The following is a 144,179-nucleotide window of genomic DNA, read 5'->3' as shown; positions in this document are numbered from 1 at the left end:
ATAGACGTCAGTTCTAAGGTCCTCTCTTTGTCTTTACCTAATGTCCCACAGATATTGGGAAAAAGAGGGTGTGTATATAAAAATATATATATATATATATATACATACATATTGTGACACAGTTAGGTTAGGGGGTCCCTCTCCTGGGTAGAGGACTCCTTCCTTACACACACACAGCAGCAGGGAAGCAGCACACCAGTCTGGATGCAAGTACAAGCTGGTCGGCGCCAGTCTTTATTGTACAATGTCAGAAATATAAAGAAAACATAAATATAAATCCTAGCCCTGTCGGGGCACTAACTTCACAGGCAGTTCCCTCACTACCAGAACCTGGCAGGGCCTAATGCCCTCGTCAGCAACAAAGGCACAGCACCACACTCACAGTTAGGTTTCCAAGTGTCTCTGAGCAAACTCCCTGCCTGCTCTCCCAGGTGCGACACTCAGCCTTATCTAAACTAGGCTTATATTGGCCACTCTCAGGTGGAAACCCTAACAAGCCTGTTACCAGGCTGCGATAACCAAAACCTGGAGTGGCCGTGGGTGGAGCCCTCCCTCTCCTCTCACCCACAACCCCCAGGTCCCAAACCGGCTTTTCAAAAAGCCGAAACTCAAGCCTGCTACACTGCAGACTTTCTCCTGGGGGTTTAAAACACATAAGACAGGAATCTGGGACAAATGTACCTGCCACAGACCACTTTACCAATGATCCTATCACATATCCCCCCCCTTTGTTTCGACCTGTGGGGCGGAACAACTGAAGCCCCCAAACAATGAACGCGTGACAACGCGTCAGCATTGGCCAGCTGGCTTCTTGGCCTGTGTTCCACTGAAAATGTAAAAGTTTGTAACGCCAAGAACCATCTCGTAATTCTCGCATTACTGTCCTTATTTTCGGACATCCACTTCAAAGGGGCACGGTCAGTGATCAATTTGAACTTTCTTCCAACCAAGTAGTACCTGAGAGCCTCTAATGCCCAACGCCTCCTTCTCCACTGTGGCATAGTTTCTCTCATGTACATTCAACTTTCTACTTAGATAGAAAATAGGGTGTTCCTCACCCTCCTTGTTCTGGGACAGGACCGCTCCTATACCTACTTCTGATGCATCGGTTTGTACTATGAATTCCCTTTCAAAATTAGGAGTCATCAGGACTGGTTGGGAACACAATGCTACTTTCAACTCCTGAAAAGCTTTCTCTGCCTCAGGACTCCATTCTACCATGACTTTTTGTTTGCCTTTGGTCAGGTCAGTCAGTGGGACTGCCATGGTGGCAAAGTTGGGTATAAACCTCCTGTAGTACCCCGTAATTCCCAAGAAGGCTCTCACCTGCTTCTTATTCAGAGGCCGTGGCCAGTTTTGTATGGCATCAACTTTATTGAGCTGAGGCTTTATCAGGCCTCTGCCAATGGTGTATCCCAGATATTTTACTTCCTCCATGCCTAGACAACACTTTTTTGGGTTGGCTGTCAAACCTGCCTTATAGATGGAGTCCAACACTGCTTGTACCCTGGGTAAGTGAGACTGCCAATCAGGACTATGAATGACCACGTCATCCAGATAAGCAGCCGCATACCGTCTATGGGGCCTTAGAATCCTGTCCATCATTCTTTGGAAGGTAGCAGGTGCCCCATGTAGCCCGAAGGGCAACATCTTGTACTGAAACAAGCCCTCTGGTGCTGAAAAAGCTGTCTTTTGTTTGGCACTCTCGGTTAACGGTACTTGCCAATACCCTTTGGTTAGGTCAAGAGTGGTTAAATACCTTGCCGTCCCTAGTCTCTCAATCAGTTCATCCACTCTTGGCATCGGGTAGGCATCGAATTTTGAAACACTGTTCAACTTTCGGAAGTCATTGCAGAAACGCACACTCCCGTCAGGCTTTGGAATCAACACAATGGGACTTGACCATTCACTATGTGATTCTTCAATAACCCCTAACTCTAGCATATTTTTAATTTCTTTCGACACCGATTCTCTTTGTGCTTCTGGTAACCTATAGGGCTTTAGATTAACTTTAACCCCTGGGTCAGTGATTAGGTCATGTTTAATGACCGAGGTTTTCCCAGGTACGTCAGAGAACAGCACCCTATTTCTGATCAGAAACTCCTTGACCTCTTGTTGTTGAATTGCCGACAGGGTTTTTGCCACTGTCACTTCGGGAACTAAGGGCCCTGGATTTACTGGAGGGGCTCGGACGGCCGACAGTACCGTTCTATCTTTCCAGGGCTTTAATAGATTTATATGGTATATCTGTTCCGGCTTTCTTTTCCCCGGCTGGTAAACTTTGTAATTGACCTGTCCCACTCTTTCTAAGATTTCAAAGGGCCCTTGCCATTTAGCCAAAAGTTTATTTTCCACAGTGGGAACCAACACTAACACTCTGTCCCCAGGAGCAAAGCTGCGTAACCGGGCATTGCGGATGAATACCCTCTGCTGTGCCTGTTGGGCCTGTTCCAGGTGCTCTCTCACTATCGGCACTACCGCAGCAATTCTCTCCTGCATTTGAGAAACATACTCAATCACCGTTTTGTAAGGACTAGACTGCCCCTCCCATGTCTCTTTGGCAATGTCTAGTAACCCCCTTGGGTGTCTCCCATACAACAAGTCGAAGGGTGAAAACCCGGTGGAGGACTGGGGAACCTCTCTTATGGACAACAATAAATACGGCAATAAGTAATCCCAATCCCTACCATCCTTGTCGACCACTTTCCTAAGCATGTGTTTTAACGTCTTGTTAAACCTCTCGACCAGCCCATCGGTTTGGGGGTGATAAACCGAAGTTCTTAACTGTTCAATTTTGAACAGGCGGCATAACTCTTTCATGACTTTTGACATAAACGGTGTACCCTGGTCAGTTAGTACCTCCTTGGGTATACCCAGCCTGCTAAAGGCATGAACTAGCTCTCTGGCAATGGTCTTGGTTGACGTATTGCGCAACGGGATCGCTTCCGGGTACCTGGAAGCGTAATCCATTATGACCAGAATATACTGGTGTCCCCTGGCAGACTTCATTACCCCAACTCACTGATTATAGAGATGGGAACACTATCATGGTATCTTTGATTAATCGCAAGGTATATGCACACACCTAGAACTTACAGTCCTATCAAGCGGTGCAAAGGGTATCTTTTCATTTCTCCGCACTGTGAACAGCTGAGGTACAAGTAAGGTGTGGAGGTAATAAGGGTCCGGATTCCAAACACATGTCCAAATAAACAGACTCTTGATAAACGAAACGCGTTGGCAAGAAGGGGACATTCTCAATTGGATTACTGCATACTGCGAACATACTGGAGGTAGGTGCGGAGTGGTGTTTATTTATTTGGACATGTGTTTGGGATCCGGACCCTTTTTACCTCCACACCTCACTTGTACCTCAGCTGTTCACAGTGCGGTTTATATTCCTCTGAGAATGTTTTAAATGTCTTAACGATTTTTGTCATAATAAATTTTATTTTATGAAAAACTTTGCAACACCCATTGTTGATGATGGAGGAATGAAAAGATACCTTTATAAGTGGAGGACAACTTACAGTTTTGTGAGTACTGTTACGCTTCTCTGCTTTCAAGTATTCTGTTTGACACTAAAAGATACCTTTATACGTTTTGCACCGCTTGATAGGACTGTAAGTTCTAGGTGTGTGCATATACCTTGTGATTAATCAAAGATACCATGATAGGAGTGTTCCCATCTCTATAATCAGTGAGTCGGGGTATGCCTCATCTTCTTTCTTCAAATTTAGTTTTGAAGAAACAATGTTTATTACAACTTTTAAAAACACGTTACACTGAAGTCATATATATACCCTTTTTCCCCTTATCTGCGGGACCTCTGGTAAAGACAAAGAGGACCTTAGAACTGACGTCTATAACTGCATTTATACGGATAAGTATAATTATTCTTTTCACTGTTCACAAAAGCACTATATACAAGCAGCACCGTTTTTCATTATTTTTTGAACACTAGCTTTTTTTACATACTTCGGCCTTGTTCGATTATGGAGGGTTTGCTTTTTTACTGGTAATATTTAGAAAAGTTCTAATTATATTAGAAGTAAACCCCACTTCGCTTATTCACACAACTACTGTTAATGCAATTTTAAACGTTTAAAATGTGGATTAAAATAGGATAAAAAGTTTTTACAGTGATCATAAGCAATGTTTATAGGTCTTAGAACATGGCATTCACAGCGTGTAAACGTGAACAATCCCTTAATGTTTTGCTTTAGGGCTAGCAAGGAAGGAAAGTTACTGAATTCAGTTTGTAACACCATTTGTGGAGCCAACTTTTATTTCTGGAACGGTCTTAGTGCATTCAGAAATTTCAAATCCAAATTTCTACAAAGCTAGGAAAGAAAACATTTAAATATGAAGCAGCACAAACAGACATACCATTAAGTATACATTTTTAAGTTAGCAGAAGATATTGTACAAACAAGATATCAAAACTCACCATCAGAATCCACAGGATCCTCAATATCTTCTGTATCATTTACCTCTGTCCTGACATAAGTGCATGCATTAAGGAAACAGAACCCAACTTGGAAAATTTTAATAAATAGAGCTAAATATCAAAACTAAACAATTTAAAAAATAAACAATGGAGTCAAGGTGTAACTGTACATGGCATTTATGCTCAATTCAATCTTTGGAAGTAATCATAGGATATAAAGCAGCACTCTCAGTCAGTGTATTCCAAACGATAGGCAAAATCTGCTGCATCGAGGACACCATGTGCTTAGGAAAATTCTTCACTAGTGCAGTAACTGCCTGAGACAAAGATATACAGCAGGAAGCACATTATAATCATAAGGTCACATATAACACTTCCATAAATCTCACAGGATGCAAAACAAAAACAAGCTAGATTAGGTTTTTTTTTTTTATGCCAACAATATAAATACATGATTGGCTAAACGTAGTTATTTGCGGTGACATGTCACACTTACATACAATTGCGGTAAAGCGGGACTTTGTGTTTAAAGTAGAATTGTCATTTCACCTGCTGAAGCTTCTGTTATATGTTGTGCTCTTCTCCGTATTCACCCTGCTCCCCCCAGGGATTAGGAAAACTAGCATCTCAATGGCAGAACTAGCTGACAACCCTTCTTCCACTTAAAAATGTAAATTGCAACTTTCCTCAATCCCTACTACTCATTCTCCTTCCTTTGCACAGTATGCCATATCGGCTGTCACAGTCCTCTGACAGGTAATTATTACTTGACAGCAAGAAATCGATTTAAAAACAACACCCAGACCTAAAATCCAGAGAAGGAAAGGGTATATAACTGCAGCAAATTAAAAGAGTATTGTCCACCTCACAAAAACAAGAAATTGTAAAAAAAACTATGCGCTGTTGTATACCCTTGTGGTCTAGTGTGTATAACCAGTTCACATTCTCACTCCAGCACACAAGTGTATACATAAAATCACTCTATTTATTATGATTAACATAAAACACACCAGTATAATTATGTAGAAAATGATGTCCGGATCTCAGCGCAGCCCTAATTCCAACTGTCAGAATGATCGTCGCTCCGCTGGGCGGTTTACTCCTTGTTTAGGCAGCTGTATGATGTGCCACTGATGTCTACCAGGTATTAGCAGGCTATAATTTCCTTAGGGTACCGCCCGCCAGCACAGCTGAATGTTGGTAGTTCAGCGGACCAGGTATATTAGCCGCAGTTTAAGCAAAAAAAAAAAAATCTTTCAGGCAGTAAGTGAATGGAGCAGTCTTGAAAAAGGTTACAGCTGTAACCGAAACACGTCGCTGGCTGCCGACACTGTGGTGCATGGTATCCTGTGTTCTTCGGGAATAGATGACTGCGTCAATCACTCACTGCCTGAGGTGAAAAAGAAGGACGTTGAAAAGCGTAGGTGCTTAACCTGTTTTTAATTGTCCCTGTGGAAGACCACCTGCCTTAATTCTAAACCTGCATCTGGAACTCTAAGATTCTTTTCCAGCTCACATTCAGCTATACGGACTCTAGAGCGGCATTTACACCTGCTCCCCAGTCAAGGGTAGAGCTTTCTTGCCAGCCATCCGTGGACGCAATCCACCTTCGCGACAGCAGGAGCTGTACCAATGCTATGTTGGGATTACCACCACCATACTGTACGTGATCCCACGTGACATCTGAGCGGCTTTCTTCCATCACCGTGACAGCCGGAGCTGTAACAAGTCTGAGGTCACCATCACCGCGACAAACGCGGTCACACAAAACATCTGAGCGGCAACCCACCGTCCCTTATCTCTCCCAGTTTGTCGGGTCGAGTACACCATCATCTGGGCACAAGACTTATATCAACCATAGCCGCACTCCCTTACAGTTTGACACGAGTCTCTGCAGGTAAACTACAGTCTGAAAATACCTTGGTTTTGTGCTATGTGTCTATCAGCCCTTCAGTTGACACAATATACTTTACTATTGTCTTTAGCAGCGACTGCAACGCATTCTCTCTAGAAATAACCAAGTCATTAATTACTGCAGTGGTTTATACCCCGGGACCATCTTATGAGTGCTATCATTCTAGCTACCTTTAATGTAAACATTACTTCTATATGTATATTTAACATCAGCTGCTAATGTTATTTGTTTTCTATTATATATTTATTTTATGTCAATTGATTTGTGTGTGATAAATTGATACTTCCAAACTCTATGGTTGTTTCTTTTATACAGTAAAGCCTCATATCAAACTGCCCAAAAAGTACTCCCCAATCTGGTAGAGTAAACCTTGATGTTTTCAGTAACTGGTTTGCCCATGCTGATGTAAGCCTGTTGAATTAAAACTTTAATCAATCTAGCAATAGTTTGTTATTTTGCTGGCCAACCTCTTTACTGAACACTGTAAAAGGTTATCTGTTTTATGTAAAGGTGAAGTTCTATCCATATAGATAATAAAAGTTTCGACCATATGTACTGTTACAAATGAAGATACTGGACACTATAGGAAGAGACATTATGTCAATGTTAAGAGATAACATTGTCCTGGTGCAAGTGGAACATGGACATCTTGTACTGGGAAGACAGCCCAGTAAGAAGAATAGCCTTGTGATCATATGAGAAATGGTGACCTGCAATACAGAGCACTCAATACAGAAACCCAATTGCCTAGGACATAGTCAGAAGGAAGACAGTTTTCCGAGTGAGGAATTTAAGATAGACAGCTCCATTGGTTCCAAAAGAGGAAGTTGGAAATCTGAGCAAATCAAAGTCCCTAGGAGCGATAAGATTGACATAAAGAGGTTGATCGTGAAGGTCTCCCTACGTCTAGAAATACAGTGGGCAAAGAGCTAGACCTTAAGTGTGCCCAAACTCAAGCCAAAATTAAAAACATCTTGCAAAAAAAGGACAAGAGATGCACAAAATTCACGGGAAGCAATATGGAAAGTCCTCTTCATACAAGGAAATCATCATTTTCACACCATATGATAATTTTCAAGATACCGTTTTCAATGCTTTAAAGCAGGGTGTAAATGACCACCTCAAAAAGAACCTCAACAGTCACACCCTTAAAGCTAGCATGTGATGCTAGAGAGGACCCTGGCTTAAAAATATTATATATATATATTAGGGGTGAGCGGGTTCGGATTTCTGAAATCCAAACACCCCCCGAGTCAGGCTCGACTTTTCCCGCCTGACTCGGATCTGAAATCGAGGCAAAACGTCATCATCCCGCCTTCCGGGCCTCGCGGGTTTTGGATCCTATATAAGGTACCCGCGTCGGCGCCATTTTCTCACTCGGCTGTGGACAGTGAAGAGGGAGGGTGGGAGTTAGGGCTGGCTGGGCTGTGTAGTGTAGTGCAGAGTAGTGTTGTGCTGTGCTGCTGTTGTCCACTACTTCAAAGTCCATAGGGGCTGGCTGGACTGTGTTGTGCAGTCAGTTCTCCATAGGGGCTGTGTCCACTCCAAAGTCCTGTGCACTGTCCCAGTCCTAAAGGGGTGCTGTAGTGTTGTCCAGGGGGTGCTCTGTCCATCAGGGGTGCTTCCCCCCAAGTGCTAAAAAAATAATATATTTTCTGTGTTTGTGAATTGTGTGCGCAGTAGCCGCACGTGCATCAACAAAGTAGTGCCAAGCGTGCGCCTGTGTCAAATAAAGGGCCGGCTGGCTTGACCGTTAAAGGGTGCTGTAACCCCCAAAGTACACTCCAGTCCAAACCAAAAAAATATATATTTTCTGTGTTTGTGAATTGTGTGCACTGTGGCTGCACGTGCATCAACAAAGGAGCAGCGCCAAGCGTGCGCCTGTGTCCCATAAGTAAAGAGCGGCTGGCTCATTTCTTAAAGGGTGGTGTAACCCACAAAGTGCACTACTCTCCAGCAAAAATAAAAAAATATTTTCTGTGTTTGTGTGCGCTTTAGCCGCACGTATATATCAATCAATGTAACATAAATGGAGGACCAAACTTTCTCCGATAAAAATAAAATAGGGAAAGATCAAGAACCACTTCCTCCTAGTGCTGTTGCTGCTGCTGGGAGTTGTTCATCATCCCAGAGAGGAAGTAGGAACACCACCACTTTTACTAAACAATTGACCCTCCAACAGTCCCTAGCGATGAGGATGAAGTACGACAGCAGTCATCCTGAAGCAAAACATATAACTGAGGCCTTGACTGCTATGTTGGTGTTAGACGTGGGTCCGGTATCCGCCATTAGTGCAGTGGGATTTAGACAATTGATGGAGGTAGTGTGTCCCCGGTTCCAAATCCCGTCTAGATTCCACCTGCATCCTCAAAGCAACAGCGACAAGCGTGCGTCTGTCTGTTAAAGGGTGGTGTAACCCTCAAAGTGCGCTCCACAAACAATAAAAAATTCTTATTTTTTTTTCTGTCTTTGTGAAATGTGTGGGCTGTAGCCGCACCTGCATCCTTAAAGCAGCAGCGACAAGCGTGCGTCTGTCTGTTAAAGGATTACATCGGTGACAGCATCCAAGTAGGCATGTCAGACAGTCCGTACCTGTACTGGCAGGCAAAAGAAGCAATTTGGAGGTCCCTGTACAAACTGGCTCTATTTTACCTGAGTTGCCCCCCCTCCAGTGTGTACTCCGAAAGAGTGTTTAGTGCAGCCGGGAACCTTGTCAGCAAAAGGCGTAGGAGGTTGCTTCCACAAAATGTGGAGAAGATGATGTTCATAAAATGAATTATCAACTCTTCCAGGGAGACCAGCCTCCAGAACGTACAGAGGGACCTGTGGTTGTGGATTCCAGCGGGGACGAATTAATACTCTGAGGATGAGGATGTACACAACACTGAAGAGGGTGAGGAATCGGAGGATGAGGACGACATCTTGCCTCCGTAGAGCCAGTTTGTGCAGGGACAGATTAATTGCCAGCTTGTTTTGTGGGGGCCCAAACGAACCAATCATTTCAGCCACAGTCGTGTGGCAGACCCTGGCGCTGAAATGTTTGGTTTGTTAAAGTGTGCATGTCCTGTTTATACAACATAAGGGTGGGTGGGGGGGACAAAATTCCATCTTGCACCTCTTTTTTTTCTTTGCATTATGTACTGTTTGGGGCCTAGTTTTTCAAACTGCCATCCTGTCTGCCACTGCAGTGTCACTCCTAGATGGGCCACGTGTTTGTGCCGCCCACACGTGTCGCTTAGCATAGTCATCCAGCTACCTCGGTGCAACCTTTTGGACATAAAAACACTATTGTGAGGTGTGAGGTGTTCAGAATAGACTGGAAATGAGTGGAAATTAAGGTTATTGAGGTTAATAATAGCATAGGAGCAGAAAAACACACAAATTCTGTGATTTTAGCTGTTTTTATGCTTTTTTAAAAAAAAATACAGATCCAAAACACAAAACCCAGAACCCAAAACACGGAAGGGTGGTTTTGGCAAAACCAATCCAGATCCAAAACACGAAGAAAGATCCAAAACAAAAACACGAAAAGTGGCCGGTGCACACCCCTAATATATAAATATATATATATATTTTTTTTTTTTTCGAAGCCGAATGATTGGCAGACATGATTTGTGAGACGCCAACTTGCGAATGGCGACAAGAATCCATCTTAGAAATAGTGCACACAGCTCCATTTTGTCAAGAGCACATAGTACACAAAACACAATGGAGCTATTGAACCTTTTATGTAAGTGTGCACAAAGTGTAATATTCAAAGTTTACTAATTTATTACTATTACTGTGAAATAGAGACTATTTAGTATCTAAGGTCTAATACATAAGTAAATAGTGTTTGGTATTGTACTGATCTAGCCTTTCTCAACAGCTTTCCGGTATCATTGGGGTGAAGATCGCAACATGCATTCTCAACTTATGGACCGTAGAGAGTTAAAACACCAAAATGTACCATGTAAAATGTTAGCAGCTTAGTTATGCATGCAGGGGGGGAATAAGGAGACAACAAGCTTTTGGAGGCTGATCTGTGTCCATTTGAAGTGACTTGTTTAGCATTTGTATCACACTGTTGGGATAGGAGTTTCAAGGTGGGGGTTTGGGAGGCCCTTTTCACAGGTGAGGGGAGGAGTATGGCATTCTGAGAACACACAGGCCAGCAGACACACTTGTAGCAGGGAATTGGAGGAGAGAGGTTCTCTCTCTCACAAGACAACCAAAAGAATGGGACTCTGTACCCCGGGAACATGGCTAAGTATATTGTTGTTAAACTGTACAGTAGTTAGTCTATTTGGATATCTGAAGCGAGTTTTGTGTTAACCTGTTATTAGCTTATCTAGATTGTATGTAATAAGTTTGTAGTTTGGTAATGGAATTCATAAGTCTGTGTTAGCATACAGTGGTTGATATAATATGATCTAGTCTGTAATGTTATCATCTACACTGTAGTGTACAATAGTCTGTTCATACTGGTTGTTTTAGCAGCATGCAGGAAAGGGATTGATTATGAAGTTATTGTAATATTTGTAATGATTGATGCTGGTTGATATAATTGTTTGAGATCCTCTGGTGAGCTGTGTTAGGGCCTTCCCATGTGCTTGAACAATAGCACTGCTTGGGAGAGATAGGCTTAGTATGTGTTATATACTCATGAATGTAATCATAGGCTGGTATCAGTGTTATATTATGGAAGTTTAATTAATAACAGCTTTGAATGGTACAAGTAATTACCGTGTGGAAGATTAATCTGCAGTTTGTTAAAGATGGCTACCTCCATGTGGCGTGAACAAAGGAAATTCCATGTGCTTCACGTTTCCCTATTGAATCATGTGTTTGATTCAATGGAAGTTGTGAATTGCTAGCCTTGTGGTTATAGTTATAATTCTACCCAGTTTTGGTGTTGTATAGGTCAGATAGGTATATTGTAATTATTATAATTGTGATCATTAATGGATATATGATTTACAGAGTTACAACTTAATGTGGGTTTTCTTACTTTCAAAATGGAGTTTGTCTAGAGACCATGCGGTTTGGACAATAGGGCATGTATCATTCCCAAACCCCCACACACACCATCACCAGCCATCTTGGACATGTGCTCTCAACAGACATTGATATCTCTCTCATTGTATTTTGATCTGTCTGTCTCTCTCCCTCTGCGCGCGCCCCCGTGTCTCCCCCTCTGCGTGCGCCCCCGTGTCTCTCTTGTATTTTGAAGTTTAATCATGCATATGTATATCAACTGTACCTTGTGACTGTATGATTTATTTGCGCTTATTATATTAGATCATAGCATGTGACTATCAGTACTTTTACCTTGAATAATAACTTTTGTGTTTTGGACCACAGTTCCTAAGCCTGAGAGCATTTATTATGCGCCACCTAGTGGTTTAGAGGTTTTAGGCAGGATTGTCTTAAAGGTTATATAGAAGGTCGTAATTCCGATGTATGTATATATATATATATATATATATATATATACACATATACACACACAAGTGGAGGATCCATCAGCGCCACCTGGATTCTATCTATGCAAATATACAATCTTACTGATAACTGGATGCACTTTCCCAATCGGTTCTGGGTGTCAGCTTAAAACAAGAGGTATAGAGATAGCAGTGGTAATCTGCTATTAAATGAAGAGACATTAGAAAAATAGACTTGATAGAAAGAGACAGTAGAGCTAAATAGTGAAAAAAATTAATACACACAGAACAGATTTTATAAAGTGGCTGTGCAATAGTGCAAATTAGATATTAGTGAACCTCCATATTTTTTTTTATAATATATATATATATATATATATATATATATATACATACACACACACACACACGCACACATATACATACACACAATTCTAACAACATGGACTATATTGAAACTAAGGGCGGAAACTCCCGTGGATCGCTATACTTGATAGAATTTTTAAAATACTATTTAAATCTAATATCTAATGACTATTTAGATTAGATCTAGGTTAAATAACTTAGTCTATATGCATATATATATATAAGTTAAGAACGTTTGGGGCAATATTAATCACAGGAAGTGAGGTCATAGATGGTTGCCAATTAACCCCCATCAGTGGGGTATATGTAGTCCCTATCCCTAATGGAGTTACACTACCCTTGAAGTCCATACAACGGACGAAACGCGTTGGGAAGCGCCTCACATGTCCTATATGAACTTGCCTGAGAATTTTTAATAAGATAAGCATTTGGCACTTTATCCTAATCTTGCATATATTGCACTTGGAAATACTTACTATATTTGAAATTAGGATAATTTTTTAAAACACTGGTTTTATTGATTCAGTGATTTTTTATGTCTCTTGTATTTTATGTTTTAATTATGTTCTTAGCTCTAATAAAATCTTGTATATTTTTATGTATTTATAATATTCGCTTTTTATATTTTTTAAGCTTTTAAATCTGGAGGTTTACTAGTACTTAACCAGATTATTGCACTGTCACTTTTTACTTAAAGTCAAATATACTTTTTTTGTGTATATAAATGTACCTTTTTATTTTAAATAAGGTATATAAGCCATCTATATATGGAGGTTCACTAATATCTAAATTGCACTATTGCACACACTATAAAATCTATTGTATGTGTGTATTAAAATTATTCACTATTTAGCACTACTGTCGCTTCTTATCAAGTCTATTTTTTATATATATATATATATATATATATATATATATTATTATTATTATTTTTTTCTTATATTTCCAATACTACTAGCTGGGGATAGGCTGAAAAGATCAAAGTTGGAATGAAAACCTGGTAATGTGTGGGAGCAAATGACAGTCGATCATATGGTCTTTAACGCTGAAAAAAGGACAAAAAAAAAAAAATTGTTGAAATTAGTTACATTTGTGTGCTTTAACAAATTTGTCTGAAAAACCATTTTGCATATTTTCCAGTGTTTGTGAGCAAATGGAAGACTGTCCACCTACATGGCACTATCCACACCCACAATGCACTAGTCACACCTCCTCCACTTCTCACAATAAGCCATTGATCGTTTTCAGCTAAAGGCCCATGAAGCTCTTAACCAGGGCCCTGGATGCAACAAAGAAAAAACAAATAATCTGCTTTTATCAGGTCATATAAATAGGGGATCAGTGTTACCCTTTTGATCTTTAAAAAAAACAAAACAAAAAAAAAACAAACTTAAAAATAAAGTAATATAAACACTCCACACAAACACCAGTGGAATAACATTTTGTTAAATAATGTTTATGATCTGGCAAATGGGAACACAGGAGACACGAGAAGCCTGTGCGTGCTAACAGAGGAACATATTTTCTGGCTTTCTCCCTGAGGTAAAGCTCATCAAGGAGGACAACAACCATGGCCCAGTCCAGAGACCGTCACACTGACCAAAGAGACAGGTTCCCCAAACCTCTTGACCTGTTCCAGCCACATAAAATATCAGTGTGCCTAGCTGCTGCGAAATCCTCCCTCCAACAATACTTAGGAGTTTATTGCACTAAGCATTCTAAAGAGATAGTGGACAGAGATAAGTACCAACCAATAAGCTCCTATCACTTTACAGGCTGTGTTTGAAAAATGACAGGAGCTGATTGGTTGGTACTTTTTATCTAGGTCCACTTTATCTCTCTCCAAGGCTTAGTACATAGACCCCTTAGAGCAGAGTTTTTCAACCACTGTGCCACAGCACGAGTGGTTGTCAAGTGTGCCGCGGCAGTCAGCACAGCGCATATGTACTTGAGTGTTTTATTCCTGTGGACGCCAATGTGTGTGTATTTTTTTTATGTGGGATCCAATGTGTATGTTTTTTCATTGGTCATGCAGGCCGCATCGCCGGATGGTGCACTTTGGCAATTTTAAAATCTTGTGTAGTGTGCCTCGAGTTGAAAATCACTGCCTTAGAGAGAGCACGAGACTAGGGGATTCTCGCTAAGAAGTTTCATACAACAGCAGCAGGTACCTGATAGCGCTCATGTATGAAGGTCACTGTTACTGTAGTGAAGAGGTTCTATTTCTTCAGTGTACACCCCACATACATGAGGTATGAAGAGATGGTTAGGTGCCAAACACTATTCTGCCTCCTCTCCAGCCATTGAAAACAACTCCACATGGGGAGACTGTGCATGCAGCAGCGAAAAAACAGTAAATTAAGAAATAAACAACTGCCTTAGGCAACTAGTGCAGAATCCTCCAAATTCTAGAGCACCTAGGGCTCCATTTACTAACGAGGTTTAGCCATTTTAAACAAGTTGGGAATGTTATTAGCTGCAGCTATTTATCATCATTGATAGTACTCTTGTGATGCAGAGCTATATAGTTTTCATATATACACATGAAATTACAGGGTTCTGATATTGAACAACGAGCAGTATTTGTAACTTACCGCTCGCCTTATTTTCGGTTGTCCAGCATGTGTAAAACAGCGCTCACAAGCGCTGTGGTCTCAGTCAAGCTGCCCCGGCATACGGGTCTATATCCATTGCGGCTCAGTCCCGGCCAGCGAGGCAGAAGTGCGGCGCCAGCAGCCCATGGTAGCCGCTCCGGGGGTCTCTCACTGATTCCCCCCATCAGCGCTCTGTCCCCAAGACCACCCTCCCCCAGCCCCTGCCTCCCGCTTACAACCTGGCACTAAGACGGGGCCAGGGGAGGAGGAAGTAGGCGCTGTCTCTGGCTGGCTGCATGGGCCTCCATGTGCCTCTCTGCTCGTACTCCCAGTGTATGGCTGGTGCTGCCCGTACTCTGCAGCACACGTCTCCTACTTACAGGATGGCACGAAGTGTCCCCCGGGAAGTTCACCTGTGCCGCCGGCAGCCGCATCCTGCAACAGCCTCAAGACAGAAATGTTGTCTGATGCTGGAATATCATGACTCATTACACTTCGCATGCGATGGGGAGCCAGACACGACAAATGCGCTAAACTCAGAAGAAAAGAAATTTGGCTTAATTCGTCAGTGCAGCAGGAAAGTCAGTAACAGCGTTGCAAGGTTGATTTTCACTAACGCTCGCTGGAGAGCACCTCATTGATAAATTCAAGTGTAAAAAAAAAACAAAAACAAACAAACACGGCAATCGGTAAATATCATAAAATGGTAAATGGAGCCACTAGTTTATACTGAGGGTCAGTTGGAAAGGTGTAATAGAAGGGAGGAGCCTCTGAAGCTTTCCAAGTAACTCCTAACTGCTTGGCTCCTGGATTGGCTTTTATACTCCATGCTAGCATTGACCCTCAAATAGGATGATAGAGAAAGGATTAGTGTGACCTGTATTAAATACTCTTTGCATCTAGTATTCTCTTTCGACAAAATTGGATGAGAATAGCATACATATGTGGATAAATCCTTTTTTATATTATTTCCAAAAGGTGTGTGTTTTTTTTTGTATGTTCTATGTACATGGAATCCTGCTTAATGAATGAGAAATGTATGCATTTTTAGATTTTCAATTGACCTTGGCATAGTTGTGAGCACAAGTAGACTTTTACACAGCTAGGAGCTTGGTTTAATGAAGTAAGGAGCTTTTGATGACTGTAGTATAAAAAGTATCATTCATGACTAGGAAAACAAATCATACTTCACACTATATATAAAAAAAACCCCAAGCACAATTTCTGGCTGAAGCCTAAAGCAAGTACAAAACTGTAAAAAGTAAACAGGATAATATAGGCTATTTCTAGGGGATAATTTTCAATGCTTCCGATAGGTCCTAAACTGCATATACAAAATATTGAGTCATCTATGCATGTTCATTAAACCAATGTTATCAACCCATACATTCCATGACATACATCATATATAAGAGTCTTTATACAAAATTACATCTGCTACAGCACTTACTATAAAGTCCTGGAAAATGTTGCATGACATGTTAGTATTTACAGAGTAATCAATATTTTGTTTTTAACAATACTTCACATAATCCATGTACAATATCCACCCTCAGCAGCCAAATAATTTTAACACATGCCAAACCACAACATTTTAGCAGTCTCATTTTATTGATGTGTTATCATTACAGCTTAGTCTTAATTATTTCTGTAAATTTTCACATTGTATGGTGCCATACACCCTATTGGCTTCACAGAACTAAAAAGTATTCCTGCAGAATTCTGCTTCCCATGTCCAAATTAGTCTCTCTACCACATTTGGTGACATTCTAATTGTTAGGTCAAGCTAGAGACAGATTTGAATACCGTTGGGGGGGGGGGTAGTCAAATTATGGCTACCCTGTAAACCTCTGGGTTCAATGAAGCACAAGCCAGTAAACGTAAACAATTACATACAAATCAATTTACCCGACATACCTATATCATCTACTTCACTGCTCCAAATCTGATCTCACACACACACACACACACACACAGGCTGCAATCTCTTATGTCGCATAGCACCATGAGTTTCAGAAAGTGGCTGTGAGCATGTACCAATGGTGCTTAAAGTAAGCGATTTTCACAGCATATACTGCAAGTGCCCTTTGAGGTTGCCCTTGGAGCGAAAATCACAAGATTTAAGTTATACCTTCAACACTTCCATTTTCAAGCCACTGTCAGAGGTGGGGCCATCTGGCATTTGTAGAGCTTGGATAAATGCCTCGGTGAACTGCTGGACCACAGGAAAGATGAGAGCATGTGCCACACCCTGTACAATATAAAACATTTGTTATATAGTAAATAAACCAGTTAAATACAAATCAACATGACTATTATTCAAACAGGATTTGACGGCAGTTAATTTTTTTTTTTTTTTATCAAACCCCGTAAGAGTATCCCAAACCACATGGGTTTCAGGCAACCTTGGAGCCTGCTAAGGGCACCCTTCCGATCTTTCGGACTTCGTCCCACAAATGTGTAAGTGCATGCCCAAAGCTAAAAAATAAAATCCAGCAGTTTAGAGCCAAGATAAGGGCAGCTTTTGCAAATCAAACACTTGTGCAATGCTTACTTGTTCACTATGTAGATCTTTAGCAAAACATCTAGTATTTCATGTAAGGCAGACTTCATCATTCCACCACTAGATAAATCGGCAGACATCGGTAATATGGATAGCGTAGCGTAACTCAACTACTGAGATTAAACCCAATGATATCAGGTTTGTGATGTGTCTGTGGGTACCAGAGTGTAGTCAGATAACTCCCCATATACCTGGCCCCTGAAGAATGAAACATTGTATTAAGTGCTTTTTGCACTCTGCTATAGAGCATCTGTTAAACAATTAGGGTTATATTTGCAAAATACACACTTTGGGTATAATTGTCACATTGAACTCTTTAAAGATAGGTTTTGTTTAAATAGGTCATTAAAGGTTTTAGAGCACTTCTGTCAACGATAACGAAGGTGCTTTGACTTTTGGCAATCATAACCAAATTTCAGTGATCGATGCGACAAACAAAACTCAGTTATACACAAATGATACACTCTCAAACACAATTAGACAAAACACAAATCTGTACGCAAGGTTAAAATTTTTTAAAAACCTTTTTTCAGTTGTATTCCCTAATGTATATTTGTTGTACATACTGCGAGTACCCGCACATTATGTATAATACACCATACAGGCACATTTTGCCCAGAATGAGCTGCTGTCATTCTCCTACTTGTTCCATTAAAACAGCAGAGAAATACTTCTACATAAAAGAAAGGGAGATAGACTTGAGAAAGCAAACTAACCTTTTCCAGCATATCCATATTACAAACCATATGGGCACATGTAGTAAAGATTTCCACAGCCCGAGAGCGGGTACGGATACTGTAAACCTGCAAAGATGGAGCGAGATATAAACATTGAAAATACAAATCAAATGATATATCTCTCTCTCTATATCTATAGGTCAACAACCGGTTCCAAACAAGCTGAAAGGAATCAGACCAGCACTCAATAAATATTCAATCACTGTAAAAATTGTAATGTTCCAATCGAATAGATAAAAAGGACAATACAACAGGGATCAAAAACAAGCCATAGAGCATAATGAGGCAATATTTAGCAATTCAGATGCATGTTATTTGAAAGAACCCAGGGAGCCATGCTCACAACCTGGAGAGCCCCGACAGCCGTTTCGTCTACCTTCATCAGTCCCTTGATAAAGGTAGACGAAACTGCTCCCTGGGTTCTTTCAAACAACATGCATTTGAATTGGTAAGTATTGCCTCATTATGCTCTATGGCTTGTTTTTGATCCCTGATGTATTGTCCTTTTTATCTATTAGATTGGAACATTACATTTTTTTACGGTGATTGAATATTTATTGAGTGCTGGTCTGGTTCCGTTCAGTTTGTTTGGGACCGGTTGCTGATATTTATTTCTTCGGACCTAACACCTTTCCTCTTATTTGACTGTGTGCATACAGTCAGGTGCATAAATATTGGGGAATTGACAGAATTTTCATATTTTGGCCTCTATTCACCACCACAATGGCTTTGAAATTAAACAAACAAGATGTGCTTTAACTGCAGACTTTCAGATTTGAGGGTAATTACATCCAAATCAGGTGAACGGTGTAGGAATTACAACGGTTTCTATATGTGCCTCTCGCTTTTTAAGGGGCCAAAAGTAATGGGACAAACTAAGCAATCCTAAACCTAACTTTCACTTTTTAATACTTTGTTGCAAATCCTTTGCAGGCAATTACAGCCTGAAGTCTGGAACGCAAAGACATCACCAGACGCTGGGTATCATCCATGGTGATGCTCTGCCAGGCCTCTACTACAAATGTCTTCAGTTCCTGCTTGTTCTTGGGGCATTTTCAATTCAGTTTTGTCTTCAACAAGTGAAATGCATGCTCAATCGGATTCAGGTCAGGGGATTGACTTGGCCATTGCATAACATTCCACTTTTTAGCTTTCAAAAACTCTTTGGTTGCTTTTGCAGTATGCTTCGGGTCATGGTCCCGAATGCAAATGTCACACCTAGAATCAACTCAAGACCTTTTACCTGCTTAATTGATAATGAAATAACAAGGGAATAGCCCACACCTGTCCATGAAATAGCTTTTGAGTTGATAGTCCCATTACTTTTGGCCCCTTAAAAAGTGAGAGGCACATATAGAAACCGTTGTAATTCCTACACCGTTCACCTGATTTGATGTAATTACCCTCAAATTAAATCTGAAAGTCTGCAGTTAAAGCACATCTTGTTTGTTTCATTTCAAAGCCATTGTGGTGGTGAATAGAGGCCAAAATATGAAAATTCTGTCAATATCCCAATATTTATGCACCTGACTATGTATAAAAAAAAAAAAAAAAAAAAAAAAGGGTGCCTGTAGAGTCTCATTGTGCTGTGAAATTAGTAGGGATACACACTTTATTAGCGTGTTAAAGGACCTCTTCCTGTTATAGCCTATAGTACAGCATTGGAAGAAAAAAAGAAAATGGCAGCACACATTAGACCACTATTACAAATTATATCACAGCTTGCCACTCAGACTGGGATTCCTTTATGAAAGGAATCACTGTTGTAGACAGATTTTAAAAGGCAACCGTAACTTTGACGTTACAAAAAGCTCATAATAAAAGCCATGTTTTACCTATCATGTGTGCAATGGCTGAATCAATCAGCTCCCTTGCACACTACAGAAAACAATGTATGGTCAACAATAGCCCCAGTTTCAGAATGGCGTGGCTCAGCAATGTACTCTGCAACTAACCATCCTAAAAACAGATGTACATACAGTTGCGTGCAGCTAGGCACAACTTTAAGTATTGGGTGAGTGTTAAAGTTCTAAAAAGCAATGCTTTCAAACATCTTCATTTTCTGAAATGGCTTCCGTTGAATTTCTTTTACTCCATTTAATAAGACTACTATTTATTCTTTGATATGTGCTTTCTAAAGTTGATTTTAAGCTATGTATGGCACATACAGCATTCAAATTAACTTTTTAAAGTGGATGCTAATATATATTCTGCAACACTGCTCAATTCAAGATATTAATCACAAAAGCAAGAAAGGGGTGTATAAATCCAGAACATTAGGAGGAAGTGAGGGGACCACATACATCACTCATGGTGAAGATTTTGTACATCTCTGGCAGAATGACAGGAGCAACCAAAGGCATCTGTGTGTCTGTCACTTCTCTGGTAAACTCTGTAAGAAAGGGTTAGCGATTTTACTAAAGAAAAAAGGAGCCTAGTAATGACTAGGATCAGAATACTTAACACTAGAAAATATAGTACAACAGAACATGAATTTTTGAAAGGGATAAAGAACATGTTCATTACATTCATCAGCTAAGCCATGAAACTATGAAGAAATCAATAAACGTCTTTTGCAGACACAAGGGAAAAATACCAGAACTTTATATTCCAGGTCATGAATGCATATCAGGGACTCCCATCTTCTTACACTAGTAGCTCCATATCTTGCGATATTTAAAGGCAGCATTACTTGCTTGTAAATAAGTATATTTCATGGTTAAAAGTTTAATTAACATCTGCACCTCCATTTTTGCAAACTATGGTGCTCCGACATAAAACCAAGCCCTGGCAATTGTAAACCTTCACCACTGACGACAGGTTAAACACTTATATAAATGTATTAATGTTTTCCACAAGCCTACCATACCAGCCGTAGTCTGCAGACAATACCAGCCATCTTACCAAAATCTATACACTATGGGGCAGTCACAAAGCATGTGCCAGAAGATACTAAAGACTGTTCTGGTAAAGATGGGAACAGGAGTACATTGTAAGAAAGAGAAGTAAACTGCTACAAAAAACAAATTTGTAGCCAAGACCTGCTACAGGTAGTAAATGGGAAAAAAAAAAAAAAAGAAGATAGGAAAGTGTGATGGGTTTAGTCTACATGTAAAAATATATTAAAGAATTAGTTTTCTGAAAATGAAAGACAAAAAGAAAAGGACAGCAATAAAAGTACTAACTGGAGTATGTTATACAGATAGCACAAATTAATGTATTGAAATTCAATTACTACAAATATAAAAATATGGTCTTCGTGAATGATATTATTTGTCCAGATAGATATTTGAAATATTAATAGTGGTTCTGGCATTTATCTATATGCACAATTAGCTTTCTCAAGTAGTAAAAATAACTAAATGGAAGCAGCACTCTGCTGAACATATTATCTAATAGAACAGATACAGGTAAGGAGCATTTACTACCATCTCCGATCAAATTTATTTCTTATTGCGCTAAAAATATACTGGTAGGTTAACTGGTTCCCAACAAAAATGTAAGCCTAGCGTGTAAGTATGTGTGTGTACATGTGGTAGGGAGTATAGGATTGTAAGCTTCACTGGGGCAGGGACTGATGTGAATGGACAAATAATCTCCGAAAAGCGCTGCGGAATATGAGTGCGCTATATAAACTAATAAATAGCTTGTAATACGTATCTAAAATAAGGGTAATATACAGCCATCATGGTCCTGAAGTGTATCAGGTATCTCATCACAAATTTAGGGCAGTAAAATACTTTGTAAGGAAACAATAAAAGTCTATGAATTTTATTAGAACAACATTTGATCAAGCCTTAATAACAAAATGTAAAAACATTGATGGCAAGAAAAATAAAAGGAGGTCTAGTATTTGACCACTAAATTATAAAAAAAAATAAAAAATAAAAAAGTTCCCATCTGTATTACCAGAGGAGAAAAAACTGCCAGGAAACAGCAACTGCCCATGCATTCCATTAAATATTTATTGTCTTAACACAGAAGGTTTTTCTAACAAAAGTAGAGGCCCCCATACACCAAGCGACATATTGTCTGATCCTGCAGTAGGATCGTAAACGCAAATCCACCGGTCGGAAATGCCGCCCATCGAAGTTCTCAGATTCGTCTGAGGATCGGCAAAATTATACATGTTAAAATCCACATAATTGCATCATATTTTGATCGTGATCGGCAAATCTGTGAAATCCCAACACTGGATGTCACCGATCCTCCGACCTTGCATCTTGCGGCAATCTGACACCGATGTATGGGGGCTATAAGGCAGATAAAGCACCAGGTACCAGTAATGCATCTGTGCTAAAGCAGCCAAATTAAGTTATTATCAACACTAACAGTCAGTGCCACAAAATTCACAGGAAATGTGGTACCGGTCTTTACACAAAATATATACGTCTATCACACCGATTTCAGTTGTAGGTGAATTAATTGAAACAACACTAAGGTATACTATTCTGAAAAAAAAATTGTTACACAAATTCATTTGTTAACTATCAGAATGGTTTTATTCATAACAAATATGATCGCTTTTTATAAAATGGTTAAACAGGATTTTGGTGGTGCAACCAATGAGATTTTTTTTTTTTTTTTTTAAAGTATATCATGTTGTCCCACATACAATAACAGTAGTTAATGCAGTGTTATGCACATAATCCATAGTAATAACTTTCGTACTTGCACATTAAAAAGGAATGTAATTCGATAAAAGATGGAAAATAATTTTGGAATTATAATTGACAAGACAACTGAATAGCAGGCAAGTAAATCCCAGTATGCAAAAATAAATAAAATGATAAATGGAACTGGAATAGTATTAACTTAACTTGAATAATTAGTATAGATCATTAAAATAGAGTCATTTTAGGCAACAAACTTCTTGACATTAAGCAACAGACAGCTGTGCAAACCTTCACTTGAGCCCCCAAAACTCCTTTCTGTTTGGTTGTTGTATTTGTTGCATTTGTTTGTTATAGCTTGCAATGTTTGTTTAAAATAGTTTCTTATTCAATATATTAATTTCAGTATTGAAGGTTGGAAGGCTGTCCAATACAGCCTCTGTAGTGTATCATGTCTCCAGTCACTGTTCCAGATTCAGAGGCAAACAAACAGAATGAATGACGAAATATGAATAGGATTGAGGAGTGTTAAGATTATTAGTTTTTACTGACAGTGTGTTTTGAATGACAGCCTTGTTGCTGGGTAAATTGAGTATTAGTTTGGGTGTGATCAGCTGCTTCCAAGGGCCAGTCATATAGTTTGGGGGAGTGGTTATAGGGGACTATATAGGAGCCTGTGGTCCTTGGGATCAGCCTCTTTGAAAGAAATTTTGAAAGCTAAGTACCAGTGCCCCTGTGCCATAGCCCAAGCAGCTTAATTTGATCATGCCTCGCCCACGTCGCTCTGCTCCCCCACCCAGTCAGCTAGCTGATTATGCTAGCCCCCTCAGCTTGCCCCCTGCGCGTCCGCGCCCCCCCCTTTCCCCACCTGTGCTGTCCCCACGTCCTCCTTCCCCCCCCCACCTCACCTCTGATGCTGCCGTCCTCCCCATCGGCTCCCCCTCCTCCCGTGCACGCTGGTGCGGCTGCACCAGCGCATCATGCGGGTCCTGCTACCCCGGCGGAGGTTGTGCACTCGGCAACCTCCCCGGGCCGACTCACTCCCCACGCGGCTCCGGCGGGAGCGTCCGATGGACGCTCCTCGCCGTCCCGCAGCGGCTGGCACTTCCGCTGCGCCAGCGGGGGCGCGAGTGCTCGCGCCTCCCGCTGGTTACTCTGCATCGGGTCCGCCGACGGGAGCGTCCGATGGACGCTCCTTGCCGGCGCCCACCAGCCACGCCGCGGCTGCCGCTTACGCTGCACCGGCGGGGGCGCGAGTGCTCGCGCCTCCCGCTGGTTACTCTGCATTGGGCCCGCCGGCGGTTAGCGTCGCGGGTCACGTGGGGTCATTAGGTTTTGGTCCCCGGGGAGCGGGGGGTCCCGCCGGCCTGGTCTGCACGTCGGGCCCGGCGGCCATCTTAACCCCGGCGGCCATTTTGAGTAGCACCCCTGGGTCTATCAGCCCCATGCTTAGTCAACCTGCCCAATTTTGGCCTAGGCAAGCTGTCCCTTCCACCTATCAGAATCCATGGTTCCCCGCCAACAGTGCCCCACCTCCCATTTATAATGCGCACCCCTTGTCAGTCGGCTCATCCTGGGGTCAGGCTTCATGGAGCTCCGGGGCGGCCCCCCCATTTATCCCTCCACCTCAGTTGTGTCCTCTCCGCCTTTTTATCCCAACTACTCTGGGGCCACTTTTGGACCTTACCCTTTCTCAGGTTTTCATCCGCAGCTTTATTTCCCTTATTTGCCAATTTCGCAGCAAAGCGCATCATCGGCTCCCATGCCGATTCTACCTTCCGCATCTCCTGTCATGTACAGTCAAACCTCCACCAGTTTGTCCGCGACGCCCGACTTCACGCTGGTGCCTCCGGCTCGTCTGTTAGCCGCGCCTGCACCCCTTCCGCCTACGCCCGGCATTCCCACCCCCCCCGCGCAGATGGTAGTGACTTCCAGTCCTGTTGTTCACCAGTCTACCCCGGTTGCAGATAATCGGAGGGCGATCGAGGCTCCGTCAAGCGAACCAATCACTGTTGCAGCAGCTGATCCGGTGTGCGCGGAGAAAGGGACGACAGGCGAGTCTTCGGCCACGACGAATGAGCAAGTCGAGGGAGCTGTTCCGGGTCCATCTGGTGCTGGTGAGCATGAGTCTTCTTGTTCGTCTATGTCTGACTCCTCATTCTTCTGGTTCCCCTGCGCGCCCGCGTAAAATAGCCAAAATGGTTGCCAGGCGTTTAGCCAAGAAGTCAGTGAGTACAGCTGCACAGGGCGTTAGTGTGGAGCTAGCTACAGTGGCGGCAGGGGCTGATTCAGTGCATTGTGCGAACACCGCCGTTCTTCGCGGCCTGCGAAAGAGTGTGAGGGGGAGAATTCGTAAAGGTAAATTTGTCGACTTCTTTACGCTTACCGAAGATATGAAAAAGGCTTTTGGTCAGGCTAAGAAGGCGGGGGGTATGGGCGAGGAGGCTTTCTGTAGTTTCACCAGTTGGTTGAAGGGCATGCTGGTATTTGCGGCGTGCTATTTGGAGACGCGAGCGGATGAACATGTAAACATAGTGAGATATATTTTTTTTAGTGCTAGACATGTTTGTCCGTTCGCGGGCCTTGGCATGGCGGGAATACGACGTGCAATTTAGAAGAAAGCATGATGGCAGCAAGATTATTCCGTTCGGAGCAAAAGACGTAGAGGTGTGGTTAGAGGTGTCGCAGCAGCGTCGGCCCCCTTTGGACGGGATGCATCCTCGCAAGGGTTATGCTAGTGGTAGGACGGGGGCGACGGGAGTTATGAATGGCAAGTGTTTTGCTTTCAACGACTCCCGGTGTACACGGGGGTCGTCCTGTCGTTTTCGTCACTCCTGTCGTCTCTGCGGGGGGGAACATCCAGCCAAAGATGGCCGTAGAGGGTCTGCTAGTGCCACCCAGGATCGTGAAGGGTCAAAAGGAGCTGGTTAAGGCTCATTCGCCTATTTGTTTAGCTGCACTAGCTCGCTGGTTGGGTCTATATCCTCATAAGGAGGACGCTTCTTTTTTGTTAGAAGGTTTTTCGTTCGGTTTTTCTCTGCCAATAGTGGGTCCTTTATGGGCCCGGTCTCCCCGTAACTTGCGCTCGGCCAGGGACTACCCAGAAGTTGTGCAAGCGAAAGTTAGGGCTGAGGTGCTGCTGGGGAGGATGGAGGGTCCTTTCCCTGTTCCTCCGTTGCAGGATCTTTGTATCTTTCCGGTAGGTGTGGTACCCAAGAAGGCCCCTGGGAAGTTTCGTTTGATCCAACACCTATCATATCCTGATGGGCGTTCGGTGAACGACGCCATTCCTGATAGTTTTTGTAGAGTGAAATATCAAAGTTTTGATGAAGTCTTAGGTTTAGTGCGCAGTTTTGGGCAGGGCGCGCTGCTGGCTAAGTTAGACATTGAGTCAGCCTTCCGTTTATTGCCGTTGCACCCAGACGCTATGCAGTTTATGGGATTCAAACTAGAGTCAGGTTACTTTGTTGACAAATGTTTGCCTATGGGTTGTGCGGTTTCCTGTGCCTATTTTGAGAAATTCAGCTCTTTTCTACACTGGTGTGTTCATGCCGGCACAGGACAAGCGGGCGTGGCACACTATTTAGATGACTTTCTCTTCATAGGTCCAGGGGAGAGCGACGTCTGTGCAGACCTCCTGTTTTCCGCTCAAGCTCTGTTTCGCAGTTTAGGAGTTCCCATTGCGCAAGATAAGACGGAGGGTCCCATTTCCTGTCTGTCGTACTTGGGAATTGAGATAGACACGGTTGCGGGTTGTTGTAGGTTACCAAGCGACAAAGTGGCTAGATTGTTAGAACAGATTGCGGGTTGTTTAGCAGTGGACACGGTAAGATTACGTGGAGTTCAGTCACTGCTGGGTTCCTTTAATTTTGCTTGTCGCATAATTCCCATGGGCAGGGTTTTCTGTAGGAAATTGGAGAGGGCCACTGGTCGAGACAGCCGCATCATCATATTCGTTTGTCGTCAGAGATTAAGCAAGATCTTCGGGTTTGGACCAAGTTTCTGGTTCAGTTCAATGGCGAACGTATTTGGCCAGCGCCTCCAGTGGCAAATGGGTCATTGCAACTGTATACTGATGCGGCTGGATCATCTGGTTTTGGGGCTTTTTTCAATGGGGAATGGTGCGCTACTGCTTGGCCTTTAGTTTGGCGCGACGAAGGCTTAACTAGTAATTTGTTGCTCTTGGAACTGTTCCCAATTGTCGTTGCTGTGGAACTCTGGTCAGCGCGTCTGAGTAACCGGCATGTAATTTTTTGGTGCGACAATTTGGGGGTGGTGCATGCTATTAACAACCAGCGAACGTCCTCTCCGTTAGTTTTGCGTTTGCTTCGTCATTTAATTTTGCGCTGTTTAGAGGCCAACATACGTTTTAGAGCTCGTCATGTACCGGGTGTTGTTAACGAGATTGCAGACGCATTGTCTCGTTTTCAATTTGAACATTTTCGGGCGCTTGCACCGTCTGCTTCTGCTGTTGGTTTGACATGCCCCCCGTTTGTGTGGCAGATAATCAGGCCGGCTTAGAGGCTTTGGCGATGCAATCGCTCGCTCCATCAACTCTCCGCAAATACTCGGCCGCATGGCGGGATTGGAGCGGTCACTGCGCGCGCCAAGATTCGGAGGGTAAGTCTCCGAAGGAGTTGCTGTCATCCTTTGTGTGGGAGAGATATCAGCAGGGGAGGTCCAGGGCCTACGTGGCATCGGCGCTTGCGGGAGTCTCTTTTTTTTGCAAACTAAAAGGTTTGCTTGACCCAACCAGGTCTTTTCTTCTTGCTAAGGCTCTAAAAGGTTGGGCTAGGCAGGCTCCTGCTCGCGCCGATTCCCGTCGGCCGGTGGACACCCAGCTTTTGGCAGCATTGCTTAAGGTTATGGAGAAGGTAGCTTCTGATTCGTTTGAGGCTGCTCTTTTTCGTTTAGCTTTTTCTGCTGCGTTTTTTGGAGCTTTCAGGGTTAGCGAATTAGTGGCAGTTAATAGTTTATCTGAGTCCTCCGGGTTGTTGTATAAGGACATTGTTTTTAGAGATGCGGCGGTGCTTTGTAAGCTCCGTCTCTCTAAAACGGATCAGTCAGGTAGGGGTAACTGGGTCACGCTTGCGCAGCAGCAGGATTGCAATATTTGCCCGGTTCATTTAGCATCGCAATACATGTTAGTGCGCCCAGTTGGGGGGATTCAGTGGTTGGTTCATGCGGATGCTAAGCCTCTCACAAAGTTTCAGTTCACTGCGTTATTTAAGCGAAGTTTAATAGAATTGGGTTTAGATCATACAGATTATGGCACCCATTCCTTTCGAATAGGGGCAGCCACTTGTGCAGCGCTTGCAGGGAGGGGCATCTCCTTCGGATATTCAAAAGGTGGGGCGTTGGAAGTCAGGGTGTTATAAGAAGTATGTTCACTGCGACAAGTTGTAGGTGCGCACCCTGCGATAACCCGAAAACGTTGTTTACCTGCCAATCGTTGAACGGTTAGCGTTCAACAATTGGGGGTGTGAGGGGATTTTTTAATTTTCCTCCCGTTAGCCATGATCTGACCCAATTTGGTTCACGGGTAGGTTTTTGGTTTTTTCTTCTTCACTCGGGTTCCTGTTTCCCCCTTTTTTGGCATCCCTGCTAGTTAGTTGCTCTGTTTTGTTCTAAGTTGTGTCGTTTTGATCCAGGTTGGGTGTGGTTTCTCATGTTAGGGTTTCTTCTTTTGCAGTGTTGACAAAAGAAGACGGGCAGGTGTGGTTGGTTGGCCACTCCTACATTTTTTGGGCGGAAAAACATGTCTCGGGTCGGACTAGTGGCTTGCCAATTGGTAGTCGGAAAGTGCGTTGGATTGGAGTGAGAGGTTTGCGAGTGGACGGTGTTTTGGCACTGATTGTTTCTGCGGTAGCAAAATGGGGAATGCCCGAATGGCTGGTGCTTCACGTTGGTGGCAATGATGTTGGTCAGCTGACAGGCGTGGGTTTAATCGTGAGTCTGCGTGAGATTGTGGATTCGATTCGTACAAAATGGCCATCCATTCAGATGGTGTGGTCAGAGATGACACCCCGCTTGACGTGGAGAGGAGTGCGAAAGTTTGGGGCATTGGAAAGAACACGGAGGAAGGTGAACGGGGCAGTGTCTAAGCATGTCGTGTCGATAGGTGGCTTGGTGGTGCGTCATGGCTTTTTTGAGGGTGATCTTGTACGTTTCTTCCGTCATGATGGCGTGCATTTGAACGGACTGGGTATGAATCTTTTTGTTCAGGATTTGTTTTCGTTTCTTGGTTAGTTCTTTTGGGTGGCGGGCCAGTCTCTATTAGGACTTGGCTTTGGCGGGAGTACGCTGCAGCTCAGTGGTTTTATGGGACGCAAGATAACTGTGGGAGCACTTGCTCTCGATGTACAAGGCGGATTTGTCCTGCTCCGCACGGGGGGACCCGGGCGTTTTTGCACGAAACGCCTCGGATTGGCCCAGGAGGGAAGTGAGACCCTCACGGTTTAAGTGCGTCTGAAAGGGGGAATGGTTTAGGCGTTCCCTGAGTATTTTGGAGTAAGTTAAAAAGCTAGAACTGAGTCTGCAGCGTCTCTTTGCCACCCTGGTTAGGTTAATTGATTCAATTATAAATAAAAGCTGTGACCTTTTTTTAGCCAAGCTATGGTGTCTGTGTCTTTATTTGTAGTTAAGGTTAAGTAAGCTAATCAAGGTTGTATAAGTTTGGAAGTTATAAACGTATGTAATTCTTATGAAAAAAGGAGAGAGTTATGGTAAAACTTACCCTGGTTAACTCTCTTTCTTCGAAGTCCATAGGGCTCCACAGGGTAGATGATTGGGAGGGGGTAGTGTAGGTGGGACGTGGGGGATCGGACACCAACAGCAGAGCTTTTCAATCCCAGGATGCGCTGGTCCTTCCCCCTATACTCAGCCCACAGCCTGAAAGCAACTCAGTTTTGTTAAAAAGCCCTGCAGAAGCAGGATAGGAGAGAAGGAAGACTGGTACACTGAAGAATCACACCTCTCACACAGAGAAGGAAACAAGTGACCAAGAGAAGAAACCCATAGAAGTCAGGTACGTCAGGGCGAGTGCCCTGTGGACCCTTTGGACTTCGAAGTTAACAAGGATAAAGTTTTACCATAACTCCTTTTCTTCTTCAGGGTCCATAATGCTTCACAGGGGAGACATTGGGGATGCCCCAAAGCAGTGCAAGGGCGGGGACACTCCTGAGCTGAGAGAAGAACCCTGCGCCTTAAGGAAGCATCCTGAGAGGCAAATGCATCAAAGGCATTAAACCTAAGAAAGGTGTGGACAGAAAACCACGTGGCCGCCTTGCATAGCTGTTCACCAGAGGCGCCACACTGTGCTGCCCATGATGTACCAACAGAGTGAGTAGAATGAGCAGATACTGTAGCTGGCACAGGAAGGCCAGTCTGCGTGTAAGCCTGTGAAATAGTCATGCAAAGCCATCTGGCCAGAGTCTGTTAGCTGATCATCCCTTCTTATGGAATCCATATAAGATGGAGTCCGACTTCCTGATGGCACTAGTACGGACCACGTAGATCTTCAGAGCACGGACCACATCCAAAGAGGCCTCACCTGCCGAGAGGTCTGGTGATTGAAAGGCCAAGAGCACAATTTCCTCATTAAGGTGGAACGAGAAACCACCTTGGGAAGGCAGCCCGGCACGTTCTAAGAACAGCCCTATCCTGATGAAAGATTAAAAAGGGGGAGTGACATGAAAGCAACCCTAAATCTTCGCAGTGAGCCACTTGACAATCGACTGATTCCAGGGGTTCGAATGGAGGTTCCTGAAGTGGAGAACCACTGGCAAATCCCACGGAGCCATAGGAGGGACAAAGGGGAGTTGTATACGTAGAACACCTTGTAGGAAGGTGTGAACATCTGATAGAGGGGCAATTCTGCGCCGGAACCAGTTGTACAGAGCTGAGTTGTGCACTTTCAGAGATGACAGGCGGAGTCTGTGATCCAATCCAGCTTGAAGGCAGGCAAGTATTCTATAAACCTTAAAAACATGAGGGTCATAACTTCTAGGAGCACACCACTGGAAATATGTATGCCATATTTGGTGATAAATTCTGTCAGAGGCCTGTTTACGAGCTCGGAGCATGGTCTGGACCACAGAGCTAGAAAATCCCTTAGCCCTTAGGAGGGATGCATCAAGACCCAAGTCGTTCAAGACAGGCAGGCCAAGTCCAGCTTTAGACAGGGACCCTGAGACATCAGATCTGGTCGAAGGGGAAGTTGAAGAGGAGCGTCTATGGGGAGACTTCGAAGATCGGAGTACCAATGGCGTCTGGGTCAAGCCGGAGCTACCAACAGGACTGTGCCCCCTTCCTGTTTTAACTTCCGAAGAACTCGAGGAAGAAGGTGTATTGGAGGGAAGAGGTTTGCCAAACGGAAGGTCAACATCACATATAATGCGTCCACGAAGGCCGCATTGGGATCCCTTGTCCTGGTTCCATCCACTGGAAGTTTGTGGTTGTGTCTTGAGATCCACATCCGGCAGACCCCATTTGTCCCCCAGGAGTTGACGGCTGAGGAAATCCGCTTCCCTATTGAGAATTCCTGGGTTGAACAATGCGGAGATGGAGTTCGGCTCATGTGAGAATGCAGAATACTTCTGCCATTGCTGTCAGACAAAGTGCCTCTTTGGTGATTGAGGTAGGCCACCATGGCGTTGTCAGACTTTACTTGTACTGGCCTGCCCTGAAGAATATCCTGAGCCAGAGTGAGCGCTCTGTAGATGGCTCTGAGTTTCAGAACGTCGATTGGTAAGACCACCTTAGCTGGAGTCCAGCGGCCTTGAAACGGAGTGCTGGCCGGTCACTGCGCCCCACCCGCAAAGGCTTGCATCCATGGTGAGGAGTGCTCAGTCTGGGATCCAAAAGGGGCGTCCCTTGTCTATGTGAAACGTCTGTAGCCACCAGGCTAGGTACAGGTGAACCTCCAGGGTGAGGCCCATCGTCTGGGATCTGAGCAGATGTGGCAGCCCGTTCAACCTGGAGAGGATCAGGTGTTTTAGGGGCCTGGAGAGAAACTGAGCGAACTCCACCATGTCAAACATGGACACCATGGATCCCAGGGTCTGCATTGTGAATTGACACTCGATGACTGTGTAGTTGTCTGCTCATCCAGGTTTGTGGTAATACAGAGTTCTTGTCTGCTGTTAGGAAGATTCTCTGAACCGTAGAGTCCAGAAAGACTCCCAGATGTACCATTCTTTGAGAATGTGTCAAGGAAGACTTTTTCAAGTTGACCAGCCAACTGTGCGTTTATAGAAATACAATGGTTACCTGTAGTTGGTGGTGAAGAATTTCTGGGGAGCTGGCCAACAGATAGAGATCGTCTAAGTATGGGAGCAGTCTGATCCCTTGACGACAAAGATAGGCTGCCATAACTGTCATGATCTTGGTAAAGACACGAGGAGCCGTTGAAAGGCCAAAAAGCAGAGCCTGAAATTGGTAATGTTGCTCTAGTATAGCAAACTGGAGATATTGTTGAGGAGGCACTATAGGTACATGTAGGTAAGCATCCTGAGTGTCCAGAGACACCATAAAGTCCCCAGGCTCCATAGCCAGGCTAATAGAGCGGAGGGTTTCCATATGAAACCTGGGTACCTTGATAAACTTGTTCAGACTTGAGGTTGAGGATAGGGCTTATGAGACCAGCTGGGCTTCTGAGCCAAGAAAAGGGTAGAATAATAGACATTCCCTCGCTGTGAGGAGGGGACCGGAATTATTACTCCTGAGAGCAGTAAGGACTGAATGGCCTTTTGAAGCAGCATATCCTTTGCTTGGCTCCAATGGAGGTCCTGTGCAAGAGAACTGCTGGGGTAGTCCCCTCAGGAAGGAGAGGGCATATCCGTGGGAGACCATTTTTCTTACCCAGGCTTCTGATGCCAGAACTGGGGAAAATGAAGAAGTCGGCCTCCCAACCTGGGAGCCCCCAGGGAGAGGCCCACCAAGTCAGGCTGAAGGCTTGTCTTCAGATTTGGTAGGTGGACATCTAGTAGCCCAGGTAATTTTGTTCCTAGGATTGGAGGCCTTAGCTGAAAAAGTTAAGTACCGGGTCTGATACGGATTGGAACCCTGTTCCAACCCCTGGGTCAAACCCGGAACTTTGGTGTAAAAGTAGTATCAGTTAAAAGTAGGATGACCTTGTACAACAATCACCAATACAACCATTCATCCCAAGTCATCAGTAAAGGTGGGTATCCATTAAACCAGTGGTTTTCAAACTGTCTTCAGGACCACACACAGCTCACATTTTCCAGGGCTCCTGGCAGGTGCACTGGTGTATTCATTACTCACTGACACATTTTAAAAGATCCACAGGTGGCGCTAATTATTTCACTTGAGTCTGTGAGGTGACCTGGAAAACATGCATGATCGCGATGCGATGTGCGACCAGCGTGGACGCACATCGCATCGTCAGATCTGCCGTGCAGTAGGGCAGATCTGACAATCTAGGACCCGATGCACTGTGAAAGTCTGGATGCAGGAGAGATCGTAAGAAGATTGGACACCAAATCGTGTGCAGAGCTGCCGGGGAGAGTTTCAAGGGAAATCGTACACATCAGGCGATTGTGAGCACATCGCTATGTCTTTGGCCAGCATTAACTTTGTTAAAGATATTCTGTTGCTATTTTTTTCTTAATTGTAATTTTAGCATTGGAAAGATGATACTAATATACTGAACACAGGTGTTACAAAAGATCCAGAACTTTGTTAACTTTCCTGTTCTATGTATCCACTTTGGGAAGTCTTGTAGTGAAACTAATTAAAAGCAAGATTAGTTAGTGATTTATAGCACATCATTTAAAATTAACAAGGGTCAACACAGTATTAGGTCACTGAGTGCAGACATATAGTTGTACCAAGTTATCAGCACTAGACACCACAGAGACTGCGAAGACCTGTTGTGAACAGCACCTATCTACTAGACCACTTCTGTACAATACTAAATAATCCATAAATGCATAATTATATACACAGAACTATATGTACCTGTCAGCACTCTCATGGCACCATGTACAGCATTGACTTCTCCGCTTACTAACATCTCCATGAGCAGATTGAAAAGTTGCGGCCACGCTTCAGGCCAGTCCCAGTGAGCAATGGCAGAAACTGCATATGCTACGCTGGAACGCACTTTACTGATTGACTCACGAAGTCCTCGAGGAAGCAGGTGACGGATTGCTGCCTTAGCCTAATCAAAGACAAATCAAGCACTATGAGTACTTCTCCCCACAATTACCTACAACATTACAGAAATTAAGACTACTCACCCTTTCAGTGGTCTCAGGTAATCTAAACTTCTCTGAATGAGAACACCAGTGATTTTCCACATACTGCTTCAATACTACTGACGCAAGCTGAAAAAAAAGGTCAGTTCAGAACTAGTTGACATCTGCATCAAAGTAGTGACCAGTGTTCCTGTCCAAAATGATAAAAATAATCATTCACAACATACAATTGTTTTGCACTTCCAAATCCCATGCCTTTCAACAGATCATATACAATTCATGAGTGCAATTTGCAAAGCACCTATAACAAACATACATTTTTACTAGAAACATCATAACTATCCTAAGCCACTCCTGCTGTCAGAATACAGAGGGAAAAAAAACAATTACATACAATAAATTGGGTCTACTGGGAAAACTGGGAGACACAGAATCCATATTATCTGTTATTTGATATATGCAGTCTACACCAATGACATTGCCAAACCATCATAAGATTCCATATAGCTGGGCCATTCATTTGAAAGGGATGTATAGTCAGCACCCCGATAGCCAGGATGCAGACTGTCACAATACCAACAGCGGCATGCGGACTGTCAGAATCTTGACAGATTACGAAAGTATTAGGGTCAGGGGAGAGACTTAGGGTTAGGTACTAGGGCGAGTAAGGCTGCAGCAGGGGAAGGTTAAACTGGGTACACACTGGAACGATGACGGGCCAAATTGCAGTTCCATAAAAACAAATCGCTTACATCGCTCAGTGTGTACAGCCAATATGCGCGCTCATGCGGTCACATGTGAAGTAGTCAGGTTTGATGTGCTGCACATAGCTAGAAACCTGTGGTATGTTTATGAAGGACAGAACAGTGATCATTCCATCCTTAATTAACTTGTTCTAGTGTGTACGGGCAATCGCCGTTCAAGGGCATTTGTTTTGATGTCGTAACAAAATCCAGTCGCTCCAGTGTGTACCCAGTTTTAGGATTGGGCTGCGGGAGGGATGGATTAGGGTTAAACCACTTACAGAACTCTAACTCATATTCAATTAGTGTCGCGTGCGCTATAAAGTTTTGCCTGCCTGTGTTTGCCTACATCACGTATTTTAGCCACGGCGAAACTTTTGTGGATCTAGTCTTTTCACTTTTAATTTAATACGGGCCTCTGTTGGGATTCTGACTGTCAGCATCCCATACCCAATCCATCTGCATGTGGTCCCGTAGTATTAAATATTACTCATTTCTACCTACAGGATTACAGCACCATATAAAATGACAAGGTAGCAATACATGCATGCCTTTACCTAGAGACAAATGATGACAGATGTACAAAGTTTCTCCATTGCTTTCCAGAGTAACACAAAAGCAAGTACTGTAGTATGACACATATCAACTAGCTTCTGGGTACCGCCTCTGGAACATGCAGGATATAAATACACATTATGTCTTACCTGCCTGATGGCAAGAGCACCTTGTGGATCAACAGTCAGCTCAGCCAAATGTATCCCAAACTCTGTTACATGGAAAGACAGCAGGGGGAGCGGTTACTGATAATGGATAGCGAGAGGTGCATATAGTTACATTGTGTATATATGGGAAGTTACAGGAGGCAGCATCCATCACTACACTGCATCCTCCTCCCGGGTCCGGTCCATTCATCCGGTCTCAGGCATAGAGCTCAGCGCCCCCAATCCCGCTCATACTCGACAGCAGACGGCTACTCACCCTCTGTCACTTCCAGCACTTTCAGCTGCTCCTCTGCTGCCGCCCGCACCTCATGTCCCGGAGACAGGATGCCGCTCAGCGTTTCCAGCAGGGCCTCCCGCAGGCCGGCCTGTACAGTGGGCAGGGGGGCGGGCGTGCTCTGCGCCATGACACCGGGAAAGGAGGAAGCGGGCAGTCGGACCTGAATAACTTCAATGCCGCACAGCGCAGCGCGCCAACACCGCCCGCCAAGCCGGTCCGCACGCAGGGATAGAGGGCGGGATCACGCCGGGTGCAGGAGGCGGGTACACGCAGGTTCAAGGGTAGGGTCATGGGTCGGCATGGAGCTCGCTCATCACTGCTCAGAGTAGTACGTCCCATTCCCTATACTCAGCTAGCGCTTCTTCATCTTGTCGTCAATGGGCGATCTGTATTCAGCTCTGCAGATTCTGCCACTTCCCTCCTGCTGTAGGCTGGAGCGCCAAATAGTGCTCTGCATGTGACTTGTCCTCTGTAATGAGGTTATCCTGTACAGACAGCATTAGCACGGGAGTATAGCATTTTAAAGGGCTATATCAAAACATGATTATTGGAGAGATTTATAAAATCTTGGAGAGAAATAAAGTGAAGTTGTACTAAGCAAGCAATCAGATTCTGCCATTTACCTAGCACAGTCTTTGAAATGACACTTAAGGTGCGTACACACTGGGCGATTAAAGTGGACGTCTGAACGATAACGATATTGTTCAGTCGTCCACTTTATCGTCCATTTTTAACATCAAAACGATGAACGACAACAACGACGCGCATTCCCGCGGGTCGTTCCTCATTATCGTTCATCCAGTAAACATGCACTCAACCTGACGATGTTGTCAGGTTGCTGCATGTTGGGGAATGGGGGAGAGAGCCCGGCGCTGAACGATATCGTTAATGATATCGTTCAGCGGGTGTGCTCAATGTCATGAACGACATTGAGCACATACTGCCGGGGACACACTAGACGATATCGCTCAGGGAGCATATCGTCTAGTGTGTATGCTCCTTCAAGGCATACTTGCCGACTATCTGGCTGCCCCTTCCGGGAGGGAGCAGCCAGATCGGCTTGACTGGGGGGCAGGGCCGGCTAGACGACGAGTCATTTTGGCCCCGCTACACACTGCCGATATTACAGGCAGTGTAAAGCAGGGGGAGGGGCCAAAATGACTTGAATCGCGTCACAGGCCCCCTGCTGCCGGGGGATTTTCTTGCGGTGGGGGGCTGGAGGGGTCGGCAGCTGTCGGGAGACTTGCCTTTCTTCCCGGGAGGTCAGGAGCTGCACCCGATTTTCGGGAGGCTCCCGACCAAATCGGGAGGGTAGGTAAGTATGACTTAAGGTGGCAATACACGGCATGATATGTGGATCGGCACGATATAGGCATACCTCCCAACTGTCCCGCATTCAGTGGGACAGTCCCGTTTTTTTGGGATTGTCCCACCCGCGGGCCGCAGTGTCCCGCGGTGGGGGGGGAGTTGGGGGAAGCATACACCGCTGCTCTGCATAGCAGAGCAGCGTGTATGCAGAGCGAGAATAGATGCTGTGCGCCTGCACACAGCATATATTCACAGTACAGGGGGAAGCCCGGCCCTTTCTGATGTAAACGGGGTGTGCTGCTAGGCCACGCCTCCTTTCAGTATAGGGAACACTCGCCTTCGGTGCGCGGATCTCCCGAGTGGAGCTCCTCAAATGTTGGGAGGTATGATATAGATGCTATATCGTGCCGTATATGGGCACGATATCTTACCTGATATCGTGCTGCACCCTCCCACGGGATCGTAAATCGTATCCCCAGATCTTCCCGCAGGTTCATATGATCTGGGATGTGATTTATGATCTCATTCAGATGGTGGAGGGGGGAGCCGGCATATCGTGCGGTCAGTGGGGACCACGCAATTATCAGCGGGGACAGCACGATCCATCTGCCGACGGACCGGCAGTCGCCCTACACGGTGCATTGCACCGTGTTTGGCCACCATTAGGGGCTAATTTATCATTGTATATTTGAGGTATAATCCCCGAAATACCTATTAAGTATGAAGGAGGGACCGCAGAAGGTATCTCTGATACAAACTGTGATCCCTCCATTACCGCTGGCAGCCGCATCCCCTATAGGTTTCTATGGGGGGATGTGATGCTGTCAAATTTACCAACATCCGGAATGCAATGCATTCCGTATATTGTCCCCCGCACCTAACACCATCTGAAGATGGCGTCAGCCGCCGCTGTGGCCTATGGGCTACACCTCCCATAATTAGCCAGTGGAGGGTTCATCTGGAACCCTCCCCGGCAATGGCGGGCGTGTATGTGCAGTCAGAGTGATTGCACAGCAGCCCCAGCAGCTCTCGGGGCACATCGCAGGGACAGGCTCCTTTTGGAGCCCATGTCCCAGATGATACATCCGGGTGTTATGATTGCATATTGCAATGCAATCATGGGCGGTAATGTGATGCCCAGATCGCATTGCAATAGCGATCATTAATAAATGGCGGTCTAAGAAGCTGATTGATTGCTATGAGAAATGATCCACATTATTTTACTGGAAATAAATCTCCCCATGTTTAAATGGGTTGGGTACGGAATGCCGACGCTTGGGATCCCAGCGGTCAGAAACCCTACACCGGCATCCGACAGGGTTAGGATACCGACACCTGATGGTCGGTATCCTAACCCTCCCTTCCTGGCGCATAAACCTAACCTCCCCTTTAGTACCTAAACCTAACCGCCCCATAAACCTAACCCTCCCCTCTTAGTGCCTAACCCTCCCCCTAGTGCCTAACCCTAACCCCTCTACTTACCTTCGGTATGCTAGCGCCTGGTAGGTAATATGACTGCATCCCGTTTCAACATGGACACAAACTTTAGTTTAAAGGCCATGTCAGTAACATGTAACTTGGCCTGTCATTGGGGTCTATTCATGTAGGACCCTGAACTGGCTACTGAAAAATATCACTATATTTCACATCACATTGATGCGCTATATAGTGATGTTTTGTAATCATTCATGTACGCTTGCCTACCCTCCCGATTTTGCCGGGAGCCTCCCGAAAATCGGGTTTAGTTCCCGGCCCCCCGGAAAGGCATGCAAGCCTCCCGGCAGCCACCGATCCTCCCGACCCCCCCCCGCAATTAACAGTTAAACCCCCGAAGCAGAGGGGGCCAGTGACTTGATTTGCACTGAATCGCGTAATTTTGGCCCTACTCCACAATGCCTGTATTATCGGCCACTCCCCCTTGTCCCAGCCACGCTCCTCCATCCTGCTGATCTGGCTGCTCCCTCCCATAAGGAGCAGCCAGAAAGTCGGCAAGTATGCACTTACCTGTGCGGCGTCTTCCTGCGGTGGCCCCTCCGCAATCCCTGGAAGCCACTGCACATGCTTCGGCATTTGAGAGCAGCAGGTCACGTCAGACCTGCTGCAAAGGAAGCTGGGCTAAAAGGGGCGGAGCCAGCACCAGCTGCCGGGCAAAGAGCAGGGAACTTTTTAACTTCCCTGCTCTTTTCGGCTGGCAGTACAGATTACGCTATCCTGAGATAGCGAATCTGTACACTGCAGAACAGAATGGCCATCGGTGGGATGTCCATTAATGATTACCATCAATGGGTTCATAAGTGATTACCATTGATTGCAGAAAAACGATCTAAGGTGAACCATCAATGGTTTGCGCCTCTCGATGGCCACAGCTGCTGGGAGCACGACGGGCAATCAAAAAATGGCAATCAATGGTGGAGGGGCTTCGCATGCTGTGGGGCTAAGCTCTGTCCCGTGAAGAAAGAAAAACTATTGGCTCTCACTTGTCCATCGACGGCAGAGACCAAATTGGTCTCTGCAATCGATGGCAAACCATGGGCTATGGGCCTGATTCAGAGCCGGACGCTATTTGCGCTTGCTCGTTCAGAAAAAAGGGGTGGCTATTCAAATGAACCGTTCGCTCTTTGCGGTCTGTTCACGCCTCTAGGTCTGAACGAGTGAACAAAACTTGCGGTCGCTTTTTGGAAAATACGCCCCTGGCCGCTCGCATCCTACGTCATGTCCGCTATTTATTAGATTAATCGAGTACATCGACCAGCGTATGAACTGCTCACTATTCTTGTGGTTGGTTTTTCCTACCATAATCTTGCGAGCAGTTCTGACTATAAAATAACCCAGTGACGTGGTCAATGACGCTGCTGTATTAATTATGCACACCCATAAAACGCCCGTTTTGACCTTTAAGCACGCCTGCGTTCTGATCTCCACTCCCCGTTTTCAAGCACCTTCCCCTGTTACCACCCACATACGCCTCCTCATGTCACTCAAAATAGCAGGCATTCGCTATTTAGCGAACAAACGATTTTCGGCCGCACTGACTGGTTCGCGAATGCGTATTACGATCCGTACGCATGCGCAGTTGTGCAAACAGCGCTCGGAACAACTGAGCGGCCGCTTACGAGCGGCTCTGAATCAGGCCCTTATGTACAGTTAACCATCGATGATTGCTAACTGTCGATGGTCATCCCTAATCAAACCTAATGAGTGGAGAAGTTGCCCATAGCAACAAATCATCTTCTATTTATCATTTTATAGATAGTACTTGATAAATGATAGCTAGAAGTTGATTGGCTGCTATGGGAAACTTCCCCACTCTTTAGAAGATTTGATACATTTGCTCCTTTAACTTTATACGATAACAAATGAGAAATTACTATATAGTAAATAGGGTTTTTGTTGCCATACATGGTTGGATGTTAAATTCTTGGCAGTGGGTGGCCACAGTATTCAGCTGTGCACATTCCCCAGAGTTATGGTAACCCAACATCACTCATTTGCTCATTTACACACTATAAATCAGTGCATGAAAATGAGCAATGTTGGGCATCTGTAATTCTTGTGCATGTGTGCAACAGTACATTGTTGCCGCCTATTGCCATTGAAAAATAACAATGTTGGTGTCCACGAAGTGACCGCATTTAGATAAATCCTACACAGTTCTGAAGGCAGGGGCGTAGGGAGGGTGGTTCCACTGGAGCGTGAACTCCAGGTGCCTAACTTATCAGAGGGTGCCCTGCAGTCGGACTCCGGAGCAACTGTCAAGTAGCTGACAGCCTGTGCCGGGTCCGCAGTAGCAACAGCAGCGTCCTGTCCTGCCTTCCTGCTCTAGTGAGAATCTCCTGGTCACTAGAGGAGCTTGTGCTGAGCCCTGATTGGTGGAGCTCAACACATGTTCATCTAACCCCAGCAGGGGGTCGGGGCTACAGTAGCATGTCGAGGAAGAAGCTGCAGGGTCCACATTAAGGTAAGAGAGGTTATAACCCAGTACTTATGTCTATCACCCTTCCTGCCTGTGTATACTGTCGAAGTCGAAAATATTTAAATACACTACAAAATAACTCATATCCCAGACATTAACATTAACTGGCATATTCTCATGGCATATTTCAAAAAGCCATAACCTGTGTGTATTTCTGTGATCTATACACATACATCACTTTCTTTTAAGGAACCTTATTCCATTCTATTGACACTATGTTGTTAAGTAACAAATTACAAGGTTTCATAAACAATAAGGCTTGTTGTTGTCCCCAGCAGACAGGGTGTCATAAAAGGTGGTATTCCTATTCATTAATAAATCCTCCTTTACTTGGTTGTGTTTGATGTGTAAATAAGCTTGTCATGCCTGGAGTGCAAAATATATGACTTCTTATCTGCTGTTATCATGGCCCCTCTTCTGACCCATACTGGACAATGGATGAACTGGTTTATGACTGCTACACTATGATTTTGATCTTAATTATACATATCGCCTACACGCCTGTGCATACCAGTGCCCATTCCATTGTTTTGTGACATAGACAGGAAAACCTGTTTCACAGTGAGACAGATACATCTGCATGCATTCTGTCTAAGCATTTGACATATATATCAGACCCTCCAACTATACCGATTTGGCCGGTACAGTACAGTTTTTTAATGGTCTGTACTGGCAAAACGGGCTGTACCGATGTACCGGATGAGTGCAATCTCCTGAGTACTATAGCAGCGCTGCGGGAGTCACTATAGCAGCGCTGCGGGGACACAGACTCCCGCAGCGCTGCTGAATGACAGGTGGCTCCGTCCTCCGTGGTTCTTGGCAATCTGCACTGACGCTGACATAACGACCCACAAGCGCCAGCTGCCTCCAGTCTTCAGTACCCGTGGACACCCCCCTTTATAGATTACCACGCCCCCTTTATCTGTGGCCACGCCCCTGTACCGGCTTTCAACTCAGAGATGTTGGAGGGTATGCTATATTTAAACCTATCTGATTTCTTTCTTTGAAATGTATATGTGCATTGTATCTGAAATAACAACTGGTGATGTTTTATTTCTGGCGATGTCTCTCATCCTCATATTCCTAGCGATATATAATTTTACAAATGATTACCAGATAGCTGCGGTGGCAGTACCCCCTTGTGGCCATGATAGATTAATTTGATTGGCCACACAATTTCAGTATATATATATATATATATATATATATATAATGAATTAGACATTTAAATTACATGTCCAATGTATTATATATATCCCAGCTTTCGTGGCTCACATAATACATATAGTCCAGGGATGGAACTACATATTAACATCGTGTTTGGGGTCATAATGTACAGAATGGTGTTAGCATAAATCCGGTGGTTGCGAATAGATTGTCGCACATTGCGGCAAGCAGATATTAGCAATGCCGGATTTATGTTTAATAATAGCATATAACAATGGTTGATTTGAGCTAGTTTTTTGGAGGGAACCCAGAAGTGAACTCCTGTAACAGCATCTTGAGCCTAGGCATCGCCCACTGTTTGAACCAACCAATGACCCCCAGTGAACTGGAAACGTCCCGCCCCTGGACCAATGGAAGACGACACAGCCTGCTATTATACACACCCATAATTTAACTGTAAAAATTAGGCTCCCCTGATCCAGAGAGCAGTAGCTGTATTCTACCAGTCATCTGGTGATGACTGTACTCTGGATCCAGGGAGCGCATGCAAACGTATGTATACTGGTTTGTAACTCTGGGCCTGATTCAGAGCCGGATGCTATTTGCGCTCGCTAGTTTAGAAAAAGGGGCCGGCTATTTAAATTGAGCGCTCGCTCTTTGCGGTCTGTTGACGCCTCTGTCTGAGCAAGCGAACGAAACATGCGCTCGCTATTTTGTAAAGATGCCCCCTGGCCGTTCGCATCATACGTCATCTCCGCTATTTATTAGATTAATCGAGTACATCGAAAGGCGTCTGAACTGCTCGCAGTGCTTGTGGTAGGATTTTCCTACCGCAATTTTGCGAACAATTCAGGGTAAGAAACAACCAAGTGATGTGGTCGATGACGCTGCTTTGTTAATTATGCGCACCCTTAAAATGCCCGTTTTGACCTTTTGGCACGCCTGCGTTCGGATCTCCACTCCCCATTTTCAAGCACCTTCCCCTGTTACCACCCACAAACGCCTCATTCTGTCACTCAAATTAGCAGGCATTCGCTATTTTGCGAGCACACAATTTCCGACCGCAATGACTGGTTCGCGCATGCGTATTACAACCCACACGCATGCGCAGTTGTGCGAACATCGCTCGGAGCGAAGAAGCGGCCACTTACGAGCGGCTCTGATTCAGGCCCACTGACCTGTTTTCTTGAACTGTATTGTACCACTGTATAACTTGTAATAATAATGTTATATATTCTTTCAAAACAATATTTTCTTTTGTGCGTTGGACCACAGAAACTGGTGTGTGTGTGTGTGTTCACTTGCTTTCACATAAGGTTATTATACTGTGATCTATATATATTGCACTGTAATTCACATTGTGTTTTGATATGAAGATAGCAACTATTATGCATACTGTTGGTGTTACAATAAGGGAAGGTATTGTGTATGCATCACACGTTGCGTACACTGTACATTCACATTTGCGTATCGCCATATGCAAGGTGCGTCCACATGGCATCAACAGCCGTAGAGACTTAAAGTAGGATTTCACAGTACTGTATGTGTATGTGTGACCCTTCCTGCCTGTATGTGTGCCCCTTCTTGCCTGTATGTGTGTCCCTTCCTCCCTGTATGTGTGACCCTTCCTACCTGTATGTACTGTATGTGTGTATGTATGTGTGTCCCTTCCTGCCTGTATGTGTGACCCTTCCTGCCTGTATGTATGTGTGTCTGTATGTGTATGTGACCCTGCCTGTGTGTGTCTATGTATGTATGAATGTGTGACCCTGCCTGCATGTGTATGTATGTCTGTGTATGTATGTATGAATGTGTGACCATTCCTGTATGTGTATATGTTTGTATGTGTGATCCTGCCATGTATGTATGTGTATATATGTAGCGGTCATATTATATAGCACACACACTTTTTTTGGAGGGGAGGGCGTGGTAGCACGCTCGTGCTCCAGGCACCCTGGTCACATGCTACACCTCTGTATGAAGGCACTTAGCGACCTTGCCAAAAATTCAGTTGGTGCCTTTGCCGGTTAAAATAAATTTAGAGATTCGAAAAATGTTACATCTTACCAAGAAGTCTAAATGCAGCTCTTATCCATAGTATTTTTGAAAAGTCCCAGGTTTGTGCATTCACAAATTCTCATGGTAAAGGGAGCCCTATCATTTACAGACGAAGAAGCAGAACACATTCTATTTTAGAGACTTAATTTCTCTACCTTACAGGCTGATACACCTATTGATATTTTCCATCAACTATTAAGGTTCAAGAAAAGAATAACTGACCTTACACTTCATGGCCAATTCCTATCGGAATATCACAGGAACTAACAGATCCCTAGAGGCTTCAGGATTACCAACAGGCCCATGCTTGGCAGAAACAATCCTATATTCTGTAGCCAGTGGTGCAGCATTTTAAATAAATGTTCTCTGGACCTCATAGTTCTCGTTGTTGAGGAAGTAGGACATGAACTTCACAAAGTCAATACTGATCTTGATCAATTCCCTGCTAGCAGTATTAACATACTCAAGGAGGACAAGGCCACCAATTGGCTTGAAAAGCTCAACATCCAAGTCGATAACTACAGACGAGAACTAATAGCCTTTAAAATGAAGAAATTGTCCACTGTATACAACGATTACAAGAACCACACCGTTTACCGATGGCTACTAAGTTACAGTAACCAAATAAACAGAAACCAGAGGCCTAGAAGACCACGCCTCATAGGGCACAGACAGGAAACCAGTTCAATACGGGATCATCAGGAATCAGCTGGACTTTTATTCACTACCATTTATATGGTTCATATTTTATGTTGTATGTATGTTTGATGTGTCAATATTTTTATATGCGAGTTCACTGGATGATCAGCAGCGCTGATTCTATGTATTTTCTAGACTGAACACAGATACATTTTTGCAGTGACTAGTCAGGTGTCTTTACTGTGTAGCAAACTATCTATTGTTACAATAAATTATTATACTGTGTCAAATGGTGGCTGTTTCTATACAGCACAGTTTTTTATTTTTAATGCGAATCTTTGTGGAGTTGGCAATTTTTATCCTTCACTAACCGCAGTAGGTTTGTTTCAGTACATTGGTAGTTTCAGGTGCTAGAGAGATTTTATTTATTCATTGAAGATAATTTAGACTTGCCAAAAGCAGGGCAGGGGACCCTTCCCCGTGGAGCCTTGCCCACAGCCCCTGAGGACCAATTGTGATGATCATTAGCCTAAAACCATAGGTGAAACTAGAGATCTTGTAATGGGTGGTCCCAGTTTTAGCACCGTATCAGATTTTATGTTGCTGTTTCTTGGAAAAAAAATAATCTATCACATATTATTAATGCATATATATATTTTTTTATTGTAGAGTTGCAGGGGGCAGAACCCTGATAGTGAAAATGGAACTTTTGCATGTGCGAGGCCCCCTTCTGTGTCCCCAGCTACCCCTCTGTTAATGATCGCATTTTGCAATGCGATCAGGGCATCCAGTACCGCCCATGATCGCATTGCAAAATGCGATCATACCGGCTGAATGTACTATCCGGCACATGCAGGGAGACGGGTTCCAAAAGGAGCCTGTCCCAGCGATGTGGCCAGAGTGCATGCGGGACTGCTGCGCATGCGCAGTCCTGCGGACTGCACATGAGCGGCACCCAATGCCGGCGGAGGGATCTGGGAGATCCCTCTGCCTGCTGAAATGCAATAAGTCCCCATAGACTACAGCAGCTAATGCTATCTTCAGATAGCATTAGCTGCTGAGGCCAATATTGGGAATGCGGAGCATTCCCGATATTGATATATTTGGCAGCATCGCCTCCCCCATAGAAACCTGTGGGGGAGGCGGCTGCGGGCGGCAATGGAGGGATCGCAGCAAGTATCGGAGATACCTGCTGCGGTCCCTCTTTCATACATCAGGGGGATACTTAATATTTCAGGAGAACCCCCGAACACAGGTGTTTTCGGGGAATTTACCTCAAATTAACTTTTATAAATGGGCCCCTTTAGCTCTCTCACAGTACTTCAGTGTTTCATGGACCAATAATGATCGCCATGGAAATCATACAAACTTTGTGTGAGGATGCAGCCCGGGATCAGCCGCTACTCACCTCTGCGCTGGTGTCCTTGGACTTAGGTGTCCAGACGCTGGGATTGGAGGTGAGTGGTGACTGAGTATTCTCCCTGGGGTCCACTAGGGCTTCCATGCGTGCGTCCTGGTTTCCGGGGTGCCGGGCATGGGCGCAGCCATGTTGGCTCATATCACCTGACTAGTCTCTCCCAATGATAGTCATGTGGTTGCTCAGCTGATCAGCTACCCAGGGGTATTTTAGTCTGACTCCAGGAACAGGAAGCTGCTGTTCAACTTTGTTATTCCAATGCCTGTGATACTCCCACTGTTGCTCTGTGCTAATTCCTTCAGCGTGTTGCTTCAGTCTGCTCAGTTTTCCAGTTTCCTGTATTAGCTTCCATGCTAACCCTTAGTCTGAGACTTTGGGGCCCATTTATTAATGATCGCATTTTGCAATGCGATCAGGGCATCCAGTACTGCCCATGATTGCATTGCAAAATGCGATCATAGCGGCTGAATGTACTATCCAGCACATGCAGGGAGACGGGTTCCAAAAGGAGCCCGTCCCTGCGATGTGGCCAGAGTGCATACGGGACTGCACATGAGCGGCACCCATTGCCGGCGGAGGGATCTGGGAGATCCCTCCGCCGGCTGAAATGCGATAACTCCCCATAGACTACAGCGGCTAATGCTATCTTCAGATAGAGTTAGCTGCTGAGGCCAATATCGGGAATGCTGCGCATTCCCGATATTGATATATTTGGCAGCATCGCCTCCCCCATAGAAACCTATGGGGGAGGCGGCTGCGGGCGGCAATGGAGGGATCGCAGCAAGTATCGGAGATACCTGCTACGGTCCCTCTTTCATACATCCGGGGGATACTTAATATTTCAAGAGAACCCCCGAACACAGGTGTTTTCGGGGAATTTACCTCAAATTAACTTTTATAAATAGGCCCCTTTAGCTCTCACAGTACTTCAGTGTTTCATGTCTTTTTCCTGTGTGTCTTTGTATATGTGCTGCTAATTCTATTGCAGCTTTTCTGTGGCTATTACCGTGTCACTGAGGTGTCAGATTACCTGCTAGTACTAATTAGCTCACAGCTGGACCTCCCAGCACTCTCCTAGTAACTGCCTTTGTCCAGTACCAGCATTACTAGCTTCCCCAGTTTATTCCTGTCTTCCCTGTGTTTCACTGTTTTTGTCAGCTCCAGAATCTGTTGCAGTTCCTGTACATTTTTCTGTGTTTCCCAGCTAGCCTGCGACTGGGATTACTACATGTGCCTGTGTCCACTTCTCTCTGTCTTGTCTGTGCAGTCAACACCTACATTTATAGCTTTCCAGTATATGTTTGTGTTCTTTGCTCTGTGTCTTGTCTCTGCAAATCAGCTCAAAACATATCTAGCAATTCCCAATATATGCCTGTTTTTCTGTGCAATCAGCACTTGGATTTCTCAGTGATTCTCAGTACACTTTCCAGTATCCCTATGCTAGCCTGTGATTAGGATCCCTAACAGCATTGTTATAACGGTATTAAACCTCTGGTACAATCCTTCCTATACCTTCTAAAATTGACGCTATTTGCGTACACAGTCATACAGTAAAATAAAAGCCTTCAGACCTTGAAAATGTGTTTCCAAAGCACAAAGTATATTATTCAATATAAAAACAGTAGGTTACACGCTGTGATCTAAAGACAATTTAGCGCAAAGAAATTATACAGACCCAAGGTACAGTTATACATACGCACGCGCACTGGGACCAGTTACCGGCATCCATAACAAACCTCCATCAACAGCATCAGCATGAAGACTCCAGATTGGAGTCTGTAAGCACATTTATACCCTTACAGGGATAAGCAATACAATAGAAAAGTTTGGCATGGTTTCATTGGTTCCCAGTGCAGGTGCATCTGTTACAGGATATTTAACAGGTTGATTCAAATGGACACAGGTCAGCCTCTGGTCTCCTTATTCCCCCTGCATGCAACTGCTAACATTACAAAGTACATTTTGGTGTTTTAACTCTCTACAGTCCATAAGTTGAGAATGCATGTTGCGATATTCTCACCGATGACACCGGAAAGCTGTTGAGACAGAGTAGATCAGTACGCTACCAAACATGGTTGGCTTATCATGTGCTGAACCTTAGATATCAAATAATCTTTATTTCACAACATTAATAATCACTGAGTAAACCTTGAATATTGCACTTTAATATTAGGGAACCTTTCATGTAATTTGTGTATGTGTAAGAGAATATGGCATAAAGTTGCTAATATGCATGGTGCGTTTATTTGTAGAGTGAAACAGCGCAATTGTACGTAATGTGCAGTGTTTATGCATGTGAGCCTATTTATGATGGATTTAGTATATATATATATATACACATATATCATCCCTTACTAACATTTTTAAACTGCAATGCAATGTGTTATTAGTAATGAGTTTCACACCCAAACAGGGTGGAGACCCCCATCTGTTTGCTGGTGCCAGCCTGTCTGACAGTGAAACTAAAGGTTTTCTTCTGCCTATTTACAAATTCAGTTGTGCAGATCATTGTCTGGGTTATATTTCAATTGCCACAGCTATACATGCCTACATGTGAGGTTTCTTAACTTACATGCAAAAATACCCACAGTTCCTGGTGTATTGTTTTTTCTAATTACTTTTCTCAGGAAGCTGTTTTTCTAGTTACTAACTGATACTATGTTTGTTTTGGTATTTTTCTATGCAAGGTTGTCCCCAGAATGGGCTTGTCATGGCTTCTAAAAGGATTACCAAAAACATTGCCATCTGTACTTAGCTCGTGAGTTGTAACTTAAAATGGCGCTGGGAGATCAGTCGCAAAATGGCGTCTTGCAGATTCCGATTGTAAACAGATTCTGCCTCAGCCAATCATCCGGCTTCGACAGTTCCAATATCTAAGCATCCTTTTTACCTCCTGTGCTCTAGCATTTGCTTTGTTAGTTTCCGGTCTTCTGCCATTCCCAGGTACCTGTCCACTTGGTGCAGCGGAAAACCAAATCCCAATTGGAGGGGTCACTGGTTGAAAACCACCAAGTGAGTTAGACTCCGCGCCTCTGGGCAGGTCTAGCCAAACCTGTATTCGGCCACAACTAGGAGACCTAGTACAGTCACTTCCCAGGTCACCCGAATCCCCCGGCTTGCCGTCCTCCACAGAGGAACATTTGCAACGGATCGTGACACTTTGGGACCCATATCCAGTTTTTATGGGAAACTGGTAACCTAGGGGTCCCATTGCTCTCGTTCTGCGTATGTTGTTTTTTTATATATCTGCCAAGGGAGGGTAATTATGTTATTTGGTGTATAGAAGTGATTACTACACCTATACGATTATGATGATTTGTTATGCTTTCTCCATATGACGAATGCTTTTTATATATGAATATTGCCGTGTGTATAAATTCTGACTTTTATACTGATGTGTATGAGAAATTCTCTCATCTTTTTAAAAACTGAAGTGCTAGTAAATCTTGCCCCATATCCACATTTTCTTTTAGCTCCCCTTCTGTGTCTTCCCAGCCAGACCCCTTTCTGTGTCTCCAGACCCCACACTTACCTTCGTCTTGGTGCTCCAAATCCTACTTCTCACGTGATGCAAATCCTCTCTTGAGGCGGTCCGGTTCAACTTCATGACATCATGCGTCAGGTCTCCAAAAATAAAACCCTTTATTGCATGGCGGTGGGTGGGAAGGGTGGTGGAACGGCCTTCCCACAGCAGGTCTGCAGTGGCGGATCGGCTAACAGGGCTAATGGGTGGTCCAGTGCACCCCTGGACCACCCCCAGTTATGCCTATGCCAAAAACCTGTCTGGAGAAATGACCTACACATTGGTGAAAACCGCATCACAATTGGTTTTAGTGGTTGCAGAGTTTGTCACAATCAGACAAACATACAGGACAACCAAACAAACAAATTTACCATCAAACATAAAATAATCCTGTTGCAGAGTTAGTTCCATAAGTTTAATGAATAATGATAGATCTGGACCATTGTAGTTTGTTAGTTAAGTCTTCTGGTTGCTTCTAGTCCCTTAGAATATGGTATGTTTGTATATAAACTGACCACGTCTATAGTGCATTGCCAGCTATTTGTTTGGAGATCTGCGAGCTCTCTGAGCTTTAAGTTAAAACTGGTCGTGTCTTCCAGATAAGTCTTCTGAAACTGAATGACAGGTTGCATATATTTGTCAAGATATTGAGAGGCTAAATATAAAACAGCCTCTGGCAGATAAGTTTGGTCTTCCTGGAGGACACAACAGGTCCTTGTAAAGTGTCATCACAGACCACACGTCCTGCACCTCCCCCAAGAACCATGGGGGTTTGCCACGTGGCCACGCTCTTTGACCGCGAGGCCATGCCCCCTTTTTGGCGGGACCAGCAGCATCCCTCGCCGGGTGACACCGTGGGGAGGGACGCAAGGTATAGGCAAGGTATATATTAATGAAACCACCATATGTGTAGGCAGTAGAGCTTTCCCAGTTCTTTTTGGCACGATAGCCTCACTCAGAGGTGTTTATAATCATTTTTAATTAATAAAAAAATTAACCAATTGTCTATATATAGCAATATCTGAAAGTTGCCTGTAAATCTCTGCCTTGCAATAATTCATGTCCATTGCCACTATCCCACCCCCTTTATCTGGCTAATTATGTTTGAGTATTGACTCAGATTTTTAAAGCTCTTTGTTCTTGCAGACAAATTATTATAAGACTGCTTTCTATGAGTTGTTAGATCTAGATGTTGGTCCATCATTCTATTAAACTTTTTTTGGGAGGCACTGTTGGGGGTCAAAGTCAGATTTTTATTTAATGTGACATGCGTTAACAGCGGGACAACAGTCCCTGTTTTGGACCCAAAGGAATCTTTCATTTTTAGTTGCCATGTCAGTCTATGCAGGTAAATTTTCTGAAAAGGCTCTAATGAAATGGCAGGAACATAAGAGAGCCCTTTATTAAGTACGCTACATTCGGAGAGAGAGAATTCTCTGGATGATAAATTATAAATCAAGCCCATTTGGCCCCTACATCTGGTGTAATTTCCTCCATGGAATATTCTTGAGCTCTGGCTTTTACCCCAGCTTTAGGTTTGCCTAAAAAAGGCTTGTGGCTTGGACCACCACATTTTGCTTCGCTAGTTGAGCTATGGCCGTCACTAGTATTTTCAGTGTCTGATGGAATGTGTCTGCTGTCCTTGTAAGAGCTAAATTTAGGATGTCTCTCACCAGGTTTGTGGGTATTGACCGTGTTAAGGTGCATACACACGTATATCTTATTTTCAGAATTATCTCTATTTGCTGTAGACAATTTATCCCTTTTAAATCTTTACCAGATCCTTTCTGTATAATTAAATATATTTTTGTAGTTTGTCAATCCAGTTAATTTAGTTATCAGTGCTCAATTTCTCCAGATGAATACTCTCAAAACTGACAATTTTGCACTTAACTGCTGTGAGCTCTCTCCCCGATTCTTCCCTCTCAGGTCCAATGAACACTTATTTAAAATAGCTACCTATTTGCAGCAGAACTTTATGTTGTGGCGTCCTTTTGTCCCTACAGTAGTTCGAGAGCCACATACCATGCAGAAAAAAGTCTCTCTATTTTCTTCAGTTTAAGCAGTTGGAAATACAATTGCTCAGTCAACTCTTCTCCCCCAGTTGTGGTTACTTTTTTTCAAATAAAATATACAAAGAATCAGAATCTAAGGAGGACAATATGTTACCCAGAGTTATGGTGCATACACACGATCAGATTTTTCCTTCAGATATGAACGATAACGATTGAAAAATCGTTCAGTCGTTCATATCTGAAGGAAAATCGTTCATATCTGACATGCCTGAACGATGGACGATCAACGATGCGCGTTCCCGTTTGTCAGATAACGATATCTGACATCTGATGGGTTTGCAGTCAGACTTGGACGATTCCATTCATTTTAATGCAGTCAAAAATCGTTCAATCGTTCAAAACTTTGGTCAAATCGTTCAAATCGTTTAATCGTTCATCTGACAAATCTGACAAATCTGACCGTGTGTACGCTCCATTAGATTAACATTGACAAAACCACTGGCTTCCAGCACTTCTGAATAAGATATCATGTCCTAAATAGAATAGTATTCTTTACACTGATGTGAGACAATGGCAGACAGTCACCACAATTTTCTGACATCCACATATACAGATGAGTCCACATACATCTATCCTCCACACACAACGTGGGAGCTCCGTGTGCCTCAGCAGCACCGAGCGTCTTTCGTTGTTCTTTTTATCTTCAAATGCATCTTATTCATACAGTGATGTGAATAGCTAGCATGGCGCAATTAGAAGGGGCTGTCTAACGCGCAAGGAGGCTATATGTATGTGGACACATCTGTAGAACTAGAAACCCAAACTGACCAGCACACAAAAATGTTCAATATACTGCCACTTCCCAGGTGCCTTCCATATACAAATATAGAAATGTATTGACCCAAACTGGCGCCACTCAAGGCCCATTCAAAGAACGCATTGAGCTCCGCCGGTTGTCCATTCGTCTTGCCCTGGAGGGCAGAGCCAGTGGCACATCATTTTAAAGAAAAACTACATAATCTAGCATCTTTGAGGTATAAAATATTTGACCACATGCCCCTATGATTAAAGGTGGGGATCAGGATCGCACCCTTCTTCAGCTGGAGGCATGCTAGATTTTTCGGTACAACCCTTCGGGCTGAATGAACAATTGTCCTTCAAATTTTGTTTTGTTTGGATATATAGTATATACGTAGTCCACTTAGTTTTTACTGCCCATTTTGTCATTATCTAATACAGCCATGTTTTTCGAACTACAACTGCCTTACATGCAGGCCACTTATTCTGTGTCACTGATCAGTGAACAAACACCAAGGGGTAAATTTACGAAGATGGGAGTTCTATTTAAGAAGTGATGTTGCCCATAGCAACCAATCAGATTCTACTTCTCATTTATCTAGCACCTTCTAGAAGATTATACCTGGAATCTGATTGGTTGCTATGGGCAACATCACTTCTTAATAGAATTCCCATCATAGTAAAATTACCCCCAAGTGCGGCGAGCAGTGTTTATTATTGCAGCCTTATATTGCACATGTAGATTGTGCATTTATCAATGTCCCTAGGGCAGGGTTTCCAAAACGCGGTCCTCAAGGCACCCAGGTTTCAAGGATATCCATGCATGTGTACAGATGGTATACTCAAACTGACTGAGGTACTACTTGTCACCTGTGTTTGAGCATGGATATCTTTAAAACCTGGACTGTTAGGGTACCTTGAGGACCGAGTTTGGGAATCACTGCCCTAGGGGCTAAATGCAATGTAATGCACTGCTGATCTTGGTTTTTGCAATAATGTGATCCTTCTATTGTTATGTATGTAATCTAATGTATATATGGGCGTTGCAAGATTAGCTATGTTTATTTTATTGTGCCTATGCATGTTTTTAAGGTTGGTGATGGGTTGTTCTTATTCTCCTGTATGCGTCTATTAGTTCCTAGGCAACCACCCAGCTGAGCTTGACGTTATTGCCATGGTGACATTTGGCGCCCATTGCACAACAATGACAGCAACAGGCAGGGAAGGAAGCTGAGAGGAGACGAGGTTATGCACATGGGGTGTACCTGTTTAAGGTAAGTCTTTGTATATGTGTATCCCTGAGGAAAGTTCCATTAAAGAGAACTGAAACATTGGAGTAACTGGGCCATGTTCAGCACATACTGTATATGTGTTTACAGAGGGCCTGATTCAGAGCCGGACGCTCTGACCAGAGCGCTCGCTCTGAATCAGGGCCCTCCTCCCTCAACTTGGAGCGGCCTCATGGACGCTCGCATAGCTGTGGGTTACCACCCACAGCTATAGCGAGCGTCCATGGTGATGGTCGCAATGGTCAAGACCATCGCGACCATCGGGCTTGCGACGAGACCCTGCGGTAGGGTCTCGGTGACCGAAAGCCCTGGAGTGATTTTGGCTCTATCAGAGCCAAAATCACTCCCACTGACATCACTAGTGATGTCAGTGGGTCCGGACTCAGACGGTAGGCGTTCCCATGGGAACGCCTTCGTCTGGCAGCCACGCCCCCGGCACGCCCAGCAAAGGGGACGTGCTGTCACTCAACATCGACAGCACGCCCCCTTTTGTGCGAGACCCATAACGACGGCTTGGCCGTCGTTATTCAGGTCTCGCGCATGCGCAATTCGGCACCATCGACCTGCTTGCGAGCGTCCTGCGCTCGCGAGCGGGTCTGAATGACCCCCAGAGTCCCTTGAGTGCCGCCAGTTTGGGTCTGTAAATATACATTCATACAAACATTCACAGATGCAGACAAATTTGTTGGTACCCTTGCAGCTCACTGAAACATTGCTTAATTTCTCCTGAAAAGTAATGAAATTAAAAGCTGTTGTCTCACTTATTACTTGTATGCCTTTGCTACTGTATGTAATAGAATAAAGCAAGAAACTATGAAAAAAGGTGAATTATTACTTGTTCTCCAAAGATGTTCTAAAATGGCTTGGGCATATTTGTTGGTGCCCCTTCGAAAAGATAATAAATATTGTATTATGATGCATACACATGGTCAGATTTGATGATCGATGAACGATTTTTACAACGATTTCATCAACGATGAACGATTTCTGACAGTAGTAAAATGAATGAAATCGTCAAAATCTGACTGCAAACACAGTCGATGTCAGAGATCGTTATCTGACATGCAGGAATGCGCATCGTTCATCGATGCATGCCCTACATGTCAAAGATATGGATGATTTTTACAATAGTTATCGTTCACATCTGAAACAAAATCTGACCATGTGTACGCAGCATACTTCAAAGTAATTGCTTTTTTCAATTAGCATCACACATGTCTTCAATCTTCTAATCAGTCATTCAGCCTATTTAAATGGAGAAAAGTAGTCACTCTGTTGCTGTTTGGTATTATTGTGTGCACCACACTGAACCTGGACCAGAGAAAGCAAAGTAGAGAGTTGTTTGTGGAAATCAGAAATTATAGAAAAGCATGATAAAGGTAATGCTAGCTTGACATTCCTATGACTACACTTGCAATTATTATTATACACACACAACGATTTTGTTACCAATGATTTTCTGAAGGATTTTCTGTCAGATTTTTTAAAGTGTTAAGGTGCATACACACGTAAAGATTTTCTGTCCAACCATCCAACTAGTTGATTGGTTGCAATGAAAATCTGGTAACGTATGGCAGTAACTGATGATCAGCAATTTGCTGCTAAATGCCAGAAAACAGATGAAAATGGTCGTCAGACAAGTTTGTTAAATGTTTGATCTAAACAATTTGTTCAAACAGTTTTTTTCCCATTTTCTGGGATTTGGGAGCAAATTGCTGATTGTCATTTGTTTTCATACGTTACCAGATTTTCATTCCAACCAATCAACTAGTTGGATGGTTGGACAGAAAATCTTTACGTGTGTATGCACCTTAATGAACTATTTTTCTGAACTACAAACGATTTTTGCATATTGCCTTAATGAAAATCGTTCAGTTGGTCAGTCTGACTGAACTACAAACGTGAACGCACATGAATGATAATCGTTCATCGTTTTAACTCAAAGTGAACAATTTTTTCAATAATTGAACGATATCGTTATCAACAATCGTTCAAAAAAATCATTGTGTGTGTATGCACCTTAAGAGGTTTAAAGTCCTTGGGACTGTAGCCAACCTCCCTGGATGCGGCTGCACAAAGAAAATCGACCCCAGAGTAAACAGGATAGTGAGAATGTTAGAAAAAGAACCCAGGAAAACCTCCAAAGAGATACAAGCTGAACTTTATGGTAAAAGTACATCAGTGTCTGATTGTCCCGTGCAGCACTTTTGAGCAACAGTGGGCTCCACTGAAGAACAGGAGAGAACACATAAAAAAGCCAGACTGGAATTTGCTAACATGCATATTGACTAGGGATGTGCAGGCTTGGATAGGTTCGAGTTTGCACGTGGAGTTCGGATTTTTCCCTCCAAAAAAATGGAACTCAGAAAGAGGCAAAACGTCATCTTACATGGACGAACATCACCATTCCTGGACTTTTGTCCAGGAATGATGATGTTCGTCCATGTAAGATGACGTTTTGCCTCTTTCTGAGTTCCGTTTTTTTGGCGGGAAAAATCCGAACTCCACGTGCAAACTCGAACCTATCTGAGCCTGCACATCCCTAATATTGACAAGCCACGTACTGTATCCAATACTGTGGCATGAGACTAAGGGTTTTTTGCGCAAAGAAAGCTTAGTAAGGACACACCTGTAACTCAGTCGGGCGTCTGCTTCTTTCATAACATTGCTGTACACCTATCAGACTGGCAGCTCACTGTCTATGAGCAACCGTTTACTCTGGTGACTGCCACCCATTACCTCACCCGCACAGAACCCCTATAACCTTCATCACTGTAGAGCAGTACCCATCACTTTTACATTTTAAATTATAACTGTTTTAACATTACAAAAAGCTATTAATATATTACACTGAGGTAAAAAGAGTTAAACTACTAGAGCTCTGCCACTGGAACTGGAAAAAGCAATGAAATTACAACCATTTAAGGCTTAAGCCTTAATAGACGCGTTCCTTGCGCAATACAGATATGGTATACCATTATACCCTGTGGATAAGTGTGGATTGCTGTCACTCATAACATGGTGTAGCTGCTAATTTACAGACTTGTGTGTTCAATGGATTGCATATATGCAGTTTATGCAACTGAAGGTCTGCGCAGCTGTATAGCACAAAATGTAGGCCACGCTTTCCGTGCCAGTCTTCCCACATCCGGAATGTTCTGTATTCCCCCAATTGACTAGGAGGAGATAATTGTACAGCTTGGGAAGCAAGGACTAAATACAGATGTGTTCGCATATATCCTACCACCGTGTGCTAGTCGTGTTAAAAATAACGCGTGTGTGCCGTGCAACTCGGAAGTGTCGAGCGTCTTTTCATGAAACTTTTTACCTTCAAATGCGTCTTATTCGCAAGGCCGTCGTTATTCGGGTCTCGCGCATACGCGCAACGGAGGCGCCTCCGTCGTGCGCATGTGCACTTGGGCACCATCGACCCGCTTGCGAGCGCTCAGCTCTCGCGAGCGGGTCTGAATCAGGCACACAGTTTGCCAGCCCACATACTGCCCCACTTGTTGGCTTGACAAAGCCAGCACTGCCCTACTTGCTAGCTTGACATAGCCAGCGCTGTCCAGATACTGCCCCACTTGCTGGCTGGACACAGACAGCCAGCCCAGATACTGCCCTGCTCCCTAAACACAGATAGTCAGTTCAGAAACTGCCCCACTTGCTTGTCGGGCACAGGTAGCCAGTCCAGATACTGCTCCACTTCTGGCAGAACTGAAAATACTACCCCATTTGCTGGCTACACAGGAGCAGTAACAAACACACAACCACTGAAATGTGGACTCAGGCAATCCACTCTCTTCACTGTACTGTACACTGTTCCCACCAGCAACCGCGCCCTTCCTTTATATTGGGGGAAGGATCTGCCCTGCCCTTCAGTCTGCCGCCGCCGAACACTGCGACGTGCCCAATAAGTCATGCTACACCATACCTCCCAACATTTGAATCTCTGAGGTCGGGAAGGGGGCGTGATATATCTCTAAAGGGGGCATGACCTAGCAGCACGCCCCCGTTTGCATTACTAATGGGCGTGCCCAGCATCTCCGAGATGCTGGACTGCCCACAGGAATCCTCCCCGCACTGTGAAGAGATGCCGTGCGCATGTGCACGGCATCTATTCTTTCTGCTCACCCGCTGCTCTGCATAGCATAGGGAGCGCGTGCTCCCTCCAACTCCCCCCTTCCCCCACCACGGGACACTGCGGCCTGCGGGTGGGATAGCAGGACAGTCCCAAAAAAACTGAACTGTCCCTCTGAATGCGGGACAGTTGGGAGGTATGCTACACTAATATTACTATATGAAACATTAGTGCAGCGCCACATTTGGTTGCGTCACAGTGGTGAGCGGCAGCAGATTTTACAGAGCGGCCCTGCCGACAAAATCAACGTTGAGAGAACACTGTACTGTACACTAGCTGTTTGGACTGGGTTGGATATGAGATCCCAATAGTCAGAATACCGACAGCGGCATCCCAAAAATCAGAATCCCGACACCCATAAGGAAAGACGGTAAGACTAACCCTTACCCCTACCCGGTTCCTAAACCTAACCTCCCCCTCCCCGCACCATAACATTCCCTCACCGATGCCTAAACCTAACCTTCCACTCCTCACACCCTAACCCTCCGACTAACGCCCGGTACTTACCTTCGGGATGCCGGCGATCGGGATTTTGGCGCCAGCATTTCGCCCATCGGCATCCTGCATGCTGGGATGCTGACTACATCCCATTTGGACAGATACCACAGACTTGCTGACTGGACATAATTACAGTTTTAAAGAGTGTTTGATGATACAAATATGTCACACTGCCCTGAATTTTCTATACGAAACATCGGTGCAGCCTAATTTTCGGATATGTCACATTGACAGGCAGTAGAACACTGGGGTCTATTTACTAAACCTTGGATCAAGATCAAGTGAACGGAGATAAAATACCAGCCAATCAGCTCCTGTCATTTTAAAACACATGTGATATGGCAGTTAGGAGCTGGTTGCTGGTACTTTATCTCCATTCAATATATCTCTTTCCAAGGCTTAGTAAATAGACCCCACTGTATTGCAGTTGGACACAAATATATTTTTTATATATAAAACTACAGATTTGCTGGACATATTTACAATACAGAGCCCTGCTTGCTGGATACATATAACCAGCGCAGAAACACACTGTGCATACACCGGCAAGCCATATATCAGCGACTGTTCCTGTCCCCACCGGCGACAACCGAGTACAGACTAAAGCCTTCTCTTTATAAAGGGGGAGGGACTTGCTCTCTGACCCCGCTCGGCACTTGACGCAAAGAGTGACGCGACCTGGAAGTCGCGCTTCTCCGACGTTTCTGTATTGAACGTCAATGCAGCGCGACTCTGGGCAGTAGGGGAATTTTGTCGGGTGCATCGCAATCGCCCGACAAAATCACCGTAGAGAGAGCGCCAGGAGGTTCTCTGCACACTAAACTTGCTCGTAAAAGTGAAAAATGCCTTCATACATGTCTAAAAGGACAGCTTCATATGCACAGTGCTGTGGTGTACGCCAATTGCAGTTGTCGTGGTGACCACACTGCTCTTATTTCCTGGGATTGTTACCTTGGATGAATGATTGTGTTTATATGGAAGCCAAGCCAAGTATGTGCGATTCAGTGCACATTTTTTACATGTGTATATACTATATATAACATATCCTCCTTGCACAATGTTTATGGCTTCTGTACTTTGCAACATGCAGTGAAGATATAAAGTTGTTAATCTTGTTGTAAGATTGTTCCCAAATGCAGTTGTATCCCAAATTTCAGTAGAAATCAGCGCAAATGCCTGATCACCTGCGCCTGAGATCACAAGATCCATCTGTAAAACAGACTTGCCTGCAGCTCCGCATCAGTCTCCCTATAGTTTATTTCTAATGGCTCCATCTATTTATTTATTTTAGACTCTGTAAGAAAATGTTGACTTTTGTAATAATTGGATGAAGTTTACAGTTGATGTTTCATGTTTTGTCTTCAAAATTGTATGTAGTGTTGGCAATGCCTGTCGACATCATGGCACCTAAGGACATCATGACGAACTCTCATGCCAAGTCCATCTTAAATACTATGAATTCTCTTCGTAAGAGCCAGACGTTATGTGATGTGACCCTCCGAGTAAACACGCAAGATTTTCCAGCTCATCGTATTGTACTGGCTGCTTGTAGTGACTATTTTTGTGCCATGTTTACCAGTGAGGTAAGGAGCCTTACAGATATTCATAATGTGGAAGTTTCACAACTGGATAAAACTTGTCCTCAATAGTATTGCAGTCTTCTGTACATGGAGACTCTTTTCATAAGGATGTCTATAATTACACTGCTTAGGAAATTGAAAGGGATATGACAGCAATATTTTTTTTTTTTTAGGGGGGATGAAGCTTTGTTTATTAAAACAGCCGAGAGTTAAGGCATATACACATGGGACGATTCGCTCCATGAACAAAATCGTCCCGTGTGTCCCCGGCAGGGGTGTGCTCAGTGTCGTCAATGACACTGAGCAGAAACACTGAACGAAATCATGAACGATTTCGTTCAGTGCCAGCCACCCTCCCTCATTCCCGAACATGTTCAACCTGACATTATCAACAGGTTGGACGGGAGGTTCAGGCGATGAACAATAACTACCAACTACAAACAGGAGCGCGTATTTGTAGTTATCGTTCATCGTTTTTGGGCAGAAACTGAACAAATTTTTGGACGACTGAACGAGTCCAAAAAATCGCTGCGTGTGTACGCACCTTAACAGATACAACCCTATTTATTCCCTAATCATACACCACAATGTACTGTATGTAGTTTGTAGGAAATGATTATTTAGCTGACAAGCATACTCACTGGGGGCTTCTCAGTTGGATGTACTGCAATGCAGTTTAATAATTGTTACCTCTTTTGCTTACTGTTCTTTTTTATTTATTTTTATTGAAATTGCTTCAGCAACCTTTTATGTGATTGGTTATTCATACCCATGTCCTGATTTTGATTAATGGTTTAATCATGTCATCAATATGCATTAACATGATTGTAGAATTGTGGATTGCTTAAAAAGATAAATATAATGTTTTTCTTAGAACATGCCTGGTCACTAGAAATTTTTTTTGCCTATTTTAGCCAAACTACTCAGTGGAGGGGTACCACAGCTAAAGAGACACTTCTCAGCAATGTTGCAGCATCCATCTGGTTGAAATATTGATGTTTCAGTATTGCTTACAGGCTTCTCTTTGTGCATGCCCTAAACACAACAGACTTTGTAGCTGTGGTGTACAAAGCATAGTCTGGCTACACTAGGAGGCCAATCCAATTAGGTGCGAGGAGCAAGTCTGTTTCTCGATACTCGCAGATTTCGCATGAATGCCTATTCGCGGTACTCACAGCGGAGGTTTGCGAGTTGACTGCCAAATGCGATGTGAGAGAAGTGCATGAAAAAGTGGGGAAACCATCGTGGACCCCCCAAAATTGATATAGAAGGCTGTTTGTGGGCATTATGAAGGTACTGTAGGTTTGTAAATGGTATCAAATGGCTGAATTGTGGGTGCCCAAAATAACGAAAAAGTTGACTTTGAGGTAATTTGAGGCCAATTTTTTTTTTTAGCCCCAAAAATTACATGTAATTATTGGACTAATTAAGTTAACTGGAAAATTCCAATTAACTAATTAGGGGAGGGGGGGTTCAAGTGGCTCAGCACAGTGTCCTGACATTTTAACTTTAGAATAAAAATGTTTCCTTTCCATGGAAAAATGCGAATTCAGCCTGACTGATTCAGTGTGAGTTGCTAATTGGATTGCAAAAATGAATTTGCTATGCGAATTGGAAGAGAAAGTAGCAACTTGCACCTAATTGGATTGACCCCTATGCAGTGGCTTCTCCAGAGGTGGGGCTCAACACAGTCCAAAATTCAAATGTAAATACAGTTAGCAGCAGTGGCGCAGTCCAAAATTCAAATAGGGGAGCCACACCAACTGCCAGCTGGCGATGTTTGTCTGCGTTTGAAAGGACAGTTGGTGTTGGCTTCCCTATTTGAATTTTGGACTTTTGGACTGCGCCACTGCCCCTAAGTGTATTTACATAACTCTAAGGAAACATTGGGTATACTTTGAAATTAATTTTAAGCATAGTCCAGTATAAAACAGTTGTAGAAGTCAATTTACAAAACAAGGGTTATATGCTTTACTACTATTTTGGACCCATCATTTTCTCTACTAATCGACACCTGAGAACAATATTCTGTATTGGACTTTCTAGCTGCTAATTTTATCTTGCTTAACAAAAGTTGGGCAAATATGCTGAGAATTCCATACTTTTATATTTATAGATAGAAAAAGTTAATTAATGGAGTCAACTTCTATATGAGCATCAAAAAGTTTTTTCAGTGATTATTTTGCTGAGATTCAATGAAGTTCTGGAGGTGGAGAACTTCTCTGGACTAATACCTCCGTTAGATTATCATGTACAATAAAACAGTTCCAAGACTTATTGGAGGCGATTAAATTCACAGCGCTGTTTGGTCAGACTTAAGGATTTCTTCTCGCACCCCCCTGGAGATGCGAGTAGAAATCCGACTAAAGTGCCGGCTGCGCGGCTGTTTTACTACTTAGCACGGCAATGACAGTCGCGTGGCCGGCACTTTAGTCAGAGAATACAGGTTCTCACGAGCATTCTCTGACTTAACCACTTGCCGACTAAGCAAACAGCTCGGTGAATTGAGTAGCTCCGGGAGCTCCCTCCCGGAGCTATTTAGCATCGTGCTAAGTTGAATCGCTCCCAATGCTTGAACTAGTTGTTTCATAGGCACACCAGTTGTTTATGCATCTCTAACATGATATACTTTTCTTATTCAGGGTCCATAGGGCTCCACAGAGAGACAGTGGGGTGTAGGTGGTACTTGGAGAACTGGACACCAACAACAAAGCTTTTTTTCTATCCCAGGATGCTCTGTCCTTCCCCCTATACCCCCCCCCACAGACTGAAGGCAACTCCGTTTCGTTGGTGTACGGCAGGAGCTGGATCACTGTTAGAACAGTGGGGCTGCTGTTAAGCAGCAAAAGCTTTATTTTTATGATTTATGTTTAATACAGAGTAGCAGCGAGAGACAGTCCTTTGGACGTCTGCACTGCTGCTCCATCACCCCTCTGTGGTGCCGCGACTCCAGCCCTCGGCTAGGTACTCTCGGCGGGGCTCCGTGGGGACCTAGCTAGCAAGGCTTCCCTGACCCCGGATTGCAGCCGGCACTCAAGAGGACAGGTAAGGTGGGTCTATGCGCAGTCTTACCTCGGTCTCAGGAGACAGACCGGAGGTGCTGATGTGGGCACCGGTTCGTCCAGGACTCCACTAGACCACCAGGGCACAGGGGACAGCTAAGGCCAGGGACCCGGTGGTTGATATCAGCATAGGGGAGAAGGCCCTCTCCCTGCCGCCCCACAGCTGCTCCTCCCTCACCCTCTGCCCCCTCAGAGACTCACAGCAGCCATTTCTGCATCAGGTCTCCGGGAACGCTGGGTCCGGTCTCCCTGTATACCTCTCCCAGGAGCCAGGTTATACAGCGCTACTTCCTCCCAGCCACTGCGGTCTGTGTAGTTGAATTTAGTGCCCTCTGCATTTATTTTGTATGCTCTGCATTGTATGTGACTTGTGCTAGCGCTGCTGTCTGTTTTTCTCAACTGTCAGCTTATACCTTTTCCTTTGGGGTTCATTGTACCTCACATCTACCTATATTTGTGAGAACTATCACATACTGTATATCTGGGTTGTGCTCTGCACTGTGCCATATTGTACATATATCTGGCTTGCTCACTGCACTGTTCCAGATTGTGTGCTACATTAGCCTTGCAGCTATGTCTAGCAAAGGCAAGAATAACAAGCAGCCTGCTGTTCCCACTCTGGTGTCTTGCAAGTCCTGTTTAGCAGGCTTAGCTTCAGAGGATCTTATTCAAGATGGTCTATGTGCAGCTTGTTATACGGCACCTGGCCCATCAGCCCCTGCATCCTCTCCTCAGGACCCCCCTGGGCTTCTTTTTCACAGGTGTTGGCAAAAAATTGCAGGCTACCTAGGGGTCCCTGTGGTAGCTCCCCCTATGGGATGGCCACAGCAGGTGCTCCCTGCGAGTCCTTTGCCTCCCCCCTTGGGTAGACATACTTTCTACCTCAGTGCAGTGCAGAGTATGTCGGCTACCACCTCCAGAAGGTCATTAAGTCCTTACTGCTCTGGGGGGTAATAATTACGGTCCCCACATTACAGCGAGGGAAGGGCTATTATTCTACCATTTTCTAGGTTCAGGAGCCCAACGGGTCTAATCTGCCTATCGTCAACCTCAAGTCTCTGAACAAGTTTATCAGGGTGCCCAGATTTCGTATGGAAACCCTACGCTCTATTGTCCTGGCAGTGGAGCCTGGGGACTTTATGGTGTGTCTGGACATTCGGGACGCTTACCTACATGTACCTATAGCGCCTTCTCATCAGCAGTATCTCCGGTTTGCTGTCCTACAGCAACATTACCAATTTCAAGCACTGCCTTTTGGGCTTTCTGCAGCTCCTCGGGTCTTTACCAAAATCATGGCAGTTATGGCGGCCTATTTCCGTCGTCAAGGGATCAGACTGCTCCCATACCTGGATGATATCTTGCTCTTAGCAAGCTCCCCAAAAATTCTTCACCGCCATCTTCAAGTAACCATTGCCTTTCTACAAACGCACGGTTGGCTGATCAACTGGAAGAAGTCTTCCCTGACCCCTTCTCAAAGAATGATACATCTGAGAGCCTTCCTGGACTCTCAAGCTCAGAGAATCTTCCTGAGAGCAGACAAAATCTCTGTATTACAGCACCGAGTGCGCAGATTACTCCACAGTCGCCGAGTGTCAATTCACTTTGCAATGCAGACCTTGGGATCCATGGTGTCCACCTTCGACATGGTGGAGCTCAGTTTAACTCTAGGCCCCTACAACACCTGAGCCTCTCCAGGTAGAACCGGACGCCCCATCTGCTCAGATCCCAGACAATGGGCCTCTCTCCTGAGGTCGCTTGTCCCTATCCTGGTGGTTACAGACGTCCCACCTAAACAAGGGTCGCTCCTTTTGGATCCCGGACTGGGCACTCGTCACCACTGATGCAAGCCTCCGCGGGTGGGGCACAGTGACCAGCCAGCACTCCTTTCAAGGACACTGGACTCCTGCCCAGTCGATATTACCAATTAATGTCCTTGAACTACGAGCCATTTACAAAGCCCTCACTCTAAATCAGGATATTCTTCAGGGCAGGCCAGTGCAAGTACAGTCCAACAACGCCACGGCAGTGGCCTGCCTCAATAACCAAGGAGGCACTTGAAGTCGGTCAGCAATGGCAGAAGTAACTCGTATTCTCACATGGGCCGAATGCCATCTCCGCAGTGTTCATCTGTAAGCAGGGGAGTTGTCTCTCAATCCAGAAGTCTTTCAGCTCCTGGTAGACAAATGGGGTCTACCGGACGTGGACCTCATGGCCTCACAACACAACTGCAAGATTCCAGTGTACGGGACCAGGAGCATTATCTGTGAGGTGGACCTTCCATTTGGCTTACCTCTTTCCTCCAGTCTCCCTTCTGCCTCGGGTTCATCGGAAGTTGAAGCAAGAGGGAAGCAAGGTCCTGTTGGTAGCTCCGGCTTGGCCCAGACACCGTTGGTACTCCGATCTTCAAAGTCTCTCCATAGATGTTCCTCTCCAACTTCCTACTATGACCAGACCTGTTGTCTCGGGGTCGCTGTCTCCATCCGGACCTCACCTGTTACTTTAACGGCTTGGCTTTTGAGACATCCCTCCTAAGGTCCAAATGGTTTTCTAGCTCTGTGGTCCAGACCATGCTCAGAGCGTGTATACCGGCCTCTGCCAAGATTTATCACCGGCTGTGGCATACATATTTCCCGTGGTGTGCTACTAGAAACTATGACCCTCCAGGTTTTTAGGGTTTCTAGAATCCTTGCCTTTCTTCAAACTGGATTGGATCTCTGATTCCGCCTAGCCTTTCTGAAAGTGCACGTCTCTGCTCTGCCCATCTGGTTCCAGTGCAGAATTGCTCCTCTACCAGATGTTCACACCTGTCTGCAGGGTGTTCTACGTATGCAACCTCCCTTTGTCCATCTTGTGGCTACGTGGGATTTGTCATTGGTTCTCCACGCACTTCAGGAACTTCCATTCGAACCACTGGATTCAGTAGATATCAAATAGCTCCTTCCTCCCTGTTTACCCCATCTGTGTCACACCTGTTTGTCTGTCCCTCCCCTTTAGAATGTAGTGTCTCTCCCCTCTTGTGCTTCTCCTTATTTTACATTCATCTACTTCTTACCCCCCACCAGGGCACCTAACACTTGGTTGCTTACTTTCTGCATATCTAGATGTTATGGTCACTTATGTAGCAATGTACAGTATATTATCCATGTCCTTGTCCTATATTGTATTGTACTGTATTTCTCTTGCCAAGTTATTTTCTTTATGTACTTTGTAAGGCGCTGCGGAACACTTGTGGCACCATATAAATAAAGGATACTCCTAAAATGTCTCACTGCGAAGATTCTGTTTCTTCTGGCTAAAGCATCTGCCCGTAGGGTATCTGATTTAAGGGCGCTTCCCTGTCGCTCCCCATGTCTAATTTTTCATCCGGACAGGGCTTTTTTTCGAATGCGCCCTGGCTTCCTTCCCAAGGTAGTCTCTCGTTTCCACCTTAATGAGGAAATTATGGTTCCAGCCTTTCAATCACCAGGCCTCTCGGCAGATGAGGCCTCTTTGGATGTGGTACGTGCTCTGAAGATCTACCTGGACCGTGCTAGTTCCATCAGGAAATTGGACACCAGCTTTGTCCTATATGGATTCCACAAGAAGGGATGCCAGCTAACAAACGGACTCTGGCAGGATGGCTTCGCATGACTATCTCACAGGCTTACACGCACACTGGCCTTCCTGCGCTGGCTACAGTATCTGCTCATTCTACTCGCTCTGTGGGTCCCCCGTGGGCAGCCAGCCATGGTGCGTCTACCGAACAACTATGCAAGGCGGCCATGTGGTCTTCTGTCCACACCTTTCTTAAGTTCGATGCCTTTGATACATTTGCCTCTCAGGCGCTTGGTTCTCCTCTCAGCTCAGGAGCGTCCCCACCTTTGAACAACTGCTTTGGGACATCCCCATTGTCTCCCTGTGGAGCCTTGTGGACCCTGAAGAAGAAAAGGAGAGTTGTACTAAAACTTACCCTTGTTAACTCTTTCTTTGAAGTCTATAGGGCCCTCAGGGCACCTGCCCTGACGCACCTGGCTTCTATGGGTTTCTTCTCTTGGTCACTTGTTTCCTTCTCTGTGTGAGAGTGTGATTCTTCAGTGTACCAGTCTTCCTTCTCTCCTGTCCTGCTCCTGCCTTGGGCTTGTTAACAAAACTGAGTTGCCTTCAAGCTGTGGGCGATGTAGAAGGGGGAAGGACCGGAGCATCCTGGGATAGAAAAAAGCTTTGCTGTTGGTGTCCGGTCCTCTAAGTACCACCTACACCCCATTGTCTCCCTGTAGAGTTAATAACAAGGGTGAGTTTTACCATAACTCTCCTTTTTTCCAGAAATGTGTTTTTCCCATACCATTCAGGCAGCTGAGCAGTAGCTGGCTGGCTGGCTGTTAGAAGTTTAAATAGAGTAGGAGCAGTCAGTGATAAATGAAAGCACTCAATTTTAACACTGAATTATATTTATAACCCCTCCCTCATTCGCAACTACAAGGAAGAGGTGGGGGATCAGGACCATGCCATTTATGGGAGATAAAACTCTCTCAGCCTCCCTATAATTTTAATTTTACCTACTAGAAAAGATAGGCGAATTAAATCCAAAAATCTGTGTTCTCTGATGAGAGCATGAATTTCTATGCTTTAGCAGCAACACAAAAAGTGTAAAGGTTGAAATGCAAAGTCTATCATTATGGAGGCACTGGTGGGGAAAGACATCTCAATAACATTCTATCAAAACCAGACCCCTGTTGTATTACTAATACGAGGTGAAAGTGATTAAGGGGTCTATTTACTAAGCAGTGTTAGGAGACAGAGTGAAAGTGATAAGGTGCCAGCCAATCAGCTCCCAACTGTCATTTTTCAAAAACAGCCTGTGAGATGACAGTTGGGAGCTGATTGGCTGGCACCTTATCACTTTCACTCTGTCTCCTAACACTGCTTAGTAAATAGACCCCTAATAGTTTAATTTAGGGTCTTATAGTGTAGATAAATTGCCTCATCTTTCTCATTTCACCCCTCTTTAAACAACAGTTGTCTGAGAAAGACAAACCCTATGTGGACATCCAGGGGCTGACTTCATCTACTATGGAGATACTACTTGACTTTGTGTACACAGAGACGGTTCATGTAACAGTGGAGAATGTGCAGGAGCTTCTGCCAGCTGCTTGTTTACTTCAGCTGAAAGGTGAGTCGTGGACAGCAGAGTAGCTTTTGCGGAATGGTTTTATAAATGCCAACTGTCTACAATTTTATTATTCATATTTTAAATGGAGGAGTAATCTCAAGTGGAATGGGTTCTTTTTGGAATGAGGATCATTGTTTAAAATGGATATTCATATAATTTTGTTGTACGTTTTTCTTTAACCATTTGGAAATCCATACACCTGCATATTTAGCCCATCACACAATTTACTCACAATTTCTATATTAAATAGCAAACGCATGGGGTGAGTCAATTGTGCCGCGCGCTTCCTGCTGGGCATCTACGAGCAATTCAATTGTTTCTCCGTTCGGGCGCTCATTAGCATTTAACCCGCCCACAAGCACTGGGTTTAGCTGCGAAAGCGGCTAAACCCGTCTAATGAGGAGGTTAGGGTGCCCGAACAGACGTTTGGGCAACCAAACCACTGTTGGGGCACCCAAAAAATGGGACTTTAGACACATTTTTCTTGCACCTCCGGAGGCTGCGAGAAATTTTTTTTAACTGCCACGGCTAATGTTGTCTATCAGAGAAACAATTGAATTGCTCTGATGGACGCCCATTACTATAGACGGCTAGCGCGCAGCACAATTGAATCACCCCAATACTGTTTTATTTGGATGACAGATGTGACAATAAGCAAGAATTTGTAAAATCCCTTCTGGGATCCTGTAGGCTTGTTGATATTTATAATGCCGACATCGGGAGATTAACAACTGTGAAAAGCTAAAGCATTTCTCGGGTGTCGACATTACAATTGTAAACATGATGACATGATGGTTAAATATCATATTTACAGTTGTAAATCCTGGTGCCCGTGAAATGCTTTTAGTATTCCACAGTTGTTGGTCTACCGGTGTCAATGTTCCAGGGTCTACATATGAATGTCAACACGATGTATGTATCGCCCTTCTTCTTTCCCTAATATCTACTTTTAATGAGTTTTTCCTGTTATTCTGTCCTATGTATATCGCATTCACAGGGATGGCAAATGGTTAACAGATTGTGTTGAGGGGAGGGGGCTTGTGTATTGAGGGAAATATAAGACAAATACATTTATAATGACCAATAAGTCACACAGACAAAAGGTTGTTGTTTACTTACACATTTATTCATGGCTAGATACCTAAAATATTACTATTCTACCGTAATAACAGAGAAAAAGTCACTTGTTTTTGTTTTTATATAGCTTAGAAAAATGGCTGCCTTTTATTAAATTCCTACTGTAACATGTGAACCATGCAGGTGTGAAACAGGCTTGCTGTGACTTTCTGGAGTCTCAACTCGATCCCTCCAATTGCTTAGGAATTCGGGACTTTGCAGAGACTCACAATTGCTTGGACCTTATGCAGGCGGCCGAAGTATACAGCCAAAAACACTTTCCAGACGTAGTACAACATGAGGAGTTTATCTTGTTACAGCAGGAGGAGGTGGAGAAACTAATCCGATGTGATGAGATTCAGGTACAAGAGTGATAGAGAAGCAGATACCATAGTCATAATCTCATACCTATCAAATACATGTTTATCATTTCAGCTGTTGCAGTTGCTTATATCACTTTGTCATGCAGATAGATTCTGAAGAGCCTGTGTTTGAGGCTGTGATAAACTGGGTGAAGCACAACAAGCAGCATAGAGAGAAGTCCCTTCCACAGCTTCTTCAGTATGTGCGCATGCCACTGCTAACACCACGCTACATCACAGATGTCATAGACACAGAGGTACATGAGCAAGGGAATGGTTTCTGTGTATCGTCTCCTTGTCGTATGGCTGCCATATTATGATAGTGTGACATGTAAACATGTTTGTTTGCTTACTTGCAGCCCCTAATCAAATGCAGCTTACAGTGCAGAGACCTGGTGGACGAAGCTAAGAAATTTCATCTGCGTCCAGAGTTAAGGAGTCAGATGCAAGGTCCAAGAACCAGGGTGCGCCTGGGTATGTGCAAGAATTTACATGTCCTATTTCTCTATCGCTGTCTGGGGGGCTAAGACCTCCAAATACACAGAGGACACAACAGTTGTGAGAAAACACTTCCTGTTGTGTCATTTTACCAATGGTTAATAGTTAGTGTTAAACTCACCTTTGCAAAATGCAGTATTTTGAAGGCCATTATCCTTGCCATGTAGGAGATATTTACTTTCTTGTAATTCCCTAATATATCATTCTCTCGCTGTTAGTGGTAAAAGTATTATGAATTTTGTCTGCTAGAGATGCATCATGGATGGCTGCCAACCAATCAGCTGCTCTTCACTTAAGTATCAGCAACTAAGAAGTTTAAAGTAGTGATTCTTAAGAATAGTTTTGATCATTTAATTTCTGATGTTCTGCTAGTACACTGAGGAGAGTTACCATTAAGTATTTACATATCTTTCTTGTAAGTGCATGCAGCATACCAGTATTCCTCTAGTTTTCCTTTTTATATTCCCATTAAAGACGACTATTTCTTATTATTATTTGATTTTAAGTAGTTTTTAATGCAATGGTTGGGAGTTTTCTAGATGCCCCGAGTGTGATAGTGGACTTCTCTCCCCATCTCCATTCATTTTCCCAGTAGGTGATGGCTGACTGTGACCACTATGCAATGAGTGCTCATACAGTGGCTCCTTTTTCCACAGTTGTGAGATTTTTGGTATTTTATCGGGTGCAGGGCTTTGATTTTTTTTGTGAGCACCTCCAGAGCAGGTCTAATTTTTTCTTAAAATCCTTATTTTAAGGAAAAATTTTCAGCACTTGCTCTGACCCCTTTGAACATGCTGCCAATGACTAATTAAACATTTGGAAGTTTCCAGTTAGCTTAATTAGTCCTTAATTACTCACCTTCTGCAGCGCTGTCCTCCTCCTCCGTCTCTTCTCTAGCGTCGCAGACAGTTTTCATGGACCGGCAGGGCACTGGACAGGTACTAACTATGCACCCCACTTTCCCTAATCCTGCATCCGCTACTTTTTTAATTGGATACTATGGCTTTTGGGTGCCTGCATACCCGTGGTAATGCAAAATTGGTCGCAAGGTCTGTGTATTTTTTTGCAGCCAATTGCGACCTTAGGGGTGAATTTACGGAAGAACGATTTTGATTTTTAGATTGATTTAAATCGATCTGATTCGATGTTGTGTTTCAGGGGCTAAATCTCACATTTACTAGCAAACAATTGATTTTTAAATGTTAGTAAATGTGCGATTTAGCCCCTGAAATACAGCATTGATTTTAGATCGATTTAAAATCAACCTTTAGTAAATTTACACTTTACACTTGAAACTGTATACCTCCTGGTTTTGGTCGGATTGTTCACAAAGTCGGGTAATGTATAGTATAATGTAATGTATATATGATCCCTTAACCAGTGATCGCGGTGAGTGACAAAATATGTGGGTCCCAGGGACCCTCCACTTTAAAAAAAAAAAAAAAAAAAATGGAGTCCTACCTGACCATTTCTGGGTCCCATCATAATTTATGATTTAGAGCTCCCCATATGCCTCTCGGACCTCCCTTAACCCCTTACAAATGATGCCACACAGCCACGCCCTGCCTTTTCACATTATGCTGCACATTAATGCCCTTTACACATTATGCCGCACATTAATGCCCGGTCTTTACACATTATGCCATGCAGTAATACCCCTTACAAATGATGCCACACAACCATGCCCAGCCTTAACACATTATGCCGCACATTAATGGCCTTTACAAATTATGCCACACAATAATGCCCTTAAGTCTCCCTATGCATTGCCCCCAGTAGCCCCCCCCTATGCATTGACCCCCTATGCATTGCCACTAGTAGTAGTCCCCCTATGCATTGCCCCCAGTAGTAATCCCCCTATGCATTGCCCCCAGTAGTAATCCCCCTATGCATTGCCCCCAGTATTGGCCCACCTATTTGCCCTTTAGTGACCTGGGCCTAATGCTCAGGTCACTCACACCTTCAATTGGGCTAATGCCCCCTATGTAGCCCGGGCCTTGTGTCCACCTATATACCCACAGGCCTATTGCCTGAATTTATCCCACGGGCCTAGTGCCCAACAACCCTGGTGGTCAAAGGAGGGGTTAAATAACGGTGGCCCAAGGCCGCCTACCTGTACAGTGGAAGAGGCTGCGGGGGGAGCTTCGTTAGCTCTTTTTCTTTCCACCCCCGCAGTCCTCTTCAGTCCTCAGCTTCATTCTTCTGCCGCTGGCCCGTACTGGCCAGCGGCACCGCCTATTCCTTTCTTCCTCCTTGATCACGGCGTCCTCTGGCGCGGCTGCCAGAACTGTTGCCGCGCCGCTCTTCTCTTTTCTTCGGGAGGTCTTCACTCCTCCCCTCCGCCGCCGGACTGAACTTTCCCGCTCAGCGGCGTCTTATTCAAGACGCTGTGAGTGGGCGGGGCTATGACGCGGCGAGCCACGATTGGCTCATCGCGTCTGCCTCCTATTGGCCAGTGGCTGGACCAGGCGGTCCCTTCAGCAGGTACCCGCCGCGGTGGCTTACCTGGCGCTGGGAACAAACACACTGTCCCAGCACCGGGCACAGCTTTCCACAGCAGCAGCCAATGAGAGTCTATCTGACTCTCATTGACTGCTATAACAGACAGCGTTGTGTCTTTGACAGGGGGATGCGCTGTGCTGCAGCCAGCTGTCAGGGATTGGCCACACCACAGCGCGTCCCCCGGCTACATTTTAAAAGTAGCGCGTATTTGTGAACACTGCCCTTAACAATGTATGCCCAGCTATAGGTGACAGAACCGTTTGCAGTATGCACAGAATTGTGACATTGTATATTTTATGCATATTGCTTGTACATGCTGTTATTTCTTTTCCATATTTCAGTTATTCCTTATGGTTTTTTTTATTATAATTTCAATTCTTTATCATTATTGACCAAGTGTTTGTTGAACACTGAAAGTGATTGTAATTGATTTTTATACATTGTACAAATTCGAATCATTGCCAGGCAGCTACCAAATAAACATTGTTGATCCTACAGTTACAGTTATCAAACAATCCGTATCCACACATCATACATGTCATATAGGTATGTTAGGATGAAGTCTAGTCTAGTTTAATCACCAATCACACAAGAGTGCTGGATGTTTTTTATTTCAAAGAAAGAATATCCAATAAACAGACCGATGTTGGGAGAACAGAGGATCCAACTTAGTCAAAACAATCTCTGGGTCAGCAACAAGAATTAGGCAGAGTAGCAAATACAGACCAGGTATCTCATGGTTTCTTATACTTGGCCTTTAATCCTTTAGTTACCACCCAACAGACAATATACTGTAATCATCACTGAGTTTTCTGACTTCCTATCTTAAATACTCACAGCCTGCAGATGATTGGCTATGGCCAGGAAGTGGGAGGAGAGCCAGTGCAATGCAAAATGTTCAATAAAGAACAGAATTTTGAACCAGCATAGCTGTTGTAGTGCACATCTTCGGTTTGTTCTTCTTTAAAAATCAGACTTCAACACTAGAAACTCCTTGTGGTCCATCTTAAATTTTGAGAGAAGGCTTTTTTGGGAGGGTTTCAAGTTCCCCATCCTCTGAACTCCCACTTTTATTTTGGGGCACTGCCATTTCTGACTTGGCAACAATTTCTCATGTTAATGAAGATCTTTGGGGAGCCAACAGTTCATAAACACCCTCATAGTAATCGTAGTAGTGCCAGCAGAGTCTGCACTGTAGCGATCTCTCTAGTTGTTAATCACCAACACCAGTCAATTTATCCATACATGAAGCTTTCCGTAGCCTCCTTTTGGATTCCTCTCAGAAACCAAAGTTATTTAATCTGTGCAAGATTAACAATCTTCTGCATTCACTTTCCGCCAGTCTATATGCTGGGTTAGGGCAAACAGGATGCACTTCCATATCTTTCTACCTTACAGTCCACTCACATAATACAGTTTGTGGTGGCTGGGCCTGAATGCTTTGTGCATCAGCCCATCAGTTGGGTAGTTGTGTCTTCACTTTTAAAATTTAATATATGAAAGTGGATGTTGTTTTAGAAAGCTTTAGACTGTAGTGCTCCTTAAGATTAATGATATTACGGTCTAGTATTCCCTATGTGGCTGATTGAGAAATCTAGATTTTGTTTTTACTTGGAGCATTTGTCATAACTATCCGTCTGTAATATTTCTGTTATTTTTAAGGAGCGAATGAGGTGCTACTTGTTATTGGAGGATTTGGTAGCCAACAATCTCCTATTGACGTGGTGGAGAAATATGATCCCAAAAACCAGGAGTGGAGTTTCCTTCCAGTGAGTTTGGTGGTTCCCATTGTAATTATTTTTTTTTTTTCCATGCTAACTATGCCAGTATTGTGTAGTGCAGAGTTTTCCAAACTCCACACAGTCCAGGTTTTAAGAATATCCATGCTTGAGTCCAGATGGTTAAATCAAATTGAGTGAGGTACTAATTAAGTCACCTTTGCCTAAGAATGGATATCGTTAAAACCTGGACGGTAATGGCAGAGTTTTGGAAACTCTGGTGTAGTGCAAAGCTTGTGAGATTGGTGATGCAGGGTACCAGCGTAAAAGAAACGTAGTGAACAACTTAGAATGATTATGCCCCTGCCTCCATCCTACAGGTCTCCTCCTGAGGTATGCAGTCGGGGAAGCCGGCGGTCCTAATCCCGACAGCTGGCTTCCCAACTGCTTAATCCCGTCGAGGGTTAAATTACAGGCGTCTAAAACAAGCCGCCTGTCATTTTACCAACGCTGGAAGATCGGCGCCCGGCATCCCGTTCGAAGGGCCGCCAGCCACGGATAGCCGCGCGCGCGCGGGGGTTTTAGGGCTGCCGGGGGGGGGGGACTTAGGGTTAGGCACCCCCCAGGAGGTTAGGTTTCAGCTAGGGGAAGGGGGGGGGTTAGGGTTAGGAACCCCGGGGGGAGGTTATTAGGCACCTCCCCGGGGGACTTTGGTTTAGGCGGCAGGTAAGGGGGATTAGGGTTAGGCACTGGGGGGGGAAGGTTAGGGTTAGGCACCCCAAGGGAGGGTTAGGGTTAGGGGGTAGAATTAGGTTAGTCAATACTTACCTTAAGAAAATCGGGATTTCCTCTTCTTCCGGGATGCTGCTGTCGGGATTCCATCCGCTGGGCATGGGTCCGGCGGTAAATCATATCGATTCCTCTCCTGTTATATAGGGGAAAATGTATTAAGTCTCAATATGGGGAGGAAGTGGTATCATCGCACGTTATGTGCGCTTATACCGATTCTCCCCCATGCATTACTGAGGGGTTGGGCGGTAATTGAAAGGGGCGCTATGTGCCCCTGTTATTATCTACGCTGCTATCTACAAGATAGCAGCGCTGATATGGAGGGCAATATATGAACGGTCAGTTGCACTGAATGTTCCGATAGTTACCGCTATCGATATCGATAGCTGCAGCTATCGTTGCCTTCTCACCACATTATCCCCACAGCAGGGACAGCACTTTGTTTGGTAGAGCCAAGTCCTAACATAATGGGAGTACATTTTACTCTTTAGAGTCCACAGTGCTCAGATGATGTGTCCATTCCTCTGTCTGTCACTACCTCACAGCATATACAAGTACTGATGTCTCATGCTACACACATATGTTATCGCTGTTTTGTGTGTCGTTTATACTACAAAAAAAAGAAAACAAGACGAGAGGTCATATACAGTGCTCTGGCAAAAATAATTACCTCCTAGTGTGCTTCTGAGCTAATAACCCTATAACTTCAGGGGTATAACTTTTTTTTTTTTTATAAAGTCTTTATTTTCAGAGAAAAACATTTTGTTACATCAAATAACAGTGGTACATAGTCTATAAATGTTTCTATTTTTCAACATTAGTGCATATAAACCTTGCAGATGGAAATCAGGAACAACAAAACATACATTGAATATCAGCAAGGAAAAAAAATTGTATCCAAACAATTAAATCTTCTGCAGATAATTGTATAAACAAAAAGGCCACAATTTCTCAATTAAAACAAAAATACAACAAATTGGACCGGAAACATAAGAGAAGAAAAAATAAATATAATATAAATAAATAATAATTAATAATATTTTTTGGAAAGAGGGGGAGGGGGGGGGGGGGAAGAGAAGGAGAGGCAGACAACCAATGCTAAGCATACACCTTCAGAGACCAGGCATCAGTAAAATCAATAGATAAACTAGGGTCGTGGAATGAGGGCTGCGTAAGAAGCAGAGGATTTGAAGTCAATCCAATTAAACCACAGAGTCGTAAACTCCGAGTGTTTTTCAGGGGCTGAGTAAAGCATATCATCCATGGTCATGTAGAAACACTGAGGGGGGAACCTGAGAGCGGCAGCGGACAGGGAGGGGTATAACTTTTGCTAGGCCTAGGTTAATATTCTTTGGCTGTTTTCCCTTTATTGTCTGAGTTACATTCCAGCAGACCGGTCCCACCTTTATCCTACAAGGTGTTCAACTTGCATTATTATTATTATTATTATTAGCATTTATTTATATGGCGCCACAAGTGTTCCGCAGCGCCTTACAAAGTACAAAAACAAATTGTATACAAGTGACTTACAGAACAATACAATACAGGACATGGATAATATATATTGCTACATTAGTGACCATATCACCCAGATAAGCAACAGAGCATAAGCAACCAAGTGTTAGGTGCCCTAGTGGTGAGTAAGAAGTAAATGACACTATAGTAAGGAGAAGCACAAGAGGGTAGATGGCCCTGCTCGTGAGAGCTTACATTCTAAAAAGGTGGGGGAAGACAAACTGGGTTGACACAGATGGGGTAGATGGGGACGAATGAGCATGTAGCAAGGAGTTAGAATGATAGCTGGAAGGCTTTGATGAAGTAGTGGGTCTTGAGAGCCCGTTTGAAGGATTGCAAACAGGTGGAGAGTCTGATGCGGAGTGGGAGAGAGTTCCAGAGGTGGGGAGCAGTGCGGGCAAAATCTTGGAGGCGGGAGTGGGAGGAAGTAATCAGCTGGCATGAAAGGCGGCGTGCATTAGTTGAGCGAAGAGGGCGGAGAGGAGCGTGAAGGGAGATGAGATCAGAGATGTATATGGGAGAAGATTGGGTGAGGGCTTTGTGAGCGAGCGTGAGAACCTTAAATTGGACTCTGAAAGGGAAGGGGAGCCAGTGTAGGGCTTGTAGGAGAGGGGAGGCAGATACAGAATGTTTGGAGAGGAAGATAAGCCGTGCAGCAGCATTGAGGACAGACTGGAGAGGAGAGAGATGGGATTTGGGGAGGCCAGATAGGAGGAGGTTACAATAGTCCAATCTGGAGATGACCAGTGAGTGTATGAGGGTTTTAGTAGCATCCTGGGTGAGATCGGGTCTGATCTTAGAAATATTTTTGAGATGGAAATGACAGGACTGTGAAAGGTTCTGGATATGTGGTTTGAAGGAGAGGGATGAGTCCAGGATAACTCCAAGACAGCGCACCTTGGGACTAGATGAGATAGTTATTCCATCAATTGATAAAGAAATAGTGGGAAGTGATGTGGGAGGGTGGGAAGATGATTAGCTCTGTCTTAGACATATTAAGTTTAAGAAATCGCTGGGACATCCAGGAAGAGACAGCAGAGAGACAGTTGGAGATACGAGTCAGAAGAGAGGGGGAGAGATCAGGGGAGGAAAGGTAGATTTGAGTATCATCAGCATAGAGATGATAATGGAGGTCAAAAGAGCTGATGAGTTCACCTAGAGAGGAAGTATAGAGGGAGAATAGGAGAGGACCAAGAACAGAACCTTGGGGAACACCTACTGTAAGAGGCTGTGGAGGGGAAGAGGAGTCGTGAGAGGAAACTGAAAAAGATCGGTCAGAGAGGTAGGATGACAGCCAGGAGAGGGCAGTTTCACGTAGACCAAGGGAGTGAAGGATATTCAGCAGGAGAGGGTGGTCCACAGTGTCAAAAGCAGCAGAGAGATCAAGGAGAATGAGAAGAGAGTAGTGGCCTTGGGATTTGGCAGCAAGGAGGTCATTGCTGACTTTTGTGAGGGCAGTTTCAGTGGAGTGGAGAGAACGGAAGCCAGACTGAAAAGGGTCAAGGAGGGAGTGGGAGGAAAGAAAAGTGGTAAGGCGGTTGTAAACAATCCGCTCAAGGAGTTTGGAGGCAAAGGGGAGGAGAGAGATGGGACGGTAGTTAGAAAGAAGGTTAGGATCAAGGGTAGGTTTTTTAAGAATGGGGGAGACAAGGGCATGTTTGAATGCAGAAGGAACAGTGCCTGATGAGAGGGAGAGGTTAATGAGGTGGGCAAGATGGGAGCAGGCTGAGAGAGAGAGGAAGCGGAGGAGGCGGGGGGGAGGTGGAAGGGGGGGAGGACCGGATGAGGGCCATGACTTCCTCTCCAGATACAGGGGAGAAGGATGTTAGAGTTGGTAAAGTTGATGGGGAGGGGTGACTAGGGAAAGGAGGAGGTGGAGAGCTGGGGGACTGATTGGATATGATGTCCTGACGTATGGAATCAATTTTAGATCTAAAGTAGGTAGCAAAGTCAAGGGCGATGAGCAAGAAGGGGAGACGAGGAGGGGTGGGCGAAGGAGGGATTTGAAAGTAGTGAAGAGACGCTGGGGATTAGAGGACTGAGAGGAGATGAGGTTCTTAAAGTATGACTGTTTAGAGAGGGAGAGCGCAGCACTATAGGATGAGAGCATAAATTTGAAATGGAGAAAATCTGCCTTAGAGCGTGATCTTCTCCACTGTCGCTCAGCAGTTCGAGAACACTTTTGCAGGTATCTGGTGCATTTGGAATGCCAGGGTTGAGGAGTAGATCTGCGAGTGTGAATAGTGATCGCTGGGGCAACAGAGTCCAGAGCAGAAGTAAGGGAGGCATTGTATAGGGAGGCGGCTTGTTCAGGGCAGGAGAGAGAGGATGGGGGAGAGAAGTGAGTCAAGCAGGGAAGAAAAGGAACCTGTGTCGATAGTGTCAATGTTACGCTTAGTAATGGAGGCTTTTGGAGGTAGAGGAGGGGAAGGAGAGAGGGACAGGTTAAAAGAGAGAAGGTGATGGTCAGAAAGAGGGAATGGGGAATTGAGGTGGTCAGAAATATCACAACGGTGTGTGAATACCAGATCAAGCACATGGCCACTCACATGGGAGGGTGAGGAGGTCCATTGGGAGAGACCAAGTGACGATGTGAGGGAGAGGAGTTTGGAGGCAGAGGATTCTGTGGGGATATCAATTGGAATATTGAAGTCACCTAGGATAATGGAGGGAAGGTCTGAGGAGAGAAAGTGAGGGAGCCAGGAAGCAAAGTTGTCAAGGAACTTGGAGGGAGGGCCAGGGGGACGGTAAATGACAGCTACTTGGAGGTGTACTGGGTGGAAGAGGCGTATAGCATGGACTTCAAATGAAGAGAATGTGAGGGATGGTTCAGAGGGAATGGGTTGGTATGAGTAACCAGGGGATAGAAGGACCCCAACACCACCACCATGGCGACCCCCAGGTCGTGGGTTGTGGGAAAAGGTGAGGCCCCCAGAGGAGAGAGCTGCAGCAGAAGCGGTGTCAGAGGGTGAAATCCAGGTTTCAGTAATAGCTAGGAGATTCAGGGAGTTGGAGATGAAAAGGTCATGGGTTGGGACCTGTTTATTACAGACTGACCTGGCATTCCAGAGGGCACAGGATAGAGGGACAGAGTTTGTTGGGGAGATTTGAATGAGATTATCAGGGTTGCTATAGCGTGGGGGTGAGATTAATTTGGGGAACAGAGCTGAATAGAGTGTAGCGATGGTGCGGACTCCAGTGCTAGAAGGGGAGCCAGTAGAAGGTGGGCAGGAAGGGAAATTAATGATGTGTGGATGGATGTGGGGTAAAGTGACATGGAGAGGGGAGTGGGAGGAGGGATTAGCAGTGAGGTTGTAGGACCCCTGTGGAGTATAAGAGAATGAAAGTGGAGTAATGGGAGAAGATGGGGAGGAAGGTAAACAGAGGAGAGGAGATAAGGGGAAGAGGAAGTGGAGGAGACAAGGGGGAAAGGATAAAGGTGGAAGCAAGGGGCAGAACAAAAGATTAGGTAGACACTGAGTGAAGGTGGGATTTGAAGAAAACATGGTAATAGTAAGGATGATGTAAATAGGGGAAGAAAAGTTAAAAGTAGGAATGAAGACAGAATGTAGGAGAGAGCAGATTTCCAGAAACGCAAGTAATAGTGCAGTGTGGGAAAAGAGTCTGTACTGCAAAAGTTTATTATTGAGTATAAAAAAGTGGAGATTTGGTGGGAGCAGAAATTAAATAGTAAAATATACAGTGGTAGGAGCTAGATATAAGACTTAGAAAAAGAGCTAAGGTAAAAGTACATTATTATAGAGGAAAACTGACATAACACAGATAAGTATGCATTAGGATTATATGTAAAGCACAGAGCCAGCAGCAATAGTAGCAAGGGAGGCACCAGGTTTATGCAGCCACCAGACAGGGAGTTCAATAATGAAAGTCCTGGTTATGTGTCCACAGGAGCTAGTAGTATGGAGACTGTGAACTCACAATTGTTCATTCCACTTTGTCCAATTAATTAGGTTGTTGTTTGTAGTTTGGCGGGTTTCCTTCTGTTTCACTGCTGTTTAACACTGATATAACGCCAATTAATCGATTTAAAAAGAAGTTGACACTTTTAAAATAGGACACTTCTAAAGATAGGGCACCCAGCCAAGGCTTAGTCCAGCCTTCTAATGAACCTTACATAGGAGCCATAGGAGACCTAGCATGTGAAACCACTAATTTCTAACTACCCCCAAAACACTCCCACTATTATTGCAAGCAATAAATTACCTTAAACAAACAAACAGAACATACCATTAAGCTAGCATCTGGGTCTATATACCTTGCATTGAACTAAGAAAACACAAACATAAAACTATATTCTAAACCATCAACTACAGATACTATGCAGTGATATACTACTTAATTTAACATTACATCTAAGTTACTTGTTCAAAGCAGTAGTCCTTTACAAGTATCATGCAGCAAGAATATGCTGGGAGCAGTAGTCCTTTACCTAGTACAGCTCGGGCAGGGACAAACAATTATAATGCAGCAAGAATATGCTGCTGGGAGCAGTAGTCCTTTACAAGTATCATGCAGCAAGAATATGCTGGGAGCAGTAGTCCTTTACCTAGTACAGCTCGGGCAGGGACAAACAATTATAATGCAGCAAGAATATGCTGCTGGATGCAGTAGTCCTTTACAAGTATGTCTATTTGCCTGCTGGGTATACAGTATGGGCCTGATTCACTACGGATCTTGATATTGTGTACGCACGCAGTTCAACTGCGATTGCAAGCCACTCCACTGCAATCGCAATGCAAACTCAGCACTACATAAGGACACACACTGTACCATACGCACATCCGTAATATTTAGCAGAATAGTGAAACCATTGGTGCAATCGAGTACCATCGGACCCGTACGCACACTTACACAAACCTTGACCTTACTCAGAAATTGCTAACAGCCACGCACGCTATGAGACTTCGCAGTGGATAATTTATGCACGCCCTTGCAACGGTATTGAAACAGACTGGCATGCCTGCGTGTGCACAACCACCCCCCATCACCACCCACAAATGGCGCTTCCTGTCAATCTCTCTGCGATGGGTCTGCATAGCCTCTGCGATCGCAGTGGCCGCCACACGCACTGCAATGTGTACGCATGCGCAGAACGCAAACAATTGGGTGATTGCTTGCGTATTAGCAACTGCGATCCAAGCTGAATCAGGCCCTATGTCCTAAATACTACCTACCTGGATTGGGGTGCCTTTGGCTCACTTAGGGTTGATTACTCAGGTGCAATTTGGTGCAGCTGCAACCACTCTGATTATGCTGTGTCCACTTATGGGTTATTTTCTACCTATTTACATAACCTCACTTTTTTATAGTGACTCACAGGTTGGTGATGTTGTGTGACCTGTAACGCTGCTTCTACAGAATGTGGTAGTTGAATGATATGCTGTGGTACTTCTCTACGTTAAGTATCTTTTTTGGTATAAATGTGCCATATCGGAAATTGTGATTTCTCTCTCTAGCGTTGCTCTCGCAGTGTTCTCCCCGCGCTTTATTTGTTAGATGGCCCATTCTGTAAAAATCCTGCGCTGCCCAACACATTGACGTTCCCAAAAGCTGCACTGCGCTGAGCCCTGCCCGTCTGTGACTGTGTTCTGGCTGAAAGTCATGCTGCGCTGACATAGAAGCTTCAGCGCAACACTCCTTTCTTCTGCATCATGGTGGTGGGCGTCCTTAGACGGGAGGGCAGAGAAGATCTCTCCCCATGTATAAGAGGAAGGGTGCTGCTGTTGCCAGTGGGAACAGTGACTGACAGTTGCCAGCAAACAGTGAAGAGAATGGTCCTCCTGACTTGAGTATAATAGAAAAATTAACCGCTGTCTCAATGTTTAGCAATAAATAAAAAATGTAATCATAAAAGATATGAAATAAAAGAGTAAAAAAAAGTGTATATTACCAGGAAAACCCAGTGACATAAAATATACAATACCTAAAAGACTAGTCTAAAACATATGTATGCTTTTAAGGCAGATATGATTAGCAGATAATTATGCAGTGGTATCTGACAACTGTAACTGTGCTGAGATAGCACTATGATACATTTATAGCAATATGAAATATTCCAACAGTGACTTTCACCATAGAATAATTATTGAAACAATAAAACAACACGTTTTGCCACATTAAATGGTGGAAATATATCCAGTTTAAAAAGTCTGTGTCCGAGAATTGTTTCTAAGATGACTGCTATGATAGTTGAGAGCTGTTTTTATCTACACTTTTGATGTTTCGGTCACTATATTGTTCCCGTCATTTGCCGACAGTGCTATATCTAAAAAATTAATATAATTGTGGTGATAAGTGCTAGTGAAATGTAATCCAAAATTATTATGATTTAAACTCTCCATGAATGTGATAATTGACTGGTGATCTCCTCCCAAATGAAAAATAAATCAATATATCTACCGTAAAAAACCAGGTTCGCCCCATGTCGCCCGCCCCATATGTGCTAGTCTTCGAACCTGCCCATATATAGGTTGGCAAAGCTTGTGGCGAACCTGGTTCCCATAGCAGTCTTTTAGGTATTGTATATTTTATGTCATTAGGTTTTCCTGGTAATTTACACTTTTCTTTACTCTTTTATTTCATATCTTTTATGATTAAATTTTTTTATTTTTTTGCTAAACATTGAGACAGCGCTTCATTATTCTATTATATTCGTCTTTGTTGCATACCTGATAGGTTATATCTTACCTATCTTAAAATTGAAGCAGCAGTCTTATTGTGGATTTAAAACAGCTGTGGGACTAATCCAATCTTGTTTGTGTCCATATCTAGATTGTGTGTTTTTCTTTTGTCCTCCTGCGTCCACTCTTCATTTGTGGCCGCCTGTTTGTAACTGGGCACCCTCCTGTAAAGCCAGAAACTGGGTGCTGTTAAAAAAAAAAAAAAGTCCCTCCAAAAATTGGGCAGCATTTGGGCACTGTTTAAAAAGTCAATTATTGAACAGTATCTGGGCGCAACATTATCTGTGTCCTAAAAGCAATTATTGGGCAGTATCTGGGCACGATGTAAAAAATGATTTGAGTCCAAAAAGCAAGTGTGCAGTATCTGGGCCACTCTTAGGGGTATATACAATTACCCGCGGGACTTCTCCCGCGAGTAATTGGGGCTCGAAAGTCCCGCTGCGCGGGGTTAAGCTATTCAATAATATAGCTTTTTCCCCGCGCCGATAAATGTGCCCTCGCTTGCGGGAACACACTTTTTTCCGCAAGAAGTGCGGAAACAGTGTGTTTTTCGGACGCGAGCGAGGCCGACAAGGGCGGCTTCGTGCAGCTGTTACCTCGCACCTATATGAGGTGCGAGGTAAAGCACGACAGCGGGGGACTCGCGCGTGGGGTCTTGTGGACACCCGCGCGAGGAGTCCCCATTAATTGACTCACCACCAGCGCAACAATTAGTCGCGGGGTAAACCCTGCGGCTAATTGTATATACCCCTTAGAAATTATGTCTGTGTTCAGCCAGCTATTACCCATAATGAGTAAGAATTTAAATCAAAGAACATTATTCTAAAAATGGAAATCCTGTCATCTTAAGATATAAAAATAGTAAACTAGAATGGACATTGCATCAAAATTGCTTGAACTAGAGTCGTAGAAAAGCAAACATTTTCAATAACTGAGCTCAAAGAATCTTTTCAAATTTAGTAAAACTGGCTGCTATTGGACTGACTATGGCCCTCATTCAGAGCCGTTCGCTATTTGCGTTCGTTCGTTCAAAAACAAGGGGTGGCTATTCAAATGATCCGTTCGCACATTGCAGTCTGTTCACACCTCTAAGTCTGAACGAGCGAGCAAAACATACGCTCGTTTATTTGTTAAAAACGCCCCCTGGCCGCTCGCACCATACATCATGTCCGCTATTTATTAGATTAATCGAGTACATCGAACAGGATATGAACTGCTCGCTATTCTTGTGGTTGGTTTTTTCAACCGCTATTTTGCGAGCAGTTCTGAGTTTAAAAAAAACAAGTGACGTGGTCAATGACGCTGCTGGATTAATTATGCACACCCATAAAACGCCCGTTTTGACCTTTAAGCACGCCTGCGTTCTGATCTCCACTCCCCGTTTTCAAGCACCTTCCCCTGTTACCACCCACATACGCCTCATTCTGTCACTCAAAATAGCAGGCACTCGCTATATTGCGTACAAACGATTTTCAGCCGCACTGACTGGTTCACGCATGCGTACTAAAGACCGTACGCATGCGCAGATGTGCGAACATCGCTCGGACCGAGCGTACTGCCGCTAGCGAGTGGCTCTGAATGAGGGCCTAAATCTGTAAGCACAGCTGAATGAAAGAGAGAATTTTCTACTCTAAAACAAATTAAAACCTGTTTAAGGAATCACATGAAGCAGAGGCCCTGATTCAGAGCCGGACGCTCTGACAGAGCGCTTGCTCTGAATCAGGGCCGTCCTTCCTAATTTTAGAGCGGTCTCCTGGCCGCTCGTATAGCTGTGGGTGACCACCCACAGCTATAGCGAGCGGCCAGGAAGATGGTCGAGATGGTCAAGACCATCGCGATCAACGGGCTTGCGACGAGACCCTTGTGGTAGGGTCTCGTTGCCGCAAGCCCTGGAGTGCTTTCGGCTCTATCAGAGCTGAAAGGACTCCCACTGACATCACTTGTGATGTCAGTGGGGCCGGCCCCAGACGGTAGGCGTTCCCATGGGAACGCCTCCATCTGGCCAGCCACGCCCCCGGCACGCCCACCAAAGGGAGCGTGCTGTCACTCACCATCGACAGCACTCCCCCTTTGTAGCGAGACCCATAGCGACGGCTTGCCCATCGCTATCCGGGTCTCGCGCATGCGCACGACGGAGCCGGGTCCGTCGTGCGCATGCGCACTGGGCCAACATCGTCCCGCTTGCAAGCGCTCAGCGCTCGCGAGCGGGTGTGAATTAGGCCCAGAGCACATTAAATAATCTGATGCTAATTGCACTAGAGAGACCAGATCCTACAGACTTTGATTATGAAAAAGTTGTAGACAACTGGGCCCAAGAAGAAAAGAAGAATAAATATTTTAAATAAAATTACAATTTTGAGTTTAATAGGGGTATTCAATATGGGTGCGATAACATCGTTTTTTGCATTAATATCACTTGTTTTAGTTTTACACCGTATTCAATTTCAAAGACTTATCACAGTTTTGAAAAGTCTTTGATAAAAAACGGGGATAACTTTTCACCATTGAATAGGTGTCGAAAAAAAGTGCAGAATTGGAGTTTAGGGGTGCAGGCTTAAAAAAAATAGCCTGCACCCCTGAGATTGACATTTAAAAAAGAACTGTCAAAAAAAGTTTTAAAAAAATAGGGACACCCCAAAAAATTTATTTAACAATTTTTTCCCATTTTTTTTTTGCACCCCAATTTTTAAACAATAGGGAAATAGGTTCAGGGCTATTCTGCAAGTATGCGGCAGGTGTTTTCTAGAATAGAATTATAGCGGCAGGTGCACAAATGCAGAATTTTTAAAAACTGACTTTAGGGACTTAAAAATATGCTAGTACCCATTTTCATGTACCCCAAATTTGATGGGACCACTTAAAAAAAGAAAAAAATAACCTAAGTGCTCTTCTGCATCACTTCTTCAATGTCGGGGAAAAAAGCACCTGCTGCGGCTATTTAAATCCCCGACTTTCAATTAAAGGCTAAAACGGGGGTATCCATAGTGTTTCCCCATGTTTTTACAACTTTAGGTGGGTCTTACAATTATTTTAAGGAAAAATTCGTACCTTTACGCAAATCCAACTTCGGAGTTTCCCGTTTTCGTTAATTTTATTTTGAATACGGTGATAAGCGGGAGCGCGCACCATACCTTTACGCAGAAAAAAACTCTGATATGAAACGTTAACTTCGCCAGGGAAGTTAACCTTTCATATTGAATACCCCAGTAAATCAATATAAGGTCAGGATTTCAACATTACATTATTGCGAAGGCCCCCTACCCTGTTACATCTTGATGCCGGGATGAACACTTTCTCAGTTGTACACTATGATCTAAGCTCTACTGTATCCCTGTAGACAGAGACTAGTCTGTCATTCCCGTACTAGTCTGAACCGTTTGGTTAAGTGGATCAGTTTGTCTTCCTAGTCGAGTTCACCATGTACAGCCTCGGGGTCTTTGGACTAGGTTATCGTCTGAGCCATTTTGAGTTACCTAACTGCTTGCCAGGTCAGTGTGGCTTACGCTGTCCTCTAGTTATGTAAGTCAATCCCGTTCTTGTCCAATGCTTCTGATTTTGTGTGATTACTCTTCACCGTCTGTTTGGTATGCCACTGACTATCCTCCAGTCTATTGCTGGGAGGCCTCCCTCTGTTCAGCTTATCACAATCTCTTCTTTGTGTGGTCGAGATGATGTAGTTTTTGTTAGGGTGCTTTATAGCACTTTAGATCTGCAGAGTTCTAGACGTCCCCATGCCCTCTATTCTCTTTTTCCAAGGGTAAGAATATATGGGGACATGCTACCTGACTTACAGAATGGATAGGTCCTTCTATGATAAGAGGACTCTGGGGCTTCTTCCAGTAGATGTGTTTTCAACCGCTGCTCCTGTTCCCGACAGTTCTCCATTGTCTAGGCTGGTAGGCAATTTGGAGTTTCAGGTGACCCCAGCTACGCATCGCAAGCCTTGGTGTGGGGAACCTTTGCCATCTGTTAGTCCCAATATCCCCTTGGAATTTTTCCTCTGGGGCTAAACTTTCAGTCCAGGGCCCAGGTCGTCACCTGACGCTCACTCAACCGGCTTGACGGGGTGGCTGTTGCAACAACCTTGTAAAATCTAAGGATTTCTTCTGATGCAGAGTGTACATCGGGATTTGCACCAGGAAAATAGGGTTACTGTGAACCTATTTATGGGTGATATGTACCTTCGTGGTCTGATGCTCAGTACAGACTATGAATCTGGTAGCCTTCTATCTGTTCCATTGGATTTAGGTCTCCATCTTCCCTAATGGGGTACGTCTTTGCCCTGCCGGTTTGTTCCATTTAGACAGACTTCAGTTTTTCCTCCAGGAGGTGCTTGGAATTCAGTCTGCTGTAATTTCCCCGGTTTGTTACTTATGTTAGGAGTGATTTCACTTTCTTTTCAGCTCTCCTGCCCGACCGGTTTCCTCATTTGACGGTTGTATCTCATTGATTCCCGCAGGACTCTGAAATCCTCAGCATCGATTGTTTTCCTATTGTGGCTTCTCAATTTCATCTCAACTAGGAAATTTCAGTGCCCCCCATTTCTGAAGAATGAGTCACTGAACTGGTGTCTTTCCTTTTGCCTTCAGGATTTCCATAGGTTGGTTTCTTGTTTTGTTCATCCGCTTTCACTTGTTCGATCTAGCTGATATCAGAATTGGTTGGAGGGCGTTCCACTCGGTCAGTGGGCGCTTCTCGGGGAGTGGGCGAAGTTCCTCTGTGGAACAACGCTGCCAGTTCTCTGTATGGTCCTCTTAGCATATCTTCATGAAGTGACTCATGTTGACTCCTTTGCCTCTAGAGATACTAGTATTGGCGACTGGTCTTCCTTGCAACATAGGTGCGTTCCCTCCCTTAAGGGGACAGCTTTGGGACATCTACAATCCCAGTGTCCCTCACACCCTTGGCTGGCTAGGTGTTGGTTTCTGGGACACCTTCAGTTATAGGGTTTCTACCTTTTTTAGATGATTTTTGTGTGCTTGGTCTTTTCCTCCTCTCCTCCAACTCTCGGTCTTTGGGCTTTTTTAATATTAACTGGCTGGAGGCTGTAGATGGTGGAGTATATGGAAGGAGCAGCCTGTGCTTCTTCAAACTTAACTATTTAGTGCCTAGGCTCCTCCAACTCCATCTATACCCACAGTCCCAGTGTCCCCAGGCAAGACAATAATCCCCTTTTTTGCCACTGAGAATTTATTTAATATCTATTAAAGAGGACAGACCAAAATTATCCCATGATACATTCAACCAGTATGCTTGACTGTTAAATGTGGCGATAAAAAGGATTTTGTTAGATGTACTGCTCTTATTTAAAAGTTTTCTTGCTTTCTCCTACTGATTTAATATACTTCTTCAATATACTCCCTATACCTTTTGTCCTTTATCTATGTATGTTTTTTTCTTTTTGTGATTTCAATATTTTGTCACAAGAAAATAATCTGAAGGCATTTATCAACACCCTCTATGTAGATTTGATGACCTTATGATGTCTTGAAACCTTGCTATAGTATGTAGATCCCATTGGAATAATTTATTTGCTTAATTTACTTTTACACACTGAATCGTAGCATGGTTACTATCCCAACCTATGGCATTTAAAGCAACCTAAACTGCTGCAAACTTTCCATGGCTCCTAAGGAGTTGCTGGAGACTAAAATATTAACCACAAAGGAAGGAAACTGTATCCAGTCATAATATCGACAGGTTCTGAATCTTGACATGAACATAAGGTCAATAAGAAAAATGTTGCCATTCACAAATGTCGACATGGTTAATATATTGAGATGTTCATAACTCCGACATTTAAAATGTTGACACCAAAATATCGACAGTACAGTGTTATTTTCTTTTTCAGGGTCCATAGGGCTCCACAGGGATACCATGGGGGATAATGTGGTTGGAGTGATCCAGGCACCAAACAGTTAAGCCTTCAGCTCTCAGAATGCCCCAGGTCCTTCTCCACATATACACCGACCCTGGCCACAGGCATTCAGTTTTGAGTTTGGTGCGGCAGGATTCAGACGCACCTTTTTAACAGGGGGACTGCTCAGGCAGTCCCAAAGCTTTAATTTTATGTTGTACCCAGATGGTTGACACAGCTTAGGGGAGGTAGGCTCTCCCCCGGCAGCTCCGACCCAGACGCAGATCCATCAAAGGTTTTCTCGCGTCTGGGTCGCTCTTCCTACCCTCCTCGTGCATATGAGACACTCACAGCCCACTATCGGTGCTCTGCTGAAGCGGTTTAGTCTCAGGAGGTTTTGGGTCAGTCTCCCTGTATACCTTTTCCCTGGGTAAGCTATATACAGCCATGACCAAAAGTTTTGAGAATGACCCAAGTGTTGGTTTTCACAAAGTCTGCTGCTTCAGTTTTTTTATGATGGCAATTTGCATATACTCCAGAATGTCATGCAGAGTGATCAGTTAAATTGCAATTAATTGCAAAGTCCCTCTTTGCCATGACAATGAACTTAGGACCTCATTCAGACTCGCTCGCTAGATGCGTTCGCTCGATCGATGCATATGCAAATTTGGGAAGGCAGGCAATCGCACAGCAAAGCATTAGCTTGCCCACTGTGTCTTGGTGTGTGATCGCTCTGTATGCAGACGCCCACCAGCCTGTCTTAAGATGCCCACATGCGCATGTCTCCTCCAGGAAGTGTATGTAACCATCGGTACCATTGGTACCTCTGTTAACCATGGTTACCTGCAAGGAAACACGTTCGTCGTCATTGCTTTGCACAAAAATGGCTGCACAGGCAAGGATATTGCTGCTAGTAAGATTGCACCTTAATCAACCATCTATCGGATCATCAAGAATTTCAAGGAGTGAGGTTCAATAGTTGTGAAGAAGCTTCAGGGTGCCCAAGAACGTCCAGCAAGCGCCAGGACGTCTCCTAAAGTTGATTCAGCTGCGGGATTGGGGCACCACCAGTGCAGAGTTTGCTCAGGAATGGCAGCAGGCAGGTGTGAGTGCATCTTCACGCACAGTGAGGCAAAGATTTTTGGAGGATGGCCTGGTGTCGAGAAAGGCAGCAAAGAAGCCACTTCTCTCCTGGAAAAACATCAGGGACAGACTGATATTCTGCAAAAGGTACAGGGATTGGACTGCTGAGGACTGGGGTAAAGTTATTTTCTCTGAATCCCCTAGTTTGGGGAATCTGGAAAACGCTTTAGTGATGAACAATGCCTTTTCTGGCATGATGGAGCACCTTGCCATAAGGCAAAAGTGGTAACTAAGTGGCTCGGGGAACAAAACATCGATATTTTGGGTCCATGGCCAGGAAACCCCCCAGACCTTAATTCCATTGAGAATTTGTGGTCAATCCTCAAGAGGCAGGTGAACAAACAAAAACCCACAAAGTCTGACAAACTCCAAGCATTGATTAGACAAGAATGGGCGGCCATCAGTCAGTATGTGGCCCAGAAGTTGATTGACAGCATGCCAGGGTGAATTGCAGAGGTCTTGAAAAAGAAGGGTCAACACTGCAAATATTGACACTTTGCATAAACTTAATGTAATTTTCAATAAAAGCCTTTGACACTCATGGTATGCTTGTACTTTTACTTCAGTATATCATCTGACAAAAAGGTCTAAAAACACTGAAGCAGCAAACTTTGCGAAAACCAATACTTGTGTCATTCTCAAAACGTTTGGCCTTGGCTGTAGTGCTCTATATCCTACCAAGATTTGGATAGTTAATTCAGGTCCCATTGCAACTAAATTACAAGTGCATTGTATGTGACTTTTTGCTAGCTGCTGTGTTGATACTGCCTTTTATTTCTGACTGTCAGTTATAACGATCACTGTTTTTTCTCCTCATCCCTCTGTTACAGGTAGGTGGGGTTTTTTTTCTTTGTACTTCACATTTACTAGTTATTTGTGAAGGCTGTCACATTACATTGCATTGTTACCTTTATAATTGATATGTCTAAAGGTAAAGGGAAACAGGAGGTTGAGGCCCCTGTGCTGATTCCATGTAAATCCTGTTGGCAGGCTTGTCCCCTCAGGACTTTATGCAGGTGGTTTGTGTGCTGTCTGTTATAAAGAACCACCTCACCAGTCCAGTCTACCAGCCCTTGTAAAGGAGCCATCTTGGGTCAGGTGATGACACAGCTAGTGGAACATTTGGCTACTCCCAAGCTGCCCCCTTTAATAGGATACCCACAACAGTTTCAGCATGCTATGTTTACCCCTCCTATACATCTTTCCTGGATGGATGTTTATGCCCACTCAAGTCAGAGTATGGCTTAGTCGGCTGTTTTTGCGAACAGACCGGTAGTCACTAAGGCGCATAAGTGGTAGTTATCTTTTATCAGTCTGCTCGGGGGCGGAGGACCATCCTTCTACAGTGGATGTACCTTCTTTGAGGGTGGTCATATCAATCCTAAATATACAGGATGATGAGCTGGCTCCTAGACACCAGAAGGTAGTAAAAGCAGCTCACTGAACTTATGGAAGAGGCATGGAGTAAACCGGATAAACTGTTCCATGTTACAAAAAGAATAGTATCTTTGTATCCTTTCCCAGCTACTGAATGTACTAAGTGGGAAATCCCTCCTACTGTGGATGCTCATGTGACACATTTAGTCAGGAATGCTACGTTGCCTATTCCGTCAGCATCTTCTCTTAAAGATCCTACAGATAGGAATATTGATCCATGTCTTAAAGCAGTATTTTCATTGTCTGGAGCTGCTACTCAACCAGCTATGGCCGGGGCTTGGGTATCCAAGGCTGTTGAATGGACAGGGGCATTGGAAGATACTCTACCAAATGCTACTAGAGAACAGCTGACATATAACTTCCACATATGGGAATCAGCTCCTAGCTTCTAAAGCATCGGCAGCCTCAATTATGGCTCGTAGAGCCCGTTGGTTAAGGTCCTGAAAAGCAGATACGGGGTCAAAGAAAGCTCTGGAATCCTTACCTTTTTATGGAAACATACTATTTGGAGCAGAATTAGATTAGATAGTGGCTACACTGGCAGCTTCAAAATCTGCAGGTCTGCCATCAACCGCTACACTAAAGTCTAGGCAGTCTCCTTTTCGATCCTTTCGTCCTCAGGGATGAGCAAAAGGACAGTCTTCCTCCAGGCCGCCTAGTTCTCGCAGAACCATCAAGCAGCAACTAAGAGGTCCTGGCCGGCCAGACGTCCTGCTCCTAAGCCGGACGACAAACTCTCTGTCTGATGGGGTGGGCCTCCTCCTGGGGGATCCCAGGGTGGGAGGCCAACTTCTTCAATTTGCGGACTACTGGCATCAAACAGATGCCTGGGTACGAGAAGTGGTCTCTCGGGGGTATACTCTCTCTTTCTGAAAGCATCCTCCCCAGAAGTTTTTTCGTACAACTCCCCCATCAGAGCCTATCAAGGCCATTTACTCTTTGCTGCAGGCAGGGGTGATAATCCCGGTTCCTGTGGTTCAACAAGGAAAGTGTTTTTATTCCAATCTATTTTTGGTTCAGAAACCAAATGGGTCTCATCGCCCTATTCTAAATCTGAAAACCCTCAACAGGGTTATCCATGTACCCAAGTTCCATATGGAGACTCTCCAATCAATTATTTTGTAAATAAAACCTGGGGATTTGTATGGTTTCCCTGGACATTCAGGATGCGTACCTGTATGTGTCTATTACGCCATCCCACTCAAAAATTCTATGGTTTGCTGTCCTGCAACAACATTGCAAATTTTAGGCACTGCTCTTTGGTCTAGCTACGGCCCCTCGGGTCTTCACCAAAATAATGGCGGTGAGGACGGCCTACCCCAGGCGTCAAGGGATCAGAATACTGCCATAGCTGGACGACCTTCTGATATTGGCACAATCTCCAGCTGTTCTACAACACCATCTCCAGCTGACCATTGCCTGCCTACAGACGCAGGGCTGGATAATCAATTGGAAGAAATCTTCTTTATCTCCAATACAGCGGATGGTACGTACATCTGGGGGCACTTCTGGATTCTCAGACACAAAGGGTGTTTCTGCTAGAGGACCAGGGCGGCCCTATCATTGCGAGTATGCAAATTGTTATGCAATCGAAGGGTATCCATTCTATCAGAGATTCTGTGAGTATTTCTGGTGTACGATTGTTCTTTCTCCTTTTTCCTTCTCCTGCCTTGGGCTTGTTTACAAAACTGAATGCCTGTGGCCAGGGGCGGGGTATATGTGGAGGAGGACCTGGGGCATCCTGGGAGCTGAAAGCTTAACTGTTTGGTGCCTGGATCACTCCAACCACATTATCCCCATGGTATCCCTGTGGACCCTATGGACCTCGAAGAAAAAGAGTTAACAAAGGTAAGTCTACCATAACTCTCATTTTTAGGGTTAGCCTAAAATTTGCAAAAAACATGTTGACATTATGAACATGTCGACATTGAAGATGTGTTTTAAAATGGGCATGTGCAAGGATCTGAGCGACTTTGACAAGGGCCTAATTGTGATGGCGGGGTCAGCGCATATCCAAGACAGCAGGTCTTGTGGAGTGTTCCCGGTATGCAGTGGTTAGTACCTATCAAAAATGGTCCTTGACAACTGGTGAACGGTGACATGTCATGGGCGCCTAAGGCTCATTGATGGACATAGGAAGTGAAGGCTAGACTGTTTGGTCCGATCCCACAGAAGAGCTACTGTAGCACAAGTTGCTGAAAACGTTAATGCTGACTACTAAAGAAAACTGTCAAAACACACACAGTGCATTGCTGTTTGCTGTGTATGGGGCCGTGTAGCCGCAGATCAGTCAGAGTGCCCATGTCCACTGCTGAAAGCACCTACAATGGGCACTTGAGTGTCAGAACTGGACCATGGACAATAGAAGAAGGCGGCCTGGTCTGGTAAATGACGTTTTCCTTTACATTATCTGTACGGCTGCATAGGCAAACACAGGGGGAAACACCACTTTCCAGCCCACCATGATGACTACAATAGAAATTGCATGTAATACTAAAGCTGCATGATTTTAAGATCCCCTCAGTGGCACAAATGATATTAGCTCCACCTGTTGATCTTTTAAATTGTGTGAATATGCTTGTGCACCAAATAAGAGATCTGGAAAACATGCACTGATATAGACCATCTATATAGGGTCAATTATTAATACTGTATAATAATACACTGTCCAGTGCATAAGGAGACCAATATGTACATATATGTCCAGGGCAGTTCTAGCTTCTTTTGCTTCTCCCCGAGACTCCTGAACTTACTCAAATGATCTGGAATGGAGCCCACATCTGAAATAAAAACATTCAGCTCAGGCAGGATGGCCCTACTTCCACATATAATGGCTTACTGTGAACGCTGATCCTCTATATGTCAGAATTATTACATACACTATACTTCATATGATGTATATTATAGAAGTGCTTATTATGCCCTCTTCATAGACTTGCCACACGTGCTCTAAAATCAGGCACTTGGAAACCACCCTCTAGAAATCCTGCTTTTGCCCCTGGGCTGGGTGCATGTGTATCATTTACCTAGAGAAGTGATGGCACCAGGATGCACTGTGGGAAGAAGACAAGCCAGTGGAGGCAGTGTGATGCTCTGGGCAATATTTTGCTGGGAAACCTTAGGTCCTGGTGTTAATTTGACACCTACCACCTACCTAAACAGTGTTGTAGACCCCTTCACGGCAACAATATTCCCTGATGGCAGTGGCCTCTTTCAGCAGTATAATGTGCTCTGCCACACAGAAAAATATTGTTGCTGGACTTTTCGCTCCACATTGGAGGTTTTCCGGGGATAAAGTATCGGGCGCGTGCCCGCTTTATCCCCGTATTCAATTAGGAATGTGCGAAAACGGGAGCCGGCGTAAAGGTAAGTTTCGCAAAAAAAAACGGGAATTTTTGGGAATTGTCCCTGGGACCTCCTAAAGATGTCCAGACATATGGGATCACTATGGGTACCCCCATTTTGGCTGATGAAGGGAAGTCGGGTTTTTAAATAGCCACGGCAGGTGCTTTTTTGCGCCTGTGAAGAAGGCATGAAGAATTGCACTTGGGCATATTTGGGGTACATGAAAATGGGTGCAAGCATATTTTTAAGTCCCTAAAGTGCGTTTTGAAAATTCTTCAAAAATGCACCTGCCGCTACCACCCGCATTCTTTAAAACACCTGCCGCATACTTGGGAACCCCCCCTGAATTAATTTGGCTATTTAAAACTTCTTTCCCATATAATTTTTTTTTTTACCCCAAAATTCAAAATTTTTTGGGGTGTCCCTATTTATTTATTTTTAATTTTTTTTTACACAGTTCGTTTTTAAGAGCTATTCCCAGGGGAGCAGGCTATATTTGTTATAAGCCTGCACCCCTAAACCCCAATTCTGCACTTTTTTTCGCCATGTTTAACATGGTGAAAACTTAGCCTCTTTTTTTTTTTTTTCAAAGACTTTTCGCACCGGCTAAAAGTCTTTGAAATTGAATACGGGGATAATTCAAACATGCGAAAATGACATCGGCGATTCCGACTTTTTGCAGCCTAATTGAATATGGCACAAAGAGTTCAAAGTGTTGAACTGGCTTCCAAATTCCCCAGATCTCAATCCGATCGAGCATCTGTGATATGTGCTGGAGAAGCAACTTCGAGACATGGAGGCCTCACCTTGCAATTTACAGGACTTAAATTATCTGCTACTATCGTATTGGTGCCAGGTACTACAGGACCCCTATGTATCTATAGCAAAGGTACCTGATTAATCTATACGTGATATTATATACTTCTAATGGACATTTGATGAATCATAAATCTGGTAAAATATGTTCTGATTGGATATTTGAACTTTAATATCCACATTTGGAAGTGCTAATTACTTTATAGATTTCCTTCGAAAGAAAGTGTAAAGTACACAGAAATGCGTTAAGGATACTGGACACTAAAAGGTTCCTGAACTGCAACACACAAGTGTTTTCCATTGAAAATACTGGTTGTGAATTTCTATTGGGACAACAAATCGGATTTCCTTTCTTTAACCTATCTATACAGTACTTAACGTAGTTAGGGGAGGTTGTACACTAACCAGCACAAGCCTAAATAGTTTTGTAAGATTGTTTCTGTTTACAGCATACTGTACATGCTATTATGTATAATGAACAGGTAATGAACATTATAGTTCTTTGAATTGTGGGTAAGCTAATAATCGTGGACATACCATCAATTATTTGCCACTAAACCGATTTGTCAATGTTTTTAATATATACTTGCTGATATACTGTATTGAATATTTTAGGTATTCTGTACAAATTTATTTGGTAACATTGATGAGAAGTTTTTAGTTTTCATCTACAGTAAAAAGGACTAAATCATAGGTTCCAATATTTCTCCAGTAAAGGTCTTGTCATATGATCCATATTTACAGTATAGTAGCAACAATAAGTGTGTTCTTTCAGATAAATTTGCTTCAGAAGAAATTACCATTTGTCTTTTTTACAAGCGGTGAGGAGAACCTCAGTTTAGTATTTAATGCTCTGATGATTGCCCCAGTGTCCATTCATTTCTGCCAGAAGGGCTGGAAAGTTACAGGCACTATGGTGCAAGGATCCCTTTCTTTTTTTATTTAGCAATGGTGATATTTAATTTTATGTAAATGTTATATTGTTCAAAGACCACTTGGAAAGTTACTCAATTGCTCATGGGAACAGGATGAGCTACAATTATATACCATCTGATATAATTTGTTTTTATACCTGTCTTTAACTTAGAAGGGAGGTAACACATTGTTTGGTCTTTCTTGGAGTGTTTTGAAGAAAGTTAATTATTGGTAAATATAATTCAAAAATTGTTATCTAAGTTACAAAACCGAATTTACTTGTTTGCGGACAGGATAACTGTTGATGAACTGTAGCTATCACTAAACTTTATCCAACATGTATGTTGGCATCCAAAGTTCCATTCTGCATATAGGGATGGGATTTGTCCTTACCTGGCAACATGTAGGATCGATTAGCAGTGGTGGAGAGTCTGAAATGCCGTGCTTATCTAGTAGGGCATGCCCTGGAGACTATTTATAATGGTAAAGAATACCAGTAGGTAGAATGGGCATGCCCCACTGTACCACAGCCTTGGACTCTCCTAGGATTTAGTGATTTAGGTCTTGAAGGTTTCGAGGGAAAGGTCATTGAATAAAAAGACTGTCCCCTTGGAATAAGATTGTTGGTATGTTTCATACCACAATCACAAGCTTTTCTTGATAAAAAAAAAATAAATCTAATTAAAACATCCATTGGAGGTCGGTCTAAAGAGGCTCTTTGTACTGTATTCAGGAGTTAGTTATCTTTCAATACTTCCTATACCAATTGTTTAAAAAGGCCTTTGAGGAAGGTTGGTAGCACTTGGGAGTTCTCCGACTCTAATATTCCTTTTCATTCTCACATTATTCTGGTGTTTACAGTTTTCTGTGTCCTCCACTTTATATGTCATACCTTTTGATTATGATGGGGAAAGATGAAAGTTCTCATTCCCCACTTCCTGGTAGTGGCTAATTTCATCCATTTTGGCACCAAAATAATCTGTATGGGATCCCAGTGTGGACATATTAAAATAGTCTATGGTCCCTGGTGTAGTAGGAAATGCACTTTTTATTTAAAATTCTATTTGCCTTTTATGTCTTTGCAGTTAGTAAGTTTTGAAGCAAATGGTTTATAGACTTAGAGAGCCATGTGGACTCAGTTCTGGATTTGAAGAGGGTTGACACGTTTGCCTTTCTTTTTGAATGTCATAACTGGATCCACCTGAGGCAATGTATATTAATTTGGCGACATGATAGCAGTCGGGTAGGTTGCGAGCCAGATTCAGGGTTAAACTAATGTCTGTTTTGATGACTGGGCACATAGCAGGTTTAGTCTGCAACTACACCCATTAGGGGTGTTCATATCTTCCTCAAAGTGTTAAAGAAATAGGGCCAAATGTAATAGGGTGAGAGTTTACAAAAATGTGAGAGTTTAGCAGTAAACACTCTCACTTTTTAAACTCACCCAAAGTAATAATTGCATGTGTTTAGACTCAAAAAAACTCTCATCCACATGTTTTCCTATTTTGAAGATAAACTCTACCAATGTGAGTTTACTGCTAAACTCTCACATTTTCAAAACTCTCACCCTAATACATTTGGCACATAGTCTTACAATGACTCTTTTCAACCACACTTTGCATTTCCTGCTATTCAAGTGTCCTCTTCAATTAATCCAGAGCTGAATCTACTGTGACAGGTCAACTTGTGATCATGTGAATGTTATATATTCTTGGGGCAAACCAGCTAACTAAATGATCCAAGTTGCTTACTTCTAGAAAGGTAGTATATAACTGCATTTACTGTTAGGGTGTAGTCATTTGTTTATATTATTCCCTTCTTCAGTAGGTGTAATTTAGGGCAGCATCAAGCCCAAAATGAATTCCCTCAAAATATGAGCGCTAAAATTAATCCTTCAGCTCTTTGAGTGGTAATATTTGTTAAGCTGAGGCTAGAATGGTTGTCGTTTGAGAGTACCTCTGCGAGGCTGTTTCTGAAGGTAGGTAAAAATCTGGTACCTTGGTTATTCACCCCACAAATGGACCCAGGAAAGGCTGAATATTCACTGGGAGGCAGATCCATGTAACCCAGAAGTAGGTCCTGGCCATGTGGTACATTGAAATACTCTCCAGTGTAATTGATATACTGGAGAACTGGGTATTCACTATGTTTACTCTCTGGTAGCGGTTTCTCGAGGGTAATTAGTTACAACTCATTGCTTGCACTCCGCTTCAGCCATATGGATTGATATATTGTTAGAGCATGTGATGCAGTGGGAATTGGTATGAAATACCGTCGGCCGCATGGCCGGCGGTTCGATTCCCGTCAGCGGCAGCCCGGCAGCAGCAGAGTGCGACGCAGCAGAAGCCCGACAGCGCTGGAAATCCCGATCGTGGTAAGTATCCACTAACCTAACCCTCCTTAGGGGTGCCTAACCCTAACTTCCCCCCCAAGTGCCTAACCTTAACCACCCCCTTCCCCGCTGCTTAAACCTAAGTCCCCCGGGGGGTGCCTAACCCTAAGTCCCCCCCGGGAGCCCTAAACCTAACCCTCCCCCCCCCGCGTCTCCCGGCGTTGGGGAAATGCGGCCGTCTACATCTAGACGCCCGGCATTTCACCCTTGCCGGGATAAGACAGTCGGGAAGCCGGCTGCCGGTATTTAGGCAGTCGGCTTCCCGATTGCCTCCCATGCAGTGTGGCTATAAAGTTCAATGAAAGACATCCAGGCCTTACAAATTTAGATTTTAAAGTCCACTGGGATAGTAGGGGATTATGGTCCTGACTAAGATGTATACAGTATTGCACAGCTGCAGGCAAGCGGCTGTGCAATACCTGAGGGAAAAAGATACCTCTATCGGACATTGCAAATCCGAGTGCTGCGTCCGAAGATGCTGCATTAGGTCAACATCGCAACTATTGGTTGCAATATTTGTAGCATCAACCATCTGAGTAAGCCAAAGCTTACTCAGAGTGGACACCACCTTCCGCTTGCAAGGCCAGGAAATCTGCATCCTTCGACGCAGACTCTGGCCTCTGCATTTCCCTGCCACCGAATGGTGCAGCCTATCAATCATGCTGTGGCTTGAGGGCACTGCAGTCAGACGGGACTCATTCTGAATGTGCACATACGTTGGCGCTCCACCATCGGAAATGTACATAAACCAACGGCTTTACATACTTCAGAATCAGGCCCTAAATATTAGATTTTCACGATTTTTCTGATTATAAGGCTGCATGACAGTGAAGAACTGTTGCTGATAACTGCCTAAATGTGCTATAGCCCAGCAACACACACTGCAAGTATTTTTAAAAAGGATAGATAAACTTATTGCGTCTGATTTTGTGTGTTTCAATCACCAATTAAAAACTAAAATATTTTATGTTGCTAAGGACGCTGTACAATAATGAATATTAACCCATAAGGGTAAGGCAAATTCTACCCATTCCACAAACAATAGTCTAGCCTTGAGTATACAATTTTTCATGATTACAATAGAAGTCATTTCAAAAACATTCAAGCAACCACTCACCAATCCATGAAAATCATTATCTGTTCCATTTGTGTCCAGTAGATCTGGTTAGTAGAGCGGCCTGGCAGGGCCATTGCCCGGGGCGCTGCAGCATAGGACAAGCTGCTGAGGCCTTTTACCTTCATCCAGATGATGCTTGAGACGGCCGAGGGTTTTATTTGTTGCAGCCATTGCTATCTTACAGCTCCTCCTAAGTCCTGTCCCTTGCTACCTCTTCTTCCCTCCCAGCCCGGCAGGTAGAAGCTCCGTCTCCTAAATGAGGTGCCGGCTGCTGCAACTTATAGAATGGTGGCTCACACTGGGGGGGGGAATCGCTCTGGGGATTGTGTCCTGACCCACACCTTCAAGAAGATATCCTCGGTCACTATTTGAAGGGAACTACTCTGTAGGCAGGAGGGATAAGGAGATGGATGGAGCAGTGCCCCAGCAGGGGGTGGGGATCCCCAGTACAAGATACAACCCTGACTCCTGCTGCTTGCAATGTAACAGGAGATGGGAGGGGTAGAGCTGCCACAGTCCACTCTTACTCTTATTCAGTCTGTGAGGTAATAGAGACATTAAATTATATAGTATTGCCCCAGTATGTGTCTGTGTATATATGTGTAACTGTATATGTGTTTGCGTGTTAAACAGCCCTTCTAGTCGCGCCCAGCTTTGGCGTGACTTGGTAGCGCCGAGCATCTTTTTGTGCGACTTTTTACCTTCAAATAAGTCTTATTCACACAGCGATATGAATAGGTAGCACAAGCAGCTTCTGATTAAAATGATATATGGTATGCCTATATTCTGTGAGCGACTGCGGATGTATCTGCATGCGAAATGTTATGTTACAGTATCAGCGGCTGTAACATAGCTTTCGTATGCAGATACACTCACAGAATATAGGCATTCCACATATCCTTTTAATCAGAAGCTGCTTGTTCTACCTATTCGCGTCACTGTGCAAATAAGCATTTGAAGGTAAAAAGTTGCACGAAAACATGCTCAGTGCTACCGAGTCACACGAAGCTCCCGCATTATGTGTAGCGCACGGAGGATAGATGTATGTGGACATGTCTATAAATGATTCTGTGTAAATATATATATGTATCTGCGTAACTGTATATGTATCTGTGTAACTATATGTGTGTCTATAAATATATGTCTGTATATGCTTGTGTAAATGTATATATGTCTGTATAACTGTATTTCTACTTCAGGTCCATAGGGGTCCACAGGGTTGACCTTGGGGTACAGCTGGATCTGGATCCATGGGCACCACACATTTAAAGCTTTTGCTGCTCCCAGGATGCACTGGGTCCATCCTCCTCTATACCCCGCCCCAGCCACAGGCATCTCAGTTTTAGTTGGTGCCCGGCCGGAGTCGGCTCACCTTAGCGCAGGGGGGCTGCTTAGTTTTTTAATTACATTTGTTAATGACAATGCAATGCTGTCACCCCCTGGGCCTCAGACTGTTAATCCATATATGGGGTTCCCTATGTATATTCAGTGTCCTCCGGTGACGCAGCAGTCATCATTCCCTTCCAGGGTCTCCCGCAGGCGGGTCAACCACCATGGGTGGATGTGTTCTCCAGTTCAGTCCAGAGTTTGGCTCCCTCATCTTCAGCCTTTCAAACTATGTTGCGTAGTGACAAGCCTCAGAAGGCGTCAAAATGCACTGTTATGTTATCCCAGTCTGCGCAGCTACCAGACTCAGATGCGTCCTCGGATGACGGGGAATTGCCTAAGGACTCTGATTCTGATTCCCCTGCCCGGGAAGTGGAGAGGAAATCTTCCATTAATGTGCCGGCATTGGTGCGCGCGGTGCGGTTCATTCTTGATATAGAGGATGATGCCCCGGCCCCTAAGTCCAAGTATCCAAATTTTAAGCAGGCAAATGTGATTTCGGCTGTTTTTCCTCTCTGATCAGCTGACTGATCATATGGTGACGTCCTGGCAGTCGCCTAGTAAGAGGTTCCAGCCGCAGAAACGTTTAGTTATCCGTTTTCTGCAAGTCATTGCAAAAAGTGGGAAACCCCACCTGCGGTGGATTCTCATGTCACTTGCTTAATCAAGAGTGCTACCTTACCTATGCCGTCCATTTCATCGCTAAAGGATCCCACGGACAGGAAAGTGGAGACTTGTTTAAAATCAATTTATTCTTTCTCTGGGGCGGTGGCCCGTCCGTCCATGGCCATCTCTTGGGTGGCTAAAGCCATTGAGAGCTGGGCGAATGTACTGGAAGATGCTTTTCCTGAGGAAGCTCCGGAGGATCAGAGAGCTTTAGTTGGACAGATGAGGGATGCCACTTCCTATATTGGAGAAGCGTCTTTGGATGCCAGTCTTCTGACTTCCAGAGTTTTGGCAGCAGCGGTCTCTGCTCGCCGGTCTTTGTGGCTTCGTTCTTGGAGAGCGGATGCGGATTCCAAGAAGGGCCTGGAGGCCTTACCCTTTAATGGGGAGATTTTGTTCAGCCCTGACCTGGACAAAATTGTTGATACCTTGGCAAAGTCTAAGTTGGCATTTCAGCCATCAGCAGCTGTGCCTTCTAAGGCTAGGATCTCAGCCTTTCGGTCCTTTCGTACTCAGCGTAAGTCCAAGGGTCGGTCTTTCCCGAGGCAGTCGTCAACCAAGGCTGCCCCTAAACCAAAGAAGCAGGCCTGGACTACTAGATGCCCTGCTTCCAAGCCAGAGGATAAGCTTTCAGCTGGGGATCCCAGAGTGGGAGGCCGACTTCTTCAATTCGCCCAGTGCTGGTGCAATACCACCACGGATGCTTGGGTACGAGAAGTGGTCTCTCAGGGGTACGCCCAGTCCTTCCGTCACAGAACCCCCCCCCAACATTTCTTCTGCATGAGTCTTTCTCAGGACAAGACCAAGGCCTTGCAGATTCAGGAAGCCATAGAGTTCTTGCTGAAAGCAGGGGTGGTTCCCGTTCCGCTTTCTCAACGCGGGACGGGTTACTACTCTTCTCTATTTCTGGTTCCGAAACCCAATGAGTCTCATCGACCTATCCTCAACCTGAAATCGTTGAACAAGTTCCTAAGAGTGCCCACTTTCAGGATGGAAACTTTGCGTTCCATCATTCTGGCTATGGAACCGGGGGAATCGCAAGCTGCCTGTGTACAGGTCCAGGACAAGAGACGCCGGCGCAAGCCTGGTGGACGCGCAGTCAGTGAAATGGACATTTCAGCTGGCGTATCTATTCCCTCCGATATCCCTGCTGCCTCGGTTCCTTCGGAAATTCAGACAGGATGGTGGCACACTTCTGCTGGTGGCTCCGGCTTGGCCCCGACGTCCTTGGTACTCCGATCTTCGGGGCCTATTCATCGACGTTCCGTTTCTTCTGCCTCAATGTCGGGACCTGTTGTCTCAGGTGCCCTGCCTTTACCTGGATCTGGGTCATCTGTCTTTGACGGCGTGGCTCTTGAGACATCCGTCTTAAGGTCCCGGGGTTTTTCCAGCTCAGTCATCAGCACAATTCTACAGGTGCGCAAGCCTGCTTCCGCCAAGATCTACCAGAGAGTGTGGCATACTTATTTTCAATGGTGTAAGTCCAGAAACTACGATCCTCAAGCGTTTCGTGTTTCTAGGATTTTGGCATTCCTTCAGTCCGGGTTGGACCTAGGCTTACGCCTAGCTTCTTTGAAAATACATGTGTCTGCACTTTCTGTGTGGTTCCAGCGTAGGATCGCTACTCTGCCTGATGTCAGCACCTTTTTCCAGGGTGTTCGCAGGATTCAGCCTCCCTTTGTTCCCCCAGTGGCCCCTTGGGAGTTGGCAGTGGTGCTTCGGGGTCCTCCAATTGAACCTCTTGAGTCGGTGGAACTCAAGTGTTTGACAGTTAAGACTGTGTTTCTCCTGGCGATTGCTTCGGCCAGAAGAGTGTCAGAATTAGGCGCGCTTTCTTGCCTTGGTCTCTAAGTTCCACATTAATCAGGAAATAGTTATGCCAGCATTTCAGTCACCTGATCTCTCGGCTGGTGAGGCTTTTGTAGATGTTGTTTGTACTCTCAAAGTTTATGTGGACCGGACTAGTTCCATTTGGAAGTCTGATTCTTTGTTCGTCCTCTTTGGTTTTCACAAGAGGGGTTGGCCTGTCAACAAACAAACTTTGGCCTGTTGGCTTCGTGTGGTTATTTGTGAGGCTTATTCACAGGAAGGTTTACCTGTTCTAGCCTCTGTTGAGGCTTATTCCACTCTGTCTGTGGGTCCCTCGTGGGCTGCTGGCCGTGGCGCCTCAGCTGTGTAAGGTGGCCACCTGGTCTTCCATACAGACTTTTTTCTAAGGTTCTATGCGTTTGACACCTTCGCCTCTATGGATGCATCCTTCGGGCGCCGGATTCTCCTTTCAGCGCCCTTAGTTGTACTGCTTTGGGACATCCCCAAGGTCAACCCTGTGGACCTCCTATGGACCCTGAAGTAGAAAACAAGAGATATGGTAAGAACTTACCTTTGTTATCTCTGTTTCTACAAAGTCCACAGGGTGCCTGCCCTGACGAAACTGGCTTCATATGGGCTGTGTGGCTGGTCACCGGTTTTCCGTCTCCCTTTCTGTGAGTATGGTTCTTGTGTGTTCCAGTCTTCCTTCTCTCTATTTTTTCCTCCTCCGGCCTTGGCTACTTACCAACTGATAAATAGAGGTGGTTCCTGCGCACTGTAGATTGGTGGTGAGCTGCTCACACTTGTAGGCTACCCTCTGTCTGCAGGTATAAACTCAATGACAAATAATAACTAAGTGATGGCTGGAATGTGTTCCTCTCATTCCCTCTATATGAAAAAATGGTGAATGCAATAAGGATCTAGTACAGATACTTTACTAGAAATATAATAATAATGAATTACACTTGAAAAAAATATTAATAGCAGCAGTATAGGCCCTCAAGATAACTTAGGAAATAAGGTAGCTTGTTTGGGGTAAAATAAAATGCATTCATAAAAATAAAGATAGAAATAGAATGGAAACAATCAAAATAGATAGTAAAGTCCCGAACTCTTGATTGTTAATTGGATGCGACAAAAAATTATTGAAATACGATCAGGTTCTGAGATAATACTCGTTAGGGGAGCTCATTGAGATGTCAATGTGTAGCACTGCAGATATTAACACAGACTGCAGCGTCCTGCTAGTTTGCTCAGTGCTTGTAAAAGTCTTGCACATACTGTTGCAGCTGGTGATGTTCTCAGCAATGGGAGATCACCCCCTTCTCAATTGGACCCTTTACTGTGGATGGTGGTAGGTGCTCCGGGCCTAGCTGGGTGTAACTGTAGGTCCGGTCACTGTGCTAAGCCTGGTCACAGGCCTAACACCGGGACCTTGACTCTACAGCTGGCCGGCTGTGGTCTGAGGGGGTTCAGTCGCGGCTACAAGCTCCACCGGAACTGATCGCCAGACGAACCGCTGCCTGACAGAGACTTACCCTTGCACTCGATCCTCTAAGGTGTCCTCTTCCGATCGCCTCGTTCCTTACCGTCGTCTTTCTTCAGGCGCCTTCTTGTGGTGATCCTCCGTACTCCCATGTGCGTGCGTCAGCCGACGAGCGCTCAGCTGTTTCTTATACCGGTAAAGAGCTGCTCCCTGAGCAAACTAGCGGGACGCCGCAGTCTGTGTTAATATCTGCAGTGCTACACATTCACATCTCAATGAGCTTCCCTAACGAGTATTATCTCAGAACCTGATCGTATTTCAATCGTTTTTTGTCGCATCCAATTAACAATCAAGAATTCGGGACTTTACTATCTATTTTGATTGTTTCCATTCTATTTCTGTCTTTATTTTTATGAATGTATTGTATTTTACCTCAAACAAGCTACCTTATTTCCTACGTTATCTTGAGGACCTATACTGCTGCTATTAATATTTTTTTCAAGTGTAATTCATTATTATTATATTCCAGTAAAGTATCTGTACTAGATCCTTATTGCATTCACCATTTTTTCATATAGAGGGAATAAGAGGAACACATTCCAGCCATCATTAGGTTGAGTCCCACACTTAGTTATTATTTGTACTTACCAACTGAGGTGCCTGTGGCTGGGTATAGAGGAGGATGGACCCAGTGTATCCTGGGAGCAGGAAAAGGTTTAACTGCGTGGTGCCCATGGATCCAGATCCAGCTATACTACAAGGTCAACCCTGTGGACCCTATGGACTTCGTAGAAACAGAGATACACACAGACACATAAGAGATATGTTAAGAACTTACCTTTGTTATGTCTGTATACCTGTATAAAGGTCTGTATATATGTAACTGTATATATACGTGCCTGTATAACTGTATGTGTATCTGTAACTGTGTATATATGTAAAGAAATGGGAAAGAGGAAAAGGTGCCTGATAGTGTAGTATATTTAGTAGGAAGATGTTGGACATACAACAAATAAGTTTTATGTGCGTACCAGATTTTTTAGGAGGAGTTGGTAGATATATTCCAATTATGAATATTCCAGTGTTCCAAAAAAGTGACCCGTGCAATGTAAATATATAGTAAAAAATGTGAAAAAATTAATAAGTGTATTAAAGAGTGACTAAAAAATGCTCTTAATAAAATTGATGTATATATATAAAAAAATTTTAATAAAATATGGGGGACTAAAAGGATAATAACAACGTGGGGTCTATAAAATGGAGGGGGAAGGTACAATAGATAAAAACACAATTACATAAATCGAGGTATATATTAGGTAAAGCAAAGTAAAAAAGCTGAATAAAAAAGTCCAATAAAGTGCTGGTGCAGGCGCTTCAATAGCTGCCTGTTTCTTAGTCCATATGCTGGTGGATGGAGGAGGTCCCTTTTTTGGGAACCACACATGTAGAAACCATCCGCTCACCTTCTCTGCGTCTCACAAAGACACGGCGGTTGGAATAAAAAATCTTAAATTTGGACTCATCAGACCAAAGTACAGATTTCCACTGGTCTAATGTCCATTCCTTGTGTGTTTTGGCCCAAACAATTCTATTCTTCTTGTTGTTCATCCTCAGTAGTGGCTTCTTCGCAGCAATACGACCATGAAGGCCTGATTCACGCAGTCTCCTCTGAACAGTTGATGTTGAGATTTGTCTGCTACTTGAACTCTGTGAAGACTTTATGTAGTCTCTAATCTGAGGTGCTGTTATGTAGTGGTTTCTGAGGCTGGTAACTCTAATGAACTTATTCTCTGCAGCAGAGGTAACTCTTGGTCTTCCTTTCCTGGGGCGGTGCTCATGAAAGCCAGTTTCATTATAGCGTTTCATGGTTTTTGCAACTGCACTTGAGGATACATCCAAAGTTCTTGAAATTTTCCATATCGACTGACCTTAATGTCTTAAAGTAACGATGGACTGTCGTTTCTCTTTACTGAGTTGAGTGGTTGGTGCCATAATATGGATTACAACAGTAGTCAAATAGTGGTGTCCACTGTGTACTAACCCTACCTCTGCACAACACAACTGATGGTCTCAAACACATTAAGAAGGCAAGTAATACCACAGATTGACTCTTCACAAGGCACACCTGTTAATTGAAAACCAATCCAGGAGACTACCTTATGAAGCTGATTGAGAGAATGCCAAGAGTGTGCAAAGCTGTCATGAAAGCAAAAAGGGGCTACTTTGAGGAATCTAAAATATAAAACATATTTTGATTTGTTTAACACTTTTTTGTTTACAACATAATTCTATATGTGGTCTTTCACAGATTTGATGTCTTCAGTATTAATCTACCATGTTGAAAATAATTTAAATAAACAAATACTATTGAATGAGACGGTGTGTCCAAACTTTTGAGTGGTACTGTATATGTCTCTGTAACTCTGTGTGTGTGTATGTATGTATGTGTGTGTGTGTATATAAAATATTATATATATATATATATATATATATATATATTAGTGTGTGTTTATGTAACTACATATGTGTCTGTGTATGTATATATATATATATATATATATATATATATATATACTAAAAACATAACTGTGTATATGTGCCTGTGCAACTGTGTATATATGTCTGCATATATGTGTCTGTGTAGCGGTATATGTGTGTCTGGGCAGCTGTTTGTTATTTAAAATTGTTCTACAGTATTTACTTTAAGATGCCGATCCAGCTCGGGAGGGGGGTAGAGTGCGCAAAAAAAAACTTTTCACCCTGGGCTCCACATGGTCTAGAACTGACCCTGCACCATGTTATAATCCATATATTTTGTATTGCAATGAAGAGTGCTAGGTAAAAGAGCGAATGCCTCAACTATATTCAATGCAGAGTTATAAATGTAGCCAATTATAGTACATGTACTCTGTTAGGTGATTTCCATTGTGATCAAATATAGAATTAGAATTATAGCTACTTATAGTGCATTCATGTACAACTGTCTACATTTATAACTCTGCACTTAACTTATTGTTACCTAATGTTCTCCAAGCAGCATACTAATTAAAGATATAATGCAAATAGAGTAGCTTTCACTATCGTCACAGAGTCATTGTTAATACTAAAAAAGTAAATAATTATCAACTCTTAAATTTTTTTAATTTACATTTTTTAAATAGTTATTACTGTCTTGTCATCACTTAGTTTTATTATTTTTGTTGATTAATTATGGAGTTATTGTTTTTCCATTTCCCATCTCTAGAGTATCACCCGTAAGCGCCGTTATGTGGCCACAGTATCACTCGGGGACCGTGTTTATGTTATAGGAGGTTATGATGGTCGATCTCGTCTCAGCTCAGTGGAGTGTTTGGATTACACCTCGGAAGAGGATGGCGTTTGGTACTCTGTGGCTCCCATGAATGTAAGACGAGGTCTGGCAGGAGCCACCACTTTAGGAGGTTAGAACTATATTGAGCATTGTGGTATAATCAATATATAAAATGCTGTGAAACCAGTTCCTGTGATGTACTATTAATGTTTATGCTCATAAATTATGACATAAGTTCTCACTAGCTATTTTGCACAGTGAAACTTGGATTGATATCAGATGTCACCAATGATTTCTTCAAATTAGCATGGGAATGATGGCTGAATGGCTTTATTCTAGGGCAATGTTTCCCAAACTCATTCCTAAAGGAGCACTAAAGGCGCACATCCACTAGGCGATATTAATGTGCGATTGCATGATTACGACATCATAATCGTGCAATCGCTCATTAATCGTGCACTATAATGTCGGAAACGACCAGTGATGCGCGCTCCTGCTGATCGTTTAAGACATCAATCATCGCCCGAACATGCCGGTCAATCGGGGATGATGGAGGGTGCCTACACTGAAGGACTAATCGTTCAGTGTAGGCACTGCAGGGTATGGGGAACGACGGTACGATCACGATATTGTAATCATACTGTCTTTCCCTAGTCGCCTAGTGGATGTGCGACTTAACAGTGCATGGTTTCCATTTTACCTAGCAGGGGCACAGGTGTATTCATTACTGGCTGAAAAAATTTAAAAGATCCAGAGGTGTAGCTAATTATTTCCCTTGAGATTCTGCGAGGAGACCTGGAAAACATGCACTTTTATTGCTCCCTGAGGAATGAATTTGGGAAACACTGATCTAGGGTATGACCTGAATTATTTATTTTCATAAAATATTTCTTTGTAATTGTTTAGACATTTAAACATTTCATTAAGAGGCTTATATTTCAAATCCACTTGTTTTCTTAAGATATATATACTTTGGATTTCTGATAAATTTTTTTATCTATTAGAAAAAGGACACTCCCTTGACTAATGAAGTTTTTTTTTGTTTTTTTTTTACCTTATAAAGATATGATATATGTCTCAGGTGGATTTGATGGAAGCAGGCGACACACAAGTATGGAACGTTATGATCCTAACATTGACCAGTGGAGCATGTTGGGTGATATGCAAACTGCACGTGAAGGGGCAGGACTTGTTGTAGCCAATGGAGTTATTTATTGTCTAGGTGAGAGGGGAAAGGGGCACTAATAATGAAATGCATTATAAACACTGTACAGCATTAGCTTCTGATTGTTTTTATATAATTTAACTTTCAGGTGGTTATGATGGCTTAAACATTCTAAGTTCTGTAGAACGATATGATGCTCATACTGGTCACTGGAGTCATGTAACACCTATGGCTACAAAACGATCAGGTACTTTTTTTCTTTTTTATGTTTTATTATTTTTTATAATTGTATTTAATGCCTAATTGTAGTTACTTAATACTGTTTGTACTACAAGTACAGGTGCTGGAGTGGCCCTTCTAAATGATCACATCTATGTGGTGGGAGGATTTGATGGAACTGCTCATCTATCTTCTGTGGAAGCCTACAATATTCGAACAGATTCATGGACTACTATGACCAGCATGACTACACCACGATGCTATGTTGGAGCCACAGTTTTACGTGGGAGATTATATGCCATTGCTGGGTGTGTACTGTGAGCTGTATTTTTTTGGTTATTTACCTTTAATTACAAAATACACCAAATGTCATATATATACAAAGTCAATTATTACCAATTAAGGTTAAACTTTCACTATGCAAAAGTGAACCCTTTAACCCTTTCAGTAGATGTTATGACAGTAGGCTTGAACAGTGTTCAGATGGGAATGAGGATGGAGCATTCTTTGCAATTGAGGACACAATCTATTTGTCACTGAGCAGATGGGCTCACTCTGCTTTACTTGTGGTGAACCAGTGGTGGATTAACTTGACTTCCTTAGAGAACAGGATACTGAATGAAAAAGTGCAGACCACTCCTCTTTCATATAACCTTCTTCAACCCTACTCCAGTTTTCTAGCCCTTAGGTGTTGCCATACCCTTACTAATCCTTAAATCTGTTTTTCTTCAAAAGCTGCTTACTTGCCACTCACTCTGTGTTATGCTCTTTCCATTGGGCAGTCTGTAATTGAGCCAGAAAGTGGGTTGTTATTTCTCATCTCCTGGACATCACTGGAGACTTGACGCATTCTCTCTTTTACCTAGCGCTCTTCATACTGGTTGCATTTTTCAGTTACCTTACATTCTTCCTGTCCTGGTACACAGGCGCATATTTCTTTTTCAGGGTCCATAGGGATCCACAGGGATACCATGGAAATAATGTTATTGGAGTGATCCAGGCACCAAACAGTTAAGCTTTCAGCTCCCAAGATGCCTCTGGTTTTCCTCCATATATACCCCAGCCACAGGCATTCAGTTGTTCGTTTGGTCAAGCAGGATTCAGACGTACATTTGTAACGGGACTGCTCAGGCAGTCCTAAGCTTTTTCCGGACTGCAACCGGACGTAAGGCGATGTCAGGCAAGTTGTTTCCTCGCTTACGGGGATTCGCGCGTGGCAGTCCTTGCTTCTGGCGCTGGAGACGCACCGGAAGCCACTGCAGTAGACTACAGGGGCTTTATCGTCTGACACTGGGGATTGGCAGCAGACTCTTCTGTTGCCATGAGGCCAGCGTACTTGATCGGTTGATGCAGCTTAGGGATGGTAGGCTCTCCCCCGGCAGCTCCTCCCCCGACCCAGACGCAGATCCATCAAAGGTTTTTGCCCGTCTGGGTCGCTCCTTCTACCCTGAGAGGCTCACAGTCCACTATCGGTGCTCTGCTGAAGCGATTTGGTCTCAGGAGGTTTTTGGGTCAGTCGCAGAAATAAGCGCAGGTCGGTCCAGATCCAGTCTGACAATGCGACCACACTAGCCTATCCCAATCGTCAGGGAAGCATGCACATAGTCATGCAGCCATGAGGGAAGTGACAAACATTCTGGTTTGGACAGACAGAACCTCATCTTCTGGCTATCTCTGCAATATTCATCCAGGTAGTCCTCAATTGTTAAGCGGACTTCCTAAATCGGCAGAACATACACGTCGGAGATTGGGTTCTCCTTCTGGGGGTTTTTCAACTCATTGTGGACAAATGGGACCTACCAGACATAGACATCATGGAATCACGTCAAAACCACAAGGTCTCCAGGTACCGTGTCCAGGAGCAAAGACCCCTCAGCCGCCTTCAGGGATGCACTGGCAGTAAGATTGATTGGACTTCGTGCTCTTTCCTCTGATTTCCCTCCCCCAAGAATCCTCAGGAAATTTAAGCAGGAAGGCCTAACATTAATACTAGTGTCTACTGCTTGGCCTAGATGTCATTGGTTCACTGACATATGGAAATTATCCATAGATAGTCTGTTTCCTCTTCCTCTGTGGCCGGATCTGTTAGTGCAGGGTCCCTGCCTGAATCCGGACTTACCTAGTCTGTCCTTGACGGGGTGGCTCTTAAGGCTTCCATCTTAAGAGCCAAAGGTTTCTTCAGCTCTGTGATTTAAACGATGCTTTGGGCACAAAAGCCTTCCTCTGCCCACATGTTACAGAGTTTGGCATTCTGTTGGGTGTGCACACAAGAAAGTATGGACTTTTTAGTCATAAGTATGCCCAATTCTTGGGAATGAGAGTGATCAGGGTTTAAAATTTCTGCGACCCAATAAAGACAGATTTTTCTGAAAAGTAAAGAAGATTAATCTTTTTGTTGTGTTCGGCCCAAGTCTGTAGCTCATTGCATAACGACGGTGGTTTACCAGGCCTATACTGCAATTGGGGAGTGGAGTAACCTGTCTTTTTTTATTTGAACCTCTGTCTAGTTTATTTTAACTTCTTGAGATTGTAACTTTATTACTACTATTTTTAGTTTTTAGATATACAAAACTAGGTGCGCTTTTATACAAATTCTATCCTGTGTAAATATTTGCAGCTGACAACTGAGCGCTTCTGTCTATTCCCTCAACTGAAACAAATAGAAAAGAAACTCTGTGTCAGTATAAACACTCAGGATTCCCAGAACCTGATATTAACTGTGAAATTCTTACATACAAAACTGAACTGCAGTTCAAAAATAAAATAAATAAAACACACATTTATACATATATACTACAACAATTGCCTCAATACATTGCAACATATGAATGTTATCAATGGTATGTGAATAGATCTTAAAAATTCTCTGAAAGCTCCCAAACAGCACTTGGAAAATGTATATCTCTATTAAATTATGAAAGATCTTATATTCACCAATCCAGACACCGATCCATTGTCTGGATTGGTGAATATTACATTCAGTCATTTTAATACTGTCTGAAACCGTTCAATCCGTTGGTAAAAATCGTTCATCTGACAGATCTGACCGTGTGTATGCACCATTATGCTGCGCATACACGGGACGATTTTCCTGAATGATATGAATGATAACAATATCGTTCATTTTTATGCAGTGAACGATCGACCAACGATGTGCATTCCTGCATGAACGATATCTATGGTCGACTGTACATGCAGGCCAACTTGGACGATTTTGTTAAGATTTGCCTGTAAAGACATAACTTCACTGAAATATCTATCATAGATATCTATCAGTGTGTACACCCAAAATCATTTGCCCTGCACTACAGAAAAGTTGGGGAAATCTATCAGCGATATCTTTGGTTGTGCAGGTTGTACCGTGTGTATGCTGCATTAGATTTCAACTCTTATACATGTAACTGAAATATATAATACATTATTACTATGTTAAGTTACATACATATCTCTAGCACAATTGTTTTATTTACACCTGTTATATTAGATCTTAAGGGGTGACCCTTTTTAAGGTCAGGCAGCAAGAGCACCTATAGGGGCACTGCAGGGAGATTTACACACCTAACCCCACTGTCTGTCTCTCCCTTGAAATATAGCAGTAAAACATTTTTACAGTGAAAATAATAATCCCTTTTTCTTCAGATGCAAGGGGACTGTGAGCCATTTATCAATGGGAGGGAATAATTCCTAGAATGAGACTTTTGTCTGCTAATTGCAGGAAGTGGTTTACAGTTTAATTTGTGCAACTTGTTTGTTATATATGCTCTAAGGTGCTTCGTACATTTTTATATAAGTAGTCTTTTTTTTTTTTTTTTTTGTTACATGAAATTTCTGTAGATTTAGATGAAATATGATGTTATGGTAATGTACAGAACATGACGCCAAGAGGATTTCCTGCACTGCATAAATCACATTAATTTTGTTATTTACTGTTTAAGGTAGATGCCAGGAGTTTCTTGAAGAATGAAGGGCACCAAATGATTTAAGATATAGAGTAATCTTTTAAACTCTAATAAGAAGAATATCTCTATAATTTCAAACAGTATTACATGATCCTATTGAATGTGCTGTTTCAAATTTAGCATATTGTTTTAGTAACCCTTGTATAATTCTGTTACAACATGCAGTTGAAGGGAACAGGTCATAGTTTGAATAATGCTGCATTCAGTTTCTGTTTAAGTGAATTGTTTCTTTTTCAGTTACGATGGGAATTCTCTGCTGAACAGTGTTGAATGCTACGATCCTGTTATTGACAGTTGGGATGTGGTTACATCCATGGCCACCCAGCGATGCGATGCTGGAGTGTGCGTCCTCCGGGAAAAGTGAGCACAAAAACTGATGCTAGGATTGATCCACTTATCACTGCCCTGCTAGTGTCTGTAATATGCAGGGGGAAAATTGACCTTTTTGGTTCAAAAACTAAAAACATGCCTCCCACTGCCAAGGACCATAGGAACTGTCAAAGGCAGAGGCCATTGTAAGCTGTGAAACTGGAGGTGCTTTACCACTGTGCCTCGAGCAGTTGTGACAACATGAGTTCTGATATCAAGCCACATTTCAGCAGGAGAAGAAAACTGGTCATTACCACTGTGCAAAAGTGTCTTTGGATGGAGCATTGCTGCAGGTGTTAACTATCTGTCACTGAGTCAAGGCTTGCACTTTGTATGCTTTCACAGTAGTCAAGTGCCAAGGTAGGGAGGCAATGTGATGCAAACAGTCTCGAGGTCTATTACACAAATTTCTAAGCACTGACATGTGTATAATAAAATTGTATTGTGAAAATGAAGAATTATTAAAAGAATGAATTGTTATACTGTAGCTGATGATGGTGGTGCAACCTGTGTGTTATAGTGCCATGGGACATAATTTGGGATCTGCAAAACCCTTGTTTGGTAGTTTTATTACATTTCAGGAGAATGTGGGATTTCTCATTGTCCACTGATATTTTTTGTGATAATCACAAATTGAACAAATTGCTGAAAAGTGTATTAATAAAAGGCTGACAAAACTGATGTTTCTTTTTTGTGGTGTCTGAGTTAATCATATTTGTTATATAAACCTGGAGGGTTGAATCAGGTCGAAAATGAACTTGCTTCATCCATAGTAAAAGTATTAGCTTTATAATGTATAAAGGGATATGCCTAGGCCAAAGATATTTACCGTATATACTCGAGTATAAGCCGAGTTTTTCAGCACAAAAAATGTGCTGAAAAAGTACCCCCTCGGCTTATACTCGAGTCAAGTGTAGCGCTGACCGGACGGAGTTCGGTCAGCGCTACACACTGCCAAACACACAGCCGCCGGAGCTGGCAGCTGTGTGTTTGGTGTAATCAGCAGCCGCTGAGAGCCTGTCAGACTCTCAGCGGCTGCTGCTGCTCCCACTGCAGGAGCCATCTTCCGGCTCCCGCAGTGGGTGATGGGAGAGACGTCGTCATGACGACGTCTCTCCCATGCAAAGCGGCCGGAGGAGCGGACAGCGGCGGGACCAGGAGCGGGAGTTTAAGGTAAGTGTTTATTTTTTTTTTATTCTTTTCACGTCTCTCTCTACTAGGGGGGGGGGGGGGGACTACAGGGGGCACTACCAGGGGGCGATGACTACAGGGGGCACTACCAGGGGGCGATGACTACAGGGGGCACTACCAAGGGGCATTATCAGGGGGCGATTACTACAGGGGGCACTAAAAGGGGGGATTACCACTGGGGGACCTACAAGGGGGTGGATTACTACAGGGGGCACTAAAAGGGGGGATTACCACTGGGGGAACTACAAGGGGGGGATTACTACAGGGGGCACTAAAAGGGGGGATTACCACTGGGGGAACTACCAGGGGGCACTACCAGTGGGGGATTACTACAGGGGGCACTAAAAGGGGGGATTACAACTGGGGGTACTACCAGGGGGGGATTACTACTGGAGGCACTGAAAGGGGGGATTACCACTGGGGGTACTACCAGGGGGGGATTACTACTGGGGGCACTACCAGCTGCTGCCATTTCCCACACTAGGCTTATACTCGAGTCAGTAAGTTTTCCCAGGTTTTTTGGGTAAAAGTAGGTACCTCGGCTTATATTCGGGTCGACTTATACTCGAGTATATACGGTACTTAAACAACAATTCAAAAGTTAATTTCCTGCCCTAACAAGACAGTCTGTGTCCCCAGTCGATTAAATGAGAACAAAAGCTGTTGGGCAGGTAAGCATACAAAACCATTCCAGCATGAGAATTCTATACAACTCTGCAGCCATCAGCCTGAATCATGTGTCACTTTGCAGAATCTTCTATGGAGAGCTTTTTTTTAGAGTTTTCCTTTCAGCAAGCAATTGTCACTGACTACTCCGGGAGTCACTTGGCAAAACCACCTACCAACTATGAGCATCAACTGTACATTAACATGGTGTACCCAATTCTATGAACGTTGTTGCTATCAGCACCAGGCGCTTTCTGTACAATATGTAATTGATGCAGCAGATTTTTTTTAAATTGCTGGCTGAATCCTTCCTGGCTCCTTACAGTGGATCAGGACGTCTGGGTGTAATGATCATTAGGGGATTGAGGTTCCCACATCAAGGATACACAAAGATTTCCAGCATTGGTAGCTTGTTGATTTGCCTTTTCTGCTACATGACTATGCTTTCTGGAACTCTCAGGAAGCAGTTACTTCTGTGCTTATTAGCAACCCACCGGAGGAGAATTCCTCAAATGCTGCCGCCTCAGGATTTGGAGGGGAAGGAGATTGCGGGGGAATCCCTGGCTACCTGCAGTGGTTATCACTAGACTACCAAATCAAAGGTACATGCAGCACTGCCACTCCCTGGACTTGGAATCCAAGTAGTGGCAGCTTAACTCCACTGTATCATCTCTAGGCCATAGGGTATGTGCTCATAGTCAAAACCCTGTGCAAGGTAGCACGCCGCCCTAGGGACATAATTAAAAAGTCCCACATCCTGTTTTTTTTTTTATTTTCTGCAAAAAGGCATACTTTCACTTGTAGTTCACAAGCATTATCACTAATAAGTACATTAAACAAACAGGGCCCAAGACCAGAGGCGTAATTATGGTTTTCAGGGCGCACAGGGCAAATGAAAAACAGCACCCCACTAAAACAAAATTCTATATAAGCATGATAGAAATCTTATATAGATATATTAACTTACTCAGCATCAAGAGATAAGGCACTGCAGGCAACTTAGGCAAGCAAGGGCACACTGGTGGGCACTGGGCAGAGCACTCGTTCTGAGACACACTGTGGTGCTACTCAGTCGCAGACCGCGGGTAACGTCAGATGCAGAGTTTGGCTCGGTTGTCATGCCATCGCACACCTGTCTGTCAGCCCCACTCTGGCGCTGCCCACTAGAACACTGCAGGGATTCATGCAGGACTTAGAGCTGGCAGAGCAGCAGCCATCAGTAATCTGGCTGCTGCTATATGACACAGTTGCCGGCCCTCCCAATGACATGGTCTCCCTGCAGCTGCTTCAAACAATCACCCCCCCATCCTTACTCCCATTGGCCAGTTGGCACCTACCTCCCCGCTAATGACCCTTTCAGATGACATGGCAGCAGCAGCCACAGGATGTCCGCGACCTCCGTTGGGTGTTCTGTTTACTAGAACTGAGTCTTTCTAATGTCATTAGTAGTAATACTCACTACTAGTAAACTAAACAGCCGGCGGCGGTCTCAGCCCGGACGCCTGATATACTGCCCTGGCTGGGCGGCACCCGGGTCACGTGCCCTACTTTAGCTACACTACTGCATAAGACTACTCCTTTGTGGTAGTCCACTCATTACAAGCGCTTCATCTGGACCTATGACATTGCTTAAAAAACTTTGTACACTATTGTACAGCCAAACTTTTGTCCACTTTTTTTTTTCAGTAAAATTACAATATTTTTAGTTATCAAATGCCTTGGTAAAAATCTAAATAAGCTATATCTACTTATCCACTCTGATCTATCCCTTTAGTCAAACACAAACTGAAGACTTACAGCTGCATACACACAACGATTTTTTGAACGATTATCGTTAAATGATATAGTTTAACGATAATCGTATGAAAAAATCCTTCACTTTCTGAGTCAAACGATGAACGATTATCATTCATGTGCGTTCACGTTTGTAGTTCAGTCAGACTTGTTAACTCAACGATTTTCATTAAGTTAATATGCAAAAATCGTTTGTAGTTCAAAAAAATCGTTCATTACACTTTCAAAAATCTGACAGATGATCTGACAGAAAATCGTTGGTAACAAAATTGTTGTGTGTGTGTATGCACCTTTACCAGTTTACTCAATAGCATTTCACTTATCTTCTTTTAGTTCCTAAACAGACCCAAATACTTAGTTTCCTTTTCCGTTAATCTTATTTTTAAGCTTGTGTTTTTTTGAGTCCTACTAAGAGAAAAGTGCTACATAAATAACATTATTATTCATTATAGAATGGAAAAACAAATCTGAAATTCCCCAGCAGTAAATCCATGCAGCCTTAGATCTTGTAATTTGTTTGATTCAAAACTAGTCAGCAATTATTTAATTATTTTAATTTGCAAATTGATTTATTTAATGTCTCTACTATTAGTGTTAGACTTGAAGGTTTAGAGATATCATAACCTTCTCTACTTGGTTAATGTTTCTGCAAGCAAAATGAGAATTTACATAACCTCTTATGTATTAAATAGATTTGTGTCAAACGCTACAGTGGGGGTATCTTTCCATTGTAGGGTGCTGTACACAACCTCTTTGAATTTTCAACATAAATATAGAACAAAAATAGTTATACACCCTTCAGTTTTCAGCCTTACATTCTTTAGTAATGTACCATTTTAAATGTTTTAACATAGTTGTTTTGACAGTGCAGTCTGTTTTGTTTGTGCTTTAGCATGTTTAATTGTGCTTGTGTTCATTTTGGCTAGCCTTTATTATCATTTATTTATATTTGTAATTTACATCAGTAGCTACCCCAGTGGATCTTTAAGAAATGAGCACACACATAGGGCCATATACAATTAGCCGCAAAAAAGTGAAAACTTAACTTCGGAGAAGTTTTTGCACAATTCACGAGTTTTCATGCAATCTTTTTGTGTATTTTGTCTATACGCGCTCCCGTTTTTCGCCCTTTCCTATTACAAAAGATGCAAAAATGCATTCACACGAAAACAAATAGTTGAGACACCAGCGAAAAGTACAGGTGAATTTGGGGAAATCTGTATGTACCCCATAAAAAGGCCAGCTGACATAGATCAATTTAGAAATGTCGTAGTGGACCTACGACCTGATGCATTACCGATCGCAACTGCGATTACGTATGCAATCGGCCAATTGATGCGTTCTGCATCGCAGTGCGGTTGTGTGAAGACTCCACTGCGATCGGAGTGACTACACAGACTTGTCGTAGTGATTGACAGGAAGTGACCATTTGGGGGTAGTGATGGGGGGGTGGTCGGCCAAACGCAGGTGTGCAGGTGCGTTTGAACGCCTTTTCAGGGACGTGCATAAATTAGCCACTGCATTGCCATACGCAGCTTATGCTTTCACTGCATACGATGAGGTTAACAATTCCTGAGTAAGGTCAGACCTTGTGCAAGCGTGCGTGAGGCTCCGATTGTACTCAATGTTACCGATTGTTTTGTAGACTTGCTAAGTATTACGGATGTGTGTAAGGTAAAAGGTAAAGTGGGCATCCTTATGTTAGGCTGCAATGGCATTGTGATTGCAATCATTAGAATAGAATATTTTCGCAGTAAGACTGTGTGCGTAATCGCTGCTGTGATCGCAATAACAATCATTACTGAATCAGGCCCCTAATAAAGTATTTGAAGTTCTTAAATTGTGTCAAATGGCTGTTCTATGCATATTTGTGTAAAAGTGGAAAAGTTATAAAAAACAAGGTTTTTTTTACCACAATTAATGCTGCATTTAAATTTGGGGTACATGAATATGGGTGCAAGTATATTTTTGCGTCAAAAAGTGCACTTTCACAAAAAGTTAAAAATACACTTGCAATGTTTAAAACACCTGTCCCATCCATATAGCCCTCCAAAAAACTGCCCAAATTAAGCGAATTTAAAAATTACTTTTGCCTAATTTGTCAGGGGGGTGCCCAAAGGGTTCTGAAACAAGTCCCCACACTTTTAAGCAGAAATAGGAATTTTGCATTTTTTTTTCACCTGCTCTGAGATGGTGAAAATAGTTTGCCTGTTTTTGTCTACGGAGAATTCGCATGAGTGAAAACTCCAGGAAATGGATTGCACAATAGTGCAAACTTCGCACCCATTCTCCAGGTCTCCTATCAGAATCACAAGTGAAAATTATCTCAACCTGTGGATCTTTTAAAATGTGTCAGTGAGTAATGAATACACTTGTGCACCTGTTGGGTGACGTGTGGAATCATGAGGACCGAGTTTGAGAACCACTGACCTAGAGAATTGGTTCAGGGTGTGCGGGGTACATTGGCCCACACCGCACACCCTGCACCTATATTTTTAATACTTGCCTCTCCAGAGTCCCGCGTCGGCGTTATCAGTGCTGTAAATAGAGTCTGGACAATGCCCGCTGCTGCCATTTTCCCAGCATTATGCGCAGTAGGGAATTCGCTGGGAAAATGGCTGACCTGCACATGCGCAGTAGAATCTGGGCACAGACTAGTGCCCAGAGTCTACTGCTGTGGTGCTGCGCTCAGTGTGCTGCCGGACATTGGAGAGAGATGAGGAGGCCTCAGACAGAAACTGCACACAGGCTCCATCCTCTTAATATGTCCCTGGGTCAGCATTTTAACTCATGAACACAGTACTGTGACAGCAATGCTAAACATTGTGCCACTGCGCTGACACTCTATGGGGTATATTTACTAAAGGCTGATTTCTATCTATTTCAAATCGATTTAAATCACTCACCATAAATGTTAGGTTTCTGTGGCTAAATCACACATTTCTTAACACTTAAAAAAAAAAAAATACATTTTCTGTTAGTAAATGTGTGATTTATCCCCAGAAACCCAACCCGACCCGTATATGTTGTGTCCATCCTCCTCTGACAGGGTCTGGCTGGATTTCTTACATACAGACAGTCGGCCTAGGTACCCCGTATGCATGACTGACTTACCTTTATACCCTTGGTGGCTAACCTTGACACTCCAGATGTTGTGGAAATACATATCCCAGCATGCACTGCTACCATTTTGCTATTAGGGCATGCTAAAACTGTGGCAAGGCATGCTGGGATATGTAGTTCCACAACATCTGGAGTGTCAAGGTTAGCCACCACTGCTTTATACTGATAAAATCTATCTCTCCAACTCATCCCCTTTTCCTTCTCTTGTATGTCCAACGGTCTCTCTGCTATCTTATGGATTTCACAACATTATGCAAAGATCATCATGAATAAACAGAACAGAATCATCTTCCCTACCTCTAGAGCAGGGGTTCCCAACCACGGTCCTCAAGGCACACTAACAGTCCAGGTTTTAGGGAAAGCCATACTTGAGCACAAGTGACTTAATTAGTACCTCAGTTATATTGATTGAACAATCTGTGTACAATCATGGATATCACTAAAACCAGGACTGTTATGCTGGCCATACACGGTAAGATTTTCTGTCCAACCATCCAACTAGTTGATTGGTTGTAATGAAAATCTGGTAACGTATGGGAGTAACTGATGGTCAGCAATTTGCTCCTAAATGCCATAAAATAGATTAAAATGGTCGTTCAGACAAGTTTGTTAAATGTTTGCTCTAAAAAATTTGTTCAAACAACAGTCTTTGTCCATTTTCCTGCGTTTGGGAGCAAATTGCTGATTGTCATTTGCTTTCATACGTTACCAGATTTTCATTCCAACCAACCAACTAGTTGGATGGTTGGACAGAAAATCTTACCGTGTATGGCCAGCATTAGTGTGCCTTGAGGACCGAGGTTGGGAATCACTGCTTTAGAGCACAGGTTCTCAAACTCGGTCCTCAGGACTCCAAACAGTAAACAGTGCATATTTTCCAGGTCTCCACACTGAATCAAGTGAAATAATTAGCACCACCTGTGGAACTTTTAAAATGTGTCAGTGAGTAATGACTACACCTGTGCACCTGCTGAGTGACCTGCAAAACATGAACTGTGTGGGGTCCTGAGGACCGAGTTTGAGAACCACTGCTTTAGAGCAGTGGTTCTCAAACTCGGTCCTCAGGACCCCACACAGTTCACTTTTTGCAGGTCACCCAGCAGGTGCACAGGTGTATTCATTACTCACTGATACATTTTAAAAGATCTACAGGTGCAGCTAACTATTTCACTAGTAATTATGTGAGGAGACCTGCAAAACATGCACTGTTTGGGGTCCTGAGGACTGAGTTTGAGAACCTGTGCTTTAGAGCAAAGGTTCCCAAAGTCAGTCCTCAATGCACCCTAACGGTCCAGGTTTTACGGATAGCCATGCTGCTTGCCCACAGGTGACTTAGTATCTCATATGCAAATACTTGAAAGTTTCCAACAAAGCGCTCCTTAATCACTGCAGCTGCTTCCACATCAAACACAGTTCAACAAAAGCTGTTCTAATTCAATGCAATATAAAAAGGATGTAGGTTCAACAGCTCTATAACCGATATGTCATTTCCTTTTCAGAGGCATCCACAATGTGTGGAAATTTTTATATATATATATATATATATATATATATATATATATATATATATATAAACAAGAAATGGAGTTCAATACAACAAAAATCTCCTGTGGCAGAGATTTATCTAAAAAATTTTATTCAGCTCCAACAGGTATTTTATCAAAACATTTTCCTTGTCTCCAAAAAATGGGAAAAAGGATATATATTGTCCCAATAATGTATGTCATATACTTTTCAATAAATGGATTTGTAGTAGGAAGGTAAAAGCAAGCTTCTTCATTTTAAACTAATTAAAAAAGAAGCTTGCTTTTCCATTCCTACTACAAATCCACACATCATGGATTCTTCTGAAAAGGAAATCACATATTGGTTATTGCACTGTTGAACCTACCGTACATCCTTTTTATTTAGCATTTAATTAGTATCTCAGTCTTTTGATTTAACCATCTTTGCTCAATCATGGATATCCTTAAAACCTGGACCGTTAGGGTGCCTTGAGGACCGAGTTTGGGAACCTCTGCTATAGAGTCTACAAATCTCCCCCTCTCTCCTGGTTTTTCTCATGTCCAATGCCTAGGTGTCATCCTACACTTCTCTCCATTCTTATCTTCCCACATCCATCCCTCTCCCAAGCCTAATGCATCCACCCTTGAAATACTTCCAGGATTAGACCCTTCATCATCCATGACACTACCAAATACTTATTCACTGTCACTTTCATTACCTACATATTTTCATTCCACCCTCCTTCCTGCTCCATCTTCCCAACAATCAGTGCTTTAACTCCCCACTACCCACACTCCTGCCTTCAATTCTTCTCATGTACCACTCTACACCTATTGAACACACTCCACATCCAATCAGTCTCACTACCCACTTGTTCATTTTAACCTGTGAGTGTTCCATCAGAACATTACCACTGGTCCAGCCTTCCTACATCCACATTCTCACTCCCTGCCATAGCATTGCCCCTCCCAATTCAATGGTAAGCTCCTACGAGCACAGCCCTGCTTCCTCATGTCTTTTTGTCTGCTCCAACCTTGTCTACCTGTGCGTCCCTGCTTCCTGCATATTCTCAATGCTTTTTGTAAACACTGCCTATTACATTTTATATACAGTATTCTGCTTCCTGTACTTTGTTGCTCCTCTACATCTTTATTATCTGCTCTACTTCCTCACTGTACAGCGCTGCAGATTTTTGTGGCATTTATTAATATTGTGTATATATAACTGCCACTGTCTTAAGGTGCCCACACACATACCGACTTTTCATCCAATTAGGCCGATTTCGACGAATTGTGACGATGAATCGGGTAAAAAAAAGTACAAATCGTAAGTTTATACTCACGATGCCGATGCGCGTCACCGCTCGTCGTACATCGCATCCTCTGATCTGCAGTGCTGAAGGGCATATTAGCCAACCATGAACATGATGGAAGCTGATCGTGAGGGTTTTTTTCCCTCACGACGAATCGTACGATTCATCGCACAACGTGGAATATGACTGACAGGAGCCTGGACACGCCCCATCGCCATCTTGTGCAGCATCGTGTATGGAGCAAGACAGTCGCATATTGAGGAGCCTGCACATTGGATTCTTGTTTTGGACAATTTTTGGTGAGTATTGGTACAGTTTAAATACAACCACACTGACCACCAATATGTGCTCCCCACTGCCCACCAATGTGTGCCCCCAGGTAATAAATGCATGACCCAGCCACCGCCCGCTGGAATGAGGTGGCCAGTAGCTGGGTCATGCATTAAGCTCCCACTGCCCACCAATGTGTGCCCCCTTACCTAACCACGTCATGGGGCCACCTAATAATTAATTAGAAAACCAATCAATTTTTTTTCAAATTAATAGACAAAAATATTTAAATCAAGATAAACAAATACATTCCAGGAAGATTATTCATATTGAAATAACATATTATATTAATAATAAACATGTTTAAAAATCAATTCAATACAGATAAAATGTATTTTTATTTTAAGTAATATAACAAAAAATAAATAAATAAACACGTATTTTAAAAAATAATCACCATACATTACATTTAAAAACACACATTATTTAAAGCTGGGGGTGTTCTACCTTTCGGTCTCCAGCTGTTGTGGAACTACAGATCCCAGGATGACCTGCCACCCACCCTTGGGAAATAATAGCATGTTAAAACTGTTTTTAGGGCATCCTGGGATCTGTAGTTCTACAACAGTGACAGGCCCAAAGGTGGAAGACCCATGCTGTCAAACAAAGAAAAACATTATATTACCAAGCAATGAACAAATGACATTCATGTAAAAGAAAACACGATTAGAATACCATAACAAACCTTTAAAAAATAAAAATATTAAAACATTAAAAATGTGAACTATAACAACATTACATTTTTAAAACCTGTAAAAAAGAAAATATTAAAACATTTAAAAATGTGAACTATATCAACATTACAAACAAACAAAAATGGCAGCTGCTCAATCAATCTAGCAGTACTAATCAGGTGCATGAAAAGGAGGGGTCATACTAAGTAGAAAAAGGAGGGGGATTTAACTCCCTATTGTACCTCCGCACACTGAATAATACCTGCAACAATATATGAAGACTATAGGGTCATAGAAATTCAGAGATATTAGTTGCATGCATTTGCAAATACATGGGAGGCTGCTGGGCCACGTCACGGCTTCTCTGTTACCAGCAGTCCCTAACACTAAGGGGTTCACGTCCGGGGCGCAGTGTTAGGGACTGCTGGTAACAGAGAAGCCGTGACGTGGCCCAGCAGCCTCCCATGTATTTGCAAATGCATGCAACTAATATCTCTGAATTTCTATGACCATATAGTCTTCATATATTGTTGCAGGTATTATTCAGTGTGCTGAGGTACAATAGGGGGTTAAATCCCCCTCCTTTTTCTACTATATCAACATTACATTTAACAAAACTATATACACAAATATTTACATGTCCTTTTTTTTCTTCTTCATAGATAATGTCCATGGAATCTGAATGTGAATTCATTACAGGATCCATTGAAATCCTGCACTGGAAGATCAGTTCTCGGAAGTACCACAACAAGTCGCACAAGTTGGCCGTACTAGAGGAACTTTTGGTGTATATGAAAAAATACATATCTGATGCAGACCTGAAAACTGTACGGCAAAAGATTCAAAATCTCAGGATAGTGTACATCAAAGAAAAAAAGAAGGATGACTCCAAAAAATCAGGAGCGGGCACAGATGAAATATATAGTCCTGCGCTGTGGTACTACCATATGATGTCATTCATCAGTGAACAAGAGCCTCAAAGGGAATCTATCGTCTTGATAGCTGAGCGTGAGGGAGAAGAGGAGGTTGCAGAAGTCTTGGTAAGTAGTGACAGTTTAAACCAAAATCCTTAATGTTTTTGTTGTTAAATCCCAAATGTCCAATTTAGTCAGTAGTTCACAGACAGTCCTGCTGCCATGGTACAGCACCTGGTCCATTAAAATAGGTCATGTACTCCTCCCTCACTTCTTTGGCATGTGCGGTGGATGTTGTTGTAGTTGGTGGTGCAGACACAGATGTCAAATGTTCAGTGTCCTCCAGGAGTCCTACATCCTCTGGTCTAGCTGGGACTTGTCCTCGTTGAGTAGATTTTCTTCGCAGAAAGTTGTGCAGCACACAGCATGCCATCATGACCCAGTCTATCTTCTCCACACGTAGATTGATGGTGGTGTGGAAAATGCGGAAGCGGGTGCTCATTATTCCAAATGCATTTTCCACAATGCGCCGTGCCCGGGATAGATGGTAGTTGTAGATCCTTTTCTCTCTGGTCAGGCCCCTCTGTGCAAATGGCTTCATCACATGTTCATGTAATGCAATAGCCTTGTCTGCGACAAAAACGTAATTTAGGCCGTGCTTTGTGTGGTCCAGTGAGGGCAAGTTGAGGGTTTTGTTGGCGAGTCTCTGGTAGAAAGCTGTCTTTTGAAGGACCCACCATACGAAGCACGGCCATTCTTGCCAACATCCACAAACAGAAATTCGTAGTTGGCATTCACCACTGCCATGAGAACAATGCTGAAGAATCCTTTGTAGTTGTAGTAATATGATCCGGTGTTGGCAGGTGGGTTGATGTGGATGTGTTTCCCATCGATGGCTCCTCCGCAGTTAGGGAAATTCCAACGTTGTTCAAAATCTTTTGCGATGCTGGTCCACTCCTCCACGGTGTTAGGAAACTATAAAAATAGTAAAAAAGGGGTTAAAACATGACTATAATATTTTTTATATCTTTTTTCCCTATATAGACTCCCACCCAAGACCCTGATTTAGCATCCACACCGGACCTCAGTCTGCTCGGTGGTGACAGTGAGCCAGAGAATACCACACAAGTGGAAACTCCACTTCCACCTGGACCCTCATCTTCTCAACAACCCCAAAAAAAGAAAAAAAAAAACAAGGGAGAAAGGAGAACCTTACTGAACATGAGGACAATTTTTTCCAAATGCAGAACGGCTGCTGCAGAAACCCCCAGATGCAATAGATGATTTTTGAAAGCACATATGAACAGCACATTGAGAAATATGGATACAGATATCCAAAGAAATTTTCTCAGGTTAAACTACGACCTGTTGAGTCGCTGTATGAGCAAAAATATCTCAAATTCTACATACATTGCAGACCCAATGCTATTTTCCCCTGCCCCAAATTGGTATGTCCGTCCCCCCCTGCCCAGTTAGATAATACTCGCCCACCAAGCACCAGCATGACCTTGTATGCTCTGCTGAATGCAGAGGATGAGTCGCCCCAATATACAGAGATGTAAATTTTTTCTTGCTTTTAATATCACCAAATGTTATGAATTCTAACAGGTGCTTGCTGCATGGGATACGGTGGTGATGACGCCATTTGGACAAGGTCACTGCGCACATGGCACAAGTACACATTGCTGGAAGCCGGGGCCACAATGTGTACTTGTGCCATGTGTGTATTGGCCTGTTCAAACTGGCGTCTGACCCACAGTATCACATACAGCCGGCTACCTATTTTGATTCATAAAATTTGGTGATAATGTTCTTTTGTGAAATTGTTACAAAAAAAGTATATTGCACACAGTTTAGTGCACACTTTCAGTTGCCTGCAGGTCAGTGCACATTGTACTAAATGAAGGCTATTTTTTGCTTTACATTGAGTAAAAAAAAAAAAAATTTCTATACACAAGAAAACAATGCGTGGTGTTTTTTTTTTACTTACCTTGCAATAGTGGTACTATAGCACTTTAACAATGGCTTTGCAGGTCTCCGGAATGATGACGCCCAAGGCCTGAGGTGAGATGAGTGTCCCAAACTTCAGGTCTTCAAATGACCTTCCTGTAGCCAGGTACCTCAGGGTAGCCACCAGTCTGTCTTCAGCAGGGATTGCTCTCCGCCACCTTGTGTCCTGTCTCTGGATGTGGGGAGTCACAAAATGCAGCAATTCCTGGAAGGTGGCGTCATCCATGCGCAGGTAGTTCCAATAGTCATCCGGGTTGTTCTCCTTGATCTTCATCAGCAGGGACATGTGAGAGCGGGTATCCCTTTGTAGAAGCCAATCCTAGGTCCAGCATGCTCTCGTCCTTCTTCGCTGGGCCCTCTTCCTAATCTCCCGGACCCCGGCTTCAGCGACCAACACTCTATACCGATAGGCATGCATCAGTACAGAATTCAGGAACAGGATAGAATGCAGGTAGGTAGCACACACTTGCAGGTTGAATAAACTTTGTAAAAGGCAAGTCAAATACAAAGAGCACAGTAGCAATGTACAGGATTCAGCAGGAATACACCTAGCCTCATCTAGTAGCAGAGCAGAATGTACACACATTTTAAAGGGTGCCTGCTTTTTATAGTCCCTAGATAGCCCCTCCCATTGTTATGGCTATTTAAATTTCCCACCAATAGTCAAGAGGCTGTTTTTTGTTTTTTTAAACTCATGATTTGTTATGGCCAATCTCACAATGCGTACGATCCGATAGATCATGAGATCGTAAAACAGATTGGGTGTCTTTTTTGCAAAATCGCGATCATGACGGCAAGGGAGCTCCCGTGAAAATTCATGAGGAAATTGGACAAGAAATCGGATCGTGAGCACATCAGTATGTGTGTGGGCACCTTTAGAGAGTCACGCAGCAATCTAAAATGTTACCTTCAGTCATAATGAGTGTTTTCATAAATACACATTACCTTTCATTCAGCTCAGTGATTCTTTTAGTAATCTATCCTATAAGTTCTCAAACTCGGTCCTCAGGACCCTAAACAGTTCATGATTTCCAGGTCTCACAGAATCACAAATTAAATAATTAGCTCCACATGTGGATCTTTTAACATGTCAGTGAGTAATGAATACACACCAGTGCTCCTGCTAGGTGACCTGGAAAATGTGACCTGTTTGGGGTCCTAGGGATCGAGTTTGAGAACCTATGGGATAGATTTCTTTTTTTTAACAAGTTTATTTGTAGATTTGACAGAAGTGAAATAATACAACTATACATAATCCAATAAAGAGGTATATGAAATATTCAGATCGACAAAACAATATGATATCATGTTAGCACATATATCAACAATCCAATCTAATTAGAATAGATCATATAGAGCAATACAAAATATTGGAAAAATATACATGGAAAGCAGAACTACGTAGAGGGTAGAGAGATGAAAAAGAAAGAGAAGGAAAGAAGAGAAAAGAGGGGAAAAATATGTTGAGGGGGATGTGGGAGTTAGAGAGGAGACCGAGTCCAGACTTCAACAGATAATAGGTGGATTATGATCATTAAAGTAGAAGGTTCGAAAAGCCTGAGGGTGGGGATCTATGTGGTGTGGTGTTGTTGTAAAGAAACCAGTCACCCCAAACTATAAGAAACTTATGGGAGGTGTTATGGAGGTAACCTGAAATTTTCTCCATGGCCGCCACATGCCAGATTTTATTTATGAGTTGTTGGCGAGGAGGAGGGTTGATATCTTTCCAGTGCCTTGCAACTAAACATCGAGCTGCGTTTAAGATATGTGAAGAAAGCTTTTCAGCATGTGGGTTGAGGCCCTCAAGTGGACAGCCAAGGAAAAAAGACCAGGGAGATTTAGTCAGTGGTATTTTTAGTATTTCCGAGAGGAGGACAGCAACCTCATCCCAAAATTTAGCTATTTTAGGACATGACCACCATATGTGAATGTAGGTGCCTGACTCACCGCAATCTCTCCAGCAACGATCAGATGCTAGGTGATACATTCTATGCAGGCGGGCAGGCACCAGGTACCATCTGTAGTATATCTTGTAGGCATTTTCCTTTATTAAGGTGGAAATAGAAAATTTGGATACCCTCTCTCGCACCACAGACCATGTGCCCTCATCTGGTGGGCTCCCCAAATCCTTTTCCCATTGAAGTTCATGGTCAGGTGCATCTGATATATTAACAATCAAAAAAAGATTATAGATGACAGATATAATGCCTTTCATAAGAGGATTACGGAGACATAAAGACTCATAAGGTGTTAAAGATCTAACAATTGAATTAATGGGAAAAGAGTTAATAAAGTGACGTATTTGAATATAAGTAAAAGTATTAACAGAAGATATATTACATTTATTCTGTAGGGAAACCAGAAGGGCGCATCCATCCGACTCACAGAGATCAGATACCACCCTGACCCCACCTTTAATCCATGGAGAAAAACGGGCAAGGTTGAAGCCTGGGGAGAATGCTGGGTTCGACCATATAGGGGTAATGGATGGGTAGGTGGTGGTGTTAAAATGTGATTTACAGTAATCCCATATAGAGCATGTAAAGGAGATAACCGGGTGTGAGCAAGCAGATTGGGGTCTATCAGGTGAAGCCAAGCCTATGATTGTAGATATGGAGGAAACATTACACAACTTAGTTTCAATTTCCACCCAGCGGGGTAGTTGAGATAATGTAAACCATGCTATTGCCTGACTTAAATGGGTAGCATAATAATAAAGGTTAATATCGGGAAATCCATTTCCCCCATTAGTGGTGGGACGACAAAGAGTCAGGAAACCAATGCGGGGAGGTTTGGATTTCCATACAAATTGGACAAACCACCTGTGTATTTGCAATAAAGTTGATTTGGGAACAGCAACAGGGAGGGTCTGGAAAAGGTAGAGTAATCTAGGCATAAGGTTCATCTTGATTGCTGCTATCCTGCCTAACCAGTAAATTATTAGATCACGCTATCGAAGGTCCAGTTTAATTTTTTTAAGCATAGGGGGGAAATTTGCAGAGTATAAAGTGTCGTAACTGTTTGTTATGTAGACTCCTAAATATTTAATTTTAGAGGGGTGCCAGAAGTTATAATTGTGACGCAGGAGATCCAGGGCCCTATGTGTCATATTAAGTGCAAGAGACTCAGTTTTAGAAAAGTTGACCTTATAACCTGAAAGTGAGCCGTAGTCAGTCAAAATTTGAAAAAGTTTCGGGAGAGATGTATGAGGAGAGGTTAGGGTTAGGAGTACGTCATCAGCGAAAAGAGATATTTTGTATTCAGACTTTCCAAGTGGCGCACCCCTAATATCCGAGTCAAGGCGTATTTGCGCTGCAAGGGCTTCAATGACAAGGGCAAAGATCAACGGCGACAAAGGACACCCCTGTCTAGTGCCATTAGTTATACGAAAAGGGGACGAGAGAAGACTGTTGACGGAGACCCTAGCTGAAGGGGTATAGTATAGGGCCAGGATGCCCTGGAGAAAATTACTGCCCAAGCCAAAGGCCCTCAAAGTTTGAAACATGAAGGGCCAACAGATCCAGTCAAAGGCCATCTCAGCATCCAGGGAGAGCACCAGGGCTGGGGTTCGAGTAGCATTGATAGAGTGAATGAGACTAACAACTCGCCTAGTGTTGTCTCTTGCTTGCCTCCCTAGTATAAAGCCAACCTGATCGTTATGGACCAAGTCAGGCAGCACTGAATTCAGGCGGTTGGCAAGTATCTTTGCATAAATCTTGACATCGGTGTTCAACAGCGAGATGGGTCTGTAATGGGCACAATTGGAGTGGTCCTTACCTTCTTGGGGATAACAATAATCCTGGCCTCAAGGGCCTCTTTGGAGAAAGGACCACCAGACATCACACCATTGAACACCGCAGCAAGATGGGGGGAGAGCAGGGGGGCAAAGGATTTATAGTAGGTAGCTGTAAAGCCGTCAGGGCCAGGGGCCTTATTTGCTTTAAGGTTCCCAATCACCTCTGAGATCTCCTGCGACTCAATTGCAACGTTTAAAGATTCAAGGACTGAAAAAGATAATTTAGGTAAATGACAGCTGGCTAAAAAGTTTTGTACAGAGTCCACAGCAGGCAATAAACTGCCTGAAGAAGACGAGAGGTTATATAAATTAGTATAAAATTTACAAAATTCCTCAGTAATATGTAAGGGAACTCTAATAGGAACACCTGAGCTAGATTTAATTGTCAGAACATTGTTCTGTGAGAGTTTGGATCGTAGTCTAGACGCCAGTATTCTATCAGCTTTATCCCCCTTTTCGTAAAATGTTTGATTAAGCCATTTAAGAGAAGTCTCAGCTTTTGCTGTGAGGAGGAGACCAAGTTCACCTCTGGCGGCTACAAGATCACGATAGTCATCCGCCAGTCCTGATGTTTTGTGAATTTTGTCTAGACAAGCAACGAGATCCATAAGCTCAAGAAGCCTCTTGTTTCTGGCCCTCTTGGCAAAAGCCGCAGACTTAATCAAAGACCCTCGTATCACTGCTTTGTGGGCATCCCAGAGAAGCTGGGGAGAGATTGTAGGGTTAGAATTTAGAGAGAAATATTCTGTAATCTCAGAGGCTAGTTTTGATCGCAGGGTAGGATTCATAAGGAGCCTATCATTAAGGCACCAAATATGAGAATTATTACGAGGAAAGGGTGGTTCAATATCTACTGAAAATGGGGAGTGGTCTGACCAGGTGCTGGGGTAAATGCTAGCATCTAGAATTAGTTGTGCGGGGTCAATCCCAAGAAAAATCATATCCAGCCTTGTATGAACATCATGGACAGGTGAATAAAAGGTAAAGTCTTTAGCAGTAGGTTCTTTCACACGCCAAGCTTCAAATAGGAGGTGTTGGGAATGCGTCAGAATTAGCACAAACCGAGCTATCCGACAATTGTGGGGGAGGTTTAGATCTATCAAGCCGGGAATCTAAGGTAGTATTAAAGTCACCTGCCACGACCACTCTACCTCTTCTATGTTGGGACAGCAGCAAACTCAAGGTACGAAAAAAATGTGGTTGTGCAGAGTTGGGGGCGTAAATATTAACAAACGTGAAAAGGGTACCTTCCAGTTCCCCAACCCGGAGAAGGTAGCGCCCCACTGGATCCCGAACAACTAAGGAGGGAGTAAATTTGACCCGTCGAGAGAATAGTATAGCAACACCCTTCTTTTTACGGGAAGGGTCACAAGCATGATAAGTGGAGGAAAAGTATTTGGATTTCAATTCGGGGTGACGAGCGCCAGCAAAATGGGTCTCTTGTAGAAAAATAATGTCACCTTGGAGTTGGCGAAGAGTATGGAACAAGGTGGATCGACGTTGTGGGACGTTAAATGTGATGAGTTTGGTGGTCATGGGGGTGTGTATAAAATGGTTATCAATAAGTGGTCAAAAGAGAGTAGGTGATTAGTGTACCAGAAAGTCCGGTCTTCGGTCTCAGGGAAAGAAGAAAAAAAGAAAAGGAAAGAAAAGGAGAGAAGAAGAGGAACGGGGAAGGCCCCATCCTTGTGGTCGGACCCAGGGAAGTAATTGGCTAAAAAGCCTAGAATGTCCGAGGCCGGTCATTATGACCGCTTGGGGGTGAGTGGTCAGAGGTGCCAAAGGAGTGGCACTAATCTACAAGGATATAGTAAGGTGGAGAACAAGCTCCAGGTGTGAATCAATAATAAAGATGACACAAGAAAACAACACTGTGAGTTAGGGGAAGGAGGATGGCAATATAACCACCACTGGGAAGGCGGTCAGGAGGGGTCGGAGATTAATACAGTTGCTTAAGAGGAGGGGAGAGAAAGGGTGAGGGGGGAGGACAACCTACAGAGGCCATATAAAAATGGTGTGGTCGATAAGGCAAGAATGGAGTACAATAGAAGTAATAAAGCTCAATAACAGTAAGTACAACAATAAAGTATTCTGCCTATTGTAGCAGCACCATAAAATAAACATAACAGTAGACAAAACAATAAGTATTCCTAGGAGCCACATTTATAATTTCAATATTATATGGAAGGGCATTAGCCAGGATAGGTAAAAAAACCCAAAATTGGCCGTCATCAAAATATACAAGTTTAACAGCATAGAACTTTTATGAAAATTTCTAAAAAAATAGATACAGCATATAATAAAATTTGATGTCCTGTAGGAACATCAGAGGCAGAATAATATAACTTCGATCTACAGTATAGATTGCCCCAGAAATTCTAAAAATAATTGGGATAAGGCTATGGGGGATATTGGTAGTAACACATAAAGGGGATAACTTACTCCCTAAGAGATCAGTGAATCTAAGAAATATAGTGGATTACCCAGGAGGACATGGTAACTGAAATAAAACAAAAAAAAATTAAAACAAAACATTATTTCTAGAATATAACGAAATAGAATATTGCAAAACTAGAAATATAATCTGAGATCTGCATCAGCAATAGAAATTCTTGAGTCGTGATGAAGTTTAGAGTCCAATAAAAGGACCTAGTTCCCAAGTAGGGAAAAGTATTAGACAGCAGATAGGGAACGATAGATAAGTCAGGTCACTGCGGAAAGATTAGGGCTTTCGCTAACTGTATGCCATGTATTCTTCAGAGCTCGTTGGGGTAGGGGCCCCACATCCTTCATCGGGGATCTGGGGACCTTTGAGGGTGAGGGCCTCATGCCGCTCTTGGGAGGACCATTTGTGGTGGGAGGTCCAGGGAGAGGGAGGTGTAATTGAGAGAGTAGACGTAGGGCTTCATCTGGAGACCTTGCAGTGAGGAATTTGTCTCCCGATCGAACCTGCACACTGAAGGGGAAGCCCCAGCGATAGCGAGCGTTGTGGTCACATAGTATTCTGGTAATGTTCTTCATTTCACGTCGTTTTGATAAGGTGAGAGGAGGGAGGTCCTGAAAGATTAACAGCTTCGCACCTTCAAAGGCAATATCTGGAGAACGTCTGGCCTGGGAGCAAACCTGCTCTTTCACCTTAAAATAGTGGAAACTGAGAATTAAGTCTCTCGGTGACTCAGATGTTTGGGAGCGAGGTCGGAGGGCCTGGTGAGCTCTGTCGAGGAGGAGCATATCATCCGAAATGGTAGGGGCAAGGGAGCGGCAGAGTCGTAGGAGATAATCTTCGAGGTGGGCAGGCTCCACGGACTCAGGAATATTACGAATCCTGATATTATTTCTTCGCCCCCTGTTATCAAGGTCCTCCTGTTTGTCAGCGAGCAACACAAAGTCCCACGTCAGTTGAATATTATCTTGCTCAGACATCTGTTGGAAATTAATAATCTCTTCTTGTTTCCTCTCAAGAGCATCCACATGGGACCCTATGTCAGTAATTTCAGACTGGAGACCGGAGATTGCCTTGTGGACCGTCATGAATTGTTTGACGAAAACTACACATCTCAGTGAGGATTGCAGCAATATCTGCTTTGGTAGATGGGGCCGCTAGGTCATCTGCCTCCAATTCGACATCAGAAGCACCTCCTAGAGACGGAGTAGAAGGAGGTCTTTGAGAGTCATTGACCTGGTTTGCTTTAAAATAGGACACAAGGCTTTGAGAACCTGATTTTTTGTTTCTAGGCATATTGGCGGAGAGGGACATAGGGTATAGGAACACGTGGGGAGGAGGTCGGAAGCGGTTGTAACTTCTTGTCAGCAAGGCACACCTGGAGTTTGTATGGTCAGAATTATCCCATTATATAGCGGGTCTGAGTATCTCTACAGCATATTTGATAGTTGCAGATGGGATGCAATCGTAGACAGTGGCCACTAGGTGGGGCTTCAGCACAAGAGAACCATCTGGAAATATTCTGCAAGTCAGCTAATATTACTATGAGAGACCAGGTGAAAAGCTGCTTCTTGTGATAGTTATAATATATATATATATATATATGCAGAAAGGAGCAGTGTGTCCACACAGTCACTGCATAATTATTATAATATATATGCAAAAAGAGCAATGTGTCCTCACAATCACTGCATAATTATTATAATATATATGCAAAAAGAGCAATGTGTCCTCACAATCACTGCATAATTATTATAATATAGATGCAAAAAGGAGGAGCAGTGTGTTCATACAGTTGATGTAGTGGAGATGGAGGAATGCTGTGAGATATCTAGGATCTGTAACAAGGAGGTGGACATATAATGAAGAGTGGTATCCAATTTAAGTTTGCAGTACAGACCTTAGTAGAGACAATCTTGGTTTGGTAAATGGCTGTCACCGGGGGGGGGGGGGGGGGGAGGTTGCAGAGCTTCCAGGAGGAAGTAGGCAGCTGGCCCAGCAGGGAGCATGGGCCACCAGAGATGAGCGCCACCGGCGGGAGAATCTGCAGGGGGGCAGGAGGTGATGCTGTGCCCGCTAATCACAGCGACTCAGCCGGATGCAGCCAGGAGCGGGCAGCGGGAGGTCCAGAGTGCAGGGTGCAAAGGCGTCAGGCGCCAGCTGCAGCACTCATCGAGGAGGGCGGATGGTGGCGTGGCTGTGAGGACCTGCGGCGTCCAGCCACAGCCGCGAGCAGGGAAGCCGGTCACCTCGTCAGCGGCACAGGTCCAGGTACGGATGCCGCTCCAGGTCAGATGAGGAGGCTGGAGTGCGCGGGGTAATGGCGCCGGGAGACTCCTAGGGCAGGCCACTGGTGTGGGGAAGCGGGCTGAGGCGCCGACAGTGAGCCCCACAAATGTGCTCAATAGGACCCCTGTGTCCTCAGCGGGGCTCTGGGTGGTAGAGGTTGGTAGGTTTGTCCCCCCAAATCAGCAGGGGAGTCTACTTGGGGATGCTGGATGCAGAGCTCAGTGGAAAGCACCCACCATCTTAGGCCACCAAGCCACGCCCCTATGGGATAGATTTCTAATAGAGACACTGAACAACCAACATCTGTCATCTGGCCGTGGGTCCGGCTGGCCGAGGGCGTGTCGCGCCTCCCTCCGTGCGACCAATACTGCAAGTGAATCTGCAGATATATTGGGCATTGGCTGTGCAGCACAGCCGACACGATGTGTCTGTGAACATCATATCGCTGGTACACACTGGCCGACGCACACAAGATATATTGTTCAATCGATTAATTGATCGGCCAATATATCTGCCAGTGTATACCCAGCATTAGCAAGTGCTCAGTTTACACTTAATGCCTTTTTCTCAGCAAGAACTCTGCATTCTCCACAGTGCCTTTTTCTTATAAAAAAAAGCTCTGCATTCTCCAAAGTGCTTATTTCTACATCAGGGTCCATAGGGTATCCACAGGATACCTTGGGGGTATAGATGATGATGTCAGGCATCGGGCACCATAGAGTTAAGTTTTCAGCCTCCCAGGATGCACTAGGGTCCCCCTCCTACACCCCGCCCCCGAGCCAAGGCATCCCAGTTTCTTTGGTGCCCGCCCCGAAGTCGGAGCACATGTTTAGAGGGGGGCTAAGAATAGCCCCTGAAGTTTTCTTCAAGGCAGCTGTGGCTGCACATCTGGGAGTACAGCATGGACAGTCACTGCTGACGTCCATGCTGTCTCCCCTACACCCCGCCAGTACCAGAACGCCGGTACTGATCCGGGGATGCTGGTAAGCAGCTGGGGTCATGGCTAGTGGTGACCCCAGATGTTTCGGACCATGGCCGGATTCAAGGGGAGCAGGTAAACAGCGGGGGTCCCGCGGTGGGTCCCTGCTGAGCACATGGTCCACAGTCCCCAGGCAGGGGGCTCCCTGGGGACTGGCTGCAGCGTGGAGCCAGGTAACCAACCTGCGCTTCCACTACCCCCCTGGGACAGGGGGCCACAGCTGAGCGGCAAGCGCTGCGGCATCCCAGGGGTTAATTACATGCCAGGGGAGTGTGCCTTCCCTGTACACAGCCGGCGCCTCCCCCGCTGCACACAGCCGATTGGCCCTGTGGCAGCGTTCCTCCCCCAGGCCGGCCTCCTCTCTCGCTCCTCCCCCAGGCCGGCCTCGGTGGCCATCTTTGTATTGTGAACACTGCTGGAGCTGCTGACAGTGGCATCGCGGTCTGGGTCCCCAGGCATACCTCTCCTCCGTTGAATACAGGTCTGTGTATGCAGCGTTGTGTCCTACCAGACTCTGTGTCTGTATAGTTGAGAAACAGCACTGATAGTGCAGGGATTAATTTCTTCTGCATTGTATGTGACCTGCTAGTGTCTGCTGCCTGTACTTTCACTTTCTACTGTCAGCCATTTTACTGTCCCTGCTCTTCCTCTGCTAAAGCCCTTGCGGTGCAGTGATTGCAGGGTGGTTCTCCCACTATACTAACGAGTATCAGTGTGAGGGGTCACATACTTACCATCATGTCTGAGTGAATTTCCTCTCCAGCTTATGTGTACTAAGTGCATTGTACCAATAGTGGAGGGGGAGGGTAACGCGGAGGGGCAGTGTTATTTATTGGCGTGGCCAATTACTGTCACGGCTCCGGTACAGGAACCTCCCTGGACTTGTTTCGCTAAAGCGCTTACAACCCTAGTGGGCCAGTTAGCTCCGCCACCTGCGTTTTCCCAGATGGGATTGTCCCAGCAGTCAGTGGTGTCATCACCCATGCAGGGGTTCCCGAGACAACTGATGGTACCCCACAGTCTCCCTATTTCCCTTCCCCAGGTTTCACAGGAGCCTGCGTGGGTTAATTCACTGACAAATTCGGTACAGCATTTGTCGGACGTGTTACAAGGGGAGTCTGTGTTGCGGCCTGTGGTGTCTCTGTCTGCTCCTTATGAGGATGACGATATGACGTCCGATGATGGTGAGATTCTGGATCTATCTGACCAAGAACCTCTCCGTACTAAAGAGTCGGACGCTAAGTCCAAGGTTTATATTCCTGGCCTTATTCAGGCAGTCTGCACGGCTTTAGTTATTGAGGATGACGATCCAAGTCCAATTATGCCTTTTTTAAGGATATTAAGGGTGACGCCACAGTGTTTCCTCTTTCGGGTCAGTTAGTAAACCATTTACAGGAGGCATGGAAACACCATGGTAAACGGTATCAGCCTCAGAGGCGCTTAGCTGTGACTTATCCGTTTGTGGACAATTATTTTTCTAAGTGGGAATCCCCTCCACAAGTGGATTCTCATGTGACACACCTAGTCCGAAGTGCCACCTTGCCCATGCCCTCCATGAAGGATGATACGGACCGCAAGGAGGAGATCTGCATAAAGTCCATTTATTCCCTTGCGGGGGGGGGCATCCAGAATGGCTATGGCCGTATGTTGGGTAGCCAGAGCTATGGAGCGCTGGGCTGATAGTTTGGAGGCGTCTTTGGATTCCGACTGTTCGGGAGAACAGGCCGAGTTGGTAGGCAATCTCTGGGATTCGGCCACTTACATCAATGAAGTGGCCTTGGATATCAGTATCCTCACATCTAGGATTTCTTCGGCTGCTGTTGCTGCTCGTCGCACCTTATGGTTGCGATCTTGGAAGGCGGACGCTGATTCCAAAAAGGGCTTAGAAGCTTTGCCTTTTAATGAAGAAGTCCTATTTGGTCCGGATCTGAACAAAATTGTAGCCACGCTGGCGGCAGCCAAATCTGCATGTCTCCCGTCTGCTGCGGTCCCTTCAAGTTGGGGTACGTCGTCCTTTCGGCCTTACAGGGCCCAGGGTAGGCCTAAAGCACAGTCTTTTCCCCGACAGGCTGGGCCCAAGAAATCGGCCAAGCACAGGAAACAGGCCTGGAGTACCAGATGTCCGGCCCCTAAGTCAGATGACAAACCTGCGGCCTGACGGTCCGGGCCTCCCTTTGGGGATCCCAAAGTGGGAGGCCACCTGCTGCAGTTCGCCCAGTGTTGGTTGATAACCACGACAGACAATTGAGTTCTCGAGGTGGTTTCTCATGGGTATGCCCTCTCCTTTCGGCACAGGCCCCCATCCCGGTTCTTCACCACAGGCCTTCCATTAGACCGGAACAAAGCCTTGGAACTGCGGAAGATTTTGCACACTATGTTCCAGGCTGGAGTTATAGTGCCTGTTCCATTCAACCAGAGGGGCCAGGGTTTCTATTCCAATCTATTTTTGGTGCAGAAACCCAATGGGTCGTACCGTCCGATACTCAATCTCAAGTCCCTCAACAAGTCCTTGCGGGTGCCGCGGTTTCGGATGGAGACCCTACGGTCCATCATTCTGGCGCTGGAACCTGGGGATTACATGGTGTCATTGGACATACAGGACGCTTACCTGCATGTCCCTATTCTTTTGCGCCATCAGCAGTTCCTCAGGTTTGCAATCCGCAACGATCACTTCCAGTTCCAGGCATTACCTTTTGGCCTGGCGACAGCACCACGAGTGTTCACCAAAGTCATGGCAGTTTACCTGTGGCTGCAGGGAGTCCGCATGTTGCCGTACCTGGACGACCTTCTGTTAGTGGCAGGATCTCCAGAGCTCCTTCTGCGCCACTTGGACCTGACGATTGCAGTACTGCAACATCACGGCTGGTTAATAAACTGGCAAAAGTCCACCCTGATCCCGTCTCAGAGGATTCTGCACCTCAGAGCCTTATTGGACTCCAGACAGCAGCGGATCTTTGTGACAGGGGAAAAGAACTCTGTCTTACAGTTGAGGGTGCGCAGTTGTCTGCAGATGTCGGCGATGAGGTTGCTGGGCTCCATGGTGTCAGTATTCGACATGGTGGAATATGCTCAGTTTCACTCCAGACCTCTGCAGCAATTGATCCTGTCCAAATGGAATGTACTGCCTCAGAGTCTAAAGTCACAGACGATGGTGCTCACTCCGAAGGTTCGCCTGTCTCTAGCCTGGTGGTTGCAGACGACCCACCTCAACAAGGGTCATCCATTTTGGGTGGCGAACTGGGTCCTGTTAACAACGGACGCCAGTCTTCGGGGCTGGGGAGCTGTCACGGGTCCACACTTGTTCCAGGGCAGGTGGACTCAGGCAGAAAAGGAGCTTCCAATAAACATCTTGGACCTCAGCGCAGTTTTCAATGCTCTCCAGCAGGCACATCGGGTTCTCTAGTCGGACAACGCCACCACTGTGGCCTACATAAATCGACAAGGAGGAACCTGAAGTTGGGCGACACTCGTAGAGGTGTCCCACATCCTGGTCTGGGCGGAGCGCAATCTCCCGGCTATATCGGCAGTATTCATCCCGGGAGTCCTCAACTGGAAGGTGGATTTTCTCAGTCGTCAGGACGTACATCCGGGGGAATGGTCTCTGCACCAGGACGTCTTTCAACTTCTGGTGGACAGGTGGGGGTCTTCCAGAGATAGACCTCATGGCGCCCCGGCACAACAACAAGTTGCCGGTGTACGGGTCTCGAACAAGAGACGAAAAGGCGTCTCTGGTGGATGCTCTGTCCATCCACTGGACGTTCCGGTTTGCTTATCTCTTTCCTCCATTTTCCCTCCTTCCGCGGGTAATCCGGAAATTCAAACAGGAGGGAGGTACGCTCCTGTTGATAGCTCCTGCGTGGCCCAGGCAGCACTGGTTCTCAGACCTTCAGAGTCTGTCCGTCGACATTCCTCTGCAGTTGCCGCTACGACCGGACCTGCTATCACAGGGTCCTTGTCTTCACTCGGACCTGGCTCGGAAACCATCCTCTGCAAGGATATACCATCGTGTGTGGTATACGTTCTTCCAGTGGAGTCGACCTAGAGGTTATGCCCCTCGGGAGTTCCGTCTGTCTAGAGTGTTAGCTTTCCTATAGGCAGGGCTAGACCATGGGCTTTGCCTTGCTTCTCTGAAAGTGCAGGTGTCTGCCCTGTCAGTCTGGTTCCATCATAGGACTGCTGCGATCCCTGATGTGCGCACCTTTATGCAAGGTGTTCTTCGCATTCAGCCACCTTTTGTTCCACCGGTGGCGCCTTGGGATTTAGCTGTGGTCCTGAGGGCTCTCCAGGGACCGCCGTTTGAACCACTGGGCTCAGTGGACCTTAAATGGCTGACAGCTAAAACAATATTCCTTCTGGCCATTGCTTCGGCCAGACGTGTTTCTGACTTAGGGGCTCTCTCCTGTAGACCCCCTTTTCTGATTTTTCATAGGAACAGGGCGGTGCTGCACACTCGTCCTGGATTCCTTCCCAAAGTTGTTTCAAGTTTCCACATCAATGAAGAGATCATTGTGCCGGCTTTTAACTCACCTGATCTTTCAGTGGGTGAGGCCACTTTGAACGTTGTGCGGGCCTGAAAGATTTATGTTGACTGCACTTCTTCGTTTAGGAAGTCGGACGCCTTGTTTGTCCTCTATGGCTTCCGTAAAAAGGGTTGGCCTGCTTCAAAGCAAACTTTGGCAGGTTGGATTCGTATGGCAATTTCAGAAGCTTATCTTCATGAAGGCCTTCCGGTTCCATCCTCTGTGAGGGCTCATTCCACTAGGTCTGTGGGTCCTTTGTGGGCAGCTCGACGTGCTTCTGCGGTCCAGATCTGCAAGGCTGCCACATGGTCCTCTGTCCATACCTTTGTGAGGTATTGCGTCTTTGACACCTTTGCCTCTCAGGATGCTTCCTTCGGGCGGCGGATTCTCCTTTCAGCACAGGAGCGTCCCCACCCTTAAAGGATACTGCTTTGGGACATCCCCAAGGTAACCTGTTGATACCCTATGGACCCTGATGTAGAAAATATGAGATATGGTAAGAACTTACCTTTGTTATATCTATTTCTACGAAGTCCATAGGGTTCCACAGGACCTGTGCTGCAGATGGGCTTTACTCTGGTCACCGTTATTTTTCCATCTCCCTCTGGTGAGAATGTGATTCTTGTGTGTGTCCAGATCTTTTATCTCTCTCTTCCTTCTCCTCCTCTGGCCTATGGCTTGGCACGTAACTGAGATGCCTTGGCTCGGGGGTGGGGTATATGAGGGGGACCCTAGTGCATGCTGGGAGGCTGAAAACTTAACGCTATGGTGCCTGATGCCTGACGTCATCACCTATAGCCCCAAGGTATCCTGTGGAACCCTATGGACTTCGTAGAAATAGAGATAACAAAGGTAAGTTCTTACCATATCTCATATTTTCCTAGCACTTCATTGGTGTAGGTCACACACAAAGAAAAGGGAAGGCATTTTCCCATTGACCAAGCCCTAGCTTAGCAGTTGTAGAGGATTAGATAGTGATCACTGTAGGCATTTTTTAGGGCAGGGGTGCTGAACACAGAGGAGGACACATCTGTGCACATCAAAGCAGAGCCGTAACTACACATTTTGGTGCCGTGTGTACATAAAGAGCATTGGTGCCGCCATCCACCAATGGGAGAACGAACACAGCGAAAAATACAGGTGTTGTTTCGCTGGGAAGGGGCGTGACCACACAATAGTACCCCCCAATTCAAATTATGCCACACAATAGTGTCCCTTAGTCACATTACACCCTTCATCACATGACACCGCACAGTTTTGCCCCTTAATCACATTACGCCACACACAGCCCATTCACATTATGCCACATTGTAGTTCTCCTTATAAAAAAGGGTTGGAAAAAAAAACAGGTTTTAAAAAAAAACACCTTGTTTTTTTGGTTTAAACCAGTTTTTTGCATTAATGTTTTAATGAAAACAACAGTTCTATTGCTATTATTAATGCTGGCTTTCTGATACTCTCATACATCTCAATGCTTATTGTCCTTGTCCCCATGTCAGTTTACATCTTTCCTCTTTGAAACACTGTCCTTTATCTTAGCTCTCCTGCCTAGCCTCACATCCTCTATCTGCTTAAAATCTGTGTTATTATTCAAATTCTGCACACATTACATCCACACTTTTAATCCTCTCAATAACAAACTTGTTTATCAACATACATATTTACCATCACTGTTCTTTCACTTGCATTTCTACAAATCTCTTACACTCGTATTTCATTTACATTTCTAAAAATCATTCCTCTTGTTTAATTCTAAAACACCATGACAAGGTTTTCTTTAACTCTCTCCTTCAATCAGTCT

General features: G+C 44.2%; 2 protein-coding genes across 4 annotated transcripts in view; one reads left to right on the top strand and one right to left on the bottom strand.

The window, feature by feature from the left end:
* The window catches only part of IPO9 (importin 9), a 71,166-nt gene extending 35,167 nt beyond the window's left edge, over positions 1-35,999 (bottom strand). Inside the window, exons 1-9 of the mRNA XM_088451148.1 lie at positions 35,605-35,999; positions 35,331-35,392; positions 33,926-34,012; positions 33,645-33,846; positions 20,352-20,440; positions 18,028-18,114; positions 16,880-16,999; positions 4,667-4,767; positions 4,451-4,509 (exon numbers count right to left, since the gene is read on the bottom strand). Coding sequence (XP_088307274.1) covers positions 4,451-4,509; positions 4,667-4,767; positions 16,880-16,999; positions 18,028-18,114; positions 20,352-20,440; positions 33,645-33,846; positions 33,926-34,012; positions 35,331-35,392; positions 35,605-35,752 — 955 coding nt within the window. The 5' untranslated portion in view covers positions 35,753-35,999. The remainder of the gene's footprint in view (positions 1-4,450; positions 4,510-4,666; positions 4,768-16,879; positions 17,000-18,027; positions 18,115-20,351; positions 20,441-33,644; positions 33,847-33,925; positions 34,013-35,330; positions 35,393-35,604) is intronic.
* A 19,105-nt stretch (positions 36,000-55,104) lies between these two features.
* Positions 55,105-115,502, top strand: KLHL12 (kelch like family member 12). Of its 3 annotated transcripts, none has more exons than XM_088451146.1 (12): positions 55,105-55,191; positions 59,826-60,031; positions 68,086-68,239; positions 69,500-69,717; positions 69,825-69,974; positions 70,077-70,191; positions 74,380-74,486; positions 109,054-109,249; positions 110,183-110,341; positions 110,433-110,531; positions 110,625-110,811; positions 114,700-115,502. In XM_088451146.1, exons 2-12 carry the CDS (start codon positions 59,834-59,836, stop codon positions 114,824-114,826), a joined length of 1,710 nt encoding a protein of 569 aa, XP_088307272.1. In that variant the 5' UTR covers positions 55,105-55,191; positions 59,826-59,833; the 3' UTR covers positions 114,827-115,502. The 3 variants fall into 3 exon arrangements, with proteins under 3 accessions (XP_088307272.1, XP_088307273.1, XP_088307271.1); XM_088451147.1 differs by lacking the exon at positions 55,105-55,191 and adding an exon at positions 59,109-59,438 and having other exon boundaries at positions 69,560-69,717; XM_088451145.1 differs by lacking the exon at positions 55,105-55,191 and adding an exon at positions 59,110-59,438.
* Positions 115,503-144,179: the final 28,677 nt, after the last annotated feature.

Source organism: Taudactylus pleione, unplaced genomic scaffold, assembly GCF_031769625.1.
Source record: "Taudactylus pleione unplaced genomic scaffold, aTauple2 ptg000538l, whole genome shotgun sequence".
In the NCBI taxonomy this organism is placed as follows: Eukaryota; Metazoa; Chordata; class Amphibia; order Anura; family Myobatrachidae; genus Taudactylus; species Taudactylus pleione.
The sequence above is the reverse complement of the archived record's forward strand: the minus strand, read 5'-3'. Positions and strand labels throughout refer to the sequence as shown.

Excerpts from the sequence above, each read along its gene's own strand:
- KLHL12 (XM_088451145.1), top strand. The coding sequence starts at position 59,405 with ATGAATGATTGTGTTTATATGGAAGCCAAGCCAA. Across the intron at positions 69,975-70,076 it reads CAGATGTCATAGACACAGAG|CCCCTAATCAAATGCAGCTT; the intron begins GTACATGAGCAA and ends GCTTACTTGCAG. Across the intron at positions 74,487-109,053 it reads AGGAGTGGAGTTTCCTTCCA|AGTATCACCCGTAAGCGCCG; the intron begins GTGAGTTTGGTG and ends TCCCATCTCTAG.